General features: G+C 42.0%; 4 protein-coding genes across 9 annotated transcripts; 1 reads left to right on the top strand and 3 right to left on the bottom strand.

Moving 5' to 3' along the window:
* Nucleotides 1-56,938: 56,938 nt before the first annotated feature.
* FAS (Fas cell surface death receptor) lies at nt 56,939-71,924 on the bottom strand. Its single transcript, XM_072869591.1, has 9 exons — nt 71,769-71,924; nt 63,656-63,821; nt 62,926-63,060; nt 60,768-60,876; nt 60,202-60,266; nt 59,756-59,833; nt 59,549-59,622; nt 59,037-59,067; nt 56,939-58,219 (listed from the first exon to the last, which is right to left on the bottom strand). The coding sequence occupies exons 1-9, from the start codon at nt 71,796-71,798 to the stop codon at nt 57,804-57,806; spliced, it is 1,104 nt and encodes a 367-aa protein (XP_072725692.1). The 5' UTR covers nt 71,799-71,924; the 3' UTR covers nt 56,939-57,803.
* Nucleotides 71,925-77,037: 5,113 nt separating this feature from the next.
* Nucleotides 77,038-98,920, top strand: ACTA2 (actin alpha 2, smooth muscle). Of its 2 annotated transcripts, XM_072869590.1 has the most exons (10): nt 77,038-77,159; nt 81,900-82,052; nt 90,361-90,531; nt 92,242-92,370; nt 93,715-93,825; nt 94,312-94,396; nt 94,488-94,649; nt 94,894-95,085; nt 96,062-96,243; nt 97,065-98,920. In XM_072869590.1, exons 3-10 carry the CDS (start codon nt 90,403-90,405, stop codon nt 97,206-97,208), a joined length of 1,134 nt encoding a protein of 377 aa, XP_072725691.1. In that variant the 5' UTR covers nt 77,038-77,159; nt 81,900-82,052; nt 90,361-90,402; the 3' UTR covers nt 97,209-98,920. The 2 variants fall into 2 exon arrangements, with proteins under 2 accessions (XP_072725691.1, XP_072725689.1); XM_072869588.1 differs by lacking the exons at nt 77,038-77,159; nt 81,900-82,052 and adding an exon at nt 87,572-87,726.
* On the bottom strand, nt 98,791-122,558 carry STAMBPL1 (STAM binding protein like 1). Of its 5 annotated transcripts, none has more exons than XM_072869582.1 (11): nt 122,174-122,558; nt 110,862-111,056; nt 109,727-109,944; nt 108,224-108,299; nt 106,699-106,794; nt 105,023-105,374; nt 104,301-104,425; nt 103,301-103,438; nt 102,542-102,654; nt 100,876-100,975; nt 98,791-99,242 (listed from the first exon to the last, which is right to left on the bottom strand). In XM_072869582.1, the coding sequence occupies exons 2-11, from the start codon at nt 110,943-110,945 to the stop codon at nt 99,186-99,188; spliced, it is 1,359 nt and encodes a 452-aa protein (XP_072725683.1). In that variant the 5' UTR covers nt 110,946-111,056; nt 122,174-122,558; the 3' UTR covers nt 98,791-99,185. The 5 variants fall into 5 exon arrangements, with proteins under 5 accessions (XP_072725683.1, XP_072725687.1, XP_072725685.1 ...); XM_072869586.1 differs by lacking the exon at nt 122,174-122,558 and adding an exon at nt 121,699-122,046; XM_072869584.1 differs by lacking the exon at nt 122,174-122,558 and adding an exon at nt 121,784-122,046.
* A 3,021-nt stretch (nt 122,559-125,579) lies between these two features.
* LOC140655692 (lysosomal acid lipase/cholesteryl ester hydrolase-like) lies at nt 125,580-134,770 on the bottom strand. The gene is made up of 9 exons (XM_072870484.1): nt 134,632-134,770; nt 133,643-133,757; nt 133,489-133,531; nt 132,818-132,927; nt 131,141-131,277; nt 130,029-130,169; nt 128,980-129,051; nt 127,596-127,664; nt 125,580-126,091 (listed from the first exon to the last, which is right to left on the bottom strand). The coding sequence occupies exons 1-9, from the start codon at nt 134,761-134,763 to the stop codon at nt 125,858-125,860; spliced, it is 1,053 nt and encodes a 350-aa protein (XP_072726585.1). The 5' UTR covers nt 134,764-134,770; the 3' UTR covers nt 125,580-125,857.
* Nucleotides 134,771-143,472: the final 8,702 nt, after the last annotated feature.

Raw genomic sequence — 143,472 nt, 5'->3', positions numbered from 1 at the left:
GAGAATTGCTCTGTGTTGAACACTGATATTTTTGTACTTGTAGTTCTCATTCATCCTCTCTTTCTCTTGGCTGTTTTTTTTCCCCCCCACCTTCCTTTTTGTGATGCCATACCACTCTGCAATGCTAGTTTTGCCTCCAAAAGCTTTCTGGTTCTTGGTCAACTTTATTACTGGACCTCCTTTTAAAGGAATGAAAATTGAGAGACCATCAACAGTCAGAAGTGATGCTAGTTCACAACTCTTCTAATCGGACACTGAGGACAATATGATAGTGTGTGTCAAAGCCTTTCATCTATCAGGATTTTGGGAGTCTTATTTTTATCCACTGTCATCCTTGTTTAAAAAAAAAAGTCTCGCTCATGAATGTATACTTTTTAAATGAATGGATAGGTTATAACTTTTTGGAACATTTTTCTGGAAATTGTGATAATTGAAAGGTTTTCTTGGAGATCTGCACAACTGAAGAAAATTCTAAAATGTACTGAGGCTGTTAGGTGACTGGACTTCATTTGATTGAAAATGTTCATTCCTGATCCCTCAGGAAGTAATGAGCAACACAGATGCTAAATCTTAGTTGAGTACATTCTGCATAGATCTATGATTGGTATTGCTTACATGTATTTTACTTTACAAGATGCAGGCTGGCCACAGCTGGAATGGAAACGGCGGATTCAACTTTGAAGAGGGTTGTGCGATGCCGATGATGCGATGGTCCAGAATTGTAATGAGGACTGTGTGATTTTTCTAGGATTGTGTAGGAAAACTAACCAGTCTGGATAAAAGATTGAGAAGAAAGAAACTCACAAATCGTCAGCTTCTAGTGATGGAGCGGCTCTCTTTCTAGACTGTGAAGCTGCAGCTTGAGCACAAGATGTGCCTAGCATCCAGTTTGACCTGTTTTTCTAAGGGCTGCGGAAACAGAAAGCCTGTCTCCATGCTCCTTTCCTAGTCAGGTGAGCTGAGGACTAAGAGAATAAAGCTGGCCAATACTGGGATATATCAGCTTAATGACATGCAAATATTCTGCAAGAAATTAGAATTAGATAAATCACATGTATCTAATGTAAGAATTTAGATAAATTACATTTATGTAAAACTCATCCGGTAGTGAAAACAGAGACTTAACATTACGACCTCACTGGGATGCAAAGCTCTGGCACTTCATTTCAAAAGTGCTTGCTAAAAATGTCTTTTGGGGTTTTGTTTTTTTTTTCCCCCCTCTCTTTGTTTCATCTTATCCCATCCTGTACTCTTTTTCCGTACCATCTCCACATTGCTCCTAATGACCAGTTCCACGGACTCTTACTCCTCTGCCCTCAAACTCTTGTTCTCCTCCTTAACATCTGCTGTTTCTAATCTCGAGCTCCCGCGTCCTCCCAGAACCCCCAGCACAGTGTAGCCATAACTCATGGTGGCTCCGCAGGAGGCAGCTTGATAGCAGCAGAGGAGCTTGTAAGGGGGACAGGTTCAAGGCTGGTACAGAGCGCAGCGCTTTGGTGTCTCCACCTGCCTCTGCAGGGGCAGAACCTTGGTCTCCCTCCTCCGGGGGCCACACGGGAAGGGGTGCACAGATGTGCAGAGCTGTCTAGAAACAGCTGCACGCATCACAGAAAAATCGGAGCTTTCGGTGGCTTTAATTGCCTCACTTGGAAAAACAGTCATTTGGAATCAAACCAAGTGGGGTATTTTCTTTCCATTTTTAGAAGGAAAGTTACATTATCTATTTCTTGGTATTTGAAAGTTTTATATTAATCCAAAATTATTAGCTTAATTTGGAAACAAAACTAACAGCATTTAATTTTGAAAAATGGAAATGAATCATGTAGATGTGTTACTTTAAAAAATTGATTTTTAGCCCCAGCAAAAATAATATAGATTTCCTAGTTGTTTTTAATAGTCCAAAGATGTATCTTCTCAGCAAATAAAAGTTTAGTTTTATTCTGAAAAATATCACCTAGCTGCTATGTGAGAATTTGATGCATGACATCATCTCTGGAGGATGCGTTCTCATATTTCAACTCTGACATCAAAAGACAGTGCATTTTCCTTTCTTTCTTTACATTGCTTTATTCTGGGCTATCTTTTTGGTATTGTATAGCAACCAGGAATGCACACAAGACGTCTATTTTCTGCATATTATTATGTATATTTCATCTAATAACCTCATTAATGAAAAGCTCTTCCTAGTTGGGCTACTGACAGTGTGTATTATGGTTTATTGGATATTTTAATCCTTTCATTTATTTTGGATGGATGATTTGATGTCAGGAGGGAATGAAAAATGCAGTCTATTTTGAAGGTGCTGTGCACAGTTTGTACATTGAATTTACATAAACCAGATGCTGAAAACAATGACATTCCTACCACTGGGCTCTCGTTTTACTTGAGACTTATTTTGGGTTTGGGGATTATCTAGAAGCAAAGCCTGTAAATGTTGCTTCTGTTTTCTAATGGTGAAAGCAAAAACCTGCATCCTGCCACTCCTAAAAGCAGTTGAGCATTCTGCATTTTGCAGCTGAATCATCCCTGTGTGTTTATTTTGCATGCGCTCTGAGGGTTTTTTACCCTAATTGCTGTGGTTTTTTATACCTGAGAATTATTTTGCCACATACAAAGCAATTTCATTCCTGCTTGCTTAATCTGTTCTGATTACATGTCTTCTAACTTGACCGGATTCATAACCATAGGTGCTATATCCCATAGAAAATATCACATATAATTCAGAATTGAAACTAATCGTTAGTTCTTTACTGAAGAGGTCGCTAAAGCTTGTACGAGTTTGGTCTACAAAGCTCTTTTGTTGAACTTTGTTCTTTTCTGAAGGCCAGTGTAATCTCTAACTGTGTATCGCACGAATGAGGGTGAGACTGGGCAAAGAAAGTCCCAGTAACATGCTGGGCAGAGCTGGATTAAAGAGATGTAGAGCCTCAGCCTGTTGGAAATGGGCTGAAGGGGAGGGTGGCCTGTATTTCAAAGAACTTAAAAGTCCCATAGAGTTCAGCAGCCTGGGACATCGCTTTCTGCAAAAAGTGTGGTCAGAATCAGAGCTGAGATTCCTAACAATGCTCTGCAACTTTTAAAGATGTTTTGAATGTGAGACTGAAGAAAGACAGTGTGTCCTGGCATCATTGTCTTTTATTTTCTTTACAAACAAAACCAAAAAACGCACAAAGAAAAAAAAAAGGGGGGGGGGGGGAAGCGCAAACTTCTGTGAAGGAAGATTTAGTACCTTTAGATGCTACTGTTTTCCTTAGGGAGGAGGGAGTCAAAATCCTGATGGATTATTTTGATTGGGAAACCAGCTGAGCCATGGGGGATGTGGAGCCAAAGGAAATCACAAGCAGGGAGTGGAACTGAGCATGGTGCAGAAGGAAAGGAGATTGGAATAGCAGGGCTGTAGGATGTGATTTATAGAGGAGGAGGAGGATGGCTTAAAGTGAGCTGGTGGATCACCAATGAGGCTGGGGAGGAGGCTTGTAACAGTTGGTTACGATCGCTTACTGCTAAATTGCCTAAGGTAACTTGTCATTATGACATGGACACCCACAAGAAGGAAAATGAAAGCATACTGCAATGGTGAGTAATTTTTGTGTGCTTCTATGGAATAATTTTCTCACTTAGAGGTTAGGAATGTGTTCCCTATCAACTCAGTTTAATTAGACACATTCCTCTTACATATTAAAAACTTAAAAGGGGATACTAAAAAATTGTCAAAGAAAATAGATCAGCACCATCATCTCACTTGTCCTCTTAAAAATTGTAAGTTCCTTGCCGTCATAAAACTCTGACTTAATACTTCTTGGAGAAAACTTTTGATACTTTTCAATCTTCATGTTATGAGAAAGATGGCTTTTTATGGCTCCTCACTAATGTATTGTTACATAAATCACTGTTAAGACAACAGCAGATCTTTGATGGTACCTAGCAGGAGGCCCAGGTCTGCCAGGTGACTTCCCAAAAGAAGCAGCAGAAGATTCCCATAAGGTTCCCAGTGTACTCTGCTTTCCAGGCAAACTTAGAAATATTGGCAAGGAAAAATGACATATTACTGATAATAAGTATGAGATGACTCATTGTCCAAACATCAGTTGACACTGGCTAATAACAAACATAGCAGCAGGACCAGGAAATTAACTGACTTTGTCAGATCAATCTGCTCACAACATTCCTGCTGATACTCAAACAGCGATACAAGATATAAATGCCCAGACTTTTCTGGGGAAAAAAACCCCTACTGCTCCCACTCCCTAACCAGATCATTTGCGTCCTCACCCAAAATCCAACTGTCAACCACTGTCTGTATACACTGATTTTTTAAAATTTATTTTATTTTCTTTTTCAACAAATAGAACCGCAGATCCTAAGTCAATCAGTACATACTTGTGAAAGTGGATTGGGACAACCAGCTTCTTTATGGGCTTCTGAAAATCTAGGTCAGAGTGTATTCAAATTCTGACTGATGTAATCACTTCTGGTGGCAGAAAGTCTAATAGAGCAAAGCTGTTTGTACTTGAATGTCAACTCAAATGCTTCCCATTCCGAGGGTTTTGATGTCCTCCCCGCCCCCAGTTCCCTCACGAGCAGCGCAGAAAATGAAGAAGTCTGGGACACAACGTCTTCATTGTGCAAATGACTCTTGGCTCTTTGTCCTTTTATTCTTGCACATAGATGAAGAGGCTGCTTGGCTTTCCAGCAGATAGTGAACTGCATCTGGCCGAAGATGCAGAGAAAGCAGAAGGGCGGAGGACAAATGTGTGTATATGGTGGAGTTAGCCCCAGTCCCTGTGATTATGGCACTACGGGCATTCACATGGTGTGTTCAGCTTGGTTTAAGCCACCTTCTGTTTCTGTTTTACTACAGACATTTGACTTCAGCTCAGGCCCTGAAACCCATGAGCTGTCTGAGGTTGGCTCGGAGACAAGAACTCCCCGAGGTCTACAGTGCTGTTTGAAGCTAGCCCTGCTGCGAGCAGGAGGTTGGACTAGGTGATCTTCAGGAGTCCCTGCAGGCCTCCAGAATTACGTGGTTTCCTCTGATTCCAGATGGGCCTGAACCAGCCAGCTTAGTGCTGGTCTGTGCCAGGCACTGCCGTTCCCTTGGGGAGATGGGTGGTTTCTGAATTTTCTCCACTTCTCTGCTGCCCCCCCAGTATTTCTCACCCTGACCAGTGCTCAGCCTTCACAGTTGGAAGAGGAGCAATGAACCCTAGCAGGACCTCCTCCCAAGTGCAGAGACTTCTACATTACTTTCTAGCAGAAAGCAGGTAGGTGAACTTTTTTTTTTTAACCTTGACGATGTTGTTCACGGCGTTACAAAACTGGCTGGTGACGTTCCCCGAGAGGAGTCCTGACCCCCTTCTCCCCGCTCTCGTTGCGATGTGATGCAGTGGCACCGCTCTTCCTCCTTTTTGGTGATGTAGCTGAAGCCGGCTCTGCTGGTTGCCTTCCCGCAGCGTCTGCTGCAGGATCGCTGCCCTTTTGAACTTGTTTGCAGCCTGTCAGCTGATCATGTGTAAGGCAGGGAGCGCAGTCATCTCAATAGGAAAGCGCTTACTGGGGAGCTGTGAATCACTTTGCGGGGCTGCCGGCATGCTTTCCCTTCTTCACCGCAAGCGCTGGAGGTTCTGACACCCACGCAGCCAGGAAGGGGCCCTGCCAGCAGCTGGGGTGCGTCAGTGCACAGGTCTGCTCCAAGTCCCCAGCTGCCCGGGGAGCTTTGTCATGGCTTTGGCTGCTCCCGTGCGATGGGTGGGAGTGGGGCTGTGAGAGTGAGGTGGGGCTGAGTGCTGGAGACACTGGGAATGGCCTCTTCAGGGGAACTGGGCTGGAAGGAGAGCAGCTTGCAATTGTATGTGACATCTGCACTGTGCTGGAGAGGGATTCGGCGCTCGCAGCCTGGATTGAGAAGCCTGTCTCTGCTAGGCATGCTGTTACTGTTTGTTTGTTATCACAGTGTCTAGGAACTGCGCTTATGGATGAAGACCTCTATTGTGGCTGGAACTATATAAACATATGGTACCTACAACATCCTCCCTTCCCCTTCTCACACCCCCTCCAATACAGTATATGCACTGAGTGTAAAGCATGAGATAACAGGAAGGTCCAAGCAGTTGGAAGGAGATAGGGAGGCAATTTTGGTCACCACCCTCATCTGTGTACCATGGCGAAAGGGATTGTTTATCCTTGGAAAAGGATAGCAAAATGCTTTTGCTTTTGTTTAATGGGAGCTCCTTACAAGTGTGAGTTTTTGGAAGAGGTGCCTTCCTGACACAAACAGTGGTGATGAATAGGCTGACTGGCGGTGGGAGCTAATCTTTCTGTATAGATGGATAGATAGGCAGAAATTGGAAAGGCCTTGAAAGGGAAGATAAAGAGCTTCAATGTCATGTGGGGGCCAACAGTGGAAGGATGCAATGGAGAAAAGATGAGAGCTGATCTTTTCAGCTGCCTTGTAGGTGGATCAAAGCAGGACAAGATTGTGCTTGATAACTCCTGAGGAAAGGATGTTGCAATACTCGACATGATGAGAACATGGATAGGATTTTTGGCTGGCTGGCTGGGGTAGGAAATGTCTTAGACAGAAAGAATTGCCGAGATTTAGCTGAGGGCTCAACCTGAAGACTCAAAGAGAAGCCAGTCTCGAAGTGTCTTCCCTTGGTTTTGGGTAGACAAAAGGCATAGCTTCAAGTGAGGAGACAGGACAATGAGGAATTAAAAGCTTTATTGAGGATGCAAATATAGTAATATTCTTTTTGCTTTTTTGGGAACACTTTGCAAACAGACATCTGAACTTCATTATTCCTTTCACAATAGCCCCTTAATTATTTTTGAGCCTAAACCAGACATTTGGTGAGGGTTTCTTCTCTTTGTTGTCAAAAGCAGAAGTCTGTTAATTAATGTACTTGTTCTAGTTTGTTTTACTGAAGCTGCCAGTTTGTAGTGTGGAAGCAAATGCTTTCTGTGACATCTAATGTATGACTGATGAGCGGGAGTGTTTCCATGGGGTTAGTTGGGGAAGTGGTTGCTAGCTCTGAAAAGCACACAGGGGAGAAATATGGGATTGATTTAGATTAAAAGTTAAGCATTTCTGGATAAAAGTAAACAGTTGGATTGCAGCTCTTATTTTACAGGAGTTTTTTATAGCTCTTTATTGAATAGTCTTGCCCATCGTCTGCATTACAGTTCATTTGCACTCTAGCATGGCACAATCTTAGGGGGTTTTATTAGGAGCTTGCCTTTTAACTCATTTCCCTTTTCCATTATACATTAACTCCCTTTTCAGTTTTATGTACATTAGATGGCAGCTTGTCAATAAATTTCTGCTATCTTTCTAAGTTTTCTGGTAGAATTATGAGGCCAGATAACAATATTTGGAGGCAGAGGATAGGAACTGGCTATCAAGGTGTGCCTTGTACAAAAAGGAAAAGGAACGAGGGATGGAAGGAAGGTATACAAAAGGTCAGATCTGCTAAAAATAGAGTGTGGTTAAAATACTGACTCATAGGAATACAGAAAATGACAAGGACTTAGTATATAGGAGGATTGAGCAGGCTAATTTTGTTACAAATGTTTAAGATTTTTTCACTGAGGATAAAGTTGAAAAGCAGGGGGAAGAGATAAGCAGAGATCCTGGGGTCTGAGAGTTTAAAGAAAGCAGTGGAAGTCCTAAGACGGAGAGAGAGAGTTCTGAACGACACTGGAGCATCTGGTGCCCAGTAATGAACAAACCCAAAATTAAATGTACTTTTGCATACCCCCCAAAATTCTGAAAAAGGAGGTGTGGTGTTTGTTTGCAGCACTGAGGTACCACTTGCAAGTCTAAAGAAGGTGGTTTTTTTAAAGAATAGTTTTATCACGCTTTGTTTCCCTATGTTTGATCTGGACAAATATGACCAGAGTGAAAGTGATTAGAGCGTTAAAACGTACCTTAGGTTATTTGTAGTTTACCAGATACCAGTCAAGGCTAAGATGAACCAGTGCTGAATGATGCAATGACCCTCTCACTGTCTTCCTAGTGGGGCTCAGTTTCTCTTTAGCAAGGGTTTGTCTTCATCAGACACACTGCTGAGAAGATGATAGCTTCTCACAGATAAACATACTGTTACAGGAAACTGTGTCTCTTCTGCAGGAAACTTGGAGGGAATTCTCTTGCATTAAGCAGACTGTCTGCACCTCGTATTGGAATACCCAGCATCATCTCCACCACATACATCAGAAGGGAATACATCAATCCTTGGTCTTCATTTAGAGGCAATTACTGTGATTTTATTAAACATTTAAAAATATTTTTTCAATGTTTTAGAACCTAAGTGTTATACTTTAAGAAGGTTTGGTTTGGTGAAAGCATAGAAATAGGTCTTGCAGCCCTGGAAGGTTTTTCACTTTTATAATGGATTTGCACGTTTGTTTGTTTGCTTGTTTGCCAGATGCCTTAGAAACTTCTAGAGTTCTGACAGATGGAAATGTAACCAGAGGCCTGTACTGCTGGGATGTTTACACTGCAGTTTGCAAATTCTCCCATATGAGAAAATCCCTTCTATGCCCCATGAGAAAGTCTGGCAATTGAAGTATGTGCTGGTGTCGTAGGTTGATCAACTCATGAGCTAGCAGCACATGTGAGTTGTAGTGGGATAAAGCCAAAAACATCTACTCACTCACAGGTGAGTTGAAACTTTTTTTTTTCCCTCTCATCTGTCACGCAGATGCCAGGCAGGCAATTAATTCCTCACGACCCTGAATTCAGCAGCCACAGGAGGAGGGTCCCATCTCTGGATGACATGCGGGTTAGCCCAGACACAATACAAGGAAGGACGATGACATGAGGGAATAAAATAAGGCAGCATATTTCCTCCTTTCCTGTGCTGGAGACCAGAGCTCATCAGGGCTATGACATGAGCATGCTTTAGGCAGTCCCATGGGTGATACCCCTTGCCTGCCATTTCTGAGTGGCTGCTAAGTAGGGAGGGATGGATCCCCTCCATGCGGCTGGGAGATCCGGTTTCATTTAACCTTCCGAGTCCAAACCTGATTTCACAGTTGGAAATTTTTTACTGATCAGATTAGACCCAGAGTGTATAATTTTTGCTTAATGATGATGAAGTAGTCCCCTTAAGTGCAAAGCACATAACAAAGGTTGAATTTTGATCAGATCAGATTTTTGAGAGGGTTCAGTTCCCATGCAGAACAATGCATAGAAATACAAAGCTACAAAATTAAAACTATAAATGAGAAGCAGCTCACAATGCTAAAGGCTAACATTAAAGTATAAAAAAATCGAAGTGCATCTTTAGACTTATTTAGACAGGTTTAACACTGATACCTGAACAACTCACACAAACCAGGTTGTAGGTAAAGCCATTTGCTATAGAGATTGGCAAATTCCCAAGCAGAGACTCTAACCTTTATCAGCTCAGCAACCACAAGGAACAATCAAACTTTGCATTACCTGTTTTTATTGTAAGCTAAATGGGAGAAATCACAGAGCCAAACTATCAGTGTAATTTTTTTTTCAGTTTGACTTTAGGATGTGCTTGACTATACAGAAAGTAATCTGTCTGGTTGGTTTCCTCTGATGACAGTGTAGCTTCTTTTCAGTGAAAGGAGAAAATACCTTTTAAAGGAAAATATGAGCATAAACCCATGAAACCTGATGTGGGAACTTTGGCAGGTATAGCACATAGAACTACATCTAAGCCGTTTCTTCTCTTTTGGTTTTACCCTGACTAGAGTACTTACTGACTGTGCTGCTTTTATGTTACATTTCCTGCTACAGTTTTCAGTGCACAAACTGTAGGAGTTTTTTTTTACAAAAATTTCCCAGTAGTAGGTTTGTGTAAAAAAATTCTACTGGCCTACCCTTGCAGATAGAGTATGTGGTACAAAAGAGCGAGAAATGGCTATTTCAGGAGTGGAATTTCACAACCTGATGCCCCTCTGTGGTAAGCACAACTCTGCGTGGTTTGTGTTTGCGCTTTGGTATCAGAGCACCTTGGGAAGTATAGTGTATGAAATGAGTTGCCTTCGCAACGTAAATGTTCTCTGCTTCCTTGTCCTGCATTGTGGAAGGTATGCTTTGTAATCGAGCTTGATTATTTTCCCTTTATTTTAGTGTTATTTTTTAGTTAATAGGTTCTGGGTTTATTGTTTAAATAGGTTAGTATAGTGTTAATAGGGTCTGGGAGGGGAGGTCAGAATTGCGTTTGCTATGAGGACAGCGCTGTGGTGAGATCTGTGACCATTTTTAGTGTGTGGGAGTCAACTTTCTAATCTCAGGCAAGCAGCCAAAAAGGCCTTAGCTCCTATGTACACAGTAACGTGGACAGCTCTTGGAGAGCTCCTGGTAGCTCAGGGAACCTGAGATCTCAAGATCAGTGCAGTTCTTCGGAACCTGGGTTTGAATGAATCACCTGCGAAGAGCCTGAGCGTTAATCTTGAGTTACACATACTTTAATCCTGGCATGTATACTGCTAAGTTTCCTTTTTGCCTTGCATCGTCCAAAATTGGCACCCACTTGTCTCAAAATAAAGGCTCCACTTACAGAAGACAGGAGTATATCTCTGAGAAGTGACCAGTCCTTGGTATATCTCAATGCCTTTCTGGTCTTAGGCCACTGGCATGCAGTGGACCATTAATAAGATGAGTCAAGTAGAGCATTGCATATAGGCAGTTATCCCTAGAGATTACAAGTCAAAACTGTCCTCTGTTCCTCCCTTGTCCCACTTCACTTCAGCTCACCCTATGCCTGCTTCTTCCAGGACCTTCCTTTTGCAGCACCACTGGCTGTAGGCTATATGGGGTCTCTTGCAGGACATCTGCTTTGGTTGTGATGGGGGAGGACTCAGGACCTTCCCAGCTGTGCTTCCCCTCACTGATGGCAACAGAGGGGCGAGGGACCATGAATGGGGGGCCCTTGGCAGTCCAAAAGTTGAAAATTCGGACCCCACTTCCTGTGTCAAATGCTGCTTCTTTCAAGGGAAGGTGATTTAACATTGCAAGGGTCAGCTTTGAAGTTACCAAAGGCATTTGACTGCTGTCAGAAAGCTCAGTTTATAGTCTTTTAGCTAGATGAATATATTTTATATGCTTTTATTATATGAAAATCCCATGTCAATGAAGGAGCTAATAAAAATTGTTGGTCTGCAGTCTGTAGTTTTTAACACCATTCACAGCCAAAAAAATAGGCCAAACTGGCAGGAAACGGGAAGTATGAAGTGACTTGCAAGTGCATAGCTACAGATCTCCTTGATGGAACGAAGCATCCCATGGTAACAAGTTAATTCTAACTTTTCCCTTCATTAAGTCAAACTTCTTCCTGCTATTATTTTTACCCTCTCATGCATTAAAATAGGGATAGGTGGAGGATGCTTGTGTTTCTGTTTACGTGAAAATAAAGTGTATGCTTCAGTTACCCATTTATAGCGAGAAGCCTGGGGTGAAGTCAGACCCAAGCAGGCCAACAGAGAAAGGATGCAGGAAGTCAAGCCCTGCCAGAAGAGGGGACTGCAGGGTTTTGCATTAGTGTAGGCAATGAGCAAAGCCTGAGGTCATCTAGTCGAACGTCCCTGCAATGAGCAGGGACATCTTCAACTAGATCAGGTTGCTCAGAGCCCCGTCCAACCTGACCTTGAATGTTTCCAGGGATGGGGCATCTGCCACCCCTCTGGGCAACCTGTTCCAGTGTTTCACTGCCCTTATTGTAAAAAATTTCTGCCTTATATTTAGTCTGAATCTACCCTCTTTTAGTTTAAACCCATTACCCCTTGTCCTATCACTACAGGCCCTACTAAAAAGTTTGTCCCCATCTTTCTTATAAGCCCCCTTTAAGCACTGAAAGGCCGCAATAAGGTCTTCTCGGAGCCTTCTCTTCTCCAGGCTGAACAACCCCAACTCTCTCAGCCTTTCTTCGTAGGCGAGGTGTTCCATCCCTCTGATCATTTTTGTGGCCCTCCTCTGGACCCAATCCAACAGGTCCGTGTCTTTCCTGTGCTCAGGACTCCAGAGCTGGACGCAGTACTCCAGGGGGGTCTCTCATGAGAGCAGGGTAGAGGGACAGAATCACCTCCCTCGACCTGCTGGTCACGCTTCTTTTGATGCAGTCCAGGATATGGTTGGCTTTCCGGGCTGCAAGTGCACATTGCCAGCTCTTGCCCAGCCTTTCATCCACCAATTAATTACCACTGGGTAATTAGGTCTGAGAAGAGCAGCTTGGGAAATTGAAGTGAAGCTTGAGGGAAGGAAATGTGGAAGAATTCTTGCAGGAATCAGTGCTTATGGATCTCATGGCTGCAACCCTAATCTATCTCCTGGGGTTTAAAACCTTACATCTTGTAGGAGGACACCACAGGCAAAGTGTTGCATGCAGAAGCAAATGTGACCAGTACTGGTTCCCAGCCTCAAAGGGGTCTCACCAATTCCAGAGACTTCCCTTGTTTTTCAGTCTTTGTTACATATAGCATGTAAAAATGTAACTAAAGCTGCTTTTTCCCCTTTCCGTTCTGTTTTTCCTATTTTGACCTGGTGCATATCAGATGATTCTAGCTTTTGGAAACACATTTATTTTAAAAAAGAAATGCACATTTTTCTTTCAAGAATACAAATAGTTCTGTTTAGTAATCCTTTTTTTCCAAATTCAACATTCATTTCCAAAATCTACAGGGGGCAAAAAGCAAGCTTCATTTGCTATTTGCTGCAATATTTAGCAACTATAGAATCCTAATTCATGGTACAGTAAATAATTCTAGTTTTTTGTCAGATATGCCTTTTCTACTTTATTATGTTGTCTTCCTTCAGTATTGTGCTAGTGTTGAAGACATACCATAAAGCTTCTTAATACTAAAATTTTTACAAGTGTGTCTGTTATACACACTCATTTCCTATCTTGAAATTATTGTTTTAGAAAATTTCCCCTTAGTGTGTGAACTAAGATCTCCATTATCTCTCTTATCTTTAGGGTTTTGGAAAAAATAAAATTAATGTAGAAATAACCCTTTCAGACAAAAGATTTTAAAATTTCCAGAACAGATTAGCAATAGTGTAGTTGCTGAAACCACAACATCTCACAAGTAAGGTCACAGCTAAAAAATGCAAACCAAACAAGCCCTACTCCCCAAAGGCTGTTTTCATTTAAGAGGAAATTCTCCTCGCCCTCATATCAGATTTCAGATATGTATAAAATAAAGGATATTGCACTCTGCAACTAAAATAAAGCTCCTGAATGCCCCTTACTTTGGAGAATATCACCCATTCCAGTACCAAAATTACTTCTGTTCCATACAAATCTATTGTTCCTTCAGCCTTGTTATCAATAATTGCTTATTTGAAGAACTGTGAAACAGGTTTTACCATACTCTCACAGAATAGCTCCTAGATGAATTTACTCTTGTGGAGGAGCAACTCTCTTATCATCGCATGTGATCACATCCCGAGTCTTCCTTTTCCATCGCATCCAACTTCTTGGCCATGGAAGACTGAGAAATTTAAACTGAAAAAAACCCCAGTTTGTCTCAATGCAAAGGGATTAACTGTTCCTTAGTTCAAGCTCAATGAGTAGAACTATATCTTGTGAATGATTTATTCAGTTGATGTCATTCTTTTCCAGCTCACAAATATTCTGGTTTGCATTTTATTTGTTATTATTATTACTACCAGTATTATTGCAATGCTGGGAAATTGTAGTTACAGAGGAGGATTCTGTTTTGACCAAAGCACAGAGAAGAAGGTCCCTGCCTCACAAAGCTTGCAGTTTAAGTATAAAACAACACAAGTGTCTGGAGGACCTATGTGCATAGACAATAGGGCAGCAATGATCACCAAGAGTGACTGTGGTCATTGTACGCCAAATTGTTTTCAAGATTCTGTATCACAACAAGGGAAGGTTTTTAAGCAGATACTTGAAAGAGAATAGTAATTTTCATTTTTCAAATATTAACAGAGAGATCCTCAAAGTTTTGAGTGCAAAGCGGTTATAAACACAAAGGCAGCAGTTTAAAAATGTAAAATGTAATGCTTAAGCAACAAGCATCACTGGGGTAGTGAAAGTTGAAATCTGACCTTGATATTATATGGGAGATGGCACATACAAATGGATTATGTTATGAAAAATCTTGACGGTGAAGATCAATAGTCTCTGTTTGATGTACTACAGCAAAGGAAAGATGCAAAGAGGACTGAGAAGTTCAAACAGAGGAAAGAAATTAACTTTGAAATAGCATATAGGCTATGTATGAAAAGGTCAGGAATGTTCTTGTTAAGGAGAAAGACGTTACAGTGATGAGATGACTACCTGAAGAGCAACTCTTAGATATGTAAAAGGTTAAGGAAGGATATAGCTTGGTGGCGTTGTACGAAAAGAATTGGCAAGACTTAGGCATAGCCTCAATATGAGGTCTTAAGGACAAACCAACATCAGAAATAGTCATGAATGTTTTCGTGGTTGTCATGGTTTAGCCCCAGCTGGGAACTAAGCACCACGCAGCCGCTCGCTCACTCCCCCCTGGTGGGATGGGGGAGAGAACTGGAAGAGCAAAAGTAAGAAAACTCGAGGGTTGAGATAAAGACAGTTTAATAGGTAAAGCAAAAGCTGCGCACGCAAGCAAAGCAAAGCAAGGAATTCATTCACTACTTCCCATGGGCAGGCAAGTGTTCAGCCATCTCCAGGAAAGCAGGGCTCCATCACACGTAATGGTTACTTGGGAAGACAAACGCCATCACTCCAAACGTCTCCCCCTTCCTTCTTCTTCCCCAGCTTTATATACTGAGCATGACGTCATGTGGTATGGAATAGCCCTTTGGTCAGTTTGGATCAACTGTCCTGGCTGTGCCCCCTCCCAGCTTCTTCTGCACCTGGCAGAGCATGGGAAGCTGAAAAGTCCTTGACTAGTGCAGCAACAACTAAAACATCTCTGTATTATCAACACTGTTTTCAGCACAAATCCAAAACATAGCCCCGCACCAGCCACTATAAAGAAAATTAACTCTATCTCAGCTGAAACCAGGACAGTGGTGGCAATGCATCTTATCCATTGTGCCTGAGAAAAAGGATGACAGATATTTGGAAGGGAATTATGAGCCCTTTTTAGTTTCTGCTGGGCTTGAGACATCATCTTAACACCTATAAGAAGATGCTTGACACATGGAAGAAAGTTTTTGTTGGGACAAAAGTACCTGGTGTTCAGTAGTAGATCTGAAACCTGTCAGACTAGAGATGGGAGCTGAGTTTGTAAATCTTATGATTTACTAGAGATAAGGTATAAATGGAGAAGTGGGAAGGATTGTATATTTACGAGCTTGGAAAACAGCTGACACTCAAGAAGGGTAAGGATTAAATATTGGTTCTCAGGTTGCTTATAGCCTGGGAGGAGCTTCTTTTGAGTGCCAGGATTGGAGAATAGGTAGGATGACAAGGCAAGAAGCTGCTTCCAGGCAGGGGTTGCACAGAATCTGCTCAATGAATTTGGAGGTGAAAGGCAGAAGGAAGCCAGGGATGTGCTTGGACATTGTTGATACTGGAGAATTGAAGGCATGTTGGAGTCTTTAGAGGAAATATCCAGAAATAATTAGGAGGAAATGGAAGTGACATGACTATGCATGAAACAGATCAGGGGACATGCTCAGAAGGGAATGATGGGAGCAAGTGAAGTAAGTAGAGGAAGAGATCAAAGGAGAAACTTTGGTGGCTCTTTCTTTTGCCTGTAAATTAGAGGGCTTTATGTCCTAGGATATTAATTAAACTTTGTATTTGTGAATGTAAGTACATGTAAATAGGATTTCTGTGGGTCAATTTACCTGGGTTCAGCAGTTAAAAATTCCTGTATGCAATTGTTTTGTATGCAACATGGACATCATAAATATGCTTCTGGATCTGAAAAAAAGACTTTCTTGCTTGTTATGTTCACAGGAATCAAGCTGTAAGGGGTTAGTTGCAAAGGCTAGTTTCTACACATAGGAGTTTGATTCCCAATACTCCTGTTATAGCCAAGGGGACATGGTTCCTACAGGAGATACTTCAGATCACCTGCAAGGCTCCTGCTCTGAATGAGGAATCTGTGAAGGCAACCTTGTGAGGCTGCTCATCAAACTTCACAAATACTTTCCAAAATTCCCCCTTGTATTCTCAGGAAAGAAAATTGCACTACATGATATAAGCTGTGTCTGAATATAGAAGCACCAACACATAGTTTGCTGAGAGAGGTTCACATTATATTTGAAACTTCTTGAACAATTTAGCTTAGACTAACCCCATCCTGAATGAAACAAACAGAATGAAAAAATAGTCTTAAAACAAAAATGAAAGAGGAGAATTAAAATCCAAACTTGCTTCCACTATTGGGTTCAGGAAGGATGGAGGTGATGGATTGAGGCATGAACAACTAATTTTAACAGGAAGAAGGGAAGGAAGCCAAGCAGGCTACAAATTAATTTAACTGTTATAAAAATGGGTAACAGAGTTTGTAGGAAGTTGTATTGTCTTTTGCTAGACCAGCCAATGTTGTTGGAAAATAACACACCTACAATCTGTTTTTTTCAGCAATATTGAATTGCCTAATAAAATATAATACCTGACATAATGGCTTTTTCAATCTCATAGCATGTTCAAAACCCAAATAAATATGTAATGTGGGGTTGATACGAACGAAAGCTTTCTTCCTTCAAGCACAGAAATAAACATTGCTTCAGAGTAACAGTTAACTTCGATATCAAAATAATATGAAAACCTAGAACCCAAGCGTTTGCTTACTTTTTAATAGCTTTGGGACTTTTAACAGCTTTTTTTGACCTCCAAAAAGCATTCTTGCTGATTGTCTTCTTTGGTTGAAACTATTCATGTTTTTGGTTAAATTGGTTATTGGTTTCAGTTGTCACAAAAATGCTATTTGGACACTTTATTTTAAGGTTGGAAACTATAGATAAGTCAAAGTGTTAGTATTCCAAAATACAAGAAACAAAGGCACCTTTGCAACATTTCTAGATCAGGCATAGGATGGATTTCATAGTCAGATTTAATTGTCAAATTAAATTTATTAATAATTTTTACTGTATTATTTATAATCATATTTAACGTATCAATATAGTATATAAATTAAAAATTATTATAGTAATTATATTAATACAAACATAGTTATACTATAGTAATATTTTAGATTAATATTGTACTTTATAATATTAAAATCATATTTAAATTTATTTTAATTGTTAACATACTGAGAATTAACTTACTGGCAGCTAAACTTAGTGAGAGCAGAAAACATCAAAGGGATGTTTTACAGCTTAACTCCTGAAAAACATCAGGAGAGATTTATGAAATTGTTGTTGCTCTCCCAGCTATGACAGGTAAAGAAACAAAAAGTAGTACAAACTCCCCTAAAAAAAAGACTCTCAGAAATGACTTTTTTTTTTTCTCATTAATGACTTGGCAGGACGTTTCCTAACATGCATGTTCTTTCATTCAATCATTTTCTTTCAAGTGCAGTAAAAACGCTTGGTTCATCAAATATAATGGGAAAATGTAATCAGCAATGTGAACCTTAATGAGGAAGTGAAATTATTGTCATACAAATTCTGAATAGCATTTCTTTCTCCATCTTGCCACGAACAGAAGGTCACTGTGCTTATATTGTTCGACTAAAGTTAACATTGACATCATCATATGAGCTAGCCCTTTTCCTGTCCCATCTCTTATCTCTCGAAGTGCACTCTTGAAAGTTGGATCTTCTGCCATTATATATGTGTTCCTAGAAGACCCTGGACAATTCATACTGGTATAGCTTTCCCCCCTCAAGTCTGTCTTGCTCACATGAGGAGGAAGCCTGTACTGCCTGTAAAAATAGGCTTTGAACTTGTACCAGTGGGGAAGAATGGTTGACACTAAGTTCAATGGCCAGCTGGGATACCTATGTTGGACCTAGGGATAGTGTGAAGAAACCCAGGCCCAGAGAGGATGTTTTACTGCTGGATAGTGTCAGGTAGAGTGGGGTCCTAAGCACCTGGGAACAAACACCTTATGCTTGTTTCTTGGACACGTTGAAATATCTGCAGTGTATACATAAAGCTGAGTTCAGGGACAACATTTGAGAAAGTAGGGCTGGGAGAGCAAAGTTTGTTATTGGATCCTGTAACATCTGTGAAGATAAAAGGAAAACTGGGATCTCTGAAAGCAAATGGCTGTCACTGCTTTCTCAAACACTAATTCCAGTCCCAAAACTCAAGGTAGCTTTAGCACCATATGGTACCTCAGTCAGCTGCAGAAAACAAAGTCTAGAAATGGGGCTTGCTGTTTCATCATAAAATGTTTACGGTAATGCAGCAAGAGAGAGCTTCTATGGCCAGTAAAGATTATATTGAATTCATGGTCTGCTGAGGAACGGTTAGGGTGGGGTTTTGTCTTAGAAATAGGCTTCAAGCAAGCAGAGCCTGGAAAACGGTATTAACTGTTAGAAACCGTAGTGTCTGCAGAGATAGAAATGAGAGCCAGTGTTCTCTGCCATATTTCAGGTACTGTGGAGATAGCTGTACCAGGCATAAAGGTAGGGTTTTGGAGGATCTGTTAACCTGGTGGATTTGGTTGGGATGATAGCTGGTCATTCCTTTTTAACTGTGTGCACCTAATGTGACTCCATTTTCATTTGAGCTTTCAATGTCCTTGGATCTCCAAGAGTTTCTGGAGAGTCCAGAAAACATGTGAGAAAACTATGACTGACGTTTAAATGCCGATAAAACCAATTTACCAATCTGCTTCATACATGAAGGTCAACTGTACTGCTTTAGTTAACTCTGGAGTATTGAGTTGCCTTACCTTATACAGCTGGACTGAGTTTTCTTGATGTCCCTAACTCACTTCTCCTTCTGTGGATTTTCAAAGTGCAGGGTTTTTTTCTGAGAAGGACATTTTAAGATCTAGCTTTTTCTCACTAAGATGTTTGTTTTCTATCAGCCTTGACATTTCTTGGACTTCACAATTTCACCAACGCAAACAGCCTCCATATATTTGTGGGATATGGGTAGTAGGAATATTTTTTCAGTTGTAGAAGGAGCTATGCAGGTGGCAGACTAATCCAATGAGTATATGCCTGTGTGGGAGGGAAGAAAGAGGTTCTTATTGTATGGGAGCTGACATAATTCCTTCATCACAAGGGTAGTTTCTTAATTTGTGCAAGTCGTCAGTGGTGATAGGATTTATCATTGTAATCTCTGTAGCCAAGACTCTTGGGGGAACATCTAATAGATGCTTTTACTTCCACATTGGACAAACAGCATTTGTGACGTTGAAGTGGGGCTCCAAGGAATTTTTCAGTCATTTTGAGGATTTTCAGGAATAATTTGAAATAATTTGAATAAAGATGAGAACTAGCCTGGCTAGATATAATATGGTAGAATCTATCTTTAATTCCAAATTCATTCTCGCCATATGTAATTTGTTCCTTTGAAAAATAAAGGCACTGGTTAATTATATATGAGAGGGCATGAGTAAGGTTACAAACATATTTGCAAAATACATTTTTTCCAGTTCATACAATAAAGCACAAATTTATTTCTGCACATGCTAGAGAGGAGCCTCCCTCTATCAATGGATTTCTTTCTGTTGGAGAGTTTGTAACAGCTTTGCCTGGTCAGGTTCAGCCTTTGCTGACGTTAACAGGGAATAGGCTGAGCAGCAAAGTCTCTTCTTTCTGCATTCCAGAAAATGCTAATTTCCAATATGAAACTGACTTGATATTACTATGTAAAAATTATTTTCATGCCATATTCCTGTTAAAATAATTGATGCTTGCAATTTTCAGAAAGCACAAGCATCTTGCTTAAAACTGCAATTTCAGTCCTACCAAGTGAATGTTCCAACAAACAGTTTTATTATTCTGATTATACCCTCTCTGCATGAGGCTTAGCTATAATTATGGGAAATTAGGGAATGTTTCTGCTGTGGAAGCATAATACTAACTTCTGTTAGTATTTTTAGGTCTGTTTTGAAAATGTAGGTATGACTGATACTTGACTTTCAAATCTCACATTAATCAGGTCTTTATATGCTGGGAAACTCCTGGTTGACAGAGGCAGACAAAATCTTTTTAATGGGGTAGGCCAATTTGAATGTTCCTACACAGAGAAAGCTGGAGGCTTCCAGATTTGTTTTTTTAGCAATAGCAAAAAGAGGGTCAGCAGAAGAGGAAAAAGGGAAGGAAAGCTGGGAGCAGGGAAGTGGTGCTTGGGGTGAAATAAAAAGGAAGCTGAGAGAGGAAAAGGGCATTGCAAGTGGGCTCTGAAAATGAGATAAAGAATTAATAGTAGAGTCAATTTTTGATTAAGACAATGCTATATTTTGGTTTTTCTCTCTTACTTTTCTCTCCTTTCATGCTGTCTCCCCTGTGCCTTGAGATCCCCCTGCTGCTACCAGCACTTGCAAACCTGTCTAGCCCCTGCAGCTGCCTAGTGCCACCACCATTCCAAGTAGCAGTGACCACACTTGATTTCTCCTGTTCTCTGCACCTATTTTAAGGGTTGTCTTAGGGGACTGACATTCTTGGTCAGCACCAATCTGAGTAAAATGTATGGATTATAATATACAGGAGGTCAGATTATGTGGCCTAATGATCTCGATGGCCATAATGAGACCAAACATCTCAACTGTTCAGGGATCAAAATGACTGAATGTTGGATTCAAGTCCTGGATCTCTTCCCTTACAGAGAAGGGCATAGGATGACATGACTATGAATCATCATCTTTCTGTGAGACTCATAAGTAAAAAGTTTATGACCTTTTGTTTGCCTAGGACAAAAGAAAACGAGCAGAGGAAAGAAACGTTTTAGCTTTGGAGGAAATGGGATAGTCAGCTCCAACTTTGATTCGGGCTTCAGATCTGGGCTCCTGAAAAGTTTCTGATAAAGCTGGCCTTGCACATTGCTGGTCATATCGAAACCAACTCTACTTCAGAGAAACCCAGAATATAAATCTCTTTCTGGACAGATACTTTAAATCCCTTATTTAACATAGTGTCTGAATTACATGGACCTCTTCCCTAAGCAGAGGCAGAGTTATGACAAAAGTGTGTTCAGGAGAGTGCAGTGACAGCAGAGCTGGAAGAAACTCCACAAAAGGTGAAGAAGGTGTGTTTTGAGAATATATTGTCAGAGCTGTGTTCACCCAAACGATGAGCACACAGTTATCTGTACGTGTCAGCTGGGCTGCTTGATATGTGCTATATGTTAAGTACTTCTTTTCTCTCCTGTTAAAGATCTGAATCTCTACATCCATCAAAGTCATTCTCTGACTGTTTAGAAGGCTAGTAAGAAAATGAAGAGGAACAAGTTTCTTTCAATCTATTAGAGACTAAATATGTGCCTTTTGGAAGAAGAGAAGGATGCGAACTTTACTGTGTGCTGCCTGAAACCCGATCTGTTCATGCCTTCAGCAGAGGTCTCTACAACTTATGCCTGAGTGTGTCCTTGCTAGGAAGGTGGCCATCTAACTATGGATCCATCTGACTTGTTTTCCAGAAAGAGTTGGAAATTATTTCATTTAGTATGTCAAAACTTGTGCCACTAGCAATAGGTGAACACTTCCTTCACAGAAGACAGAGTTTCCTGGACTAAACAGATTTTTGTGGAAAGCTCTACTTCCAAGGAATCCATGAACAGTGAGTGTGTGTATCTTGGAAACGTTTCAGTTGCTTGCAAGGAGAACTCAGGGCTTTCTTCAGAAAATACACAAGCATTCCGCCTCCAAAGTCCTTCTGAGGGTGAAACAAGTGAATTAGGTTGCCTGCTCTTGTAGAAGGACCGCAGCTAGCCCAAGCAATTTCAAGCATTTCTTGAGATTTCTGAAATTTAGTTTATCATTAGATATGCCATATAGATGGCCCTTAAAATAGTGTTGAGAAGGCCCCTTCCAAAAAACTCTTTGGGCAATGCTGTGTTCCAGCTGGAGTCACGTGGTAAAATTCTCATTGACTTTAATGGGAGCTCGTTTTTCAGCTTCACCTCTCTGTAGAATACACAGCAACTATTTCACAGAAAATAATTAAGTCAAGTGTTGCGATTCTTTTTTTTTTTTTTTGGTTGGTTTTTGCAGGTTTTTTTTTAAGCATTAGGGAGACCCATCAGGCCAGAGCTTCTGAGCTGTGTTGTGGATCATTCAAGCACCTAATCTTTCTGGTCCATCTCTTGGCACCTCCTTTGGCCTCATGCTTCCATTCTGGAAGCCAACTGGGAGCAACATGTGAGAGGACAGGCACCAATTCAGGGTATTTTAAGTCCCTTCCAACATGGGCAATGGAAGCTACAGCAATTAAACATCCAGACTGTTTAAGTGCTCTTCTCTGTTCCCATGCAGGAGCAAGCGCATTAGTTCAAGCCAGGCATGGATTAAGTTTCCCAGTGTCACTTATCCCTAAGATAATGGAGAAGTACTTCTGCAGCTGAGAGCCAGTTTTACGTTGGCCTCTTGGTGGACGTAGTGTCTGTTGCCTTTCAGCTAGGACTCACAGACCAACTCTTTCCTCATTTAGACATAACAGTAATGGACCAAATGGCTTTGGGACCTCACCATGGCCTTTGGCTTGTGCCCAACGTGCAATGGAAACTGGGTGGGTTGGAATGTGAGAGTTACTTCTGCTTCTGGGGTGAAAAAGCATAAGTTCAATGACATGGTAGATCTTTCTGTTTTTCATGAACATGTTAAAGTAACCCACATGAGTTCGATTTAGAGGTATATTAGGCTGGGGATAAAAGACAGGACAATACTATTGATTTATACTGTGACTACATTTGGCACTATGTCATACAGATCAGCTCCTGCATTTTTAATGTTTTTATTCTTGGCTTTGAGAGAAGTATAGCAGATGTTCTCAACACCCTACTGCCATAAAGGTTTTCTACTTTGGGAGCTATTCAAAATGTGTGTTTTTATGAAATGAAGGGTGAACAATGTTTTGTTAATATGTTCCTTTGAAAGGAAAGGCAAGGTGTAGTGAGGGCAGCAAGCTTTTTCCCCTCTTGTTTCTGGAGTAGCAATTTACTTCAAAATAATCGTCTGTGCAGAGAACAGTTTATTAGAAAATCATCCTGGACGGTAAACTGTTCCTTAGTTTTGTGATTTCGTAGTGATGAATGTGTCGCTACTATTGCTATCACTATTTTATTAGCAATCACTTCCTGAAGACATTGTATTCATATGCTTAATCTCAGTTAAAATATTATTCATGTGTATTTGCTTCCCGTAGAATCTCCTCTACCCTTAAACAAAGTTACCCCATGGACATAAGGACTCTGCAGACTGCATCGTTGGCCATGAGAATGGGCAAGAGTAAGTCTTGAGGAAAACTGAAAGCATAAGTACTGATAGCACACATTTATTCTTAAATTTTTAGCATGTCCCATTTTGTCCTACTTAGCAACATTAAAAGCTTTTGGCAGTGATATTATTCCATTTAAGAGTCTCACAGTTGCAGATGACACAGCTGATGTCTTTATTTGACTTCCAGGTGACATTCTAGATATGATCACAAAAGCATGCTTTCTCAGAGTTCTACTTCCCTATTCTGTTTCTTAAGGAAATTCCAGGGCTGCTGACATTTAGGATATATACAAGACTTATAGTTTTGGATCCAGGCTCATGGTCTCAGGTGTGTTTTAGTGGCATCCTTTATTCTATTTGTTTTCCTCTTGACAAAATATTGATGCAGCATGCCACTTTTTCTCAGAAATGTGTAGTGACAGTCTATAATGTTGTCTGATTAACAAAGTTGCCTACAATATTACTTAATTTTATTTGATGATGCAAAATCTTGTATTCATTTTCTTGTGGTTCTTGCAGACCTGTTTTGGAAGCTCATTTTCTTTATGTTGGCTCCCTGGTGATAGTGACATTGCAAGAATGATGAGTGTATTCAAGACTAATACATGATTTTTAAGTAGGAGATTTATGCTATTAATGGTTTCAGGCAAGCCAATAACGACACTTAAGTCTCAGTGGACAGAGTGTTACGTAAATACAGGATAAGCGAAACTTTACTGCATTTTCCTATAAAGGCAATGTTTACTGACAAATTGGATGCCTTTATTTAAATTATAAAGTGTATGGATTGTAAATGAACATAATATTTTTGAGCAAGTCCTGCATGAAACAGTGACCTGTGTTGTGACTAAACATTTTAACTTATTAAATACCATGTAAGTTCCTATTTCTATGATGAAGCTTTCCCCGAAGCACAGCAAGTGCTTGGGGAAGTTGTAGCCAACTCCACATATGAACTCCAACTGTGTATTTCAAGTAGCTTTTTCAGAAATGTTGTTCTTTTATTACACAGTTCAATAAGCCATAGTTTGTAACTCATTAGAACAGTTGCTTCATTTCCAAACTTTCTCCTACTCATTTGAATGTATGCCTCTCCACTGCATACAGTAGAGATGACTGGTTTCAAGTTTGAGTGGTATTTTGAGTGGTTATGCTCCCTCTCAAAGCAAGTTACAGGGTGAAGTCAGGAGTGAAAAGGGAGAGCCAGGGAGGTATTTTAAGAGAATAATTGGTCTACATTGGTATCAGCTTGCAGGGGCGACTGAGAATTGTCAGGTGTTCATTACAGTGTGCTGAAAATCCATGGTGCCATTTATTGAGCAAGTTGAGAATAAGAATAAAGGGTTTTTTCTATAGTGATACTCATTGGTATGACCAGAAAGGTAGTGCGTGTGCTCTCCTGATGTGCCAACCAATTCCACTCTGACAGCAGTGGACATGTCCTGGTGCTCCATGTCAGCAGGGACAACCAAAATGTTAGGGTTCTTTTGTGAGAAACAGCAAAATAAGTGGGATCTAATAACAGAAAATACTTGCGTTGTGGTCAGCCTAGTATAACCAACATTTGGGGACAGCTGTAAGTCAGTGCTGAATTAAATTTCATTTGAGAAGTGAATGCTATGAAGTCAGAGAAATTTGTGTGCATTTGCTTCATTTGTAGTCTTCAAAGATTCAGCATGCTCCCAGCTGTTTCTGCTACCATTTATTAAATGTTACCAAGTCTGAGCTGAGACAGAGCAATTTGGCAAATAAGTCTTGAGATTTAGAAAATGAGATTAATTTGGTTTAAGTTTTCACTGTAGAAAACACAACACCCTTTGGTTTTAAGATTTAGTAATTCTGATAATGAAGAAAAATAAAGAAGTTTCCCTGGCATATGTTTATCTCTGATAGATTCTCCGTATCACTCACATATTGTAATCTGTATATTTATTTTCTCCACCAGATATAACTAAGCTAATATTTATTGGGAAAATTAGTCTTCCACTAAGAAGACTTTTGTCTACTTACGGGAAGAAGCTAGGCTTGAAAGACTATGTTTTCCAGAACCAAACAAGGTAAAAAGCCCTTGATCTGTCCAGATGTTTCCTCTCGGGACATGCCCTTCTCTTTCATATCGCAACATGTTTGGTGAGTCATTAACTAGTCTCTTTCAGTGGTCATGCCTTTGTTAAACTATTAAAGGTTTCCTTTTCGGTGAGAGCTGAGGGACTGAAATGTATGGAGGAGAGTTATTTTTTGTAGACAGGATAAGTGTTTATTCTTATAAGGTTATTAATGAGATGTTTCCTCATGTGAGGTATTAGCAATCTAGCATTTCCTTAGTTGGAGTTTTCACTATCTGTTCATCTGACACCTACTTTCAGGAGCTCAAACAACTTCTCAGGTGTCAGATTTTGTGTCTAGCATTAAGCCTTTAGGGTCTTTCTCTATTCCTATTCTCTCAACTTCTACAGCTAAAATGCGTATAATCCTTACAAGTTTTATCCAAGAAACTAATACTATATTGTTTTTTTTTCCCTTAATCTGCTTTAACTTGTCTTCTGCCCTTCCCTTCAGAGCAGTTTCCCAGAGAAACAGGATTTCTCCATTCCTCAGGTGGTCCCTACAGGCATCTTCCTTCAATTGGGTAGGTCCAAATGGTCAAAGTCTTTCTGCCCATGTCTGTGTTCTACGTGAGCTGGCCGGGCCCAGAGCAGCCAAAAACTTTGGGCGGTCTTGAGACTGATGCTTTATTTTCATATTGCTCCTTTTGGTAGTTTGCACTAAGTCCATTATTCATGTTGCAAAACATTTATCTGTATGGCAGGAAATGCTGGGGTATTTCTAGGAAATTTGTAGGAATGACCCTGAACTCTCTTCTTTCATGTCAGTCACATAACATCACTTTAACAGTAGATAAGATAAATGGTGGCCAAACAAGACCACCTGATGTAATTATACAAGATCTTTTTGGGAAAATTGAATTGCCCTAGAGCTAGCCTCAAGTCATATAACATGAGCATAACTGTCACCTTGAGCTAGGCTTTGGTAGTTCTTGCATCTGTGTATGACTGTCTGCAGCATTCACTGTGAACCAGTGCCTGGCAAAAAAATTGGAGTTCATTATGGGATAATTTTGGGGGTGGAGCGTCCACCTACCATCTTGAAAAAACACTTTGATATTACAGAAAATGCCGGTGTTGCTGTTTCAGGAAGGGAATCTTACTTTGGTACATGATGGCACTGAAAACATGGCACCGCGACAGTACCACTCTCCCACTGAGCTTTAATAAATGGTAATCCCTTCTAAATGGAAAGCAATCTTCCCATATTCTTCCCCGTGCTCTGTGGTATGGAGGGAGCCATAAGGCTGAAAGCCTCTGCAGAGTCTGTCTCTGCAAATATAAACTGAGAAGTAACATAATTGCAACACTGGTAAGGATTATGCTATGAATGTGGAAAGAAAGGATATTTTGTCAGCCAGTAAGCACGGGCAAAGAGGGAGAGAGCTCGGTTCAAGGGTTCCAGTGCGTATTCATCTAACTGCGCTCCTGGAACAGCGAGAGCAAAAAGCAGACATGGATGGCTGGAAGCAGGATCGGCCAGTTCGTTTTACTCTTTAGAGGAAGCTGGGCTATGGTAAGCCTAGCTGGGTGCTTCATTGCACTGCATAGATATATTTTTGGTTTCACTAATGGCAGGGATGTTCAGTGGTGAGAACATACTGATTTTTGGATATAAAAAGAAAAATTAGCATGGCTACAAGTGGGGATTGGACTAGCTGAAGCAGGCTGTAACTCTTCTTTTTCTCCAAGGAAGCACTTCCATCAGATTATCTACTTTGTGGTAGATCATGTTTTATTTTCAGGGTGTTTGTTTTTAAATATGTAAAGTGGTAACAGAATCAAACAGGGATGAAATATATTACGAATAGGATTGTTTCTCAAAGGAGTCTAAATTAAAATAATGATTTTTGAATGTTGAAATTAGTTCTGCAATTTTCTTTCTGTTTTTTTTCCTTTTAATTTTATTTTATTTGAAAGGTTTATTTTTTGCTATGAATCTGTAGTGGATAAAACAAGTTGGCTCAAAATAGTGGTAAGATTAGATGAAGTGTATTTCAACTCATAATTTTTTTTTAAGAAACATGTACAGAAAAGCTATAAGTTTTCCTCACGTGTCAGCTTCTCCCTCCTGCACAGGGATCAACAGAGAAGAGATAATTTAAATAAATTAAATCCAAGAGCTCTGAGCCTTATGCCAACCTGCATGTCCTAACACATGGGAAAGAATGTGGGAACATTCCTCTCAATTTATAAAGGATTCCCATTTCTTGAAGCTGAATAGGTGAATGGAAATTTTGCTAATGAGAGTAGTTATCTACCCACGCTTCCCTCCAGCAGTGCCATGACTGGAAGACCTGCTTGTATTAGACTTGTTTCTAATAGCTGACGTGAGGTGGTTGAAACTGAAGTAGGCCTGTGGACTTTCACTACATGAAATATAATTGCTTGCACTACTACGTGTACTTTTGTCAGCATTCGGAAGCATTCATACTTTCCATTCCACCAGTGAGGTGCTCCAGAACTTATCCATGTCCCCCAGGGGCACTTTGCGTAGCTCCGTGCAGCATGGTTTTTTGGCAGACAAACTCTCCTTTCTCATTATGAAAAATTGCAAAGCTTTTCAAATAGCTTGCTGATGCCAAATCCCACCTTCCTTGTTCTGTATTAGTCCCCAAAAGGTTTCTTTCTTTGCTAATTAGTACCATAAATATGTGTGGAAGCTGTAGTTCTAATACCTGTAGTTCTAAAGCTGTAGTTCTAATGTAGTGTGGAAGGTTTTTATAGGTGATTCTGTAAGCACGAAGATATTACAGGAGAAGAAACTCCTCAGATTAATTGGTTGCTACTTAACCATTTCAGTTCATGTCATATATGCTGGCAGCACTTCTTTTAGGAATGCCTATTTGAATAAAATAGAGAAAGTACGTGGTAAGTAGAGTGCTGATGCTGCAGTCAGAATTTGGCCACATCTAGTGTGAGAGGACCAAGGCTGTACCACATGCAGTATGAATGGTAAAGCCAACTGACATGGCAAATTGCAACAGCATTCCTCAAGAAAGGCTTTCATGGTGGATAACTACTGGAATAATAATATGAACCAGAGATTTTCAGAACTTGACTGGACAAGGCCCTGAGCAACTTGATCTGACTTCGAAGCTGGCCCTGCCCTGAGCAGGGGGTTGCAGTAGATGACCTCCAGAGATCCTCTCCAGCTTCACTGATTCTATCCATACATTAACTGATCTTTTAACTGATTAACTTCTTCAATGATTTCATGAGTTCTAATGGATGAAAAAAATTGAAATATTCCATTGTCATAATAGTGGGAAGCTACAGAGGGTTGTCTGTGTGAAAAAAAACCCCTGTCATCAGCATACTTAACTGTAATGACTGAAGCACTTCTATAGGTAGTTGAAACAGATCCTATTTAGCCCATTAAAATCACTTTTCAGAACAAGCATAATTAGCCAATAATTTTCTTATTGAAGAAAGGCACTTGCTCCTTTTTTTTTTTTTTTTTTGGAGTATCCACTCAGAATTTTCAGGCTATTTGAATTAAAAACAAGTTTGGAAATAAGATTTTATTTTTTCTTGCCAGGAATATGTAAACAAGATAAAGTAGGCTTTTCTCTTTTCCTGGAAATGACAGGATGTCCTCCAATTGTTAAACTCACTTCTAGACTACAATTTAGAAACATTTTTCACATTGTCCTAACAATTTTCATACACTTTTGATGACGCTTTCTACTATTTCCTTTTGAACACTAGCTATTTTATGCTTCCCTGTAAAGTCTCTGATCTTCCAGTAGATCCCATGTTGCTGCGGTAAACTGATCATAGCGTTACATTTAATTCTATAATAACTTTTTTTCTGGTATCTCCTTGTATACTGCTGACTTCAGTGACTTCATCTGCAAAATTCTTCTGAGCTGAGCTTGTATCCACTGCTCAGACCCTCTTTTTGTATTTTGTCCACATCAGTGAGAAGGAAAGTAGGAAAGAAGAACTGAAGACTAAGACTTATCAGATTAGTTTAAATAAAAGTCATAATAAACTATGAAACTATTTCTAAGCAGATCAGTCTTTTTCCCTTCTAACACTTCGTGTAACTGGCATTGTAAGCATGGAGGAAGGAGTAGGTTTCAGATGTTTGTGATTTTACTGAGGCTTTTGATGCTGTTCAGATAAGCAAATCAGGGAAACATGATGTAGATTAATCTAGTATAGGACGGATAAAGTGGAAGAAGCAGGTGCTTCATGAGCATGTCTTGTGGCCAATAATACTTTCAGTAAATTGAGGGACAGTAGAATTCAAAATTATCTTGACAAATTGAAGAAATGTTCAGGTAAAAATAGGATGTGCTTTTAAAACAAATTAAGTGGCCTGTCACAGGTTTTGGTGGGGAACAAGTGGTTAAGTGACAGAAAAAGGATTGAGTGGGTGAAAACATGAAAATGCATCAAGAGTGCTGCTACTCTGCAAATGACAAATCCTGGGTCATATAAACAAAGAGCTTAGCTTGCAGGGTACATCAAGGTTTTCCACTTGACATTAGCAAAACATTAGCTGCAGCACTAAGTCTAGTTGGAGCAGTATGGCTTTAGAAGGATGTGGACAGATGGGAGATAATTCAGAGAAGAGGAACAGCAATAAAGAGTCTTTTCGGATACATGATCTATGAGGAAAGATGGAAAAAACTGTCACTCTGGAATTGCTTAATAAAAAAGGAAGACTAAGGGGACACTTACTGGTCTTCAAATGCATAACGAGCTACTTCAAAGATAGAAGTAGTAGCTTTTTTTTCTATATACCTACTGTAAGTAGGTATATAGAAGTATATACAGTAGGTATATACCTACTGTAAGTAGGATAGAAATAGTGAGTTTCAACTCCAATAAAGGAAGATTTGGTTAGACATTATGGAAATGTAATGTATTAGGAAAATATAGGAGGGTAAGGATCATGAAAGGCTGGAAGATGATTCTCAGGAGGGCTTTCAGTCATCCTCATCAGAAAGAGCAGTTCAGAGACATCCATTAGGATCCATATGGATTCGTGATTCTGCCCTGAAACAGGGAGTGTTAACAGATGTATGTTAACAGGGTTCTCCTCTTGCTCAATTCTGTACAGTGCTGGGAAAAACCAGAAGCTTGTGGCTGGTTGGAGGCAGCGGCACAGATCTGTTTTATGTTGTGTGGAGCATCTTTCTGTCCTGTCAGCAGCTCACTGTTAACCTCCACCGTTCGCCTGTGCTTGAACTCCTACTCCCTACTGTGTCCACGTGTTTACCCCCCTCCTTTTATCCTCTGGGCACTTTCAGCTCAGTTCCTGGTGAACTGCTCATTCTATGCTTCTATGTAAAAGGAAAACACGTGTAAACTATAAGTAGAATTACTAGTAAACCAGGAAAGTTAGTAGTTCCATTTCAGATAAGGAAAGCCCAAGTAGTCTGGAAGACAGCCCAACTGTGTTACGCGACTGCTAATGTGATCTAAGCAAACAGATTTGATATAAAGTGAAAAGACTGAAACAATGGTCTCTTGTGAATTTAAGTTACTTTCTCTACTGGCTGGATTTTGCAGGTTTCTTGTGCTATTTCTCTGCATTTATAATCTCTTACTCAGTTGCTAGAAACGTGTTGCTGGCTAATGATATATAACTGTCTCCCTGCTGTTACATAGTGTGTATTTGCTTCTAAATATGAAGAGGGACATAGATGGATAACAAGTCCTAAAATCTTGGGAAATTCCTTGTTCTCTTTTGTGACTGTTTCTGAAACTTCATTTTATTACTAATGTAGTAAAGAAATGGGAATCTTTCAGCTTCTTTTTTTAAGTGACCTTTTTTGTTTTTTCTCAAAAACATGTCAGTTCCCAGTAGTGTCAAGTGTAGTCTGTCTGACCTTCCTCTTATTTAAATAGTGTAAGCTGTCTCTGTGCTGAAAGCTGGAAATGCCTTCAGATGTCTTTTGAGAAAATTATTAGGGGTTCTACACTTTGATGTCAAAAAGGACTGTAGTTGACCATTTACTGTCTTAGCTGCTGTGTGACATGAAGCTTTTACAGCTTGCACTGAGGCCAAACTTCAACAGTTCATCTCTGCAGACCACACACCAAGAGCAATTGTACTTCAGCAAGAATATATACATAGAATATACACATATCTGTGCAAACATGCATGACATACTATTAACTAAGGACATCAAGAGCTTGGTCAGAAACAACATCCAAAATCCTGTACAATTTGCACACAGCTTTACATGGGATACATGATCTCTTGCCAAACTCTGCAACGCTGCAAAATGGACAGCTTTGCTTTTGGTATAAACCTTAAAAAGTAAAAATCCTGAGCCAGTCCCTCATGAAAGTCATTGCACAAAATCTGTTCCAAATACTTTAATATGTCAATTGTTCCTTAAGATTAGGAGGATAAAACAGAATAGTTAAAGACAGTGGATTAAGTCCCATAATAGATAAACAAAAGGAATACGTTTACATTAGGGATTGAGAATTAGTTTGTTTGCAATGCTAAAACTATTCTGATGATACTCTCTTTCTGGTGACCCCTTGCCCTTGTGTATCAGACCAAAGCCTCAAATACCAGCAGAGGGTGACCTTTGAATCTGTAACAAGCATGTTGCTTTTCTAATGAAAAATGTCCCAGATTTGGGCCACTGACAAGTAGCTCAGCACAGGCTTCTTGAAATAGAAGATCAAAATTTTCTGAAGGTCTCTCACGGTTGAGCATGCTTGGTCCTTTCTGACTTGTAAGGGCAAGGGACTGTGAGCAGGTTGCCTATGCTTGATTTGAATGCTGAAGAGTCAAGAGCCAGATCAGATGGTGGGGAGGGAAAAGACACAGAAGTGAGATGAAGAGAGTTGAAGGCTGTGGTTGGTGGGAAGAAGAGAAAACATGCCCTACTTTTTCACTTTTTAAACTCTCTCTGCCTCTGAAACATGTCTCAGTGCGTCCTTAGAGAGCCTGGGCATTTTCCACCAGTCTGTGAAAAGTCTGGTGTGGAGCTTATGTCATGAAACACACTTAGAGTGTGGTACAGCATGTTTTAAAGATTGTGGGGAACAGTCACAAACTAATGCGACCCACCTGAACTGGTTGGTCGCATCTGGTCTCAGTCAAGGGCAATATACTTTAATCTGATTTAAAAAACAAATCATCTCAATATCAGGACAAGAATTGTCTGACTCCGTCAATAATTTCTGTAAAATCTACAGGTTTCTGTCTATCTTGGATGTGATGGACAAAATGCTCTTTTATCTGCATTTTATCTTTAGTCTGACCAGAGTTCATTGTTGGTTTAAGGTGACTTGGGGTTTAAGGTTTATGCAACAGTGAGGCTTTCCTCATCCATGTGTTTAGGGAACTGATGAGCTGGGACACGGCCTTGTCGCAACAACTACCTGCTTTCTCTAGTGCATTCTCCAGCCTGCCCAAAGGGTAAGTGGCACACCCTTGTTAGCCTTGTGGATAACTGGTGGCCTGGGATATCCTGGAAACTCCCCAGCACGCAGGTCAGTGCTGGTGTGCAGGCTTGAACAGCAAGGCTTGCAGAGCCCTTCCCACTGCCCACGTGCAGATGGGCCAGACTAACAATTCCTGAACTTTTAAGTTCTTGACTTAACAATCCCAATATTTCTTTCAGATCCATGTGTCACATTCTAAGTCATATTTCTTTGCTATGATAAGAATAGTTAGTTATAAATTTTACCCTCTTTCTGCTCTCATTGCCTTTCCTTCTTGTTCTCCCCCATCACATAATTTTGTAGCCTTATTCTTATATGTTTTGGTAAAATAATAAGTTTGGTCTGTCTCAAAAAGCTTAACTGAGACACACAGAGCAACTTAGGCACCTAGACCTTCACTGAAATGACTTAGATGTTTGGTAGCTAAATAGTAATTTGGTGTTTATTGAAATATCTCTGTGGACTTGGCACTTGAATGCCAAAATTAAGCACAATAGGTGGAATACATTTGCACTATCTCTGCTCCCTACCTAGACCCTCTCATTGCCCCAAAATGATATAAAAATATAGAAGATTAATTTCGGGGCAACTACCACAAGTCACCATTCTCTGCATTGCAAAATGGGACTATGGCAGAAGATGGGTGAAGATGCTATGGTAGTGCTCCAGTAACAACCTTAGGAGATACACTGACCAATTAAATTAATTAAATACCATGGGTTCAGTCATCCATCTACTTTGTTGTGTTGTATCAGAGAATTGAAACAATACAAATACCTTTCCAAACTGGCTGAGGTAGAAGAACAAGCCCTTCTACTTGACCGAGAGAGGACATTAACCAGGAACATCGTGTTTGTGAGGCTCCATGGCTTTAAGAGGTACATGTGAAGGGTAGAAGTGTCACAGTAGAAGGACAGTGGCTGTTCTTATGCCTGTGGCAGCATTACTGGCAAACCCAGGCATTCTCTTTTGGAATTCCTGCCTGTTAATGCAGGTTAAATCAGCATAAAATACCCCAAATCTGATCTGCAACTCAGTTCCTGGCGGGATAAACAGAACACTCACTGAATGGTTGATTGGCTTGCCAAAGCTGAGAAAGGGTAGTTGGAAGAAGATGTGGCAGGATCTGCATACCATCTGGAAGTCCAGAGATCAGTGAAGATGTGCTCTTACGAGCACTTACAACATGTGTGCATGGCAGATCTGCCCATTGAAAAGTTCTGAGACACTTTAAGGTGTGGTTGTAGTTGGATCTGACTCCCTTTGGCCCAGTAAGTAAGATCATATGACAATAATGATTTTGTGCTGGCATGAGTTAAGGATGTGTTGTATCATAGATTTCCTGGTGCATAATCTGTTTCCTTGTGGGGATTTTGGGGCAGTTTTCTTGGTGGTTCAGCCTTCTGTTTCTCAGATCAGTTACTGTCTCAGGAAGTAGCTTTTCTAAGCAATGTCAGAGCTAGTCATTATTTGCATTGTGAAAGTAGTGTTCCCCTTTAGCCTCCTACCAAGAACTACCAAGGAATGCTGCAGCAACCCTTGCAGCATGGATCTTGGCTTGGCTAAGCTTCTGCCAGCCTCTGCACAGAGCGAAATATGTTGCTGGCCATTGGCTTCCTTCACTGTTAGGCTATACGCAATATAGAGAGATTTCAGAGCTACAGTGCTGGGTTAAATCACAGATGGAGTCTTGCTGATGCTCAGACACAAGGTATGTCTTGCAGCCTTGTGTTGGTCCACCAGATCACAGATCCTGTTGTGTTAGTGTGCTGGAGGGGTTGGGCCCATGAAGCAGAGAGAAGTACAGGTCTTGGAGAGGTGGAGAGGTGAAGAGGTGACTGCTCCCGGGGTCTTATTATCGCTGCACTACATCTCACACAGCCTTCAACATTGTCTTGCCCCATGCTGCTCCCATTTGATGCTTGTGTGCAAGACCTCAGGGCACTTGTCATGTGGTTCTGATTCATGGCAGCCACAGAATGATTCAGTCCACATCATGGTCCAAGAGGGTGGCTTCCAGTCAATTCTCTGTGCCTGGGCTCTGTGGTTGTAGATTAGCCACTAGTGGTCATCCAGCTTTAGCTGAGGATGTCAGTGCTCCTGAAGTGAGAAAATAAAACCTGTCATTTTCTCCCCATCAGCTCTTCATTCTACTAATTTGCTCAAAGTGCTGCAGTTCTCTGCTTCGGCTGTCTTTTGAGGTGGTTGGCACTTACTGAACAGTCCTAAGCAGTGCTGATCCTGTGTGGAATATGTCTGGGAGAAAGTGAATGCTGCTTTTCTGGAACATGCATGGTTTCACTGTAGCTTTAGCAGTACTGTGATCCTTGGCTCGGACCTCTTGTGTGAGCAGGGTGAACTGATAAAATGGGATCCAAGGAGTAGGGGAGTCAGATGCAATGGAGAAAGAAGGTTCCATAAGTATCTTTTTGCAGGCTAGCTTAATGCAGCACCCATCCGTGTCAGGACTTGCCCAAGACAAGAGCAGATGGGTCTAGGCCACACAAACAGGGAAAAGTGTCCCCAGAGGGTTAATGAGGAAGCCTGCTGTCCTGGTATATACTACACCCTTGTCATAAACTACTGCTCAGTAAGCTATTGCTGGGGCTGTGCCCATGTTGTGTCTGCTTCTCTCCCCAGAAAAGGTAATCCAACTGGCAGTGGAAGCCAGCAGCATGCAACTGGAGGAGTATGTACAGCAGGGAGGAAGGCTGCTGGGAAGGCATGGTGAGAGGTATGGCTCTGGGACCTGCTCCAGAGGTGGGGCAGAAGTGAAATCTGGAGCTGGAGAGTGTTGCGAGGTCAGGCTGGGCGTTGCCGCGGCGGACGTGGCACTGCTCCAGAGGCTGAGCAGGCAGAGGCAAAGAGGCTCAGGCCAGAGCAGGCTAGGAGAGGGGAGCAGCAGCACTCTGCGTGAGCTGTTTCCAGCTGTAAAGCTAGAAAGTAATGAGAAACATAAATAGGTGGGAAGGACAAGCTTTTTACTAGCCAGGTTCAGCTTACACTGCCATTCAGTTATCTCCTGGAGTTACTGGGGAGCTGAGGTTATTCTGACTTCCAAAAGCCCTGTCTTTACCTGTGAGGGATTTCTCCCTCCCTCCATCCCTCCCAGTTCTCCCCCATAAATCCTTCCCCCTCCTCCTACGTAGACAAACTATCCCTGAGGGCAGGAAAGCCCTAGGATTCTCCTGTGAAGTGCTTGGGGCCTCTCCAGGACACGCAGTCCCACTCCGGATGTGGATAAGCTCCCAGGAGTATGGGCAAGACGCCTTCCCCTATGTGCAGCCGTTCCTGGCATCCCATGCTGTCCGGCACCCTGACCCCACCTTGGGCTCCGCTCCCTGCCAGCCCCCTTTGGAGCACATGCTGAGCCACCTGTGTGACACTACGTCTCACCGAGGCCCCCAGCCACCCGGGGTGTCCTGCCACAGTGCTACCACGCCCGTCAGCTCCACTGCGTTCCCGTGCGGGGCTCGTGGCGTGGGATGAGATCCAGCAGAAGGATAAGCCTCCGCAGTGCCGAGGGAGAGGCTCTGGCTTGGCACCGATATTATGCTGTCACACGGAGTGCTGGACACAAAACCAGGGGCTGGAGAGGGACTGAGGCAAGTAACTCATAAAGTCACAGCTGAAGAAGAAATCTGAGGTCAAGAGCTGGGTGTAAATGACTAGAAATTGGGTGAAAAATTGAAACAGAAAACACAGGCCATAAACCTGTGTTTAAAGAAGAGCAGAAGGCACCAGAGGGAAAGAATGGGTTGATGGAAATACATGCAGGGTAGCCCCTGGTCCCCATACCATAAATCCTGGTGGCACAGCTGCAAACCGACAAAACTTTTTGGAGATGTTGGGATGTTTCTAGAAAGGATCAACAGTTTGTTTGATTGGCCTGTGGCATGCCTGATCTGGCAATAGAAGGCTGCAGCTGGCTTTTGCATATAGTTGAGCCAGAGCCTGAGGCAGTGATTTTACAGCAGCAAGTCCTGAATGTTGTAGCAGCAAAGATGTTCTTGCTCCAGCTCCAGACCCCAGGCACCTGCGGCGTGTTGCTGCTCTTTCAGGAGCACTGGTCCACGTGTTTGCCCAGCTATCCTGCGAGCTGCCTCAGGAAGCTGATCTGTCCTGGAAAAACAACTCTGGGGGAAAAAGAAAAAGGGTCACCTTTAGTTTATTTTTTTTAAAGTCAAATCTGTTCCTTGATGTGGTCTGGCATGGTGGTGGGGGCCAGTGTGCCAGGAGTAAGTGGCTGACAGACCTGTGCAGGACTACTTTAAGGCACTATTGCTACCAAAGACTTGTGTTACAAAACCATAATATGAATTTTCCTACAGATGCTGGAATGACCATGACGTTGTGGTGGATAACCACACTGCTTCTCTGTTTTTACTAAATCATTATAAAACCTTTCTCCTTCACATAGACTTCCGTACAGGCACAAAAGAGCTGATTATATGTTTGATTAGTTACTGAATGGCAGAGCAGAAAACGTAGAGGGAGACAGGAGCCTGACAAACAGAAATAAATTTTCTAGAGTGCAATCCAAGATTTCTCATACAATGTATGACTTTTCCCTAATGCTCTCATGTTTAAAACAGAAAACTCTTGAACAATCTTCTGCTTGCGTAAGGAACTTGTACTGCCCTGAAAATGTTATGGTCTTCATTATATTCAGGTTCTGAGAAAGCTCTGTGTTTACAGAAGCTGCTTCATAAGTAAACACTTCTAGAAGTCGCTTTACTTTTTACCAGCTATTGTTGTTATATTTTGGTAACCTTTCTCTAAACAGAATTATATTAGTGACTAATACAGTTGTCTGCTATCTTTTCACTCCCTTTTCCCAACAGCTTCCTACCCAGCCTTTGGCCACTTTCACGCAAATCTGATGGTGGCATAATAGTCTTAAAGACAGGAAGTTTCTCCAGGTGTGAAAACACTGTGAAATTAATAACAGAGTTTGACTTCCTGTACTGATTATGTATCCACTTTCCCCAGATAACTAACGAAAGGACTGAATGCTCCTGCGGGCATGACTGTCAAAGTGTTGCACAACCAGCAGAATTAATGGCATGCCAGTCTTGCGGAGTCATGGCTGGTGCCTGGATTCCCCGATGTCTAATCTAAGTGGCATCCACACTGTAGCCCTTTCTTCATTATAAAATCTCCCTTCTCTTTGTCTGTTTTTCTGCAGCCTGGAGAACATATTTTCTTTGGCTGGTATCCTATCGTCAGGTTTGCTTGAAATTGGTCAGAGAGTGTAAAGCCATTGGGAAAAGGAGGCAACAACATGAAAGACAGACTGCCATACGCCAGCAGAGTGATCACATAAACCTCTGTGTTGAACGTGACAGTTTTACTGCCCTGTGATGGTACGAAAGGGAGGAACAGTGGAGAGGAGGAAGTGAGGCAGGGGAATTCCCTTGTCCGTGCAAAGCCCGCTTTGGATAGCTTTCTCCACTGAAGCAGACAGCGGCATTTGTGGGCTGCCTACCTGTGGCAATGGCTGAGTAGTCCTTGCCATAAACCTCTTGGGTGGGTCACAGCTATGGGCTGCAGGAGCAGCTGCCCCGGCTATGTGAGTGGCATAGGGTATCCTGCCTTTCTGCTGCTGGGGAGACCTCCAAGTAGTGAGGAGCTCTCGTCTGCAGGAGAGCAGGAACCCTTAAATCTTTGTTGCTATAAAGAGGGAGGAACATTGCTGTCAAAAGAGTCTGCTGACTTCTCCCTCTATCTCTTTCCAGTAATCAAGAAGCTAAACGTCACTCCACGGAACTTCTCCATCCCCAGAAGCCCTTGCCTTGGGAATGCAGCCACAGGATTGATCCCTTGGTGAGCAGTGTAAGCACAGTCTTTCTGAAGGTCTGCTCTCTCTTATGTCTTGATGTTTTCCAGGGACATTAAATAGCCTGTTGATGGTATTTGGCTGGATTTAATTTGGGTAGAGTGGAAGAAGCCAGACTTCATCCTTTTATATAACTCTAGCCTAGCCCTGGGGACAACCTGAATCCATAGGGACTCTGCTGGCTTCTCTTCATGACTGGTTCCAAACTTCTGTGTTGCTTATTGTGTGTGTGTGAGATTAGTAAAAATGAAACACTGATTAAAAGTTTCCTGATGGTGGTAACTGAAAAGGCAGTGTGATATGCAGAAATTATTTCCTATTTCACAAATTTTTTTGAGTAGTTTTTCTTAGTATCTGTTTGCTTCTCTGCCATATGATCTATAGCTCCTTGTCTTATAAATGTGCATTTATATGCACAGCAGATGCATGGAGACCTCCATTTCATCATTTGGTGTCAGAACAATAGCTAATGCCTAATGAATTTTCTGTTGGCAAACAAGCGGCTGTATCAGCTTTACATAACATTATTGATGTTCTTGCCAGTTAAGTTAGATGGCATTAAGGGCATCTTTGAATGCCTCTTTTTATAATTTGAATGGTATGTCCAGAGCGACTTGCTGAGCCAAAATTTTGAAAAGAAAAGTATGCAAGACTGAAAATTAAGGAGCCTGACAACTATGGGCACCCTGTTACCTGTGCTAGCATTTGCAGACTCTTAAATGATCCTGGCTGCACAATACCTTCAGGAAGGTCTAAAGGTAAAGTTCTGGGTTGTGCCTCTCAGGTATGCAATACAAAACTTCAGGCTAAGTGAGCTGTGGGCTGTGTAAGCCCCATTCATGTTCTTCTGGGAGCTGGAGGAGACTTGCGTGTAATTCAGTAGAACCGAGTGTTTATGTAAGTGGTGACTTATTTATGGTTCAGAGTAAAACCTGGGCATTTCATTGTGTTTTCTGCTGTGCAAATGGACTTCCCTACCCTATGGCTGTGCTCCAAGGAGCCAGCACTGAGGGAATCCTCACAGATGCAAAACTGGGATTTTTTTTTTACCTTTTGGCAAGGTCGGGGAGATGAAAATATCTCTTCCACAGGCTTTTGAATGATTTGTGAAAATTAGTGAAATATAAGGCATTCTATTAAAACAATGATTCTTCACTAAAAAGGTTTTATTTTTCCTTACAATTAGTCAGGGTAGATTAGATCTATTTTTACTTCCAGGGAACCTAATGGAATTATTCCCATTGAATTCAGCATGTACAAGATCAGACTTGCCTGGCTGTTTGTTTTAGAGTGTAGAATATTTTTGTTTCTGATGAGACTTGCTGCTCAGGTGAATTTATTTGAGATAGAAGATATATTTTCCAGTCATGTTTCCATTTGAATCTATTAATTTGCTATGGCAAAGTTCCTAAGTAGCCCCTGCTGCTTCCTGACCTTTGACCAAATGTTCTAATAGTTTCCCTATTAACAGTAAGCAGACGCAGAATTTCAGATGTTACTAACTTTGCAACAAGGATTATGTCTGGTTTTTTTGTTGTTTGGTTGATTTTTCCCCCCCTCAGGGACTGTTCTTACTCTATATGAGTTTCATATGAGAGAAAAAAATAGTACAGAAGATGAATTGCTACATTAATCAACAAAGAAAAATTGTGACATTAATGTGTTACCAAAAATTGTTCTTAAGAGTCTCTGAGATAGGAAAACATCTCTAGAACATGAAGGCCCAAGCCCCCATGACCTGCTCATTGCAGCTTCTGTAGGGATCACTGGGTTTGATCTGTTCATCATGGTGTTAAGAAATAGAATGTTCTCCACAGTGGCCGGACAGAAAATTTACATTTAGATTCTGATGATTTAGATAGGTGCCAGCCCACAGGTTTATGCAATATGGGCAGCAAGTTTTTTCATGCATCAGTGTGGATGTACTGAATTCAGAAGAGCTTCTCCCATTTAACCATCTGGGAATTTAGATTCTTCTGAATTTTGAAAACTTTGAATTGGTTTTGGGCTTACTTCTGCTCTTGATTGCTGGGAAAGTCTTAGTGATTTCACTGTGAGCTCCAACTACAAATGAGAGTAAAATTTGCATATAAGTAATTACTTTTGTAATCGCTAAGTATGATTTTTTATTTCTTTTTTTTCAGTGATGTCTACATATTATTGCTCTTCCTCATTCTGTATGTAGAGAAGTAGGTCCACTGCCCCACTGGCAGCCACAGCCCCTCTGGGTCAGCACGGGGAACAGCTGTGCTTTGAGGCACGCAGCAGCTCTCTGTGATCCCTGGGGAAGTGTTGGTACTCCAGCTCCTGGTGGGAGGACAACTCCAGCCTGAAGTGCAAGGAAAGCTAGAGGGACTAGTGGAAACGGTGTCTGTGGTGCAGGGTTTTGTCGGCAGCTCCTTGCTGAGTCACTGAACCAGAGCTGTGTGGGTGCAGTAGTGCCAAGCTGGTGCCTGGCGCCTTCACGGTGAGCAGCCTTGTGCAGGGCTTGCCATGCCAGGGGCTCCGGCAGCATCTCTGGATGCACAGCATCCAGGGGCAGGGAGCTGGTGCACTGTGCAAGATGATGAAAGAAGAAGTCTTGCTCAGCATGTGGTCGGAGGAGATAGAGCAACTGTTCCCTGGTTTTGAACGGCCTTATGCAAGGTCAGTTTAAAAAAAAACAAACCAAACCAAAAAACAACTTCCTGTAACATTGAGATGACACTCTGCTGTGGTGTGTTAATGTTCGTATTCGCACCTGGCTTTAAGAGAGCTCAGACTAGGGAGGAAAGGGATGCAGCCTGTGCATGGTTTTATAGTGGTCAGAAAAAGATGTGCACACCGCTGCAATAAAACTTTTGCTTAGGAAGAGAATTTAGAGTGGAGAAAACAGACAAACAGAGCAAGCAAATGACAAGCAAGCAGCCAGACAAAACCAAACCACTTCCATGTAAACACTCCTGGAAACTGCAGCCAGTATGTCCTGCCAAGTTCGGAGGAAGAGGCAGCACACGAGACCTTCACACGCTGATTCCATGTGCAACGTCATACTTCTCTTTCCTTTTCAACCACATCAAGTGGAATGTCTGGGGGCAGAAGAGCCTGTACCACCAGCACTGTGGAATGTGGAGACAATTACAAAACCCTGCTCTGGAGGGGAAGTGAGAAGTGGTGGAGTGGGAAGACAGAGGGACTTAGCTAGCTCTGGTTAGAGTGACCAGATGTTTGGTTTTTAAGGGGCAGAGGGGGAAGATCCTTCTTGCATCTTTTTAAGGAAGAGAAAGATGTGCTGCTGGGTCAAATGAGCAGTGAAGGAGCTTGGGCTGAGATCCATATCTTCCCCTGTCATGAAATAATGATGGAAGCAGGATAAACATGCCTGGTGCTGCTGCTTAATCGTGAACACTCTGCATCTTGTTGGCAAAATGAGAACATACAGCATCCCAGAGCTTTTTGTCAGGACAGCAGAGCAGTCTACATACTCTAGAACTGCCCCAGTCAAGGGGTATAGCTGATCCTCCTTTTTGCAGTGTCCTGTCCATTTCTACAGCATCTCTGTTAGCTACTGCCACAGAAACATGACACAATCAGTCATCTTCTTTTGCTGTTTACTCAACTCTTTTTCTCCCCATCTCTGTTTCCAGCATGCTTGCTCTGTCCCTGTTTCAGCTGATGCCATCAACTTCAGCTGCTCCACAGACGTATCCTGCCTTTTATTTAGTCTCATGGCTGTTAGCCTTGTTGTTCCCACTTAGTGCAGACCTCTTAAGACCACTTTACTGAGAAGGCAGGAAACAAGATAGTTATGACACTGTGGAAACAGACTCCCTCTGGACAACAGTGCTGGGAATAAGCTCTTTTTGTGGAGTGTTTTTTGGGACATGCATTGGTGGCATATGCCGTGGTAAATTTGCCAGGCATAGAGAGTCATTGCCTTTCCCTGGGGGGAGAGAGCAAAGAGGCACCCTAGGCTGTTACAGTGGAAAAGCAAACATCTAGAAATGCTCCACAAAGATGCTTGAAATCTGGGCTATTTCCCTTGGTAAGGGTGGATGTTATGGGAGGAACCAAGCGCTGGAAGCAACATGTCCTGAAAGGCAGGACTTCTGATCCCTTCTGCTAACTAGGACAGAAAAACTGTGGGTTTGGTAGAAGTATATTTTCTACTGTCCTAGAACATACCTGTGACAGAGGAGAGAAAGTGAAGAACCTCAAGGAAAGGCTGATAAAATTCCTCTTCTTCCAGGGGCAGTCTTGTAGGATCAGTGGAAAGTTTCTGTACAGAACAGGATCCTTGGCAAGGATCCACCACTGCCAGGTGGGAAGCAGATGCCCGCAAGGCCAGGCAAAGCATCCAACATTCTTCTTGCTGTTTGCCCCAGGCATATATTAGTAGGTTGTGGGAACAAAGTTGGGATCATCCTGAACCACACGTCTGTCATCCTGTCATCCTGAACCACACATGGTGGTTTCCAAGATAGAAAAAGATGGGCATATATTGGATAGGAGGGGCTGCAGAGCTCAAGGTGGCCAGGTTCAAGCTATTTCTGTTGCCAGAACAATTCTTTGGCTCAGCCCCTGTGTGCTCTCAGGTTACTCCTGAGGAAGAAGGTGGCTGGCAGTAGCTTGCACCAATTATTCTGGCACGCACATGCTTCACTGGGTGGCTGCACTACGCCTGAACAGTAGCTCCAGTGCTTTCAAGGAGCATCACGTTGACCATGTGTGCATTGCACAGCCAGCCTGTGTGCAACGAATCCAGTTTTCTGCAACAGCAGCAGATCTGCTGTTCTTGCAGAAATAGGCTGTGCTGTTCCAAGAGCAGCTGATGCAGTCGTGTGACAAAGGAGAGCTGCATACATGGCTTACCGGAGGGGGCCAAGGGAACCGGCTGGACACTACTGTGCTATGCAGTAACGTACAGGGCCATCGATCCCGCTCCCCCAAGAGAGGTGTGTCAAGGAAACTGAGGACTAGACAGCTGCACCTTAGGGAAAAGACACAAGGTTAGCACAGGACTTTGTGGGCTTTAAGGTACAACTGAACTCATGATCCCTAAGTAACATTGACCAAAAAAACTTAGATGTTCTGGTTTATTTCTGTCCTCAACACTCAGGATGCTGGAGGCCATGACAGAAATTTAAGTACAACCCAAGAAAAGAGATAGCCTGAGGTTTAAGAACAGGTAGGTGAAGGACAGGGAGAAAGATACGTGGCCATATATGCACTTTGGCTATTATTTTTGACACCTTCATTTAACAGTGAAGGAGGACAACCAAATTTTTGCAGCTGTAGCCTATGTGGAGCCGCTGTCACATTATTTGTAGTGCAAAAGTTTTATCTTCCACTCGAAGTGGTACAACTGCAGCTGTTTAAACAGTCTTGCTTTCTGAAAAACAGTAGAATCTTTATGCTGTTTCTTTTTTTAAAAAAACTTTTAAAAATGGGAAAACTGAATATTGACATTTATCCAATTAATAAAAACAAAACCCAAATATACCTTTCTATTTAAATTTAGGTCCTGGAATTATTTTGGGTCAACATCTCATTAAGTATGAAACTTGTATGTATTATATTTCCTTTTCCTTTCTCCTTCTATATTAGGTAATAAGTTATTTTCCTGTGATTTACCATGATGCAGCACACTGCAGCCCTTGGTTTGGGCTTTTTTCCTACACATCTCAAAACCAGAGTCTTCTTCAGTTCTCTATTTTTATTATTTCCACACACGGATGGAACTGAAAGTTTCCACAGCCATTGCATAATGTCACAGCCAGCCATTAGGTGCTACCAGCTGTCTGGAAGATCTAGTTTGGGTCCTGTGGTAAGGAGACATCATCCTATTACAATTCCACTCTAACTTACACTGGTAGAAATTAAAAGTAATTCCATTGAAATGAATGAGTTATGCCAGCCATCTAAATGTGAGGAAAATTCAATCTATTAATTTCCAAGGGACTCTTCCTTCTAATAAGCTTAGGCTTGATTTAGTGCCTATTGTAAACAAGGAAGCACTCTCTTTGACTATAGCTAGATATCCAAAATTAGCTGCGTTTAGCTGCATTACCTACAGCAATGGCATGGGAAACACCTTATACTGACATCGGTCAGGCCAAGGCAGAAAAAATGTCAAACAAACATACAGGCAGCCGTAAGATCTGTTGTTTTGTGCTTCAGTAGCATCCCTTACTTTCTTCCTTTAATTTGCAGTTACTTTTTTAAAAAAGAATAATTTACCTACTTACCTATGTTTTTCTTCTTGTACAGCCTCCATATTCCCATGGATCAGATATGAGCACATGGAGCCTCCAGCAACATCTGCAATTTTCTGCCACATTTCAAAGCTGCCAGGCTCTGGTCCCAGACCTGCTTCACTATCCAGATGACCCACTTGTCTCTATCTCCTCCTGGCAGAGTAACTACTCCTCTTCACCCTCTTGGCACTCCACGTGGAGCCTGCCTAGGACATACTAAAGTGTAATGAGGCTGGTGCACGTAGTGCTGCCATGAATAGGACGCTGAAAAGTCCACCTTACTGCAGAGTAAGCCTGATGGTATCTGCAGTTACAGCAGTGCTCTGGGTACTCGCCCAGTGCACTGACGAACAAGGCCTTGAGATCCTGAAATCTGTCGCTTAGCTGTAAGGAGCCAAGCAACATGGTGCTTAAGGCAATCCTTATACTTGCGTTGAGGAAGGTAGTAGTGTAGAAATGCAGGAGACTTTCCCAGAGGTCAAATTGCTGTTGTCTGGCTCTGATGTTATGGCAAAGTTGAGTAATGTCCATCAGTGAATTTGGGGTGCTGGACTAGGGTGGGGTTGTACTGTGGTGCCTGCACAAACTCCTGGTTCTCTTTAGTCAGCACTTTCAATCTGCAAGCGATAGCAGTTTGTGTTCCCGTTACAGGGAACACAATACAGGCCTGTTTTGGGACTCTCCTGTCCTGTATCTGTCTCCTTCTCAGCCTGCTTTCTGGCTAGGTCCTTTCCTGCTTCATCTTAGGTTCCTGCTTGCACCCTGTATGTGATCAGCTGTGATTTCTAGCTGGGTCCCTACTATGTGTTTACAGTTCTTCCTAATTATTAGGACTGTCTCCCTACAGTCTATCCTCTATCTGCTCTATGATAATGCAATCTTGAACCCCCAGAGAGAAACCTGCTGTCTGTCTGCCTGGCTGTCACCAGTGCTGCTAATCCCAGGGGGAGGCAGGAAGGCATTAGGTTGGTGTTGTGGTACCAGTGGAGGTGTTTGCATCTGTGATGCACCATCATCTTTGTTGCTTTCATTCTCAAGGTGCCCCTAGCTTTTTTGTTATCTGGCATAACTAAAAGTAACAGATGTGCAGATGGAAAAGAAAAACAGATTTCTAGAAGCAGAAAGTGAATTTTGACATGTGTTGCTTATGCTCTGGACATCTGTACCACTGTGGCCACATAAAGCAATTGCTTGTAAAGGACAAAATATGACATATCTGTATGTCTGCAGTTACAGTGCATTTACAGTAGTGCTCCGCATATTTTAACATGGATGTTTAAATACTGCTACAAATGTGGAACTTTGGCAGGTTAGTAGGTGTGCGAAGAGGCTGCTGAGACGAACTTCTGTCAAACACTACCGTATCTAAAACTGCAATGCACCTGTGAGTCCCCAGAATGACTTTTTAGATGTTGGTCATATTCAGTGCTTGACTGTTTTGCTGAATCGGGCTGTGTTTTGGCTTATGATAAACATTGTGACTGATGTGCCAGATCCTGGAAGTGTTTTAGCTATGTGACCACCGGCAGCCCTCCAGCACTGTGTTCTTCCAAACATTTTTCTGTTGCTGTCACATATGCTGTTTGCCTTATTTACATTCAAATGGGCTTTCTGTTAAACATTTTCCATATTTCTTTTTCTTTTCCTCCTCACTTAATCAGAATGCAGCAAGGCTGACTGCTGGTGTAGGGAAAGGTGCCAAAGGAGCCAGTGCCCCGCTTGGATCACAGAGCTTCCCTCCAAGCTGGTGAGTCACGTAGCATCTCTAAGGATATAGATCCAAATTAGATCCAAATTAGATCCCTGCCTAGGTTCGAGCTCCAAAAATTGTTTGGAATCCAAAGTTATACTGGGAACAAACTGGTTCACCGATGTCATCTGACAACTGGTATTCTTCAGGGCAGAGATAAACCACAAAATAATTACATCTGTAGGGTCTTAGTTGTGTGATCAATACACCAACAATGTTGACAAAGCCCTGACGTGAAAGGAATCCCACCAGTAATGGCTGGCATGCAGGACACATGGATATGGGAGATTTAGGGTACATGATGCCTATTTCCCAGTAGCTGCCTTCTTCATTTTGTTCATCTAGATTATCGCATGTGCTCTCATAACCCATTTAGAATATATTTATATACAATGTGATGCCTTTGAGTTAGGGATAGAAGTACTTATTTACCTTGCTTAGTTTAATGTGTTTAGTATTATCGATATCCAATTATCTAACTTAGATTAAGATTTTATTTTAGCTATAAGGTATTTTAAAAAGAGTGTCCTCTGGCACTGAGCAGTGTTCTCGTTGGAGTTCCTATCAACACACATCCTGAAACCTGCTTTGAACAACAGTGCCTGACTTTGTGTGTTTAGGGAAGGGGTTCTTTCCTAGGAAGTTGACGATTTGTTACTGATCTTGAAGAGAAAAATTTAATTTTGAATCTAAATATATTTCTATTTATTTCATTTGTTCTTCTGTCTCATTTATTATTATTGTCTATAACTACTGTCGCTGTGCTGTTGCCAGGAGAGTAATGATATACGGTGGAGCATGGTGTGTTGGCTACCCTGTGGGGACAGCAGCTGAGCTAGGGCACGCCAGGAGTTACGTCTTAAAAGAACGAGTCAGCACCTTTTTTGACAGCCTGCAATGTCCCACCAGCAGAGAAGGAGTTGATTAATTGTAACGATTCAGAAAGTCATTACAATGATTCAGAAAGAGCTGCAGTCACAAAGAGCATGAGTTATGTTGAAATTAAATTTTAAAGACTAATTCCAGGAAAGAACTGATTTTAGACAAGTCAGAATTATATTAATTTTTCTGGCAATGGTCTGGCTGTATCTTGTAACTAAATAGTGAGAAAATGGGTAAAGCAGCAAAGCTCTCACAGCAAGGGGCAGGGGTTAAAGGACTCTGGTTAGCACAAAATATTAATGTCTTGTTCCTGTAATTTTGAAGTCATAACTCCTAACATTTCCAGTGACTTAATGATCCCACACAAGTTAAGAAATGCATTTAGGACCTGACACAATAACAGAAAAAGGCATCCATTTAAAGAAATAAACTGCATATTTGTGGCCTTGTTACAGTAAGGATGAGGCAGGAAAGAGAGAATTCCTCAGCAGACCCTTAGCATGACAGCAGAATAAAGGAAACAGATGCACAGAGCTCTTTTAGATCATATATCTAAACTAGGTGAATACAGACTTCATCCTGATGAAAGCAACATTTCCCCTGGAAATGAAATCCAAAGCATTGTAATACCCAATGATTTTGTACAGAGCCGAACTCCATGGGGCTTCTCACAGAGCAATATTTGGAGGATATGTGAAAAAGAGCCAGAGTAGGCCAAGGTCTGGTTGTGACAGCAAACCTGATCATGTGTAAAATACCTTCACACTTGCAAAAGGTGCCTGGTTAGGGGCCAAGGAAACTCATTTCAGCCATTATATTTTTGCCAACTGTTTGTGGAACTAAAGCACTAACTGCATAAATTCTGTTTCCTTTGCTGAGGAGGTAATGAAATACAGGAGATTTAGCAGAATTAGACTGAAATTTTTGAGCATAAGATTTTCAAAAAGAATCCTGAATTAGACATTATATACCCCTAAGCATACATACTGCCACGTGAGGGAGAGTCAGAAGTCCCTACTTGTTTAATTCTGGATTGCAACGTACACAGAAATGTATGCATCTAACAATACACTCCTACTTCGGGGACTGATTAGCAAGTTTCAAAGGTAGGTAACCGAAGGGAAATTCAAGGGTAGCTGAATTAGCATGCTTAATCATGTTAATGTGATCATGCAGAAAAGCAGGAAAAAATGTTCTTTTCATTTTGTGTGCTTGTCATTGTACAGAAGATGTGCCCTTCGATGAAAGGCTGAACAAACTGGTGCTGTGTAGCCTAAAGGAGCAAAAAAGATGAGGCGGGAAGCATGATAATAATGTTCAAATATGTAAAAGGCTGTTGTAGAAAGGAAGGGAACAATCTCTTCTCCATGTCATAGTGGGTATGGCAAGATGTAGAGGACTGAAAATACACCAAGGGCTCATTTTGATATTAAGACAAACTTTTTAAGAGAAGAGATTGTGAAACATCAGTATGAATTAATAGAGAGTTTTGGAGTCTCCATCTCCGAGATAGGACAAAAACATTTTAGCTAATCCTGCCTGAGGGCAAAGGACTGGAGTAAATGACCTTTCAAAGTCCCTTCTAGTCTTATGAGTCTCAGAAAGTAACCAGTAGCTTTTAAAGCAGAAGGACTGTGTGCATCTATTTTAAGGTGTCTGGAATTTCCAGCCCTTTCTTTTTAATTAGGAACTCTCTCTCGAGTCCATTGTTCAACAGGAAAAATTCTTGGGTTTCACCTTAGCTAGAAGACTTAATTTCCTGTTTGATATAATAAACACTACTGTGTTCTCAAAGAAGAAAGTCCCAGATACCTTATTAGGAAAAAAGAACAAAACAAAACAAAACAAAAAAATCCCAAAGGACAGTGCAGTGTTACAAAGTAAAAAACTTTATAGTGTAAAACTGCCTTCAGAGCATGTTATTTGCTCTTGCTACCTCCTGCAATCTAACCCAAACTAGTCCCACAGAAGAATTTAGGTACCCAATATCTCAGTAGACGCCAGTGTCTGCAAGTGAGTTGTCAGTGCTGAGCTGCTGAGACCCTGTGCATTAGTTGGGTTCACAAACTGGACAATTCCTTGGCTGCCTTTCCTGTGGAATGCAATCCATTAGGTAACTGATATGAATAACCTAATAGTTTAGGTGTCCCCTGGAACAGAGAGAATCAATTTCAAACTTACACAGCAATGAATATTTAAGTACACATAGTGGAAGAGTTTTAACAAGAGTGATTAGGAAACAGATGTCCTCAAATAGCCCAGACTCATGCTTCTGGGAGGTGGGAGACTTGCATGCAATGTTGTGCCCCAGAGCAGAGAATGGGATTCCAGCCAGGTTCTGCCATATCTCATGTGAATGTTAACATACTGCACCAATTAGTGTGGGGTTAGAGTGGAAGAAGGAGGAAGAACATCTGACTTGCATTTCTGTGACAGTGTGGCAAGACACCAAAGAGATAGGCGTCATCCCATTTTAAGTCATGCCTTTAGCTCCAAGAAGGCTGTTCTTGTATTTTTAGATTTTAAAAGTCTGCTTTGCTTTTTGGCTCCTCCATGGACTCCCCTATAGACTTATCTATACTAAGGTTGTCTGTAAGTCTGCTCAGATTTGTTAAGTAGTGAGTGTAAGCTGATGACTGATTAGATCCTCAGGTGGAATGCTGCCTAGAAAAGAAAAATTCTTCTTGCTTTCTAGTGATAATAGTTTGCCTCTTTGATCCCAATTGCTAACTTGCATCCAAGTAGAGCAGGATTTCACTTGAAGTCCTATTTTGAACTACTTACAGCTTCTAATGCTTTCTTGTCTTTGCTGAAATTTTCTGGACCTGGTTGCTGTCCAAACATAATGTATTGATTTAATTTGACCAACAATGTTTTCAGTCACATTTGGAAGAACCATTTCCTCCATTTAAGTAAAAAATTAATACATGACTATCTTTCTTTGGATGAGGTCCACAGCTGAAAGAAGAAAGTAGGAAAACAGTATTTCTTTCTGAGAAATGCCTTTGCACATTCTGTTGGTAGTTGGTTTGGACTTGGATGAGTCAGGACTTGGATGAGTTGAAAACTGCATTTGCTGGAAGATCTGTGCGTTTTTATTGTGATGTATGTAGGAATGCCTTTGGTGGAGGCCTTTGGAAGCTGGTCTCTGAAATACTGTTTGACTCCAGCCCTTACACAGAACAAAGCTTTTATCTTGTGTCCAGCCCCCAAATTCCAGCTCATGAATTCACTCATCTGTTTTCATTTACAAACAAAAAGAGAGCCTAAAAAGTTGCACTGACAGCAGGTTAATAGAGTCTTATGGTTGTAAAGGCAAGCAACGATGAAAGGACAAATAACCCCACGAATTTTCTATGCATCTCCTTGATTCTCCCCTACAGTGTATATTCCCTGGGTCACCAAGTAAATGTAACTCTGTCGTGCAGTCCATAGGCATTGAGCCCCAAGTACCTTGCAGTGGGGCCACATCTTAGGAATCCTTGGAAGCACCTGTTAGTGTAACTGTTCAACAAACCACTTAACCTGGTCTCCCTAAAGGGTGCCTAAGAGTAGCTGCCCATGTAACCTATTATTATTTAAGTTTCACTGAGTAACATTGCTCATTACTTTCCTTATAGCATCTTTATGGGCTGCTCTTTGGAAGATCCTTACACCAGCGTGCCTGATGTCAGGGAAAGGCTTTTGAGTGCTGTAGGGAGATCTGAATAAAGCTCCTACAATAAGATGCTTTCTCAGGAAAGACATCTCAGTAAAGGAGCTGTGTACCTTGCACAGCTAGTTGCTGATTTGCTGTTTGCTAAAGATACATAAATAAAACTAACAAAAAGTATAATACACGGAGTACTTTGCAAGCTCTGATGTCTCATGGTACAGGATTATATATTTTTGAGCACTCATAGTCGTTCCAGTTTTTCTGATGGAAGCAACAGCCATAGATTTTGTAAGATTAAAAAAAATCTTGGCAGCAAGCTTCCTGAGGTGGTTATTCCCAACATTTCTATAGCTAGAACAGAAGCCAAAACTGCATTTAATGTATAGTTATTTAAAATGATAGGCTAACTTACAAGCCTGGAAGAGAAAGAAGACAAGACCATTTACAATAGCATGTTGTAGCAATTAAGGGTATTATCCATAAGCCAGTTCCTCCAGAAAGCCTCTAAGCTGTCACCACCCACCCCTTCTCCTCCCCCATCTTCACCAGTTGCTTTTTCACTTGATTATGGTGATACAAAGACTGCCCTTCAGAGGGCCAAATTTCAGGACAGCCATCCTGTCTTTCCTAGACTTTCTCAGCCATTGCTAAGGCCTACCTTTGATTGGTACCTTGGCAGTTGCATAAGTAACAATCAAGTGAATGTCTAACTCTCAACTGTTTTATTTTATATGTGAACAATTATTAAGACTTTACTGCAATGCACATTCATGTTGGCACAGGTAATGTTGCACGTACTTCAGTAACAGTGCCAATTCCAGATTTCAGAGTGTTCAGTTTGCAGCCCAAATGTTTTGTTATGACACAGTTTTTTCCGTGTGGTATTAAACTTAAAACTGGTGATGCCAAGTCATCGGCTGTGCTGCAGCAGAGTTTGGCATTGCAGCATGGGACTTTGTTGAGACACTTCATCCTAGGGCTAGCTGAAGGCAGTCAGGCTGTGCTCATCCTCGGGTATGAGGAGCGTTGCAAAAGCTGCCACACAACATTTTCTGACATTGTAGGTGTCATTTTAAGCCTTGTGGAACATGGCTTGAGGGATCGCAGGTAAAATTGGAGTTGGAACCGCCTCAGCTCTACCAGGGCAAGGCTTCGTGCCCTTGTCATAACCAGTCTGCTGAGTGCTTCGTGTGTGAGCTCGTTTACAAAATGTCCTTGCCCCGTGAGGATAACGCACGCCCCAGAGAGCGAGCCAGCCGGAGAGCCCGGGGAGGAGCAGGGGGAGGCAGCGGCGGGGAGGGAGCTCTTGCAGGCTCTCGTCCTTGCCAAGCCAAGCGCACAGGGACCGGGGCGGAGCGGACACGCGTGGGACTGCGCGGAGTCAGGCTGCCACCTGCTGAGCAGGGGCAGGGCAGGACAGGCTGCAGCGCTTCGTGCGTGCTTTCTGTGAGCAGTGAGGCAGGCTCTAGCTGTTACCTCCCTTCTCCCCCAAAACAACCACCACCACCCCCCGGGGCGGTGGTTTAAAGATTAAAGAAGTTTAAAGGGATTTCAGTCTGAAGAGATTTGATTGAGAGGTTCAAAACTACTGAATTACTTAGTGACCAATAGCCATTCTTGGATAAATGAGGGGGCACTGTCTGGTATAAACTTAGTTGCACCCTGTCCCCCACAGTACAGGAATGTGTTGTCCTCATGTCTTAGAGACGGACCTTGAACCTCAAGACCCTTTGAGATCAGGCCAGATCACGGCCGTCCTTGCCCATGAACTGCAGTGATAACCCTGGGCCCCACGGGGAAGAGCAGAGGTGCCAGGGCACAACCAGCCCCAGCAGGGACGGAGAGTGGCTTGCCAGAGGCCTGACTATGCATCAGAGCAATCTGAAGAGTGTCCTAAAACGTTCCCTGCAGCTTCAGCTATCCCAGAGGTATGTCTGGAGAGGGATCTTCGTATAGTATGAAGGAAGGACCAGGAAAAGACCAAGAAAGAGAACGTAAATCTTCAGATATTGATAATCTGGAAAATGTATCAATCCCATTAGTGACTATAGGTTAAATACGCAGGAAATGAAACTGAGTACTTCTGCCTCGTCATTTCTTGTTCATATCCCAACGACACACATAGAGGTGTATTTATCCTCTCCTGTGGACAGCCAGTTGTATGGACGCCGCTGCGGGAAGACGTATGGGAGGCAGGGTCAGGGACCTCCAAGTGCTGCGTGCCCCCGGGAAGCGGGAGGCTGAGTACTGTCCCTTAAAGGACTTCGCTCTCTCCTGCCATTGCTTGTCATCACTAACTCCTCCCCTGAGTTTGTTCAGGACCCTCTTTTCAGCATCCCTGCGATCACAGACATTTTTTGCTGATTCCCTGTTAGGTTGTCTGCTATGAAAATAGCACTTTGTCACAGTTGCTGGTTTATTGAGGGAGCGAGAGACCTCTGTGTAAAGCTATGGGAAGGGGCCCTCTAGCACTCTGTCTGCCTTAGAAGTCTTCCTTTCAGTTCGGAAAGGAACTAAAACCACTGAAAAGCTATCCAGAAAACACTGACTGTATGTAAAGTTTTGTGGTTGTTCCCACATCCCTCGTAATTCTCAACCGCAGCTCCGTACTAGAGGCTGCATACACATGGTAGGCATTTTTCCTCTTGCTAGCAGTGGGATAGCAGGAATGCAAGCTTCCCTTTCAAGTCCAAAATCAAAGTATTGACAAACAGTAAGAGAGGAAGGTGAGTTTTGAGGTTGTATCTTCCCTTAAAACAAGAAAGCTGTCTAACTCCAAGGCTTTTCCCAATACAGTTTTATTCTTCTCATGAATTTGTTTGTATTGTTTTCCTTTCCTCTCCTCCATACAGGAAATAAGCCTACGGCTCTCTCACACTTTAATATGCTTGTCATGCTATCTGTGCAGAAATATTTCAGACTCTTTGTACTCAGCACTTCATTTCTCAGCCTTGTCTTTTCAAGAACTGTCAGCCTGCAGGATAACTTTAAATTTTTTTTTTTTTCCACATTGCAGCAATCCTCTCTACTGAAGCTGTCTTGAACCTCTCCTGCTTTCTTCTGGTGCCACACTGTAATAGTGATCTTGTTTCTGTCTTCTCGCAGGTGTTTGGTTTGCTTTCAGGGCAGCAGGAACTATTCTCCAGTTTGCAGCATGGGTGAGGAGATGGGGTGGGTGTGTGCAGCACAACAGCCCGTGGAATTTCGGAACAGACCCCTCGTTCGTGTGGTCACTTTCGATTTGCAGGGGACTGAAGTAAGATCATCCTTCTGGCCTTTCATTTCTATGTTCCTGTTCTTCTATTGTCGTTATTTTTAAATAACAGTTGTTCTGATTTTACTATTTAAATAACAAATGGAAGTGTTTTGCAAAGTTTTGGCTTCCTGAAGAGGGAGCTTCCCCTTCATAATCTGCTTTTCAAAATGTGCCAAGTCATTTCCTGGGGAAGTTTCTGTTTCGGTTTCCACTTGCTTTTCTGATGCTGGGTTTCCATAAAACAGGAGAGTTTCTGTTGCTTTCATTTTTTCTTTTTTATTTTTTTCCCCTACCTAAAGCTGAGGAGAGAGTTATTTTACACTGCTCATGACACAGCCTTGTCGTTTGGGAGAAAGAGGCTGGTCATGGCAAGTATGCAAAGTGCAGAGCATAGAGTAAAGATACCAGAACTATATTCAGCGAGCAGCTAAGGCAGTGGCAGCTGTCTTGCTTATCAGCACAAGGCTCCGCATGGACTTTCCTTCTGAGAATAAAAGGTGAGAGCGAAAGGTGAAACAGTGCTAATATAACTTGCTTGGTATGATTTTCCTGTGCAGCCCTAGTTTGAAAATGAGGCCAGAAGCAGGAGGCAATGGAAAGCTGGGTGTGTTACCATGGGCTGGCAGAACTAAATCACTTTCGGTCCTGGGTCCAGGTACTTTAAGCTTGATCAGATAGCTCTGCATTCCACTGCTGACTGCAGTGTAGACACATATGCACTCCTTTGGAAAACCGAATGTACAATATAATCAATCCTCATATTTGACGCACAGTGTTCCAGTTAAGAAAAAAAAATATTATGTATGCTAACCACTAGAGTTAATGGCAGTCTGGGCTCAGCCTTGCAGATGTCTCCTAAGAAGAATATGACTCATTGCTCAGGGACTTTTTTTTTAACCATCTTCGTTATACTGAGGTTGGGGAACTCCAGTGTGATGAAAGAAAAATTTCTCATTCTATTTTCACTGCCAGAAATTTATGAGGTTTGGTGCCTCCATTTTAAGATCTGCCTAGTTCAGATCAGTTCTACTAGCTGACCCACTGAAGCCCTGAGAGGTGGACACCCTGAGTTTCTGGTGGCCAGATGCCTTACTCTGAGGGATAAAGCCAGAAGCCAAGAAAAGCCCAAGTTCAAGTCAAGCACCTGCCAACATACCTTTAAGCTACATTTATGCCTTCCTGGGTAGGACACAGTACAGGGAGCAGCCTGTCTACCAGGGCTTGTGAGAGCATGGAGCTTTCCTTCCTTCCTTCCTTCCTTTCTTGGCTGTGCTTCTACATAACTGCAACCTGGGAAAGATGGCAGAGCCTACACCACTGCTGTGCTCCCTTTCTGAAAGGCAGACATTTTATTCTCCTGTGTATGTAGAGCCTGGCCAAAACATGGCAATGTGCAACACACTGTTGCAGTATGTCAGATCTGTACACAGATAGCACAAACACAAGTCATTTATACAATGCTATGCCTTAATCAGTCCATAGGTGCACAAGTCAGGTGCATGGCTATTAAACCATCCAGCTACAGCAGCCTGAAGGTTTTCCTTTGAAAAGCAGCACAGTGTGGGGATTTTGGCAGTAGTAGTGGCAAGCTGATTGGTTAGACACTTAGAAAATGCAGACAGGTTAGAAGCAAGAAGCTCCGAACTGGGGTGGAAGGTTTTTCCGAGCGCTTAGCATCTATGTGGTTCTTGAGACGTGGGGAAAAGCTGTACAACCTAAACCGGGTCTGGGCTTGGCAACAAAACATGCCCTGTGTCCTTCAGACCTTTGATGGGTCAAGTCTGTGAAAGGCTTAAAGGTTTTGAAGCTGATCTAAGTCCTGCCTTTCCTTTCAGGCTCCTGCTTAACGCCATACACAGATTTCTAGCTGTTTTCAAGGGCCACGCACTGTCCTCCCAGGCACCTCACTTCTAGCAACGTGACATTTTGGAGCAACCCCATGCAGCTGCGGGCACACGGCATTGCCTGGGGGCTGATTGCCAGCCCCTGGCACCCTGCTGCCAGCCTGTCCTGCCCTTGCCACAACCCTGGGGCCAGGTGGCAGCAGTTGGACCCTACTCCACATACCAGCACACCCTGGCTGGCAGGTGGGAGCAAGTCCAGGCAGGTTTCCTCATGTTTTGGCTGAGTGTTGATGCTGGCTGGAGATTCTCTCGAGGGAACCGATGGCTAGAGCCAAAGAAGAAAGTCCTCCTGCTTACTGTGTGACCTGGAAAAATCAAACCTTTCCACTGAGGTCTCCTCTTCTGTTGAAAGATTTTGTGAGACTTTGCATAAATGGGTGTGTAAGCGGGAAAGGCCTCGCTGCAAAGCAGCCAGCACTACTGGTTCTTTGAATTTAGGAGCTGAGCCCTCTGCGCTCTGTGATGGAATAAAGGTAAGGTGTTTTTTTTCAGGAAAGTGATCTCCCTTTTTGTGATTTACTAACCCGAGTAAAAGAAAACCTAAAAATGGCATCTATAGGTTGCATGATAAGAAGGAAAGACAGAAGTCATGCACTATGTGGATTTTTTTTTTAATGACAATGTTTTCATTGTATCAGTTCCTGCATTAGAAAAGCTAGTGTTGCAAACTTGCTCATGAAGACTTCATAGCTTCTGCAGTTTGCCTTGCAAAAATCATGATTCTGCTGTGCTGCTTTGGCTCCTGTTTCTTTGAAGGGTTTTAACATAAGATAAGGCTTGCAATTATTGCAGAGAACAAGGGAAATAATAATTATTACTTTGCACTGGGAGCTTTTGCATAGAAAACTTGCAGGTATATACACACATATAAATACACACACACGTATACAAAACTCTGTATACACATAGAGAGGTGCTTTTATACAAGGGAGAAATCCCATTTACAACAGAGTAGAATTTAATTACACAGCAATACCTATATTCAAAATTAATCAGGCATGTATTATTTTTTGTTGTTGTTGTTCAAGTATTCTTCCTGGTACACTTCATAGACTCTTAATACCAGAGTTTTCACTTTGAAAAATGCAATGTCCCACAATTTTAATGTAAGCAAAACATTACATTGATTAAGTAATGCAGGACCATACATTTAGACTAAACCTTTTCTTCATATAATGACTACTTCTTCTTTCGTCTTGTAGTGAATCCTATAGCTGGACTCTTATATTGTACCTTTTAGTAAATAAGCCATAAAACTTCTCCTCCCAGTTCTTAACAACCAAAAAAAAACCTAAAACTTTTTTTTAAAGGAAAGATATTGCTACAAAAATCATAATTATTCCTTGTTCATATTATAACTTCCTTGAATCAATCAGAACTACCAATAAAAATGGCGTTTAAAAGCTTTATTTGTATTATTAAAAAAATACTATTTCAGTCAGAAATCATTTTCAAATGACTCTGTGCTATGCCTCTTCCAAACTACCAGAACAGGTTTTACTCAGCTCCGCACTGTCATTGTAAGAGTTTCTACCTTCCTGAGTGCAGGTTTTGCTTTGCTCGGTGTCATCATTATAAGACTGTCCCTCTTCCTGACAGCTGGAAAGAGCTGCCTTCAGTTTTTCCTCAATTTTATCAGCTGCAGTGCACATTTTAAACTCTCTTAGGCTGCTTATTAGGGTTCCATAGGCTCCTTTTATCCCATGTCTTTGATACCAGACTTGAAACAGCTTAATCTTCTGTTCAGATGTATCACTAAAATAATCCCGAACAGTTTGATCTATGACAGGTTCTGGTACTTTGTGATTACGAACAAATGTCTTGACTTCTTGGAGTGTCATCTCCTCCACGATACCAGCAACATGGCTACTCAGGTCAACATCTAAAAGCATAAAAGGAAATTAATGCTCCTGGCACTTATATCTTACTGGTTTTTATCACCTGTGCTCAGAGTTGATACTTTTCCTATCCAAAACAGATTCAGTTTCAGGTATTCATGACTCAGTGTGTTTTACATATGATTTTTTACAATATATAGCGGGTCTGCTTTTACATGTTCCTACCAAGTGCTAGGTAATTCAAATATTTAGGGTTGCATCTGTATGGCTTTCTACCACTTGAAATAGAATCTCAGTTCCCTCTGTAACCTATTCTGTCCTTCTCTATCATTAAAGTCTGGTCATCCTTCATGTACCTGTTTTGCTCAAAATAGTGTTGGGAAAGGTCCTGGAACAGAACAGGTCTTTTGTTGTGATACAGCCTTGGAGTTTATGTTCTCTTCCTATTCTGTGTTACCACTGTGGATTTGCCCTTGAACATAAGGTAGGTTTGTGTTTCTGTGATCCTGTTGCTGGGTGTGAGACTACGCCATTATCATAATTATCCACGACCTAGAAACCCAGTTTGCTGCCTCCTAGTGTCTGTACCACATGCAGAACAAATTCACCTGTTGTCAATTAGTAATTGCTTCCTATACAACAGAAATTCCTCCTGAGACAGAACTTTCATGATACCGCTGAATGCCTTAATAAGCACAATATGAACTGGCATTTCGTTCATAAGCGTTCACTGTTGTGCTAGAGTGACAGCTCTAGGCAGTGGCAAAGTCTACACAAAAATACCCTTTTTTTTAGTGTAGGATTTACATGTCTGTATTTTTTTTCCTTCTACTGAATTTTGAGAAATTACTTGTCTCTTACCTTTACCTGTGTGTATGAGAGGTACATTCTCCTGAAAAGAGAAGCAAGAGAGAAATGGGTAGAAACAAGTTTTGTAAAACACCAACCTTGTATAAGAGGATAAATGCATTTCTAACACATGACTTCTGTAATTTTCTTTTAGTGTTCTCCATGAGTCCCCTGTTTTATGAGTGAGGGAATCGGATCGGATAGACCTCTTTTGACTTGGGTAAGCTTGGGGCATGATCTCGCAATTGCTATTGCCTAAAAGTACACATAGGGACAGGTGGAGGCCTGATGATTTATGAAGTTTTGATTTTGGTCATGTAACTGAGGAAGCATGTCAACAAATCCTGAAGAAATAATACAGGGTTTCTCTTACTTCTCCCAAAAGAGTCCTCATGGTGAAATTTACTTCATTAATGTCATAGAAGAGAGGCATGCACATGCTTGGGGAATCCCAGTGTAATTTAAATGGAACAAAGTTCCTTGCATGAAGCTGAGTTTTTTGTGATCTAAGCAACAATACTTACATAAGAAGCCTCTGTTTTGGGGACTGCTTCACCTAGGTTCTCCTTGCTAGTAAGACACTTCTGTTTTCTCTTGTCTGAAACAAAAAAGCATTTTTAAAATCCAGGACAGAGTATATCTCTCCGCTGGACTCCAAGAATATAAAATTGCATCTGAGTAAGCAGCTGAATATCTTATTCAGAGTATGACAGGAATAAGGAATCACTTACACAAGAATATTGTTCCAGATGCTGCTAGTAGTGATGACACAATTAACAAAACAGTGGCCCACCATGGCAGTCCTGGTTCTGTTGGCACGTTGGAAACATTACATGAAAGTGAAGTCAAGAAATGCAATACAGCAACATTCTCTAAATTTTAAACAAGATTGTGTCAGATTATAAAAGCCTTTCTGTTGTCTCCTAATGGCAGAAGCTATCTCTTTGTTAAAGTCTTACCTATCATGAGTCGCCCCTAAAAAAGAGTAATAGCTCCTACATCTGCACAGTGATCAAGGGAAAAGAGCAATCATACTCCGTAGGTCAGTACAGGGCCCAGTAGATATGATGCCCTTAGCTGTCAGGAATCGCTATGGGCCATTGTGTAGAACCGTACAATTGCAATAGCCTCTCAAAATACAGCAGATGCTCGACCATGCTAGGTTTTAAAATGGTACCTTTCATCCTGCACACAGTGTCTGAAGTTGAAGTACATTGTTTTTCAATTAAGCCACTTTCACATCTGTAGAAAACATGAACAAAAATTGTTATGGGATTTGTTTCTGTCTTTATGAACTCTGTCAACAGAGCAAATCAAAATCTTCTAACACTTTTTATGCGCTAAATATTCATATATGAAGATGTTGCAGTTTGGAGTTTAATAGCTATGAAAATGGTATGGAAAAGTATGGGAGTGGAAAAAGGCGTGGAAATAATTTCCTAGATGTAACGGTACGTCACACAAAGACAACAGGAAAGCTCAGATATTTCATTACATTTTTTGAAAAGTATATACAGACTTGGATGTATACAAGTTTTTCTGCGTGCCTTTGGAAAGCCTGCATGGACGCAAGTTAAGTTGACTGAGCTAAGTCAGCTCAACAAGCTAAGTGCAAATGAAAACTAGTATGTTTTCCCTCAGGTTACACATTACCTTAGCCTCTGTCTTGAAACTGGCTGGAGAAAAGGGTGATAACATATGATATTAACAAGTTCATATTTAACGATGAAGGCATAAACTTACGTGGTACATTGATCACAGTGCCTACATGGTACAGAATTGCAAAAATGGTTCTTTGCACAGGTGCATTCCGTGTTGCGTACTGGGCTACAGCTCTTTGCAACCTCCAAACCTAAAATAAATTTCTTAAAGTTTGTTAGTTTGAAAAAGTAGGCCTTAAAAGCAGGCCTCTGCTCACCAGCTCTTGTCCTCAGACTTATGTGCTTTTAGCTTTACCACTGGTGAGGCTTAATTGTAAGAACAACATAGATTTTATAAGGAGCCCTGCTGCCGGAGTACTGGAAATACGGTGATGGCAAAGAGACCTCTGCTGGCCAAGAGCTCAAAAAACTGATCACAGGATAAAGTACTTGCTAGAAGAGGACTCACTTGGCACTGCCAAATGTTGTCAGCTGCTTTTTCCTATTCAGAAGTGTAAAGCCACAAGGAAACTCAGAAGATCACGTAACCCATCTCCCTGCTTGATGTCAGAGACAAGTTCTTTACTCTCCTTGACAGACAACAAGTTTGTCTCTTCTTGAGGACCTCCAATGGTAAGGAATTCCACTCTCTCTTTTAGCTAACATATTCCCTGCTTAAGTATCAAAACAAGTTAATTAATTTTCTCCTATCCTCAGTGTATATGGTGAAGCTATCTTAATCTATGAAAAAATATTTCTGCATTAAAAATTACTTTAAGTATCTACTTACTATGAAAGCTGTTTTCATAGGCATATAGAAACAGAAGCAAATTTTTAAGTCATCACATTTGGTGCCCTGCTGTAATGGGAAAACATGTTATCTTTCAAAATTTGATGAAGCTCTACTGTGAAACCAGTGCTGAAGCCATTCATGAAAATGTCAAGCATGAATGATCCTAAGAATGGTTTTCATGGAACTTCAGTTGTAATTTTCCTCCTGCCTAATGTTTTCTACTGGCTTCTCTTCAACTACATTATTTTCCATGGGATAATGTGACTAGTCATCCTATTACCCTTTCTCTCACCTTCAGTTTAACTAATTTTTAACTAATTTTAATTGTTAACGAATTGTTAATTAATTACAGTTTCCTTTGTGGCACTGTACAAAATGCTGAATTGTTTTGCTGTACTCAACTTCATTACCCATCCAAAAATGCTTATTGTAGTAGCTAATGAGAGGAAAATTTTCTATGCATACGGAGGTGTTAAAGGAAGGAGAAAGCACTAAAGATTAATATTCCAGCAGGTGATCTGAGTACAACAATATTGAAGTTAAAAGCTGTCTCCCTGCTCGCAAAACTCAGTTTTGGATATGATGAACGCAGAACTATCGTTCCCTAAATCCAGGTGTATTAGAACTACAGAACACCTGGTGGAACTGGTAGGAGAACAGTTTAATGGATTAAAAAAAAAAATATCTATGATGGGTATTTATGCAATAGGTAGGGAATTTCTGGAAGCTGGTGTTCCTCAGCAGGTTCATGCACAAAGGGCTCATAAATGGATACTAAAATGACTAGGTAGGGATAGACCTTCTAACATCCTTTCCCAAAACTGTGGATGCTGGTAGACTTTGCAGGGAACAGATCACAGAAAGTAGCAGGTTTGTTTGTGTTTTCTCTAAATAGCATCTCTTGCCTCCACTGCTGAATGCCGAATACTGGGATAGGTGGACCACCGGCCTGTCCCAGTAGGGCATGCCTCATAGTCTCATAATTTGATCCTATAACCCACACAGCATCTTGAATGTATAACAGACATCACTCTATCAGCTCCAGCAATTTTAAATAATAGTATTAATTACATGAAAGACTATGAAAGAAACCATTGGGAATTCTCCCATCCCTGCTTCTTACAACACCCCTCTTCTTTTAAGTAGAGGGTGAAGAAGACAGAGCGCTTTTCTTCCTTGATTCTAACCAGTTTGTATAGGGTCTGCTTTGCAAGGACTACTTTATCTGGGCAAAGGCAGATATAAGGAGAAATAATGGACCAACATAGCTTATTCTTCTTCCTACTTTGTGCCTGATGAAAGGGAACTGGAGAATAAATTTATGACTTTGTCATAAATTCCTTCATATACTATCACTAAAACATTTTAATCTGCATGCTACCCACTATTCAGGGATTGTGGAGACTTTTCAGTCAAATCCCGTATCAAAAAAGAGTCGTTGCTAGAGCTCCTATTTCTATAGACGTACCGAATATGCTGTCACATGAATCGCACCTCAAACACTTGTCCAAATCGTTGGCGTGATCTATGTACTCCTTTCCTTTTTCACATGGAACACAGTGTTTGGCAGTATTTGTTGGGCAGCTGGTATTTTTAACGAAACCTGTAGAGACAGAAAAAACAAGAATTAAGATTTGCAATACCTTTGGACAGAAGCCATCAGCTCTAAGACCTATGTCAGACTTTCTTTTTAATCCCTAATACTTTTTGATTTACAAATATGGACAGAATCTATATTCTTTATGCTGTTCAGGAATGTAGTACAGATAAGATCTGATTATCCCCCCTCTTCCTCCAATTTAGGACTGAAGGAGAACACACCAAACAAAACTGTACATGCAGAAGTGAATTTGCCCATATATTCATGGCAAAACCCATGAATATATGGTGTTTTGTAGGCAAAACCCTGTCCTTGCACTTTAACCTCTTTCAACGATGCGTATGTAATTCTTAGCTCTCTTGTGACAAGCATGTTATGTGAGAACTACTATCTGTAGTGAAAAGTTATTGGTGCACTGAGCTCAATAAATACTTCTCAAGTGTCTGATGTCCTGTAGTAGAGAAAGATACAGCTAGAATGAAGCATTGCATCCAGTAAACCACAGCATGCCGCTTAGCTATCCCAGCAGAAAGCAATTGTGCATGTTGTGGTTTCCACTCTTAATGACTTTTCAACACAGTCTTATAATGATACTCACCACTTTCACATTTCTTGCAACACTGAACACCTAAATTGTATTCATCCCTGTCACACTTAATTTCCCTCTTAGCAATGATCCTCCTTGTAATTAATTTATTGTATGCTCTGTGTATTACAGCTTCAGTATCATTTTTGCACTGTGTTTCAATAATTAAGACAACGACCTAGGAGAGAAGAACAGCAAGTTATACAAAAAAACTGTCAAGGACTGTAGGTGTGTGTTACTACTAGTGCAGAGTTACATCAGTACCATTACTCTATTGCTAAACATATTGATATTCACGCCTTATTAAAGTTGTTCATTACTTCAGAAGAGTTAATGGACAATGAAGACACACATTAGATTTAATGCTATCAACCCTACCACTACAAGTACTGATTGTTTGAACATTAATGCTTGAGAACAGGCCCATACATCTGAGTAGTAACAGATGATCTCATAGCCTAATTATAGTGCAAAGCAAAGGAACTCCCATTATTTTCTTGAAGAGCTTTCTCTGCCTCAGATCACTGTGCCTAAATCTGCCCTTTCTTAGCCAGTAATAATAATCTTCCACAGAGAACTTCCTTAATTCAAATGATATTTTAATTTCTTGCCACCCTACTGTTGCTTGCGAAGTGAAGTGTTAATGCATGTCTGAAGAATAAAAAAATGGAATGTTTTAATCTCAGCCCAAAATACCTGATTTCTAAAAAGATCTTGTTCTCACTTTGTTTTCTAATTATTTTTCTCCTTAGTAGATGATGCCTATATATTCCTGAAAGAAGTATCACTCTCCTTTCAAATTAATTTGCACCCTGATCCATTTCTTTGAATGCACTGTCAAGTTAAATTGCATAGTGCTTGTTTTTTTCATTTTTTTTCCTGTTACTAGTCAGTAGTGACTTTACTAGCCATCACTGTCCTGCCTCTTCTCATGATAATAAGAAAGCACTGTGGACCAGAGGACAAGCCAATCTTTTATTCTATTTTGGGAGTAAGGTGGGAAAATGAGGATAGATCTGCTATATTTTGCCTTCCTCTTGGCAATGGTATGTGTGGAATTCTGTATATAATTTGCATGCACTAAGTATGAGATGTCTATATAAAGGGGCTATGTAATGCTTGTTGGCTGGAGAACTAGATTCCCTCCTAGAAATATTATTATGCAGAACAGCCTGCCTTTACTTAACCCAGTTTCTGCTGATAGTTTGGAGTGATTTGAACATTTTCACACTTTACTTTACTTGTGTGTTACTGACTATCTGTGTGGAGCTGTAACAGAAAAAATTAAGACAGTCCTTGTCTTGAAGAGTTTGAAGTCTTAACATCTAAGCTGAGCTCTACATTCACTGTTCTTGCTCCTCTTTAACTAAAAAAATGCTGTTTAATATTTTACAAAAGACTTGGAGATATACACCGTGAGGGATACTGAGGAAGGAGGAAAAATTATGCCTGGGAAGAAATGGAGCAATGCTATTGTCCTTGGCAAAATGAAATAACAGGTGTGAAATGAAGGAACAAGTTCTGAAGAAGAGGGACAGCAGGGTACCTTTTTCGGAAAGGAGATTAGTGGGCAATGTGGTGCAATACAAAGAGGCTGCCAAATCCTCATACCAATGGCACACTGTGTGGACTACAAGTCCTGCTGATCACAGATTCACTCACATTTTAAATCAGCATGCAAAACACCTTGACTAGAATAATTTATTTTTAATTTTGTCTTGCATATTTGAAAGCGGTTAATTCTGAATGGTTGGTTATCTTTGAACACTTTTGAACTGTTAAGTTGCAGCTTAACACAAATTTGACTGTATCTGTTAATGCTAACAACAAGGGACATACATATTTAAGGACTTCTCTAATAATGTGAGGACTGGTTATTCTTATTGTTACACCTTTTTTTTTTTTCCCTGCCAGAGGGTGATATTTAATGGCTGATTCATTCAGTCTTCATGATTTTGTGTGAAACTGCTTGGATGCTGACCGTAACTTTAGTTAGATGCAGAAAACTCTTTAATTATCTTAAATATTAACTTACCAAAAAATGGGTTTGGATTTCAAACTGGGCTCTCGAGCGAAGGAAGTGTTATCTGTGGCTAATTAATTGAAGTAACCAGTATGACCACCGTCTGCTGACTTCTACAGGTAGCCCCTTCTTTTGATCCTCTAGTCTATTCAGAGATGGGAAGGTGAAAAGCATTTTGTTTCCTTAGCAGCCATCTGTCTTAAAATTTATATAATGTTAGTTACTAGACTGAAATTAAGAAGGCCTTTCTTTGCACCTGGAGGAGAAGCTTCAGCTGCTAAAAAAGCACTTTAGCAATTGAGAAACCGTGGGTACGGGTGCTCAGCCCGTCACTTCCCCCATTCAGCGCTGACTCTCTTCCTTTGCTGCCAAAGCTTTGAAGGTGCTCTTCTCCGAATCCCAGCATAACCATGTTAAAAGGGTACAGTTAAGGTAAGGCCTTAACAGAAGCTGTCAAATGGATGTGCCAAATTAGCGTGATTTGTTTTCCTTTTGCCTGGGAGAACCGTCTTACTAAAAACTGAGATAGAAAGTCTGATTAAAAAATAATTACTAAAATGTAGTCAGGTTTGGCTTTCCCTGAAGCAGGGTGAAGCCCTGCACCTCCATCACTCCTCTGTTGCTCGTCTGCCACGTGTTGGACTGGGCCGAGGGAGGGGACGGTCACAGGCCAACAGCGGGGGGACACGCGTTGCCCCGGCTCTCAGAGCTGGAGGATCGTGACACCCAGACCGGCCTGCCTGCCGTGAGGCCTCGGCCAGCACACAGGGTCCAGAAGCTGGGTGGCCCTGAGGCACCACGATGGATCTTTGGCCGCCCCAGGAAAGCCGATGGCTCCAGAAGGCTTCCAGCCCCGAAGGCAAGTGCCGTGGCTGGGGCGTGTGGTGGGCCAAGGCAAATGCCTCTCGTGGCGTGAGGAAGTCAGTGGGGAAATGACTCCGTCATCTCCCCACGCTGATGCAGGAACTGTGACTCAGCGGGGCGAGCGAGGAGCGTGGCACCGGCACTGCCGCTGCTCCCCGCTGCGCTCCAACACCGCAGCCGATGCTCTGAGGAACCTGTCCCGGCTCGGCAGCGCTCGCCCCGCTGCCAGGGCCTGGCTCCCTCCTCCTCGCCTGTCCTCACAGCCACGCCTGGCGAAGCGCTGCACCCACAGGGACACCCTGCGTCTTGCTTTCGGCACCCAATCTCCCCTTTTTAGACCGGGGAAGTCCAGCCATTTTTGGTGGGGGGAAGACCCTGGGCAACAGTAAAGAGAAGAGGGAGAGTGAAGATTCCCACAGCCCTAACGCACCCACAAACAGTACCTGGGCACAGCAGAGAAGCTGAACAGCACTGGTGAAGCACAGAGCACACACAAAGAAAGAAAATGTCCAGAGAGTTGTGCAGAAAATGGGATATAATGAAAGAAGGAAACCTCTTTCTAAATGACTAATATCAGTAAAACTTAGCTGATTTTTTTGTGTGTTTACTGAACGCCTGCAATGACAGTGTGTGCACAGACACAGCCTTCCCTCAGGCGAACAGACCTCTCTGCCTCTTGCTTATGCTTTTATACAAACGAGCTATGCTGATACAGTGAGGGGGGACAGAAATATAACACTTTTTGATGGAAGCCCTCCCCTGTCGCTCACGGAGATGAACTTCCTGGTACACTTACAAGAAGTGTGGATCACTTCTCAGAATCTGACATTTAAGCAGCACCAAACACCTACATCGGTTCTGCTCGCAGGGACATCTTACACCGCCTTCCTGTACAAGGAATAATGAGAAAACTGGGGAGATTTTTCAAAGCAACACCCTAATTTTTTCAAACTTTTTTTCTCCTCCTGGATTTGCACCCTTTTAAAAGCAATCCGTTTGCTATATAAAAAATTTGGTGTGTCTTATAGGAAAAAAAAAAAGTCAATAGTCATTTAGCTTCCTGTGCATGCCTTTATTGCTTTCCTTGTTGTCGCTGAGCAGCGAGTGCTAACAGCGGAAAGGAAGCACTTCAGGGGCTTTTACATAGGCAGGGGTGATAGGTGCTTTTTTATGATGTGTGCATTCAAACAGCGGCTGTGCGTTTTCAGCCTAAAATGACTCACAGAGGGTCTCTTCTACCTTTCTCATCTTAACCTTAAAAAATAGTTGTCAGGTGCTTTTTTATGATCTTAACAGCGGCTGTGCACTTTCAGCCTAAAATGACTCACAGAGGCTCTCTTCTAACCTTTCTCATCTTAACCTAAAAAATAGTTGTCATATCTAAACCGAAGACTTAGATTGAACTAAGCAGTCAATGGGAATAAAATAAATCGGGGATCTCTAACCTTAGCAGAAGCCATAAAAATTATCACATGGGCCCAAATTTTTTTGGTTTCTCTCCTTTTGCATTGCCCAGGCTTTTAAGAGAGCCTTCTACCTCCTTCCTCCCTTCACTCCTACAGAGCCCTCCAAAATGCTTTCACCAACAGGCATCTGCTAAGGAGACTTATAAAACCTGTTTTCACACCTGTGTTCCCAGGGCAGAGTAACAGGAACTTTAGTTTCTTTAGCATAATTTTGGGATGCTCAGGCCTCTGATTCTTCCTGTATCAGAGTGTTCTTCATAACGGGTCAACTTCCTTCAACTGAACATTTTCAGCAGACCTACCTTATGGGGATGTAATCTCAGCTTTGGAAGTGTGTGAACATGTTATTTGCATACAGGACTTTTTAAAGCTTTACAGCTTTTAACCCTGAGAAAAAAATTCTCTCTGCTTTCCCCTGTTATCTTTAGAATACATTTAAAATGTATATACATTAAATGAAATGTATATAAATGTATATACATTTAAAATGTATATACATTATAAATTTTTAGCAAACCACTTCTCCCATTTCTAATCCAGAGATGCCTATGGATGAGAAGGCTGATGCCTTCAGAGCTTGGTGGCCTTTTTTTTCCACTCCACATTTGTTACATGGGGCAATGTGCATAAGCTCATCAGGGGCTTTCAAGTGTTAAGAAAAGGGGGAGGAGGGGATTTTTCTTGCATTTTTGCCTAGCGGGAGCTGAGAAAAACTTTAACTCACTTTCTGAGTTTTGATTTGTTTCTGGTACTTTTGACAAATGGTTCCTAGAGTTAGCTCCATTTTAATACAGTTTTCTATGTAATTAATCTCCCTTGTGTTAACCCTGTCAGGATGGCTTTTTCAGAGAGTAAGTAATTTCACACTGCTTCTTAAGAAGATTCTCCACTCCAATTCTTTTACTACAGTAAGTAATTTCTGCTTCCAACATCTCCAGTATCATTTTTCCCCCGTCTCTTCTTTTTATTCCCCCACCAAGGCAGAAGGCGATAGTTGGCACCAAAAAAACCACTAAAAATAGTATTTTGTGTTCTAAAATCTTTTATGAGAAGGAGAAAAATAATCCAGTTCCATTTTCTGAAGCCCAGCAATGGGAGTTGGTATTTCCCCACAGCTAGAAACGTCCTGAGTTTCTTAAATTTCAAGAGAGATGCATGTGTTCAGTGCCTGTGAGAGTAAGAAGCCTCAGTTACTGTCCAGTGTCTTTAAATAGTCACTGTCCAAATTCAATCCATTACTATTTCACATCTCAGCTGACTCGCATGCAAATTAGGGCAATATATTGGGGGATGGTCGTATGGTTGGTAATTTGTTTTTTTTTTTTAATTTTGGTTTTTAGGATACTGTCCTAGTGAACACCTAATAACTACTGTACAATTTGGGAGAGGTGGAGCAATATTAACAGCTCCCACCTCACTTTGATGATGATGTGGCTAAGGATGAGTAGGAGCTGGACAGCGTAAAAATTTAGCAACTCTTCCCCTTTCTCCTTTTGTAACACAGTACAGTTTTCTTGTTGACACTTTCTCTTTGTTCAGTGAGTTGCCTCAAAGATAAAGGCAGTTAACTGTGGAAACATGAGCAGACAAATGTTTCCAGAATCGGGGCCCTTATACTTTTCACTTGAGTGTTGGGTCATCCATGACTTTATGGCTGTTTATACGTATACATTTAAATGCATGCATTAGTTGTCTGGGAAATGAGAAAGAAGGGTCAGTGCAGTAATGTAGGAGTCCTGTTTTCAAAGGTATGTCTTCTAAATTTCCAGAAAACTGCCTGCTCTGTAGTCATGTCAGATAATTACAAAATATTTAGATAACACTTCACTTAAGATGGCCTGTTCCTTTACAGTGTGTCGCTGAGTGGTATGTGGTTTTGTGGCTTGTTTTACAGAGTAAAGTTAGATGTTTTCTAACTATATAGGCCATTGCTATTTTGCATGACTATCCCTGCAACTACTTCTACTTTAGTGCAACATGGAGTTCCTTGTAAAATTGAGGTCTCATTCAACAAAGTACTTTTCATGTTCTGGTTTAATCAAATTAATATGTCAAACGCTGCCCAGGTTTACTGATTTATAAGTAGTGGAACAACGTGCTAATAAAAAAACCCCCATAATTTTTTAAAAATACAAAGTATGTGGGAGTGCTACAGTCTTTCTAAGGGGTACTGAAATTTGGAAACAAGTGGAAAATAAGAATAGAAATGACGTTTATTCTCTGGGAGAAGTGTGATAAGAGAAAGTATTTTTTTAGTCTTAATTTATATTCTGAATAGTTCCAAGATACCGAGCTAGACTGACATTTCTGCCAGCTGTTTGCTGCTCCTGTACAGGAATAGATAATACACACTTCAGTCAGCAGATGAAAATCCTTCTTTGTATTTAACTATGCTCTGGTGCTTTGTGCAGGGGCATGGATATAACCCTCTGAATCACTTTAAATAGTTTACTACATGTTATATAGTAAATCTGATCAGAATTTGAGTAGTTTTTACCTTAATACCTGATTTTAACCTGCCAAACCCCAAAGCAAACTGCGTTAGTTAGCAATGTAACCACACTGTGAAGAGATTTGGAATGTGAACTCCAGTGAGTTCTCTCTGAAATAGGTGAGAATTGGGGTTGGGGAAGCAATGTATACCGCGTCCGCACTTCCAGGCAGGCCAGGGCTCTGCTACGCAGCAGGGCTTGCTGCCACTTGCCTCATCCCCACCATCCTACCTCCGGGCTCTCGGAGCAGGGCTGCCTCGGGGCAGCTCTGCCAGAGCGCAGGCAGGGCCAGTGCATCTGCACCTGCACATGCCTGGGGCTCCTGCCCCGGAGCTTGCTGCCACTACAGCTCCTTGGCCCAACGCACCTGTGCCAGTGGAGATCCCTGTGCTGCAGACACTGAAACACGGCCTTACCTTCCTCGTTGACAGCAGCCCTTCAAAATGGGTGTTTGCGAAGGTGACGGTTAGACATGTGACCTAAGCTCTGAAGCTGCAGGGACTCACACTGTGCATAGGGGATGATTAAGGCAAGAAAGGAGGGCCCTGCCCCGCTGCTTCCAGTAAACGCTCCACTTCATGCCACCGGATTCGGACTATTTCTCTAGCTTTTCCTGGGTCGCTGTCGGTAGTGGTTCAAAACTCCTCCGCCACAGGTACTCGCTTTTATGTTGCTTTACCAGAACACTTTGCTACACTTTGCAGTGCAAAGTACAGTGCAGGGCAAGTCAGCTTTCACTAACATGGTTTTTGCCCGGGCAGACACCCAGCCACCGATCCAATCGTGCTGCATGTGCCTGGATGCTGAACCTGCCTCGCCAGCGCCTCCAGCCGGGCCCGGGCGGCTGCGAGCTGAGGCCAACGCCAGCTGTGCCTGGGTCCCCCACAGCGACGGCACACGACCCGGTGTCCCTGACAGCTGCCTGCATCCATCCCCCTTTTCTTTCCCTCCGCTTTTCCATAACGCCCGCTTCCCTTCGCCTGGCACCCTAAGCAGTGACTGTAAAATCACGAAGTGCCTGAACTTGAAGGCGGGTTTTTTAAAGGGGAAAAAAACCCCGCCTAAATGAATTACCTGAAATCTCGGAAAAAGTTTGCTGCGGCCGGCGGCGACCAGAAACCAGGCAGCGCTTCTGGCACGGTCTGCCGCAGCACCCCGCGGCCCGGCCCGGCTGCGGATGGCCCCGGCCGGGGCTGGCCCCGCCGCCGCCGGGGCTCCGCCGCCCGCCCCGCCCTGCTCCCGGGCGCCCGTCCCGCTCACCCGCTCGGGCAGACACTTACGAGAAGCAGAGGAAGGAGTCCCCGGGCCATGCCGCCGCTGCCCAGCGCTGTCCCGCACACTCCGGCAAAGCGAAAGCGGCACGGCCGCCGGCAGCCTGCTCCTGCCTGCGCCCTGCCCACGCGCGGCTCCTCCCATGTTGGTAAACACGGCGCTGGGGGGGCGCGGAGGGGCCGGAGGCCGGTAGCGGGCAGGGCTGCCCCTGCCCTGCCCTGCCCTGCCCCGCCCTGCCCCCAGTGCCCGCGGCGTCGGGAGCCAGCCCCGGGCAGGGGCTGCCGCCCCCGAGCGTCCCCGCGGGCATGGGGCGGGCGGCTCTGCCCGCCCGCAGCCCCTGCGCTCTGCGCTGAGCCCCGCTCTGTGAAAGGGAGGCAAGGGCACGCCGGCTCCTTTCGGGTGTCGTGGGCACCACGCTCTCCACGGGGATCACAGAATCACAGAGTCTTATAGGTTGGAAAAGACCTTTAAGATCATCGAGTCCAACCATAAACCTAACACTACCAAGACCACCTCTACACCATGTCCCTAAGCACCACATCCAAACGTCTTTTAAATACTTCCAGGGATGGTGACTCAACCACTTCCCTGGGCAGCCTGTTCCAATGCTTGATCTTAAGCGTTTGGGCTGTATGGGGTCGGGTGCACCTGCTTGGCAGCTTGTGGGTGCCAGGCATGGCCCCGAGGTCACGAAGCAAAAGGCCAACAGACTTTGGGCTGGGCATGAGGCATTTGCTTCATGTGCTTCAACTGCTGGGTAGAGCAATTGCCTCCCTACCAAGGGCAGAAACTCCAACTGTGCAATATTGGTAAGGACAAGCTTGGGGCAGGGAGTCCTGAATCCGTAGGAGTGGAGCAGTCATTCAGAATAGGCTAAATTCACTGCAGCAGAAGATACTGCCTTTTGCTGTCCTGTTGAAAGGATTGCTCAAGCCTGTGACTTCTATTTCATAGCTATTTTCAGTCACTCCTTGTGTTTTTCCTGCAAACTTTCAGTGGTTTGAAATGCTGGTAGTCTGGCCTCCTTCATAGTGTTAGAGATGGTGTCAGTTACCGATATGTGTTTTGATCTTTCAGGTTTTGACATGATGTTGTTGCCTTGGGAAGACTGTGGTTGCAATTGAGCTGGCATTTTCACTTTAAACACCACTTTTCAGTGGCTTATGACTCAGATTTTCAGAAACCCTTCAGATTTTCTGCTGGTATGGCTCTTAGCTGCCATACAGATACGCTGGGTTCATAGCATCATCAAAAAATAGCTGCTGTTTTAAATATTTCAGGCTTTTTAACGACTTCCGGATAAAATGAAATGTACTGCTGAGACATTTTTAGAGATGTTCCCTTTGGAGTATCCTTTAACAATCAACTTTTTGCCTTCCTAGTGGCAGTACAGAGTATGACAAACGAGAGGCACCTCTCTCGGGTGCAGTGCCTGTGTTACACGTCTGTAGTTCCTACTGGACAAACCCAAATCAGTGTGTGCCGAGGCTGTTAATTTTAACGGAAATTTGCCTGCAGATAGGGGTGGACTAGGGACCGTGAGCAACGTTGTCCAGATCTGGACAGCTGTTGCAGCGGAAAGCTCAGTAGAGTTGTTTCCAGATTCATCACTTGAGGGATTGTGGTTTGTCCTAAAAACAAAACCTGATGTGACTGGGCCTTCAGCAGGCATTGCTTCGCATTCGGTAACACCTCGGTGTGCTCCTTCCCCTAATTATCTCATATCTTCTGCTAATGTAGCTCACGTCTGTTAGGCGCATGTGGTTTACACTCTTCCCTGCCCCCCTGGAGGTGTGCTGACTGCCTGCATGTATCTGTTTTGCAGTGGAGTGTTTTTGTCTTGGTAGGGATCTTCGAGAGACATTTGAGAAGCCACCAGATTCTTGTCAAAACAATAGTGTCTGCATGTGACTTGGAGTCATACCTCATGTAGTTAATAACTGTAGCTCTTTGGGGGTTTTTTTATATACAATGGATACAAACCAAGAGACAGCAATGTATTTGACTGTCCTGAGGTGGTATCGGTGAGCACTGTAACGCCAGTGTTTTCATCTTTGCACGGTTCCTTGGGTTGCAGCAGCTTTTTTGGGCTGGTAAAAGTGGCAGCTGTGACTATTTTCTTTACTCACCCTTCATCTAAAGCTTCTTTCAGGTGTCAGGAGTTGAGGAGTGCTAAGCAGGAGTACAAGATGCTGCACTATTTTTCTTACCAGCAGGTGGCCTTGCACCTTTCCTAACATGCAAAGACGGATCAGGCTGTGGCGGGATCGAGCTCCAGGAACGGTTAACAGGAGGGAACAGGAGACTGACTTTTTAGTTCCTTTGCAATTCTACCTTTACAAATGTAAGGTTTTGGAATTCAAGTGAAGTTTTTGTTTTATTTACTGTGCTTTTTTTATTTTTGTGTTTTTTTGGTTTTTTTTTTTTTTTTTTTTTTTTAAGCCCTGTTATTGCCGTTCTATATCCATGTATGTGCACTGGTCATAGGAAATTCTGTTCAAGATAGCTGCAAAAACACCCACGAAATAATTTTGGACACACGACCACAGTGTTCTGGCTTTGAGAGTCGCTGAGTTGGAATCTGTATTCATGCCTTAACTGGCATCAAACCTTTTCTTCTCTCTGCAGAATACTACTTGCACCTAGAGAAATGGACTCCATCAGGGTATTATTGACCTTATGAATTACTGAGTTTTTGAGAAGGCTAACTTCATTAGTCTCTCCAGGTAAAGAAAAATTTGTCAAGGTGATGTAAAACATGATTGAGGGCCCAGAGGCCTGTGCATTATATTGGTCTCATCTCAAAATGTTGAATCCATATTTATATTCCAGGGGGGGAATAACTGGGGGGGGGGAGGAGGGAGCATAAGATCTGGCTTGCTTTCTACTACTTCTTTCTTTGTTGAATTGTTACAGATTTTTAAAATTTAAGTATACTGTTGTGTTGGGGTTTTTTTTAAATACTTGGTTTAGATTTGTTTTGACATATTGGTAATTATTTAGCAGTTCTTTTGTACTAAGATTGGGCAATTAGATTAATGTAATGTTATTTAACCAAAGTAGTTTCATCAAACTTAAATTCTCCTTTGACCTACGATACATATTAGAAGATTATTGTTGCACAGAAGACTTACACTGGGATACCTCAATACAATAAATGTAGGAGCTGTTGAATTTGCGAATAGTTATGAACTCCTCACTACAATTGTCTTCCTGTTAGCTTGCATTTTCTTGTCTTGTATATGTTGACTTATTCTCCTGTCTTTTAGTAGATAGTAAGTAAGTTTGCCTTAAAACGTGGATTAGGGGACACAACTGTTGTATTTGGACAACTTGATTTGTCTGAAAAGGGAGGAAAATACGAGAGAACACAGAATATATGTTTTGGAGGTACTTAAAATGAAACATTTTGTTATGTGATTCAGGTTTTGTAAATAACCCGAAGTTTAAAGGGAAGGGGGATAAAGCTCAAACACTTAATAATCTGGCCCAAAGTAGAGTCATTTTGTTTCACTTTCTGTCTGCATTTTGTTTTATTTTGCTTTTCTGTTTTGCCTCTCCCCTCCCTCATGTATATTCAGAACAACCTAATTTTGACTTTTGGTTCAAGTACTAGACTGAGTAATCCATTACTCACGCAGCTCTATTGCATTTCCCTCACCCTTGGTTCAAACCTCTTCCATTCTGTGACTCTCATCACAAGCATCAGGTAACCCTATTGGGAAATGATTGGAGTGGCATCAGTCCTTAAATCATCAGCTCTTTCTGAGTACAGTTTTATGGTGGAATGCTTTGCCCTTTTGTTTTCCAAATCTTCTGTGAAACATTAAAATGGTGACCTTGCTCCACCCACCAGCTGCACCCTTTGCTCTATGGTCTTGTGAACCAGAAATGATCTGTAACCGCTATTACTATTGGCTATTTTGTTGCAGTGTGATATGGCCAGATTCTAACAAATCGAGGTTACCCTTCTCCCTTTCTAAGATACTACTTATAATTACCTGGGTTAGTGGTATAGCGAAAGGCTCTTGGTCAGATGATGTGGTAGCAAAGCACTGTATTGGCCCAAACACCCCGTTCTGTGGGTGGAGAAGCTGATAAAACAGCGTGGAAGTGGGAAAGCAGTGTGTAATTGAGGAGGTTTATGAACACCCTGTGGGTTTTTTTGTAAGGGTGCTGCATGGTGTTACATCAGATCGGGGAGTTCTGGCATGCAGCGTGTTCATATTAGAAGTAAGTGATCTGATACACAGGCCTGTGGAGCCACAGATGCTAGTGTTTATCTAAAAAAACCCACACTAGCAACAAAACAGAGTGGAAATACAACAAAACAGGGTGGAACAAAACAGAGTGGAAACCGAAACTCGTAGCAAGTCACTTGTCCCCTCTAGTAGCTCTCCTCTGGAGAAGGTGATAAAGGAGAATTGGGGATACTCCCTGTCAGTCTAAAAGAAAGCTGAAACAGATGCATGTCCTTTCTCTTGTAATTCAACTTCTTGACACAACCCTGGATCCATGCTTTTGTTCAACAGACCCAGTTTGATGACGTCAATGCATTCTTCACAGCAGGAAAAAATATTTTTCAAACAAACTGAGCATTTCCTTAGACTGGAAAAGCAAATTGGCTGTATGCCTGGTGGCTCCTACAGCCAATCACTATAACCTTACCATAAATGTAGATGTGTTTCTATCTTAGGGTTGATTATTGACTTTATTTTAGCCATGGGACCATCCTGTCCCAGTCCTCTGTGTGTGCACTCTACCAGTGAGTGTTGGGATCCTGAATGCTGCATTATTTAGCAAATATTTTGCACATCACACAGCTCATTTAAAGTTTGACTTTGTGACTTGATATATTGCAAATGCATCTCTTTTAAATGTTTTGCAGAGCTCTGCCTCCATCCCGAACTTGCAGCAGGCAGCTTCGCTTCAGAGGTTGGCTGGTACTCTTTTCTCTTTTTTTCAGGCTAATTGCTCTTAGTTGTTTTTTGAGGATGGCATTACTAATACTAAGAATATGCTTTATACTTGCAAAGCTTGGTGGACAGCAAATGCCAGCTGTCAGATGTGTAACAGATGAACTGCAAAAGCTCTTGAGATAATGTGCTAGGGAGACTAGATGTTCTCCAGAGATGAGTGAGGAAGTGTTCAAACCTTTTCCTTTCAGGCACTGCCTGGACAGAGCTGGGTTGATTTAATCTGTGACTAATATCAGTTTCCTGCATTTGTGAGTTAAACCCAAGGCTGAATCCTCGTACTGAGGATGAGAGGAAAGATCTGTAGGGAAATGTCTGGAGTTAAAAGGTAAATGTGAGTAAAAGGTCTTTAGTTCTGCTTTTAACCTTTGACCTGAAGATGGCAGTAACAGGCACACCAGATGGCTTTACTTCTGATGCTGAGTAAGTGACACCCTTCAAGGAAAAAAGTTTACATAATAGTTTTAAAGTTAACTAAGACAAATTTTATTAAAGGGGGCGGTGGGGAGGAGAAGCCAAAGGAAACATTTTAAAAGATCTTAGCGTGCTGTAGGTGGTCAGAATTTCTGAAACTGTAAGAAATATTATGTCTTTTGGGATTTAGCTCCACCGGTTTGCTTTGCTTTGTCATGCTTCTCTTTCTGGGATATCATCTAACAAGTGAGACTAGCATGCTTAGATAAAGCGGTGCCTTGTGGCTGACACTCCAGACTCTGTCCGGTTTTTCTGGATATCGCTTAACCTTTGAAATTCTTTGCGGGGGGAGGGACAGTGATGTGAAAAGTTTTATCCCTCCCACTAACGTCTCAGATGCAGTTCGGCATCCTCTGCGACATCGAACGTTTTTCAGAGCGAGAACAGGATGCAGTGATCTCGCTCTGAATGTTTGTCTCCCGGGCACTGCTGTGCGCTTTCAGCCAGGGCTTGTACTTCAGCTTGTACGATCAGGAGCTAAATTCTGGTAGAGAGGGGCTGTTGTGGTAGGAGCAAGGTTTGGAGGTGGTGTGGCTGTCACTGTTCCCTGCCTTCGCCCACTCACCCGCTTCTACCACACATCTGCACAAACAGACAAGAGGCCCAGGTAGCTCATGCAGCTACAGGAGTGAGTCATATCTTCTCTGTTCAGCCGCACGGCCCACTGCGTAGTCGAGGTTTTATGAGCATGAAGCAAATGAAATGAGTATGTAGTACAGACTAGTTTATATTTCTATCAAAATGCAGTTGATTCTTTTCTGTCGATGGTTCTCATCAGCAATTAAATGATAGGCTTAGAAAGCTGTGCCTCTCCAGGGGTGGCCATAACAAGAAGGGATACACTGGTGTTTGCTCTCTGAAGCAGTCTGTTAAGTTCCCAGATAAGACGTTAGTGATATTTTTCAGCTGAATCATTTCTCAAATACTTCGTTGGGAGCCAAGTATTTTGGAAGAGGCATCCTTTCCGCACTGCACAGTAGCTCTGTCAGCCAGCACTGTCAGCCAGCTCACACGCAGGAACGGGAGATGGGATGGGGGACCACAGAGGGATGAACAGCAGAGCGTGCGTTTCTGGTTCCCTGGGATGGGCAGGAGAGTCTGGTGCCAGTGCAGGCCACAGCTTTAACAGCCACAGGTTTCCCATGTGTTTCTCCCAGCTCGGGGGTGCTCAGAAACCCCCCTGTCTAGAGGCAGCCTGCTGAGAGGAGAGCAGTTCCTCCGTTTCATGTGAGAAATGAAGAGGGGCTCGCATCCCTTTGCTGTAATAGTGTAAGGAAATTGTCTTACCTTCTTGAAGTGGAGGTTTTCAACTGGATTCTCAGCTCTCATTGAATCAGTTCAGTGAGCCATGATTTTACTTGAGATCAATGGTAATTTTGATGTTGTCTTGAGTGAAGCTAAGATTTCATTACACGTGCATAAAGCGGATGTAAAGATACGTTAGATCAGTAACTGGGGACTTCCCTCCCTCTGGGAGGCAGGGCTGGCTGCCAGCCTCTTCTCCATCAGCCCCGAAAGGGGCAGCTGGCTCTGCCCTGCCCTTGCCGCATGGCACAGCCTGGAGCATCTCGGCTTGGTGCAGTGAAGGGCTGTTGCTACGTGGAGCTTGTTCCTTGCTCTCCCAGCTACTGTTCCGCTATTCCTGAGTGACCTGGTACAAAACCCAGATGTTTTATTTTCAAGGGGCCTACCTGAAAAACAGGATCTGACAAAAACAAGTCTACAGAAGACTAACTATAAATTATTAAAATCAAGGTAATAGGGAAGGTTTAGCCCTCATGAAAACAGTAGCTTGTATTGTGTAAGCAGAAAAAAAGAAAACAGATGTTAGCCCTTTTTCCCAAGTGTGGTTGCCCCCTGTTCCCCCCAGCCCATTTTTCTGAGAAGGCCTGGCCATTTGCAGTGCAAAGTGGCACTGAGTTTTTAATGCTATAAAATACTATAGCAACTCTGTTTTATTTAAATACGATTCAGAAAGGGGGACACGTTTATGCTGAAGACCAGCTAATTGCATAATTTCCTCTTTTCATTAAACAATGTGTTCATGCAGTGTAATGCAGTCTAATCAGAGTGCAGAGGAATGATTTATATTATGTTGAAGAGGTCTGAGCATTTGACCTTGTAAATGAATTCCCAGAGACAGCTAAATACAATGCAGTAACAGGCTCTAATTAGGAAGCTGAAAGAGTTGTATGTAGTTCTGGTATCCTGATGTAGAAACTATCCAGGCACTTTCAAAACCCTTGGGCAACAGTGTTTTGCAGCAGTGAAAGGAGTTACTACGTCTATTCAAGAAGTTACTAGCAAGGAAGTGAAAGAAAGAGAAACCTGGGCAGTACTTACAGGACTGACGACATGGTAGAAACGATAATTCTGAGACAGAGATATACAAAACCTTGTCTTTTATTTAGTGCTGTTACTGACTTGGAAGAAGAACAGAACATGAATCAGCAGGCTTTAGCATTTTCTGCCTGTAGGTACTTGGGATATTCTTGAAGTCCTGAAAACTGCGGTGAAAGCAGGCAGATTTTAGCCTTCCGTCTATGGAATGAAAAGCTGTGTGCAGTGACAGCTGTATCTGTACCAGTCCCTATATGTGTGTGTGCAATACACAACAGTATCTGTGATCTTATCCTGGTTAAGGAATGGATCAAAAAGCAGTTGAGGTTGGAGAAATCTCCAGCCGGGCTATAGGCAGATTAGACCTGAGTCCTGACAGTTTTCATCCCCCACGAGGCCGGTGGTACAACAATTGGTCTTGAAATCGCCTGGAATGAGCAAAAGCTTTGCAGAATTCTGTGGTCTTCCTTATTTCTGAAGGATGGTTATGTTTGTTTCAGAAATGTGTGCCTAAGTCTCTCTTACAGTCATAAAAGGAAAAGAAGAAAACATGGTTCTTTGGTCTGATAGGGAATTTGAGCAAACAGTTAAAGGTGGGCATGTAAAACATTTAGTGGAAGAGGGAAAAAACCCTACATTTGGCTGGAAAATGCTGGCACACTTTCAGAAACCCAACCAAATTATTAAACAAAAATAGCATGTTATCTGTACTTTTCCATAGTTCTTATGGCTGTCTGTAAGAAAGAGGAAGAAGAAACTACCTTATGTAACTAAGATGCATCTGCAAAGCAAATGCGAAAAACCTGCCTACTTCAGTCCTCTCGTGAGACTTGAGCATTGTTTGGGGAGAGGTTTATAAACTGAATGTGCCAGAGCACAAGTAATAGCTGTGTGCTAAGTTCCTCCTGGCTAAGTGACCAACCGTCCTCAGCTGTCAGTCTCCTGGAGCACCAGAGTAGATAACAGGAGGGTCTTCCAGGCCCAAGCAGCAGTCAGGATGTGTGCAGGAAGGTGCGACAGAGGCAGGTTGGCACTGCACACCGGGCAGGGGAGAGCACCAGCGAAGTCCTGTCCTTCCTGCAACCTGTGGTGAGTTGGGCACCACTTTGCCAGGTGTGTTTGTCTGCACCTTATTTTCATCTACCAAAATGACATTCAGCTAAAGTGCAATGGATGGGGGTAGGGATGGATCCTTTTGCACAAGTCAGAGATGCAAAGAGTTTTTCTCAAGGCTTCTCTTATAAACAGGATTCTGCTGGGGAGGACTCTGTTTTATCCTAGATCTAGAATGTAGATTGTAGCAAGTTATAAAAACACATACACACACCCCCCTCCCCCCCCTTATCTGTGACATTCATCTGTAACTTATGTTGTTTTTCAGATCACTGATAGAGGCATTAAGGTGCATAACCAACGATGGGTAGGGAAGGTCCCACAGAATCGCACCCACTCAGCAGTGATTTCCCTGCGTGCTGTGCTGTGAGACTTCAGCTAGACAGTTCTCATGCTACTCTGCATAGCTCGATTCTGCATTCACCTTATTTTTAATTATTTCATGTTTTAGAAAGTAAAAGGCATTTACAACTCCGTTTGTAATATTTCTCAAAAAACGTTTGACAAGAAGTCATTTTTCTAAAGCCTTATTCATCAGCATTTATTATATTATCTCTTTATTTTTTATTATTTGGATTCTGTATTGGTAGCTGTGATAGTATGACTTACAGTGGTGTGTTCATCTGGCAAGTTTGTAATTAGCTACTTCTTGGCATTATGTGCTTGAAATTTTTATTAAACTACCTTTCTTCCTGTTTTGGGAAAACCCCTTAAGCATTCTTAAGGACTAATGAAAATAAGTGTTAAGTGTTCGGGAGGTGCTTTGGCTTGTTCTCTGGAACACCTGGGTGGATGCAGGCTATCCAAACCTGCTGCGCTGTGCATGCCCACCTTTACTGCTGGCTCTTTTAGCACCCTCCTGCAATGGAGTTGAAATAGAAAGCCCCAAACTGCTTTGCAATCCTTTGAATTGACGTCTGACTTTTCCCTGGTACAGAAAATGCATGTTTTAAATATGTTTGCATTTGCCACATTATTTTTGACAATTCCATATAACAGCATATATTTCCATATAATAGCATCCCAATTCCAAGAGTATGTTTCCTTTTTATCCTAAGGTATTTTTTAAAGTATGTGTTCACTTTAGTCTCATAAGTTGTAGATTTCTCATTGTATTTTTTGTACATTCTTCAGTTTATTGCCATATAATGATCATTCCTTCACTGTGCTACAGTGGTTCTCATGGAGGCTTAAAAAAAGAGTTCAGCTGTGCTCTTGAGAGTTGTTTGTTTATAGGTTGTGCTGAGTGGCTCATAAAGAAGATGAGGAAGTTGCAGCAGGGTCATGTCTCCTTGTCCTGCCTAGCAGCGACACCTAACTGCTCCGAGTGTGCTGAGCCCAGATACCAGGAGAAAGGGGCTGGAGACCAGGGCTTGGCCGTCTGGAGAGGTAGGTACCTGCTTGTTGACATTTGTGGTGAGAGGCACTCGACAGTTTGTCATCGTCCAGAGCCTACGGGCAAAGAAGCTGCGTGTCGGTCGCAAAAAGTGAAACTCTGGCACTATAGAAAATTATTAAATTTGTTAGTGAGATAAATTACCCTGTAGACGTCCTTTTCCTTGCTGTTGCTGGAGGTCCAGCCAAATTTGCTTATACAAGCACCTGAGCTTGTGAAGCTGTGTGATATAACTAGGCATGCAGAGTCCACAGGTTTAATCTGTAAGAAATAGCCTTATGAAACCTGCTTCCAGCAAATTTCTCTGATCTGATTTCTCATAATGCGCAAGCTCACCTTGAAACCTTTCTTTTGGTGAGATAATAACAGGGCAACCACTTCCAAAAATGTGGTGGGAACTTGGTCTTCTTGTTGCTGTCAGTTTGGGAATACGTTGGTTGGGGAGCTCGGAAGTTATTGCGGAGGAAGGACCCCTGTGCTCTGCCTGCCCCACGCACACGCCGTGTAGGTCTGACTTCCTCAGGAATACGGGGCTTGTTTTTCACAGCGATGTGGTGGGAAGATTTCATTTACATTTTGACAAATTTAGATAGCATGTCACTGGAGTGGTTCTCATAATCGTTGGGGGGAATCTGTTCTCTCTTAGCTCTTAGGAGATGTGCCAATGTAACATTATCATGAAGCCCTGTCTACAGTGTCATTTAGGGCAGATATGTGAGCATGAACTGTGAACCAGCTACTGAGGTGCTGCTGAGCGTTTACACACTGTGGGGCAGAGCTCAGCCTTGGCCAGTGGCCTGAGGGCTTATCCAGGATCTCTAGTGGATTTGCAGCACTTTGTATAAAGACAGTGTTCCTTTGACTATGCTTCTGATATATCTGATGTTTTCTTTCTAACATTAGGCATGTCTACACCAGCTGGAGTGTAAGCTATGGGTGCTGCCTTGCAGATAAAATGTAGAGCTTATTTCCACAAAAAATCATGGAGGGCACTCTATCTCCAAAACTATGTGCTTAAATTAGGCAGATTTATGGAGGAAAAATCTGTCCACATCTATTACACATGAAGATACAGGTACAAACTCCTGTCTCAAGAGATGCTTATGCTGCACATAAGGAAGCAGAAAGGATATAGGAAGAAAATTATCACTGTAGGTGTCCCATTTCTTTCCTGAGCATCTGCTACCAGGAAATCTCAGAGACAGAATACTGAGCTAGATGGATATCAGCCTGACCCAGCAGGGCTCATTCTTATGTTCTATTTATTTATCTAAGAAGGATGGGGAGGGAGCCATTAGCTCATTTTTACTTTGAATATGTTCCTTTGATTTTGAATGAGGAATAACTTTACCACATTATGATGGAGGAAGACACCTTGTCAAGAAGATGAAGGAAGGTCGTGAATTAACATGCTTCATCACCCTGCTCAAGAGGCCCAGGAGGCAAACATTGTATCCTCTAGCTCCTGAACAGCACTGGCAAAACTATTTTCCAAACTTTGCACGTTGAAAACTGCCATATTTGAGAATGATTAGAGCTGTTTTGTCTTAGTTGTTAGAGAGAGACCAGTGCAGGAGCCTGACAATCATAGAGAAAGCTAGTCTATGGGTCTGACAGTTTATGGTTGATCTGACACTTTACAGATGCATACTGTGTGACAGCTGCAATGAATCAGGTTATTAGAGGGACTTGCTGCTCCCTACAGCTTATTTATTCCTGCTTTTCTCAAAAGCGGGGGTGGGGAAGTGTAAAGCCTATCAATGAGATAGAGGAGAGGGCCTGAAGCCAGACAAACCAAAACATTTAAAGATTCTGCTAATGCTACGAAGATGAAAGGAATCCCCGAATAAAAAGGAGCCAGAGACATATTTAGCAGAGCCTCATTCCTAAAGAGCCAATTGGATGTAGGCAGGAAGGTCTCCACGCATGTCTCAGAAGTTGTTTTCCCTTATAAAGTAATGGCTTGTAATGTTAGGAGCAAAGGGGTTACTTTATTCCCAGTTTTCTATAGCAGCTGGGATAAGACTGCAGCTTCTGCCCTCTTTTACCAAAAAAGTATGGCATCTACAAACTGGTGCGCGGCCGCTGAGCCAGTGTTCTTCAGGCCACGGGAATCCCATTTCCTAGGCGTGGTCCCGATGCTGCGGAGTCCCAAGCACATTTCATGTCCATACGACAATCTACACAAGTTACTGAAAAACGAAGAACTTGACTTAAGGAACATGTAGCTAAGAGTTTCCACTGATATCTTGAAAGACGCTTGAAGTCAGTGGGGAAGTTCCTAATGTGCATGGGAGCTTTGCTAGTATCGCTATAAAGAGAGCAGGGAAAAGGGTATGAAAGAGGCAAAATTATTTTTTCCACTTATTTTCCTTTCTCTGATCATACTCTGGAAATGCTGCTGTGATGGAGACTGCAAAATGGTCTTAGCATGGAAAAACAGAGAAGTTCTCAGGGGAAGCCAAATAAAAACCATAGTTTTTGGCTGTGGAAGCAATGAAAGGACTAGAATCTCAGGGTATAGACACACCAGGCAAATGGGACTGTGGTGGTTTCCATACAAACGGGAGGGATAAGTACTGAAAGACAGGCAGCAGAAGGTGGTGATGGAAGTGGCTTCCAGAGGGGAAGCTAAATTACTTTCAGAAATGGTATTATATTATTTTTCTTGCAAAAAAGTATACATATGTATATATTTGGGCTAAGCTGGTAAGTCTCTGTAGCTACAGAGGAGGGTTCAGAGGTTTGATCCCCAGCATTTAGGCTTGGTTCTCAGAAGACTTGTTCTGTTCAGCTCTCTTTAGGTTCTTATTCCTATCTCATGCCAAGTACATTCTCCCCTTCCCCCGCCCCTCTGGCAATCACCTATGGTGCTGAGAAGAAATGTGCAAACGACTAATGTCATTTTTTTCCCATGTGTTTTTATCTGTAGCAATATCTGTGTGATCATAACTCAAGCATGGAATCACTAAGAAGAAAAGAAATACCTATATTCTATAATGTCCCTTGAGCCAGACTGACCTAATTTCCTTGCATAGTTCACCTGTTTGCTTGCCTTCCTTCCTGCCCCGGGACCTTCCATAACGTAACGCCCCAGAGACGAGCTGCCTGCTGAGCGCTGGCTCTCCATTGTGTGCTGGAGGCATGGCTGTGCAGCATCTCCCCGCTTTTCCTGTGCTGTTCCTGTGTATCCATCGCTGCTGCTCAGTCAGCCTCTGGGCTGACTTCTCCCTTCTAGTCTGCATAGCCCTGTCTCTAACAAAAATCCTTCGTATGGTAGGTCCCTCCAAACAACTGGTGTTTCCTCTTTATCGCTGTGTCAACAACTGCCTGCTCTGAATGAGACTCTGTGTCAGCCGTATCTTTTCCATGAGCACCCTGAAAGCTGGGATTCCCGCATCTTTGGTGCCCGTGACAGGCAAGGTGATGTGTGATCCCCACCCAAATAACCATTCCTCATAGCAGCCGAGGGGCTGCTGCTGCCGTCATTGCCACCACTGGTAACTGTGGTACATACCAGGCTAAGTTTACAGGAACTGTGAGGAAGCTTAACAGACATACTTAAGTGTCTGTGGTATCTGCATGGCCACTGCCTCCTATAATATCCACAGAGGCCTCTTGTAGAAAACTGTTGCCTGTATGTCTGGCTATGCTGAGGTGCCGTGTGAATGGTGTACCAGTTCTACTGAAGGGTTGTTTACTTGGCTCTGCAATATCATGTGCTGTATCTGCTAGAGCATCATCACCAGTAAGCTTTTTTGGGAGTGTGAACCTCTTCTCATTAAGGTGAAGAGTTTGGATTCTTTTGGATCTTTGTCCCAGTCTTGGTATTTCCAAGAAGTAGTAGATGATGCTTCTGAAAACCTGGGATTATGTTTCCTCCAATCTAGGAGGTAATTGATGTTAGTATCAAAATCAGACATGATAGAGCAGTGAAGGGCTCTGCTTGTGAAATTGTCCTTCCCCTTGACCTGAGTTCTCTGATCTAATACCATACGTTCTATGTGAGGTACGTAACTTTTCTCAGCTGTTTTTGAATGCTGTTTGAAAACAAAGAATTTGGTTTTCGCTGTCCTTTGAGTGTCACTTGGAGATATGCAAAGAAGGGTCTGTTTATATCCTCTGTTGTAGGTTGCTTACCTTGATGGGTTTTTTCCTTTTTTTTTTTTAAACATCTCTTACCTCTTGTCCTGATGCGGAAGTGAAATAATAAATAGCTTTTGCGTGGCTCATGTTCCATCATTGGTTAGCTTCTGTTTCTGACCCTCAAAGGCAGTTACATTCCTTAAAAGTTCCTTTCCTTAAAAGTTAAATTCCTTTTGGTCTTCAATCCATAATTCTGCCTATCTGCTGTCTCTATTAGTGGCCTAATCCTTATAATCTCTACATCAGAAAAACTCCCACTGCGGTTGTATGGGAGATTTTCTTGCATTAAGACTACTCAGTTAGGCCGCAAACACTCTGTAAGCAAACACATGATGCCCCTCCCCATTGTAACAAGACTCACAAAGCAAGGATCTCACTTGGATTCTCACATCTTTCTTGGCTTGTGTGCGTAGAGCAGGTTTGAATTTGTAGTGGTTTAGTATTGGAGCTTAGAGATGCTAATTTCTTGTCTTTAGTACAAACTTAATGGCAAAATATTGTTGACTATGAAAGAGCTGCTTGGCTAGAATCAGCCTGTCCAGAGAACAGCTGGCTACAGCTGTAAAAATCCAGTCCTGTGCTGAAAATAACTTCTACAGTGAGAACCCTTGCTTTATTCGCTAAAAATATGTTCAATGGAAAAGCTAGATGGGGGTTATAAAATTTAACAGCTTTATTATGAACAATTTGAGATGAGTTTACAACAGTCCAGACTTGTGGCCATCAGTGGAGTAGCGCTAGGGCGAAGTTGGCCCACAGGTCCTAGGGTTTTGAAAATAAGCTGGCAGAGAAACAGAATGGATTCTAACCCATCGCAATCCAGAGGGGATCATAACAACCTTTTAACAGAACATTTTCACAACCTTCAAAGACTTCACTGTGAACCCTGTACAACAGTAGGTACTTTTTTCACTACCCTTAAGCCTATGGGCAATATTTAGCATACAAGCAAAATGCTGAGCTTTTAAAAGAGACTTTGTGGCAAAATTCAGCAGCTGTTTAGCTTGCCAGAAATATTTTCATTGCGTTTGTCAAAATCTTTAATGACAGCAAAGTGTTTCTTTAAAAACACCTTCCCTGTTATAAATGACTGCTCTTCCAATTTATCTCTCTGCCTCTTGGATGTTACTATGGAGGCCTGGACCTCTCTTGTCTGAACACATGCTCCTCCTGCCAGGGGGTCTCTATTGCGGGCACACCCCATCTCTCTGTATTTTAGCAACTCTCCTGAAGTTTTAAAGTGTTTATCTTACACAGCTGAAAGTCTCCTCCTGTTTCATGAGCTCTACACTGGAATGCAGTGGAAGAGACCCAGGGCCTGTGGCCACCCAGATTAGAGGTTTTTGTAATAAGGTCCCTATATGGTTTTGTTAGAGACTTCAGCTCTGTCTCTGTCTGTCTCTGCTCCTTGTTTGGGAGGCTAGTGGGAGGAGAAGAGCTGAAGAGGCTATATAACCTCAGAGCTTTCAGATACACAGTGCACCATCCCAGAGCAGCTGTCCCTAGCCAAGCACTGTCAGGGTAAGTGGTACTGAACCCATAGCATGAGTTACAGATTGCTGGAGGACTTCAATTAAATAATGGCAAATGGAAGCTATGCAGGAGGATGTACTGCTGTGCTGCAGTTTGCTTAAGCAAACTTTCTAGAACTGAATTGGTAAAATGCTTGTAATATCTATACTGAGTTGTCTTTATTTTATAGCACTTCTGAAAGGGAAATAAAAGTTCTACCTGATGATTTTGCCGATTCCACCAGCACTCCAGCAATAGCATAGACACAGTCTGTGTAATGCCATGGCTGGAATTATAGCTATATTAATGTTTAAATGAACCCGTGTGACCCCGTGGTGTTAGTTTTGTCCAGAACAGAGCTCCTGAAGGGGTGAATTTGCCTACTGTGTAGCAGGGTTTCTCAGTGGGTTTGCTTCAGTGCTGTTAACTCAGTGTAAGGTGATGTGAGTGTTTTGGGGAATGTGACTGTAAGAAGAGCTGGACGTATGCAAAATAGCAGTGTCTAATAGGATACAATGAGGATGTGTGTGTATTTGTCCTTGTCTCTATGTATATGAAACTACTGTTCTGTAAAATGCCAAACATTTCATTAAGGAAGAGGCTACACACAGGATTTCTTGTGGGGCTGGAGTTCTCTTAGTAGCTTGTTGTGGAGATTGGTGAGGTGATTGGTTATCTTTAGATATAAAGCAGGTAGAAGAAAGAGGCTGAATACTGTATTAATTGCTTGGGAGAAAAATTTCCTTTCTTCCACAGTGCCAAGTGACATTTGCTGCTGTAACGTGTTACTACTGCATGCCATGGTAGTCCTGAGCTGTAATTCACTGGGCTGGCAGCAGAGCACCCTGTCTGAAATAATTCAGCTTTGATTTTTCAGCTTTTTGTGCTTTATTACTAAATATGGCTTTCATTTAGAGTCCACTAAGCTCAGAAATGTAGCCTTTCCTGCCCCCTTCTTTCCCCTCCCCCAAGTGATTTTTGGCATTGCATTAGCTGCATGGGTTTGAGCAAACCCCCTGACCTCGAACTCTGTTCCAAAAACAGACGGTTGAAAAGCCTATTTCCTAATTAGGAAATGGTTTGTCCAAACCAGTCTGTTCATTCATGTTAGATAACAATTGTACTCCATTCAGTAAATGTTTGAATATAAAGAGCCTGTTTTCCCAGGAGTTTAATAAATACAAAAATTGCAACCTACTTTCCTTTCCCAATAATAATGATAAAATATCTGGAGTACATCAAGTCAGGATTTCCCTATCCTTGTCTTCTCCTGGGAGCTGCCCAAGCAGCCTGCAGGAGTGGGGCTGCAGCCGTGTCTCACAGCTGCCTGGCTGGGGAGAGACGGAGGATCCCAAATGAAGGATTTGGGAGAACTGTCCACGCTTGTTCCATCCGAGGTAGAGGCTAAACAGATTGTAGGCTCCTTTGCTCATCAGCCATGGCTCTTGCTGACCCCATTGCCACTTTGTCCTGCGCTTCCAGTATTCCTGTGGCAGGTTTTGGAGACTGCGTGCGAAGCCAGCTGGTCTGCGGATGACAGCTGTCTCCTTTAGCTGTTAACACACTGCAATTTGTTGAACTTTGCATGGAAGCCCAGGCTCAGAGCTAGCTAAGTGATTCCCTACCACACTATAAATTGCGAGCAAATAGTTCTTCTTGAGTCCTGGTATTCAGTGCTTGTTTCTGTAATTGACTTTAATACAAAGCTTTCAAAGCATTTTTATTACCCATATTATCTTCCTGTTGCCAGAGGAGGAAAACAGTTTCTTTTTACTGACACGGGGAGCCAACATAAATTACTCTGCCACTCTACAAATGCAATTTATTAGCTCCTTTGAAATGATGATAGACCATATGCTATGGCCTGTTTTTAAAACACATACTGTCCCTGGCTTCATTTTAAAGGTGGGTTATTTTTTCTGAGTCACTAAGGAAGGGCTGGAAAAGGCGCTTTTTTTTCCCTTTTTAATTGGGAACATTTCTTCTCTTTTAAAAGGTTAAATGTAAACTTAATTGGCCATCTTGACCCAGTGGGTTAATATCTGCATCAGGAAAACACCACTGGTACATGCATTTAATGTAGTTTTTGGGAAGTCCAAGACTGGATGGGGAAGACTGATGTGCTCTTACCTTTGACAGCTTTCCACATGTGTCAGGATTTCGTCAGGGTGATAGAAAAGCGGGGGAAGTTGTGCTGAATCCGATGCAAAGGGATCTTTGTTTTTGCAGCTGTCAGTCCAGCGTTCTCTTTTATCTCCCACCCGCCCCCAGCCGTGGATTTCTCTGAACAAATTTAGATAAACATTTGCTGCTCCCTGATCTGTCTGCCCATGCTGCAAGACTAGAAATCTCCTCTGGAATCCCCTGGATAATCTCTAGTGCATACAGCCCTCTGGCAGACATGGCTGAAACCTCTTGCGCTTTCAAAAGGAAGCCCGTTCCCTCGTATGGCCCCGCAGGCCTTGTGATTGCCAAACCGGTGCCATACCTCTCTTTGCTGGTGCTGGCTGCTTTCACACAGCTGTCTCTGTCTTCAGGGGGGGTGTCTGCTACCTGAGTATGTTGGTTTGCTGTGGTGTTTTGTTTTTTGGGTTTTTTTTTGTTGTTGTTTTTTTTTTTAATTCTTTCCTGCTGTTTTCGTAGGGCTGTTTTCTGTCTGGAGGGCCTGAGGCATTGCCGTAGAAGATGTGCGAGGAAGAGGACAGCACTGCCCTTGTTTGTGACAATGGGTCAGGGCTCTGCAAAGCCGGCTTCGCTGGGGACGATGCCCCAAGAGCAGTTTTCCCTTCCATTGTGGGTCGTCCCAGGCACCAGGTGATGAACTGCTTTGGTTATTCCACACTGGGCTTGTAGAAGGCTTTGCTGCCCTCTCGCCAGCCCTCCACCCCAGAGCCAGCTTTTCCTGTGTTTGGGACTAGCCCAGCCCTGGGTGATCTGTGTAACACAGCATTTCCAGGCAAAATGAGTCCAGCAGTGCACTCACCTGAGTCAAAGCAGGTTTCTTGCCTTGTGAGAAGAGTCCTTCTAAAATTTGTCACTCCCTTATATGCCCTCTTCTCCCTGTCCCTTAAGTTTGGATTACCCAGAGAACTTGGTGAGTAAAGCTAGTTTAAAAAAAAACACAAAAGCCCAACAACAAGTATCTGGAAATTTTGACTGCCCTAAAAGCTCGTGATAGGTGATGTGTGGAAAACTAAAGGAGGAAGGAGAAGTTTTCAGTCAGCTTCCTATTAACCTTCCTGACTTTATTCATTTAGCTGTATCACAAATGGGCACTTGTATAGGGTTGAGTTTCTTTACCTTCAAGGTTTATATTTGAGTATATGATGCATTCCAGTCGATTTTAATAGTTTGCAAAATACATGTATTATCCAAGCTGTTAAATATAGAGAGTTTCTGAGCCAGATCATCATTAGCATGAACTAGAGTAGCTTGGCTAGGCCATGACAAACTAATCCTCCTAATTAGTAGATCCACCTAATTGCTTCTATGCTGTCTAAGGACATGGTGAAATGGGAAGAGGTATACTGGTTGTAAGATGCAGCACTTTATATACCCAGCAAATACATTTTAAGCTCTTCAGGGCAGAAGAAATGTGTCCCTAATGGAGGCCTCTGGGCATTAACATAATTGAAAAAAAATATTCAAATGCTAGCTTCTGTAGATAGTGTGAACAGTATTAATTGCTCAAAAGCAAGCCATACAGTCACAGTGGAAACAAATACAGCAGATTTCTAGAACCTTTCTTTCCTGATCACGTATCATGGATAGCATTAGTGCCCTGAAGGAAGGATCATCCCATCATAAATTGCAAATCCAGCTTGCTTGTTTCTAAGACAGGGCAGTTAGAGATGCCAAGGTTTGGAGTGTGTAATGACTAAATTCTGATGAGAGTATTGTGCACTCAAAGTATCCTACTATATAGTACTTTTTTTCCAGTATTTCTAACTTTAACATAGAGATTACTGTATATCGAGAGTAGTTTCCAGCTTCTGGTCTGTGGACGATTTCTACAGGATCCATGAAAACACCGAAAAAGAAGCCTGTACCAGTAGATTTAAATTGTCTGTCTCTAATGGCAATATTATAGTGTTCAAGAGGAAGATTAAATAATGTTGAAATTTAAGCTTTGGGAAATGAAAAATGTGTATTGCTCCGTCTTGACCCTTAGATAGCACAACATCACTTTCTGTTTTTACTCCACTATATTATAGTTTAGCAGACAGTTCATCCCTAAATAATAATGAACATTAAAACAACCCTATTTTTCCGCTTTATCTTGATGAATTTAACATTGTACTTGTGCTGTTTACTTAAACGGTAGTGGAAACATGAACTCCAGAGGCTTAAGTGAACTAAACATTTAATTTTGGAAATTAAAAAGCAATGAGTAATTCCCCATTCATTAGTATTCGTATTTTGTAACTAGTATCACTGACAACTGGATTTATTTCACAGCTTATGTTCTGTCTACTTTGTGACATCTCTCCTTGAGAGACTAACTCCATTTGTGTTATTTTATAGGGTGTGATGGTTGGTATGGGTCAAAAAGACAGCTACGTAGGTGACGAGGCTCAAAGCAAGAGAGGAATCCTGACCTTGAAATATCCCATAGAACATGGCATCATTACAAACTGGGATGACATGGAGAAGGTATTTCAGCTTTGAAAAGTTGATGTGTGTCACTGGTAAACAGAAATACTTGAAACAAATGTTTACAGAATACCCACTAAATTTTAGATGAAAGCATCATGCTGTCAAGTATGGTTTGATGAGAAGGTTGTTAACAAAAAAGGTTAACTTGCATCTAAAGCTGAAGTATCACCAGGAGTGCATCAAAATAGTTATTGGGAGTTCTTTTACTCCAGTATGCTCTATACATCTTTGCATTACCAAAGGAGGGGGGAGGGGGAAGGGAAGGAAAGAAAAGGAATATCCTCAATTTGCTAGTAAAGAAATGGAATTTAAGAAGGTATCTGTTTCTGCAAAAATGCAAAGCATATATGTAATTTTGATGTGAAGGGCACTGTTTACACACATACTTAATGCTTGAAAGATTAGCAATGCTGCAGTGCAATGCATCCATTTCAGAGCCAGTACTTGGATGAAAGGCTTCCAGAACCATGTTTACAATCGTAGTCTGTACGGTTGATATAATTTCTAAGATGGTATTTCTATTTAATATTGTGCTGTGGAAATAAAGCTATTTGAAACAGTTGGGACATCACAACACACTGGAAGTGTGTGGAGCCATGAAGGACTTACTAACTCTCATAGCATTGTACGTTTTACTTGGAAAGACAGCAAAACCTTTCAGATGCCTAACCTATCAACCAGTCTCTAACCACCACCAGCCTGAAAACAAGCTTAGAAAAAACTTTTTGGCCTTTCAAAAGTCTCTGGTAGTTTTACTTCTTATGGTGTATTAACCTCCTCATTGTGGTTCACTTGGCCTTAGATTTTTATAGCTGGTAGGAATGAGCCATGGGGAGGCAATAAACACAAGTTAACTTTCAGCTTCACAAGCCATTTGCCTTCATTTCTTTTTATGAATTCTTGGGCTGGCCTCTACAAACCAAAAGATGAAAGTGTTTTCAAGAGACCCATTATCTATTGAGCTCTACTGCATAGGTCTGCATACGTTCTAGAGTTGTTCTAGAACTCTTTAACTTTCAATCATTATTGAAATAGCGTTGCTGGAACCAAGTCTGTCCTGCTCTGTCTCTTCTACTGTAAGAATAATGTATTTATTCTCATTAACTTATGTGTCATTACAAGAAGTCATATTAGTAGCAGTAAAACCTGAGGATAGTGGTTTTCTTTCTCTAGTTACTTTGGTCATCTCTATGAAGGCAATAAGAACAACCGCGTGAGAAACATTACTAGCCTATCTCTAGGGCTGTAAGCAGAGTGCTGGAGCACAATACCTGTCTGGAAGTGATTCTGAGCTGCTGGTTGATAGTGTTTCTTTCCTTTGGCTTCTCCCGTTGTTCTCAGATCTGGCATCACTCTTTCTATAATGAGCTCCGTGTTGCGCCTGAAGAACACCCGACTCTACTGACTGAAGCACCACTGAATCCCAAAGCCAATCGAGAGAAAATGACCCAGGTAAGCTCACACTGAAGCTATGGGATAATTCCAACTTTGTGAATTCAACAGGGTGTGAACTTCATCATTTCAGTTAGTCATGCTGTCCAGTAGTCTATCTGTCTTAGTTATGGAAGATGGAAAGTGCATAGTGACCACCTGTCATATTTGCATATTATTACAGTTACTTTAGAAAGTCAGTGTATCTGCTTTGAATGTGAGTACTTCAGTCTGTCCAAGCTTTGTCATCTTAATCTGTTTTTATGCCTATTACAAAATTATCTTTGATATGTGCATGTGTCTATATTCATGTTAAAGATACAGGCCAGATACAGGGAGATGTCTTATAGGACAAATATTTTTGGATTTAGATTTTGTATTTTCTTTCCTTGTTATTACCAACCATCAAGAAATACGAAAATCTTGTCTTCTCCCTCTCTTTCAGTATATTGCTTCAACTAAGCTAAAAACCCTAGTGTTAAGGCAATTATTTTAATTGCATTTCAGATTATGTTTGAGACTTTCAATGTGCCAGCCATGTATGTAGCTATTCAAGCCGTCCTGTCCCTCTATGCTTCTGGACGTACCACAGGTAGGCCTGCGGGGAACATGGCATAGACATTTGAAACACTTAAGTGGGTTGATGTGCACCTGGGAATTAATCGTGTATTATCTTCTCAAAGGGATTGTGCTTGACTCTGGGGATGGTGTCACCCACAATGTGCCAATTTATGAAGGTTACGCCTTGCCACACGCCATCATGCGTCTGGACCTGGCTGGCCGCGACCTGACAGACTACCTCATGAAAATCCTGACAGAACGTGGCTACTCGTTTGTGACCACTGGTAAGGACAGGCTGCTGACTGAGGAGGAGAGTTCTTTAATGCGCAATGTTTCTAGCAGCCTTAGAAAGACTAGCAGTGGTTCTGCAGTTGATTAGACATAAGAAGGAATCCAACAGGAAAGTCCCCTGCAAGACTAGCAGAGGATTTGTTTAAAAAAATGGGGGGGGGCTGTTGGAGAATGAAATCTGTCAACGTGTGTGGGTCCTTCCTGAATGCCATTCTAAACATTGAATCCTCTTGACAGCGGAGCGTGAAATTGTCCGTGACATCAAGGAGAAGCTGTGTTACGTGGCCCTGGACTTTGAAAATGAGATGGCCACTGCTGCCTCTTCCTCCTCTCTGGAAAAAAGCTATGAGCTTCCTGATGGTCAGGTGATCACTATTGGAAACGAACGCTTCCGCTGCCCAGAGACCCTCTTCCAGCCATCTTTCATTGGTAGGTCGGATGATTCTTCTGCCTTGGTAAACTGCACATAAATATCAAGTCCCTGTTTTCTTTTGATTGCATCCCATTGCTAACTCACTTAGACCTAGACACAGGTGTGTCCTAGCACCCATTATATAATAATCTTTTAGAACAGCACTATTAATATGGTGGGAGGAACTTCATGTCAAAAAATAAGGCAAAATGCTTTCCCAAAACAAACCCTGAATGTTTATTCCTGGCTTCTGACATTGGGCCTATGCTATTTTGTATGTTGTGCAGTTGGCTACTACAAGAAGTCTGGCTGCAAAGCCACTTTTCTAAGTAGTGTGAGGATTGTAATTTGAATGTGCTTGCAGGGAGGTGGTGTGGGAGGGAAGCACCACTTTTATTTTTCAAAAAGTCTGCTCCAAATCCTGAATCCATGGGTCATCACATTTGCAGAGCAAAGCCAACACAATACACGCTAATCAACAGCCACGAAGGCAGACTTGCAACAAGGTCACACAGAAATCCAATGTTGGTTCTGCCAATCGGCAGAATTTCAGCTCAGAAATAGATGAAGTAGTTGCATACTTAGAGGTATTAGGACATATTTTGACTGTTCTGTCTCTGAGCTGGCTCAACTAAAAAAAAAAAAAAAGAAAAAAAAAAAAAGAAAAAAGCAAACAAATCATTCCAAGACCATATAAGGAATTCTTAGGGCATTTGAGATTGCCTGCAAAAGCCTAATGGAAACTACTACTCCACAACCCCAGCTTTCTTTTTAAGGAGGAGTTGTGTGTATAAGTGGGAAAGGAGGACTGTACACCAAGGAACTCCTAAGCAAATAATTTAGGCAGCTGCAGAATGACTTTCCAGATTTCCACAGCTCTGAAGACTGATGTCTTCCAAAAAGACACTAAAGTTCATGTTGTCAGTTCTGTGTTAACAATTTTAAGTCTCTGTACGGAGTTGCTTCCTCAGTGTTCTTCTGTAACTTTCCCAGGCATGGAGTCTGCTGGCATTCATGAAACCACTTACAACAGCATCATGAAGTGCGATATAGACATCAGAAAGGATCTTTATGCCAACAATGTGCTGTCTGGAGGCACTACAATGTACCCGGGTATTGCAGACAGGATGCAGAAGGAAATAACTGCTCTGGCTCCCAGCACTATGAAGATCAAGGTATGGTGCAATTATTTGTAGACTATTTGATTTGGCATGTACAAAGTCCTCAAAAATCTAATGAAACATAGCAACACTTCACAAACTAAGTGCTTTGTACATATTTTGAATCATGCCTGTACCTACTAGCAAACAATCACCACCTGGTAACTTTGCTGCTGGAAGAAGAGAGCCTTCTCTCCTCTCATTTCCTTGTTCATGGTGAATTCTGCAAACTGCCCCAACATGGCCAAAGAAGAATAGCATGGACCCAGCAGCACAAATTTTCCTCTGGGGCTACAAGTGAGCTTCTTCAGCCTTTTTTGGCTGATGGGAGATGGGAGAGAGGGAATGCTGGTTTTGTCGTTGGCCTACAAGTTCAGAAAAGAAAGGCTCTCTGACAAGCCAATGTTCCTTCTGCTCCTTCAAATCTTCTGTTCCTTGCTTTTCAAACATTTTATCAGCTATACCAATAAGAGTGCTCCATGGGTCACTCATTTTTCCAAGCCCTACTGGGCTATCATTATATGTTTCCAGAGTAATTATCTCTCCTTTTCCCATATGCAGTCATGAATACACAAATACCCTACTCTTACTGGGCAGACTGACTCACGCAGAGAAATTGAGGATATAGACTCAGACTTAAATAACAACTTTTTAACTTTACTTCTTGCATCAATGGCTAACTGTAATGCCAGGGATCACACTAGCACATAGATACAGTGTTTTTGTTAATATCAAAGATCACTGCTTTAATATCTGCTTTTATCACTGCTTTTGTATAAAAAATGTATTTTATTCACAGTGGACAGTTGTACTTAATGCTTTTATTTCTTAAACAGATCATTGCTCCTCCTGAACGTAAGTACTCTGTCTGGATTGGAGGCTCTATTCTTGCCTCCCTCTCTACTTTCCAGCAGATGTGGATCAGCAAACAAGAATATGATGAAGCTGGCCCATCCATTGTTCACCGCAAATGCTTTTAAATTGCTTTATCTTTATATGTCTCCTTAGTGTGTTACTGTGAATGTATTCAGGAAAATACATTCTTATAATTTCATTCCATAAATCCTTCATCATAATGACTCTAATTAATTGGATACTATGTATTTTTTTTGGAATAAATTTTAAATATGCTATGAAATTGCTGCTCCTATCTAAAAAAAAACCAACCAAACATGCATTTGTGGAGGTACCATTACAGCTGGTTTGAAGCTCCATCTTGTGACACGAATTTGTTACTACACTATACTGGGCTTAATAGAAAAAGTGGTACCTTTTGCTCAATGATACCAGTGCTAGAAAATGCTCAGCTCTCAGGCTGCACGTTGTCAAAGTTTAGCCTCAGTAAACATTTTAGTCTGCAAACAGAACCAGTCTTGATTTTTCCAAAGTTCTGGGCAGTACCAAAGGAGCATAGCATCTGTTCGATATCAGGATGAGCATGGGCACACTGCTTTGTATCTGCTCCATCCAGGAATATTATCTATCCACATCACTTCTTAATTCACAGCTGTCATGCTGGAAAAGCTAATTTTCTACAGTGTGTGGTCCAGAGATCTACAATGCGTACTACAACAATTCTGTGTGTTTTATTTAAAGAAATGAAACCTGTTCCTTTGGGAGCATATCTAAACACTAATATTAGGTTGAACACATGACTTTCCTATCATATGCCCTCAGGATGAGTGCAGCCTATTATTTTTATGTTGTGATTTCTGGCAAGGTCTAAAGGGTAATTAAGCTGGCTTAATACACTTTCTCTTCAGAACTGTTTTTTTGGGGGTGGTAATGTAATCAAAGTAGATAAAATAATTCAGATAACTGACATTCAACTAGAAGTATATGCATAGAAGCTGAAGCCAGTAATACTGTCTTAAAAGTATATATATGAATAAAGAATTCACTGAGACAGACCTGGAAAAGATCAGTTCTAAGGAACTTACTGCAATTTGTGTTCAGTAGAGTTCAAGATAAAGGATACTATTTATTTTTGTTACCTAGTTTCCTGTCTAAACTCAATAGTTTACCTCACATGCCTCTTACTCATTATCTTTCAAACTGTAAGGTCTTTGCAACAGCACCTGTTATTTACCATGTCTGCATAACCCCTGGGTTCCAGATCTTGTCCAGCTTCTGACTGTTAGCACATGTTCCAAACTTTATTGTACTAACCTTATTATTTAAAGTATAGGTCATCTAGGTTGTTGGAACAGATACTAAATAAACTTTTGTTAGAGCAAATAACTTTGTATGGTTCTTCCTTCTAACTCTATCTAGATCTTTTTATCTAACTCTAGATAGATCCAGGGAATCCCTTTCAGGATAAGAACTTGATTTCAAATAAAAATTTTTACTAGAGGGTTCCTGGAGAAGACACATTTTTCCAAGGGACTCTGATGCATCTCTGCAATGCCAAGATGTGATGAGGGTCAGCTCTCAGGTAAAGGACTTGTGTTTTCTGCTTAATAACTTAGCTGAAACTTGAGCTATACAAGGATGGAGTGGGGAAAAAAAGATGAAAAAAAAAAAATCACCCAAGCTGAGGTATTTGACTCTACTACATATAATGTAAATTCACTGAAGCAGTAAAGAGATGTACATAGCTGGAAGTCACAAAAAGCCAACCACTGTTAAAAATCTCTGATTCTCAGAAAGCAATTGATGCCAACAAGTGACAAAAGAAACATTACTTGTTTCAATGCAGTTACTGTTGTTTGATGTTCATTTTATTAGGTTGTGTTTTATAGGTGGGACTTGGTTACAGATTCAGGGGTAATGCCACTGAACTCCATCTTGACAGAGCAACAAAATAACTCCAAAACAGGCTAGAGCAATAAATATCAAACCATTCAATCTAAAATGTATAAATATAAAAGTAATTTCTGAAAATGTAGGAAAAACAGGAATCCATTTTTCTGTTTTGGCCATTTGTGTAGTAACATCGCTATCATCCATCTGTATCACCTCAGATCCAGCACAATTATCTTTATGTCTTTCCCGACCACATGGGTACACGGCTGCAGAAGAAGTCAACCCATTACTCACAGAAATCAGTTTCAGTAAAATAGCATATGAGGGCTATTGTTTCCTTTTAATTTTCTGAGCCTGCCTAATACTGTGCCTATCTATCCAACTTTGATTTTACCTATCACTGTGCCTGTTCACAGGCAAACCTGACCATCACAGGTATAGGCTGCTGAATAAAGCAAGGACTACAACATGCAATCAGAAAAAAATTTCTAAAGAGAATATTGCTTAGTGCTTGGACTGTGAAACAGATTATAGTTCTCTGCTATCCTTTATGTATCACAGCATGGGATATCTGAAATGGAGGGGCAAGGTGTGTGCTGCATTAGAACAGGTGCATGGGCGACAGCAGCAAGGAAAGCGTGAACTCTGTTCTCTTCCTGCAGTAGCTTCAGATCCATCTGCCCACATGATGGAATTTAGGACGACACTGTGTCTTTAGGCACAGTCATGACTAAGTAACAGCTTGTTTTGGTTCTGTGGAGAAGAGTTTTACCAGAAGCCAGACAGATGCAGATTAGGATTGTTCTAGTCAGGTTTCATGAAGCTTCCTGTATTCTCACCCCCAATATTTTTCCTCCAGGAAATGAGGCTGTGATCTTACTGTTTTTGTTGGAAGATCAATGTGTTTTGGGGATTGTACTGAAAGGATATTTGTGTTTGATATGTGCTACCAGCAGTGTGTCTAATGAATGTAACTGAGCTCATGTGGCCAGTAACAACATCATTCATGAACTAAGTCTGTAAAGGACCATTGAAAAGAACCTATCTATCTGGAACAAAAGTCTTAAAATTCTTCAGAGTTGGACTACCGTCTCATTATCCCTAGAGTCAATGATAAAAGAACAAAACAAAGAAACCCAACCTCTCCTTTTTTTGAGGAATAATACTGACATTGAGTCTCCTACAACAAAGAAGTAAATTCCAATGTCTTTCAGTATTACTTCTCTGCATTCGATCATTTTATTTTGAGCTATATGAGATGCTCTGTATTTGACATGAGCCCCATTTAAAAAAAAATCTTAATTATTCAAAGGTAAAGATTGTTGTCTTCCAGACAACAGTGACATTTCTGATAATTCTGACTGATTATAGTGTTAGGCCATACATATAGCATACTATGCTATTAAAACATCAAAAGATATGGTAGTTACTGAGAAAGTCTTGTGAGAAGCTGGGAAAAAATTATGGGCAATGAAGGAAATGGGGCTTAATCTACTCATAGCTGCACTTTTTAGCAGCTGGGATGTTCTGTTGGGACACCACAGCTGGGGAGGTGAACTGAATGCTTTGTTTAAAAACTGAAGAGCTCAGGACCAACTTCAACTTGAAACTGTGGCTTTTGCGTCTGAAAGCAGGTAAAAGTGGTGACTGGCGGTAACTGCCTCTAGTTAGCCACCATTTGAATGGCAGTGTGTAACACTCATCTCATGGCTGCTATCAACTGCTTAAGTAGACTTCAGATGTCTACCTTAGTCAGTGAAGTAAGGGTAATGAGTTATTAAAGGGGGTGAGGGGGGGAAGTATAAAGAAACCTAATCTGAAACACATATAATTTCTGCTTGCAGCAGAACCATGGTCAAGAATTTGAATAGTCAAAAACGTGTTGCATTATATACTTACATTAAATAACCTAGGCTCCTTTGTATGTGGATGGAATCCCTTCTTCTTACAAGCAGAAACTTCTAGCATGCCAGTGTTAGTAAGTCTGAAGATGCCAGTGCTGGAATGCAAAAGATGAAACTACTGTTACGTACTGTCCCCATAATACAAGTCCAAGGTTTCACATACAAATTGCTTAGCTTAACAGAAGGACAACAGCATGGTACTCAGTAACCTTTGACACACAGGAGCTAAGGCTGGGTTGGATTCTTAAAGAAATTTGAAATCAAGGGGAGCTGTATTCCTGTAAAGAAAGAGATGATGAGCGGGAGAAAAACCACAGTACTGTTGCTATTCCCATTAGGCAGGTTAGCCCACTACGGGCCAAGGCTGGTTCATACAGGATCAGGTACAAAACAGAAACGTAGGTGTTCTGGATGGCATTTCACTCACTGAACTCCAGAGGAGCAACTTGAAAGAGAACAGCCATTAAGCTAGCTGTGTAAATGACTAGTGACACTACACATCCTCCCCACTCTTTTAGGTAATCAAGTAATACAAAGCACAAGAAAATGCACTGCTGCATATGTATGACCTAACACTTTGTGTATTGAATAAAAAGTTAGAAAACTCACCCTTCTGTAAAGAACATTAATACCTAATAACTTCAGGACAGCACCTGATTAATAAATGTTACAGATAGGAGTAACAGGTTAGAGAGATAGGAGTAACAGGTTACAGTTGGTTATAGGGTATTAGCATAAACTATGAAAGTTTGCAGACCAGAGATTTGAAAAGGTATGCAGACATTGTGCTCTGGTGCTTGTGCATTTGCCACTCAATCTGTATTTACAGCTCTGCCAGCTGAATGCCCATGTAGGAAGCTAGGCAACCAGAATGGGATTCATAGAAGTCATCTACAAGGGGCAGAAGGCCAGAAAGAAAGGCTGAAGAAATGCACAGTCTAAACAATGGAGTTAGCCCTGGGGCCTTGAAACTCCAAGCACACCAAGGCAGAGTCACAAAACTGAGGTTGGAAGGAACCTCTGAAGACTGTCTTGTCCAACCCCCCTGCTCCAGCAGAATCACGTCGAGCAGGCTGCCCAGGACCTTGTCCAGTCAGGTTTTGAATATCTCCCAGTCAGGACGCAGACTTCACACCCTCTCTGGGCAACTTGTTCCATTATAAACCTTCACATTAATACTTACACAGTTCCAGGTTTTTCTAGATACTTACTGTTTGTATTTTATGAAATACAAAAATAGGACCTTATTATCAAAAAAGTGATCTTTATCCCTCTACCTCCCAAACTGCAATTTTCATATCATCCTAGAGAAATAGGTCTAACCCCTCCACCTTCTTCATCAGGCAGAATGAAGATAGGTCTGTGGTAGGGCACTGGCAACGAGATCTCCAGAACAGCTCCTGTCATTACTACTTGGTTGACCAGAGTATAAAAACAAATAGAATTTAAAACCTGGGGCTGGGAAGGAGGAGGAGAGGGAAGCCAGAAACAACACTGTGCATATAGACTGACTGGAATGTAAGTCTAAACAACTTAAAAGAAAACAAACTCACAATACAATATTCCTGCCCCTCATCCCAGCTGACATGTGCTGTTTGTATTTGATCAAATCTTAAGATAAGGAGCAGGGGAAAATATTACTTAGAAAAATCAGAACTCACTCATTATGCTTTGGTGAACAAACAATTGCAATGGCCTCTGGCAACATTAGCTGATAAGAACAATGAGTATGAAGATCAACACTGGATAAGAATGCAGTTTGTGTTGGATGTGTCTACAAAAAGAAAGGGAAAGCTCAACATCATGAAATATTTCTTACAAATCAAGGTCGACATACATTCAAGAAGGAACAATAATTTATAACAAGTGAAAGCATCAGTACTTCCCCAGGTTGGTTTCTTAAGTTCCTATTAACCCAGATTCTACATTGTTCAGGCGGCTTTTCAGTATGAGGTTTATGGAGGCACATTCACAACCAGATGTACAAGCAATTTTCTGATCATGGGGGGAAAAAGGTGGAATGAAGAAGCACAAGACAAAGGGAAATGGCTTGATTGTCCAAAATCCCTAAAAGTGAAATTAATATAAAGTTTAAACAACACAATACCCTCCCCCCCAAATTTTGAATATAGTAGAAAAATAAATGGCATTAGAAAGTAATAAAATCCCCCTAAATCAATATAAACAAAAGTTGCACTGGCAAAAGCAGGCCCATTGTGTCAACAGGATGCCTCAACTTCATTAACAAATACTCATCTGTGGAGAACATCAGTGCTCATGTACATCACTACAATTAGAATTAAGTGAGCAGATTCATTTGGATTATTCCAGTTAATTCTTTAGTTTGTTATTTCCAGGGTTTCTTTCACATAGTATGCAGAGCTGATATAGGAAAGCCAGAATCTATGAGTCATACGTACATGAATCCAACCCAAAGTGAGGAGATCATACTGATCCTGAATACCAAATAATTCTTCCACATTCTCCATGTCGCAGTAGTCTGGTCCTGCAGACTGCTTTGGCACTATTACATGGGTAATAGTAAATTCATTATGTGTCTGTAAAACAAACATTGACTTAGAGTGGAACAAATGAATTAATGAATAAATGCTAAATCAGAATCTGAAAGATGTCAGCCTATCAGCTGAAACAAAGCAGTATAGCTCCACTGATTCCAGTGCAGCTCTACTGACCTACTGCACCTGAAAATACGACTTAGCTTTTTAGCATGAAAACATATAGGGAAGTATTAGTTACAGCACGAGATTGTTGGATTGAAATGTTCGCAGAGATCAGTGTGAAAAGGATGCCCTTTAGAAAATTAAAAACATGAAAAAAGAGGTTTGAGAATACTATAGGTATTTTCTGTGAAACTTGGAACATCACTACTCTTGCTATTCTTTCTCTTTATGCAATTCAAATACACTTTGCCAGCATCAGCCATGACATCTTTCCCCGCTCTGAAAGGACATTAAGTATTATCTAGGTCAAAGAAAAAAAACAGCCTGAAAAATCAGATGTTCTACAGCTTGATGGGGGAATTTTCTTCTTTTTTTGTTGTGCCATTATGGATTTGATGACTCCAGTAGATTCTAACAGTCTTTATACTTCATTGTCCTGTAACTAAACCTCACTTACCTTAGATGAATGCCAGAGAAAGTACTCGAAAAAGCCCATATTGTACAGCGTGCTGAAAAACTTGCTACATTTTATAAAGACAGCAGTGTAACTTTGATCAAATGTTTCCCCAATAAGGCAAGCCCACACTGCTGAAGTGACCACTCGGGTTATAATATGAAGTTAATTACATTAAAGACTAATCGTTTAGATCTGCTTTTGCTCTGAAATGGATACGTTACAGGAAAATACAGCACTACCAAATATGCCTTTCCCCATACAAATGTGAGGGTTAAACTGTACCAGTTTTCCACAGAGAATTCCACATGTCTCTATTCCTCTTATTGTATTTGCCTCTGCCAGCAGCAGAAATTTGTGACAGAGATCCCTGGGCAAAATGACGCCTCTGAGTGCTTCGGCCAATTGAGCTAACAAAAAAAAAAAAAACCAAACAAAAAAAAGGAGAGATAAAAAGGCATTTGCAGCTTACACAGTGAAGTTCCCTAAAATAAGGAAATATACACAGTTACAGGAAATTATTAAAAGTGAAAGAATTATACTTACCACATCACAGATTTCTAATGAGAATAAATCTACAGCACAAGCACCTCACCCTAAATTGAGGTCACCAGTCCATGAGATATGCTCACTAGCCTGCCTCTGAGGTGACAGTGAGCTGATACCATTTCCCAGGCCAGGGCTTTCCAGGGTGAACCACTGCAGGTTCTGCTTCTGTTCCCTTGAAGTCCATGGCAAGATTCAGACTTCATTCCACAGGAAAACTAAGGCTCAATCTCTAGATCCATCTATTGGTACTCAACTGGAAAATGTGAAACCGTGCAACTAATCTCCTCTTTTAAATTGAAGAAACTATATGGAACTGTTGCGTGTACATTAACGTGTTCACTATGGACATCCTCACAGTGAATAAATACATATGCATATGCAATATGTGGACTGCTATAACCAGAAAAGAAGCAGATAAAATAAAAAAGTAAAAAAAAAAATAAAATCTCTGCACTTACTCTGAACAGCACTTAAAGTAGCCGCCGGCTTTAAGACCCGGTTTACTGGAGGTGAATGTCCAGCACAGCCAGATGTGCCACTCCTTTCTTTCTCAAGCAGTGCAGTAGACAAGGAACTGTTCTTTGGTACAGAAATACAAGATAGCATACTTCCATCTATCTGTTCAGACATAACCATGCTCTCTTTGGTTTTCTGATCTCGAGCTAGCTCTTGCTTCTTAAGCTGGTCCTCAAAGAATTGAAACTGTTCGGATTCAAGCTGCTGTTGCCGCATATGTGCGATTCGTTTCTTCTCTGCCTCTATTAGCTTTTGATGCTCTAGTTTCTTCAGAAATTCAGTTTTACATTTGTTCTGAAACATATGCAAAATAGTAACACTCTCAGGACACTAAAAGAAGCTACAAAAAATGAAGGCAAAGCAGCAAACTAATTGTTTAATAAAACCATCAAATCCTGCCATTAAAAATTAAGTCTTTTGGAACCTGTTTGCTGAACTGGCAAATACAACTATATCCACAAAAGTAGTATGATATGGAAGGATATACAGTAAGTAACGAATTCCTAGCACAAAGCTTCCAATCTGCATACCTGTGGTGCTTTGTGTTCTTACTTCAGTAGCGATACCACTTGCCTCATTTACCCATTATAATAAAGTCATTAAAAAAAGACTTTTCAGAATAGAGACTAGAGACAAGCATAAGCCCTTACAATTTTCAATGCAACAAGAGATCCATGAGCACATGGGTTTTCTGGGTAGATTTCATAATCCATCTTGTTATCTGGTTTTGTTGCTTGTTGCTGCTGTCTGGATAGGGTTTGTCAACTTTCTCCTGCTACTTTCCTTCCTCAACTTTCCCTGGATTGCTTAGCCTGGCTTTGGTGCATAGCCTCCCCAGCCTCAGACACATTAGGTGCCTTCTCCACTCTGGGCTATGTCTATGCCCCCTCGCCCCCAAGCCACCTGCTGTTCCACGAACTGCAAGGGAAGCTTCAGGTTTCAACAGCCCTTTCTGTTCCCTGGTAAAGGAGAGCATCAAGCATCTCCAGAAGCAAATGAAAAAAACAGAGCAAAGTCATTTCTTAAATGTCATGAACAAAATAGAGCAGGAAAGAAAGCCTCAAGCCAATCAGTGACAGGAATATGGGGTGTGGGGGATGGTTTGGTTTTTTTAATTCTCTAGATCCAATTCAAGGGAAGGAAAGAAAAGGTGTTTTTTCTCAGATGCTCTTTCCAAGCCAAGTTTTTAAAACTACAAGTCCTGTTTTCAGTGACTTCAATACACAAGATGCAAGTATTTACGGTTATTTAAAGACTCCAAGAGGATCAATTCAAACTTGAGCACATTCAGAGCCAAGGGGCCTTTTCTACATACTCATGTAAGTGTATCAACAGTATCCTCTTTATAAAAGAACATCAGAGTGTACCCAAGACCTATTCAGATATTCGTAGACTTATTGCGTAAATATCATAGCATATTTATTTCCAAGCATACACTTGCATTATTTATTTTCAAATGACCAACCGATTAGATTCTGAGAAGTGAAAAGTCATTCTAAGCAGCCCGTGAAATGAATACGTTCTTGTAGAACTGGCATTTTACTGCTTAATTTTTAAGAAGATTTATATGACAGAAAAAATATTCATACCAAAGATTTAAAAACCATACAAAACTTACTTCATTTTGCATGTATTCTTGATATTCTAAGTTATATTTTTTTAAAAGATCTCTCTTCAATTCATCTGTCCGTGGAAATGCAACCTCCTTCAATTTCTTTGGGATGGGGGAGAAAGATAGATACGTTTAAAAAATGAAAAATAAAAGAACCACCTGGAAAACAAACTCAGCTATAATACAGATTTCAAAAAATACAAAACAAAAAAACCTACTCCTCTTCTCCCAGGAAAGAAAGGAAGAAATACACACTAAATCATCAGCTTGTGAAACTTCTATAGTACACCGCTTTCAATAAAACTATATTAATTTATATCAGCGAAAGTTGTGACATGACTACCTCTTATCTCAAGGAAAGATTAGTCCTTTTTCTAGCAATCTCTTATCTCTGTTCTGTTTAATAGGTGTGTGATGACTAACATCGTTGATGTAGGTGTAATTTATAAAAAAGCTAAGTCGAACTTTCAATGTTTCAGGTAGGATCATCACATTTTTCTCTGGGACTCCCTAGACAGAAATATGACTGCATATGCCCATTTCTAGGTGGGGAAAAAAAACCAGTTTATTTGCAGGGATAGCTACACTTGTAGCTTCCTGTAACAGCCCTGGCAGACAAAACAATTTTGCTTTGTAAAACAAAAGCAATGCCCAACATTTTCTACTGACGCAGAGGCTACTACAAAATAATTTAGAAAGGGTAGGCAAGGGAGAGAAAGCGACCATGTGCTTAATCCTACTGAGTGCCATAGGAGGGAGCGTGTTAGATGCCCTTTCTCAGCAGGCATGTTTTCCTAGACTGTGGGCCATGGTCAAAATTTGGCATGAGGCATTTTGGCCTTGAATATGACATTATTCAGCTTTAACAGTAAAGAAAGCAAGCAAATATGACAGCACAAAGCAAGACAGACACTTATGCTACTCATTGGGCAATTCCAGATGTTTTAAGCTCAGTATAAGCCTGTATTTGAAATTTCTCGGGGGGGGGGAGGGGAGGGAGAAAAAGCGAAACTTTTTAATACAAGTGGGGGAAAAAATTTTGGTAAAACACCAAGTAAATACATATTTGGTAATAAAGAAAGCAAAAATATACTTTGATTATTTAGCAGGGTAAGCAAATACTGCACAGACACCAGTAATGCCACACATCTCTTTCCCTCTGTTTGCAGTAGTCAGTTTGGACCATTAGCCACTCAGATAATCGGGACCAGAATCAAACTCTAAGTCCTGTTAAATTAGCATATTTTAAATATGTAAACTTTCAGAAATAGATGTACCTGAGTTTCCAGCAATCTACCAACTTATTGAGGGACTGTTCTTGTTTACCTTTTAGAATGATAATTTCATTTCCTGTAATGATCAAGTGATTAAACCAAACTAAATATGAATAACTAGTGTAGAAAGATATCAGAAATTCAAGCTGTGGTGGCTGCTGTGGGCCATGTGTGCACTGGGGGAAAAGGAGTGCTGGGAAAGAATGGACAGATTCTGGCGGAAACATTTCTTAAAGGCCAGGAAACCATAACCCTACCTTAATAATATCTTGTTTTTCTGGTACTGCACATTGGTGATAGTCTCGGTGACTGGGCAGCTTTTCTACAAACAACCTAGGAAATTAAACATGCATGTGTTCGCCTCAGTAGCCAGAGGAATATCCACAATAGCTTTTACGTTGGCAGAAAAAGCAGTTTCACATAACTCTTAAGCACTGAATTCCAGATGACTTGGAGCAGGTTCCTACACATTCATTTGTTTAAAATAACACTTAAATTCTTGTATAGACTTGTATGGGACACATAGGGTAATGACAGGAGATTATTTTCTACATCTGAATATATTTTTATTTTCATTAGTAGTTGGGTTGGTTTAAAAAAAGGACTAACTAGCAGCCAGCACCTAAAAATAGCCCTCAAAAGCACCCTCCACCCTAGCCAGTGTTAATAAATCCTATTTCTACTGTCTTTATCTGTCCTTAGCTGAAATGCTGAATCTTAAACGGGAAGTCCAGAATGCAGCACTGACTACCATTAAAACAGTTATATTTACCAGACCATGCTGCACAGCTAACTGCAGTGTTATTAACCTACCCAGACATCTAAATTATGGCAACACTCAGCTGCAAGGAGTTTGGAATACACAGCTGCTATCATTCTTTCAGCAATTTGTGCAATGTTCTCCTCCAGACCCTCTTTTTATAGAGATACATACATTTAAAATTAAATGGAATAAGAAAGATTTGATCTAGTTTTCAGAGTATGAGGAAAATAAGGGGGGGAAGGAAATCTCCTATTATAAAAATTTTAAAATATGAATATTAAAAAAAGCCTTTCATAAGTAAGAAAAGAAACCAATCAATTCTATAGCAAAACTAGGTAGTTAAAAAGTTTAAATCTGTTTAAATATAAATATATTTTTCAGCTGGCTATTTTGAGAGTTGTAATGAAAGCTGTCTGGATTTGGTTTTTTTTGGGTGGGGAGAATAATCATACAATGAACATATATTGTGGATTTTGCATTTACTCCTGTAAGAAACAATAAATTAGACTTAATCCTTTTGGGGAAAAAAAGTAAAAAGAGGCAAAAAGCCATTTTTTCATGTTTTTTTAAGTGCTGTGCAATACTATCATCTTTAAGATCGGCAGAAGCTCATAGGGCATAACTATTAAAGGCTTAGAAATCTTATCTAAACATTGCTTTTTAAGCCATGCGCTGTATTTAACCAACATGTTGATAGATACAGAAGAATCTGTGGGAAACAGTGCTCATAGCATAACCTGGTACAGTAAACTTAAACCTCTGTACATTAGGTTAGTTCAAGCCTGGCAGTTAATAGATGGATAGGACTACTATACTAACAGCTGAGATGAAATTATAACAAAGCCTGTGGTTAAAGATCTCCAAAGAACAAATCTATTCTGCAAAAACACACTAAACATTTTTCTCCTAATCTAAAGGGGTGCCCCGTTTTCACTGCAACTCTTAATTTCAGTTTACTCAGAATTATAAGCTCTAATGACTACAAATGGTTTCTTACGTTATGAACTTATTATAAAAAACAAAAGCATTCTCCAGGTTTCCCTCCTCCATATATACTGATGCCATTCGCTCCATCTCTACTCCAGATCTAAAGTAACGACGCGGAGTGATATCTTCATTGATTGTGATATTGCTGCCAAGTTTGCTTAAGGCACGTACTCTCTCTTCTGGGGTCACAGAGATGTCTGTATGGTCAGGAATAGCTACTAGCTTTTTCTGAAAAAGAACAGAGAGGTTAGCAAAGAGAACCAGATATTACATTTCACTTTCAGTAAGTGATCTCATTCAAGAAACTCAAGGGAAATCTTCAGCTTTTTTCTCAAAATAGGCATTGGTTTCCCCACCGGCTAGCCACAGCTGAAATGTTCCAACGTGTTTCTCAATTGCAAATAAATTGTGATTTCAATTACAAATAAGAGTGATCTTACCCCCCTCCCCAAATCTTCAAACTACGAAAAAATCCCAGAAAAAAAAAGTTAAGATAAAATTAAGTAAACCCCAGTAGAAATTATCAAAGGCAACACAAAGTGTGTCCTCTTTAGAATCCCCCACACATGAAAGTCTATAAGGTTCTGCCTTAAGTTACTGAAATAATTTGGTGGAGGGCCTGAATACTCAGACTCCTATTGCATGATGTATAGGGTATGACTGCTGGGTATAGTTCAGCTAACAAAGAGCAGTAAGCTTCCCTGGTCAGTCAACAGTTCAGTTCAAATGTTCATTTCCAGTTTCAAATGAGGCAGTTAAAGCCTAAGAAGTTAGAACTAACTCCACTGAAGAAGACGCATAGCTGCTTATAATAATCATTACCTTCCTGTTAAGTGGCTAAATAAGTGGCTACTGCAAGTTGTTTCCTCTTACTTTGACTAAAATTTTTACTCTTTCTGTTCAAAATGTTCACTTCAACTTCTCAAAAACCTGATCACTGAAATAAGCTAAAACCCCATAAACCACATATACAGAAATAAAACAAATTCCAACAAAACCATCAGGCAGAACATGCAAGTAACTGGCAACACGCAGGAAGAGACCCTTGTAGCTGACAGCTAACACTGCTAAACAGCTCTCTCCAATTGTTTCCTATTTGAAAAAGAGGGTGGTAAGCCATTAAAGAATTTATTTGTAATACATACCAAAGAGCTAACAGTGAATGGTTGTTCCATGTTGTTCTCTGTCTGCAGACCAAGGAGATTGCTCTTTTCCTCCAAAGTCTCCATCTGACTGCAAAGGGCAGTATCAATCCAGCACTCAATAATTGCAGTCAGCTGTCTCAGGGTTTATTAGCCCAAGGGAAACTTGAACATAGATACGTTGATTGTGGTCATGTGCTGGAAAAAATATGACAAGTCATTCAGATTAGAAATACATTCAAATGTCACGTAAGTTTGCATGCCTGCACCCACTCATTACTTCAGCACCACAGTACTTACATATTTAATAATAATCTAAAATTTACCAGGCATCTAGAATTTGAAGTGGGAATGCATGGGGGCTTACAGGACAGTTGTGGGCTAGCTGACCTGTTCTAATGTTATTACAGTGGATTAGAACACAATGTAACAAATTATTTTTATAATTTTTACAGCAATTTCAAAAACCCACAACTTTCAAGCATGAAGTGAAACACTCAAAGGTCAAAGACTAATCACAGAATCTGTGTTTCCTTGAGCATATGTTTTGACAAACTTATTTATAAGCAGTGTGAATCTGTCATCTTTTTTCCTGCTAAGTCTATAACTAAAAATAAAACTTAGCACACAAACTCATATCAGTAATATAAAGCAGAGAAAATATTTCAAGTACCACTTGTTCTACCTGCACAGCTTGCTGATTTCAACAACACTCAAAATACAATGAACTCTGATGAATCAACTAATAGTAATTGCTTCTTGCACAGCTCTGAACAAGTAAAGACAAATATTTAGACAAGCTGTGGTCATCAGCAAGAAAAAACAAAACCCAACAAACCCCTGAAAGGGAAATGAATTATTTAAATTACACTAGAAATATGAAAATGAAGCTACTAATGTCGTCTTTCACTTCTGTGCACTCAATCTAAACAGATTTGATCCTGAATGTTGAAGGTACTTTATATATTGCAATAAATATGCTTTATGCTTTCGTAAAAGCATAAAGAGTGGGTTCAGCAAAGATATTTTCTCAGCACACCTCTCTCTAGAGGCCAGAGAACTCTGGGTTAGAGAAAAACAACCCTAATGTGTTTTTAGCTGGCTGCATTTCTCAAGTATTGATTTCTGTATTTGGGCCTTCCTCATTTTTTTCCAAAAACTAACAGTATCTATTAGATCAGTCTTTAATCTTAACAATTAGTGCAAGTATTACAGGAGATATTAAATTCTTTTAAGTAATACACTTTCTTTAAAATAATCAGAAATACCCTGTTTTACTTGTAAAAGCCCTTACTGGTATACTCATTCTACCTTATTAATTCAATCTTACTCTGCTTTGACGTATGACCTCCCAATCTCAATGAATGTGTTCTTGCTTGGCTTTATACCCATGTTCTCCATTTTCAAGATTTTCATTCTCATCATCAGGTATGTCACAGGTCTGTTAATTCAATTTCAAGACCTGCTTTTTTCAAATTAAGGTATTCAAAATGCTTGCACAATTTGTGACAAAAAAAAAAAAAAAAAGGAGCATGGCTTATACACCCAAGACATCAACATTAGTTGTGGCTGCAGCGCTAATGGAAACAGTTCTCCAAACAATTTAATTTTACACACATGGAGCTCTGGTGTAAATGATCATCTTGGCAGGAGAGCCTATTCATTGCCTACTCACAGGCTGCAGAAAAGCTCCATGGGACCACGATAATTAAATATTTTTGCTTTAGCCTACACCAAGAAACACACTGCCTTATGGCTAGTTCCACCTGAAACCCTTATTCAGCTGGACCACTGTAGATGTGGTAGACTGTGAAAAGAGAGGGCTAAAAGCTTGGCCAGCACAGAGCTCATGTTAGTCTTCTGCTCCTGCAGCTCAGATTCTAAGCAGAAATAAAATCCTCAGTAAGAGACTCTGCATTCATATGCTCTGTGTGACTCAGAAATAATAACAATTTAAAAAATAACAATTAAAAACAACAATTAAAAAATATCTGAGAGCTAAAAAGCATATATTTTAAAACCATTTATTCACTCACTTATCCATCTCCTGTGGATTTTTTTTTTTTTAAATTTCCCCTAGAAACAACTGGGAGATCCACGATAGCTGAATGGAAGGCTGGTTTTGGTCTAAAGTATGCAACCAAGTATGACCAACTGCAAAATATTCTACTCATTTAATTTATACATTTTTAAAAAATGTTCAAAAGTAAAGGATGCAGAAATGTATTTCTATTCGATTCCCCATTTCAATTAGCAGCTTTTGAGCCAGAAATCTGCTTTTCAAGCACTGTCTCCCTTACAGACTTTCTCCAAAATCTAGTGAGGAAATGGACACTCAAAAGAACGCTCTTGAGATGCTTCCCTATGGAGGACATGGGATATGGATCATACGCTTCTTTCAACTATTACCACACCTTGAAGACCTTTCAGCCTAAGTGGTAGGCAAGTGGAAAATGTTAGCGCAGCAAGTGGGAAACACAAAAGCCACTAATCGGTGTTTTGTTTTTTTGGGGGGGCCAGTATTCCCAAAGAGGTCTTTAACAAAGAAGCCTATGGTATCCCCCAGCCAAAATCTCTTTGGAACTGGCACAGGCAGACATTATGGAACCATTGACTTGCAAACATTTCTCACGTTGGTCGCCTCTAAGAATATTAAAGTTATAAATATAAGTTATTTCAGTTATTTTTTTTTAACCTAAAGAAGCATTAAAAATAAGAAAAAAATGTGTAATACTAGATATTTTGAAGAGGAGACATCTGGTAACAGCAGAAACTCACACTTCCTCACAATTGTGTCAGAGCTTTGAAAGGATGAAGAAGCTCTGCAGAGAGCACAAGTCAAGCCACAGTGCAAGAGCTTAGCAGAAGAATCGCTGCAAATAAAAGAGGAAACTGACTTTCTAAATTTTGCTTCAGGAGCACATTAAAAACCAGACACTGTAAATAAAGAAGAACTACTAGGATGAATTTGTATCACTTCTGCAAGAATGTCAAATAAGACTTAAATATATTAGCTATTACAGGTGGCAGTGTAATTAAAAAAAAAACCCTAAAAAGAACTTGGTCTGTCTTATGACTGCACTCCAATATATTACCCTTAACACATGGACACACTGGCCAGAATTATAAACGATTAAAATGCAGAAAGTTAAGCTTTACTAAAAACACCACCCCAGGCACGTCTGCCAGTTCCCTGGAATGCCTCTGTGCATAATGTTGCTCATGGCGCAGCTTCACAGCCACCTTCAGCTGGTCGAAGGCCACGATACTGCCAAAGGGCTCTCCTCACACCCACCATATTTCTTTGTATTTCCACTTTGTTGACACCAGTGACTTCAAGGCAAGTTGTAGCTGATCCAAATTAAAATCGAATGGACTTTTAAAATTAATTACTTCCTTCTCAAACTCAGAATGCAAGGGAGGAGGCAGAAACATGAAGCCAGCAAAACAGACAGACTTGCCCCTTTCCGAGGCAGTGCTGCCCTAGATTCATATGAGCTGGCTTTGAAAATGCACCCTAAGAGCTTGTACAGTGCCTACAAGAATTGCCCAGTCCAGATGAGTGACTTTTTGTCTTCTGGAAATACACTTATATTTCACTCTACAAGAGCAAAGAGAAATTCAAATATCAAACCTCTCTGTGGAACTGAAACTAGTTATATCCAAAGATACAAAATAGTTATGCTAATACAGTGAACTGCACTCCAACTGCAACCACAGGGGACAAGTAGCAATGCTAGCTTGGAGCTGTCTTAGTTTATTAGAATGTAAAGTGCTCTAAATTCTAAGAGTAAAGACGCTTTACAATTTCAGGCACTCCAACTAACTTAGATGGACTTCGGTAAAGTTTGATTAAGAAAAAATGTCTGGACATTTAGCATGCAAATCAAGCTTTTCCAGTAATGAATTTTCTGACAGTCATTATCAGAATATAAGAATTTAACATCCCTTCAACAGTTAAGAAACTTTTCTGGATTTCATTGGTAATGGCACTCCTCACCAAATCCCATTTCCTCCTCAAAAAACACTTGTTTTCCTATATGATCCAGCTTATTATACTATGCATTAATCCTTTGTAAAATCCAGCTTTATTAAATCAAAGGCCTTGAGCCACAGGAGATAGAGCAAAGTTGAGAAAATCAGCATTTTAAATGGCATTGAAAGTCATTCTTTTTGTTCAGGCTAACAAGCATGGTACCAAGTACCAGGGAAGTGAAAAGCAGAGAGAGCAATTTTAACTTAAAAATATATGCAAATAGTACTACATGAAGATAGAATAAGTATATCAAGACATATCAAGAACCTCAAGCATAGGGTAATGAGACAGAGGTGGTATGAGAAGATCTGGAGAACGCATACACAAACTCTCATGGTTTTCTGAAAGGTATAATATCATAATTCATCACAAATTCTCCAATGCCCTCACAGTTTGCTGCATGCTGGCACATTTCAAACAATTGCCAGGATGGACGGATGTGGACAAACAAAAGCCCCTCTGCCTGTGCTTAAAGCCCGAGAGGCATGACCCAGCTAAGTTTGCAAGCTACGTACCTGTGCTCTGTGATAGCGAAAGGTGATACACATGGCTGCACAGCAAGGCTTATTAGCTCAAGTGCAGTACAAACTATTTAAGTTACACAGTTTCTGTTTGCAATGCCTCTTTCTGCCCAGTCTGGGCAGAAAGAGCTTATATCAGTCTTCATGCATTCCTATGATGGGCTCCGAAATGTCTATTTAGCATGGTATGTCCTTCACCGATATAACCTGACTATGTGATTTGACTGTACCAGCAAAGACAACGAAGCCAAGCAGGACCATGGTCTGCCAAAGGATGCACGCAGTGACTGGCGGTACCCCAGAGGGAGTTGCGCTGCCCAAACTTTCTGGAGAAGACAGAGTCACAAAAAGGAGCTCAGAGTACCAGTACCTCCCAGAAACTAGCTGACTGCAGAGCATGAGGACTGAATTTCAGCTCCTTATCATCATCTTGAGGCTGCTTTTCCTTCTTCAGAAGAGGTTTTTAAATGTTGAATGAGCTTTTTAGATTTATAAACAAGTAACTGCCTAACTTCAGAAAATATTAGTTTAATCATTAGTTTCCCCTTTGTAAAATATTTTTAAATTCCACGGAAATTAGTCACAACACACTGACTTCACTGCTGTCAGCAACATTTGTCAATATTTTGACTATTGGTCTTACTAAAAAGCTGCATTAAAGAGATCACTGGTAAAATTTTCCAAAGCACTTTTTTCATTCAAAGCTTAGGTTCTGTTAAGAATAACAGGGACTTGGGGCATTAGCAATGATTTATTCTTTGCATATTTTTTAATAGTGGATTATTTCAGAAATACTCATCCTTTTGTTTGATATTTTGGTGGAATGTAAAGCCCAGATGTGGTTCCCATCAAAATAATTCACTTCAGTTCACTGGGATCAGGATCCTTACAGTATATCTAGAAATATTTGCTAATATAAAAGCTAAAATGTGACATAGTTCTGCTTTTTACAAACTACTCTTGAGAGCACAGTCCTGCATTCATCCCATGGTAAGAAAAACCTTACTTTAATATTGTCCTAAGAAGTTAAAACAGTAATACTGTTTCACTATACTAGGACGTGTCATGATTATAGAATCTTAGAATAAAGATGTGTCTCAAAATAAAGGGGTCAGTTCTCACTAAAATAGCATTAAAGTGCAAAAACCACCATTTAACTACCCATAATGGAACTAAATTGTCTCAGCAAACTTGAAATAGGGCACATCCAGTGATTGCCAGATGAAGATAAAGAACTGTTTCAAGCCAATAAGTCACCCATGATGCAGATACTTGTAATTCTGTACTTTGAAGTGGATGTTCAAGTGAATTTCATGAAAAATAGGTTAGAAATACAGGTACCTAACTCAATGCCAGGCCATGTATTGACACAGCACATAATCATTTATACACACACTTGGGTTTGATATAAAATATGCTAAAAAACAGCCTAAATAGCAAACTGCCTTCTGTTGGTTCTCTCCAAAAAGAAACAGCATGTTCATCTGTCAACATGTTTTTTGAAACAACCGTTCACCATTACAGCAAGTGATTCAGCTATTATAGCAAGTAGTCTCTTCTGGAAAAAAACAACAAAGCACTGAATGTCATGGCAAGATCATTCTCTTGTGCAGAGAAAAAACCCAATCAACCAAAACCAACAGAATGGCCTTTCAATGAAAAGAAGCACCACAAGGAGCCACTTGCTGAGAACCCCATGCCTTTCAGTGGAGAAGTTGCTCTTCATAGTAGGAGCTACTAAGCTTGGCTCTAGAAGAGCCTGTCTTGGTAACAGTTCATAATTTTAACACTGCTCCTTAGCTCCTTGGCTCCATTTAAACAGCATCGCCAAGACCTCCTCCCAGGCTCCACTAGCTCCCAGAGGCAGCTGCTGAGCTATACAATCATCTCTTCTAGAAGTAGGTCAAGGTTATATCCTCTTTTTCACCTACTGTGAAGGACCAGTCCCACCCACCTCCCAGCACACTGCCTAGAGGTCTCTCTGCAGACTGTCAGTGGTGTACAGACAGTAGCATCTTCACCTGCTTGGGTACTGAGAGGGAGAAATCATGTGCAGGGGAGATCCTCCATGCACAGATCTGCTACCCAAGCCTTGCCTGTATGGTTATGCCACTCAGTGCTGTATCTTACACCACAAAACTGAGCTTTATTTTCATCTAAAGAAAACGTGAGTGACACAAGGGCCTGTTTTCCCACAGTTAAAAAAAGTTAGAACAATTATTTGAAGACTTTTAAAGTTGTTCTGCAAATATTTGGATGACTGCAGTCGGTTAATGTACCTACTTGAATATCGTTGGCTGGCTGTTTTCTAGGGACAGTTTTCCTTTTGGCACAGTTACAGACATTACTGCGTTAAGAAGCTACTTCGATAAAATTAGATTGCTACTGGGTCTGCTAAGGCTCTAATAAACTGCTACAACATGCAGATAACGTCCAACATGACACATGCAAAAACCTGACTCTTTCTCCCTACAGAGAATATGAATGTAGAACCTACAGGCTTTTCCCATTGCTTCAGAGCACAGAGAAGAACTCTGACCTTCACCCATTTTCTCATTCATTTTTATGCAGACTATTTTGAAGTCAAGATTTAGTATGTCCATGCTACTACAACATAACCCTATGCATTTGAGCTGTATACATAGGTGATGGCTCACTACCAGATTTATTAATATTCTCTGTCTACAAAGATATTAGTCACTTTTAAGAGAATGTGCTGAAAAACAGATGGGAAATATTGAACATTGAAACATGCATCTGTGAACTGCTGACAGTTCTTTCTCTTGTGGTTTCTTGTATCAAAACAAAACACAATCCCTGCCCTCCCTCCCTTTTTTGGTAACACCATTCAGTTTCAGCAGAAAAGTATTTTTAACATAATGGATAAAGTATCACCAATGTTAGAATGTCTTGGATTACAAGCAATAGCCTTCTTAGGCAGTCACTGAATATATATACTTATGCAACACAGGACAGCATCTTTCCAGTGACCCACTAAAAGGATGTTCTAGATGTGGTGTAGAAAAACAGTGCCATGTGTAGAAAAACAGTGCCATTTCTTTCCTTTAGGAAATCCACAACAAACCCCCATCAAAATTAGTGTACCAGAAGAGGGCAGAAATAAAAGAAATAGCTGTTGTTATATAATTTGTTCTTCGATGATTCAGCTGAAATACTGGAAAAGAGAGATACCTGCAATACATAACATCACTGATAAAACTAACTCCCACCATGAAGACAAGAAGCTGTGTTGCTAAGGGAAACAAATGAGAGGCTAAAATCAGCACAGAGGTCTGCAACACTTCATAGACTTCCAAGAAACAAAGAAAGCAAATCCTCAGGTTTCACAGATTTTTCTGCCTGTAGCCCTGTTTCTCTCAGAGGCAAAGTCCCACTAGGATAGAAGGTTTAAGAACCATCCTGTTCCTCCTATAAGAGGTAATGATTTTTCTGGCAATATTTCCTACTTAATTTTATAACACTTTCAGACTGCATAACCTCTAATACGGACATTTGTTAATTGGGTGAGTAACTGGTTGCAACAATCAATTTCTGTTTCTATCTGATGACAAATTCCTATTCTGTCTTACTTCTTATGGTTTATAATGTAGGCGACAAAAAAAGGAGAATTAAATTTAATTGACATTTCTGACATACAAATTCACAGTTCATCTGAAGTCTATTAAATTGCCTATAAAGAATGAAGCTTGTCTTGTGGCCTCAAATCTAGAAAAAATAACTTGGGGCATTAGTTCAATGGATTCTGACTATTTTGTACACTAGTGGTTAAGTCAGCAAAATGCAGGTAAAAAACTGATATTACCTACAGGATGGAGTGTGGTCAACCAGTACAAATAACTACCAGTTAATCTAGCATGTTTCTGCAGCACGATGCTTATATTAAGATAATACAGTTAGTTGATTTCATAATGAAGTCTTTGACCTCCTGCCCTATCCTAGATGATTCAGGATGTCTCATTCTATGAGTAGATGGGAAAAAAAAACAGGAATGTCTGGCTCTGCAAGAAGAATTCAGTGTGCTTTAGACCATTTTTTCTACTTGAATAGTTAGCAAATTTACAAAAGAAAAATTAAATATTGTAAGATTGACAACGGCAAGCACATGTTTTATAACAGCACTGCCTGTAACTCACAGGGCTCAGCTCACAGGGCTGCTTGAAAGTCAGCTGAATTATCCAGAATATCAAAGCTGAGCACAATGATTTGTGGCTAACATTTTATACACTTGCAGGCCAACAGACTATCCATCCCAGTGAAACCATGCACAGACTACCTTTGAGCCTATTTCCAAATTATTTGCTGTTCCCTTCAGGATGAGTCCAATGATCTTTGCAGCATATCCAAGCTCCTTTCCATATCAGTGGAGAGAGCTAGACATCTCTGAAGGCCTTTTGACAGTGGTTCAGAGATGCTAAAAGAGGAAGATACTTTGTACATTGATTATGTAGTGAGCCCACAGCTTCCCCAATGCAATTCTGTATGTTGTGTGCTGAACTGTGACTCATCTAGAGGAAGGCTGCCAGTAGGAAGTGGTAGGCAAAGGGTTGTGTCTGAGCAGGTGCCTGACTCACAGCATTACCATGAGGTATCATCATCCGTGTAAGATTGAAAATGCTGGATTTTTATGAAAGGGATGCCTATGCAACAACAGTAGCAAGCCACTACATACGGATCATTCAGGAACTGTACAAGCAAGAACATTTGCTTTCATGCACTGATACTTCTATTTATAATGGAAACTATGACCAGAAAATATGTATTCTGGCATGGCAATCTAAATGTTAAATATTTATTAAAATTATATAGACAAAGGCTTTCATTACACAGCAGCAAACTAAGTCGCAGAGCACAATCTGGAAATGTAACCTTTGATACAGAAATAAAATCTCAGGAGTCAGATAAGAACAGAAAAAAAACACTATGCATACAAGTCCAGCAAACAGAGAGCAAATAATTATTTTTGTACAGCATTTGCTCAGTGTCTTCATGCATAAGTCACCTTGCCACTCCCTCAGCAGTTGAAGATTTTGTGACACCCCTCACCTTGAGCTACACTCTTCCTCAGCTTGGTGATTAACTTCCAGGAAATATCTTAAGGCCTGACCTTGAGCGTGCTTCATGCACATAAAGAAAACCACATGAGAAATGCCTTCACAGTATCCCCATAGCAATATCAGTAATACACATGATTGCAGGATTGATCAAGACACTGAACCCTCTTTTTAAACATAATACTACAAAATAACCCCCCTGCACTTCCAGCCATTTAAAATACTATTGAAAAAACATAACTATGAAATTTGCACCTACAGAATTATACAGGATTTGGGAGGAATGCTTCCTACACTATCCTGAGATCTATGAAATGCTGGACTTGGCAACACTGGCCTTTGGTTTAGTTACTCATACCTTTAGCACCTAGACATGCAATATACCAGGCAGAAATGTATTGAGCACATCAGAAAATCCAGCTGTTACAGAGTAACACAACATATTGCCTCAGCAACACCCACAACAACAAACCTGGACTCCATTCTCCTAGCAATATTCCATGAAGTTCTGAGTCTGTATCCTATTTTCTAAGACCTGATGGTCCAAGGCAATTTATCAAATATATGCTAACTACAGCTTTGGACAGTCAACCACTTTAGCCTGCAATGAGGAGAAAACTCACTTCTGTGACGACAGAACTTTCTCAAAGCCAGTCTTTGCCTGAGGAATGAACTCCCTAGGAACTACTGTCCATCCAAGACCTCATAATCTCACCACTTTCCATTCTCAATAAAAGGTGGGTCTTTTCTTACCCATGACTTCTCAGACAAGCAGTCAGAACCATGTGCATATTAAATAAAAATAATTCCAAACCAAGAGGAATTTCCCCAGAAGAGACTTTTTGCCACGCTTCTGAAACAAGATAGTGCATCCATGTGTGAGAGGAGTGAGTTACGTTCCTTGGTGCACGTTGGAGGGACAGCTTCGATCCTACAAAGGTCAGAACGAGGTAGGTACAAAATGAGGTACGTGAGCAGAAACAGCTTATGAGAGAGTTACAGATGCCCAGCGAACACAATTTCTTCTTTTTTTTACATTCTTTCACTTTCTGTTCCGATGATAATCTTTCACGTGTACATGGAAATTATTTAAAAATAGAGTACTGTTATAAGTTTGATTTCTCTCTGAAAGACGGTAACGTTCTGAACTCCGCTCCCCACCATCCTATAATCACCTATTTTTGTGGACGCAGTGAAATCAGCAGCTTTACCCGGCACAGGCTGGCTGCTCCCCCGCCTCCCCGCACACCCAGAAGTTGCCGGTGACACCGTGATGCCCACGCTGCGCCCACGCACCAAGAGCCGCTCCCGCTCTCCTCCGTGCCCCGGCGCGCACCCCGCCTGAGGCTGCTCGTACATAAAGTTCCGCCCTGCCTGGAGGAGGGCGGTTTCCGACGGGCCTCCTGGGATCGCGGCACCTGACACCCGGGGCGGGGACGGGCCGGACCGGTCGCGCACCGGGGACGTTCCCTAGGGTAGCGGAGCTGATGGAGCTCGTACCGGCCACGGCTCCCACTGCGCCCCAGCCCCGGAAGGGGCAGCGCGCAGCACGGCGCGGCGCCACCTCTTTCTCCCTCTGCGCGCAGGGACCACTGGCGCAAAGCAGCGGGATGGAGGCGGGGAGGCAGCGCCCCGCCGGCTCCCTACCCCGCGCTCCCCACACCGGGGAAGGCGACGACTGCTTACCGGGTCTCGCGTCCGTGTGAGCGGCCCCGGCGGCCGGTGCTGGAGACAAAGCGAGGGGCGCTCGCCACGCCGCGGGGGGGGGGGGAGGGAAGGAAGGCAGGAGCGGCGAGGCGGCCTGGGCCTCCGCCGCCCGGGCTCGCCCCGCCGGGACTCCGGTGTCCTGGGCGCCCTGCGCAGGAGCGGCGGGCGGGGCGGGGCGGCAGGTGCCGGCGGCGCCGCGGAGAGGAGCCGATCCGAGGGCCTTGCGCCGCCGCAGCCGGCCCAGGTTACGGTGCGGGGCGAAGGGAGGAGCCTGCGCGGCGCCGGGGCGAGCGGCGTGGCCGCGTCCCGCTCTGCGCCGCGGTGGCCGCCGCTACAGCCCAACGGCCGCGGGCGCCGCCGCGCGCACGGGGCCGCCGTTGCAGCCCAACGGCTGCCAGGGGGCGAGGGGGAGCGGCGGCGAGCGCGGGAGGTGCCTTGCGTGAGTGGAGGCGGGCGAGGGCAGAGCGGCCCCCAGCGGGGTTTCCGCAGCGTGGCCCGTGCTCACCTGGCGTGTGTCCCCTTCACGCCTCCCACGTTCCTGGTGTCAGTCCAGCCATTGCTTAAGTAAGTCTGTACCTGCTTGGGTACTGGTGGGCACGCACGCCTCGCCTGGGCTAATCTACACCTGGGGTGCGGCTGACTGAGGGGAAACACAGCGCTGTTGCTGAGGCAGGTGTCTGTGGGCGAGGAGGAAGGTTTATATGAAGGTACAGTGGTCAGTATGGGACTGTGGTACCTGGGAAGAGGGATGGCTGGAGAGGAGGGGACTTTCTCCCCTAAGGCAGAGGAGGTAGGGGGTTGCAGCAGGAAGAGAGGCTGTCAGCCTGCGTTTCTGAGGAGGCCGTGCAGTGCAGTGCTGTGGGCTGGCCCAGATCTCTGCTAGGAATGTCTAACCAACACAGCAGTTGCTCCATGATAAGTTTGGATGACCTTCTTGGTGGCCTTCTGCTGAACTTGCTCAGCAGATATTGGTGTATATTGATGTCTTTCCTGGGGCCCAAACCTGGACACGGAAGTCTAGATATGTTCTAAGATACTTGTGTTTAGCTCATCTTGCCCTTCCCCAGGCACGGTAAAGGCATTTCCTTTCCTTCCTTTTGTTGTGTGCATGGCTGTTCTGCCTGCTTGGCATCCCAGCCTTGAAGTACCACTCTTCGTGCTGATGGCTGGGGTATGGGGCAACAAGTCTCAGTCCTGGCTTTAAGAACACACAAGAGGGGCTGATTTGGGCAAGCAATGAAAATCCTGTTTGTATGAGCACTCCCCTTGTTCCCTTGCATTCTTCATGTGACACTGGTGGTTCACTGAGTTTGGCTGAAAGCGTTCTAAAAGACAGGCTCTGGTCTGTGCCGTGGAGGGGTGTCTTTGTGCTGGGTGGGGCTATTGAGTTAATCCCGTCCTGAAGCAGAGGTGCCAGGGGACCCTTGCAGTGCTACAAGGATGTTGTCCAGGTAGCTGACAGTCTTCTGGAAGTGTAAGGGGTGGGTGTTCCTCTTGTCCAGACACTGGCCATTCCAGGACTGCATTCCTGATGGATGGCATTAAGAAGATAACGTTTGGTTGCAGGAATCTCTGGCAAGTGGAGAGCCTATCTGATGAGCATTTGGAAATTGTTGTCTTCCATTAGAGAATTTGGTAATCCTTTGTAAAACTCAGTTAGGTCAGAGGTGATGTTAGGCTGAACATGAGGCTGATTTAGGTGTTCACTACGGAAGGCACTGAACATTGCACTCTTTCCCAAGCAGTGTTTGTCACTGACCTGAATGCTTTCCTGTAACCTCTTGCTGGGAGTGTCTGTGGCTGGTTCTTCTTGTACAGCACAGGAAGGCCCTCTAGAGAAGTTTGAACTTGATGTCCTGGAGTGCCCCTTGGTGGCTGCTTCCAAGCTGAGTGAGCTTACTCGCAGACCTGTGTCCACACACCAGGTTTTGAGGAACTGCTAGATCCCCCTTCATTCGTCTCCCAGAAGGGGCAGTCCCCAGTGTCTGCTGTTTGCTTTCTTCAGTTGGGCAGAGCCATGTGCTCAGGTTCATGGAGAATCTGAGTTAGTTCATGGTTAGCCCTGATGCTGCGGCCTGGAAAAGGCACCACTGGTGAGGGTAGGAGGAGTTTGGTGTTGCGATTCTTTGTTTTCCCTCCCTTCCATCGTATGTTTTGTGCAGTGTCATGCTGTCAGGTTCATCATGTGCATCTTGTCTGAATGTTAGGTGGTGCTGCAGAAATGTGAATGAGAGCAGAGGTGAAGGGCTTTGCTGCCAGATGGTTCAATGAGGTGCTCGCTTCCTCTTTAACTAAGCTGGAATCCTTCGTCCTGCTCCCCCTCCCTTCAGACATAGAGCTTGTGTTTGTATTGGGTGTAATGTTTGATGTGCCTGTGCCAGGTCTGCCCTACTACATTGTGGAGGTGGGCTAGGTCTGAGTTCTCTGGGGTGGTCAGGACACTAGGGTTTATAGATAATGTGGTGTAAGTGAGAGTAGCCACTTCACAATCTCTGTGTCTTGGACTGCGAACCTCTCCAAAAGTTGTGACCTCAGTTCCCAGTGGTACCACAGGCTGCTAGAGGTGTGTCATCATCTTAGTATGTGTTTTCTATATTGCATGAGACAAACATGTTTTGCTTATATATTGTCTATCTCCCAGATTATCATCAAATGGGTTTCATTTGCCACAAGTCTTGATTGAGGAATCTGGGCTTAAGCCCCCACGCAGAAACACCCACACTGCCTGCGCTACCCTGTCTTGGCCTGTAATGATAAACCCTTTGATGTGAGCTTTCACCTCCTGGAATAATCTTGTAGGTGAGCAAGTGGGACACACTAACACGGTGAACTGAGAAGCTAGAAGAACTTAAAACAACTTCATTACTGACAGTGCCAGGAATATTTCTCGAGATGGATGCTGTTGTCCTTTGTGTGCAGGCTGCTGCTGTGTCTGCATCTCCTCAGTCCTCAGTTGACAGGTTATGAGCATGAAGACAGTTGTGCTCTTTGTAGTAAACCATTAGTTAGTGTGAGGGTAAGTGAGTATCTGCATCTGTCCAACAATCAAGTGATTTCTCTCTGACATAGGTTTTCTGATATTGGATTCCTTGGCATCTGGGCCATTAAAGCCAACTACTGTCTGCTTAGATGCCAGGGTAGTCTTACAGCTGAAGGTCTTTTGGCTCTGGCTTGCTGCTGTTGGTAATGTGAGGAGAGGAAAACAGGTGAAACACTCTATCAAGAGGATAGATGATTTAATTTAAACAAAGATCAGTAATACTTCAACAAATAAATTAGTATCTCCAATTTTGGGGGTTTTCATGGGATAACACCTCTGTCTCAGGTGGAATATGTGGTATTGATCTACAAGGGAAGAGAAAATGAAATCTTAGTTGTAGCAAAATCAGTCCTATAAAAGCTAAAATCTTCCAAAATAAGTGATCCCTGAAGTGTTCCTTCTAATATGTTTGTATTTGCAGCGGTCATCCCCATGTACCTCATCTTCCTCAGAGAGACTGCAGTCACCAAAATAATGTAACACCATGGAAAACAAAATAAAAAATATTGCAAACCAATTGACAGTGGTTTGTAAACCCCTATGCCAATCCCTATACCCAATTTTACTGCTAAATAGAAATCTTTGGGGTTTTTACTGGATGAATGAATTCCCTGTGTGAAGCTTTAAGGGTGTTTTGTTATTATTTCAATGATTTTCCAATGCATTTTCTCAGTTGCATCAAGACCCCAGATGAAATCAAGATGTCCCCAAGCAGGAAAATGCTCATGGTAAATGAGATTAGTAATCCGAGGAAGTAGCTTTGCCACGTCTTTTGGATCTGCAAATTTGTCATGTCCAGCGCTCCAAACAGCAATTGGTGTGCTTATCTTCTCTATCTTGTACGCAGGAGGAGCAGACTAAGAAAGAGAGGAGACCTGAGTGAATGCTGCTTCATCAGAAGTTGTGTTTAGAGAAAGGATTCTGTGCAAGCATCTCTCTCTCCCTTCTGCACTCACTACAGTAAAACAGTAAGGATGAAGGCCACCCTCTTAGTGTCTAGTTCCCTAACTCCATTCCCTGTTGACCGTGAAAGGGAACTATCCATCCTGTTCCTGTGTCTTTCCTTAACACATGGCTAGGAGTTGTCCTGCAGTTTGACACCTACTCATGCCCTTTGGAGGTGGGGCTATGGAAGGAGCAGTGTCTGCGTTCATCAGGCAAGGACTGCAGAGTAGTTGTTCATGTGTCCCCTGTTTTTGGCTTATGTAGGGTCCTCTTCATGCTTTTGTGGGGCAAGGAGTGAAAGACTTTTAGTTGTATTGTTCCAGACTTCACTTGACACTATCTCTAGGTCACAGTGTTGCTACTGATGGAGTAATAGCCTGTGAGCATACTTGCCTTGCCTATCATCACAGAGGAAGTCAAAGAAACACAGAAGAGTAGATCTTCTGAGACGTGAGCCAAATGACTTAATGCAGGATGGTTATTTGTCTACAGGGTGGTAAGGGATCACGCACAAGATGCTTTTAAATGGACCTTATTATCTAAGGGTGGTTCTGTTATTTTTCTCATTGACTGCTTTTTTGGGCAGTTTCCTAACTAGCTAAAGTATTGGGAATAGAACATTGCCCATTCCAAAATTTAAACTTCACTATTTAAAGAGCATATGTGTGGATGGAAGGTGTCTTGAGAAATCTTTGGAGTCTTTCTCTACCTGTAAAATAATGTGCCACCCATAAAATAACCTGTCCTGACTCAGAAAAGCTCACTACAAGTCAACTGATCTGATCAAATTTCAGAAAATTATCAGGCAAGTTATCAGTGTTGCAGGAGGAGCGCAGCATTTCTGAGTGTTGACTAGGCAGAAACCAAAGCTCCTAGTGACAAAGTTTTGTCTGTTTCCCTTTTTCCATACAGGCTATATTAGTACACCACAGTAGTAGTCTCCACTGTGCTGTACTGAATCATCCCTTCTGTTTTATTTTTCTGCTAAGCAGCTTCCCAAAACCAAGGTATGCATTTCCACTTCCCCGCCCCCCCCCCCCCCCAGTGTAGTGTTTAACTGAAATGCAGACCTCGAGGATTTTTGGGGAAATGAAGAGCTCCGTACTCATCCAGTCCTAGGACTTGGGTGTGGCTCTTAGCCTTCTGGGAATGGCAGGTAAACTGGCATGTCGTTGGGCACATCCCTGCATCTGTAGGGGAGGCAAAACGAACTTCTGTTAGCTGTCTGCAAGGAACTGTCTATGCCTTCTCTGTGAACAGACTTTTACATGTATGAGTATTACATTCAGGTGAAACATTTTCTCAGACCACTCTCTCCCTCTTTCTGTAGCACTCAAGGTGCTAAAATCTGAATTTTTCTGTTCTTAGTTTTGCCAGGACCCAAGGATGAGTTCTCAGAGAAACATATTGCCTTACCTGGTTGTATTTCTTCATGTTTTCCTTAGAGCCATAGTCATAAGCTTGAAATTGGTCTGCATGTGTTATCTATTAATTTTGTAACAAAGATAAAATGAAAGTGTTAAGAGACAGGGCAGAGTGCAGGAGGTGTTTTCCTGCCTGTGATTGAAGCCAAGGCTCAGGCAGTGGACAGGCTTCCAGGGATACTGAGGATGGATCGTAGGGTGAGTGGCCTATTGCCTTTCCTCTTGCTAACTTTCTCTCCTGATCCTCAGCCACCACCCTTGGTATGTTTTGTTATTAACATTTTGCTTGACTATCTTAGTTAGCTAAAATTGGGGTCCCTGTTTGTGACGCGGAGCTGTGTCAAGGCTATTACTAGTCTAGTGCAATATAAGATCTCTCCTTACACATCTTGTCTTTTGTGTGTCAGTTTTGCCTGGTCTGCTCACAGTAGTGGTGACATTTCCAGAGGCTCTGTACTTCTTACAAGAGTTTGGCTATTGGGAGCAGGGTGTGATTAGCGTAACAGTAAACTGTGGTCTTCTTCAATGTGCTTTGTCTAAAAGGAAAAAAAACCAATGAAAGGTGAATCTTTCTCACTGAAAACTCATGTGCATTTTTTCTATCCAAACCTTTAAGAAACTGAGGATATGCTAGAAATCTGCTAGCTTGTCTCTGTTTTCTGGCTCTGGGTGCTGGTGGTCTGGATCCTAGGAATCTTAGGGCTGTGTGCAGGAGCATGCATATATTTAAGTTCTGGCAGAAATGGCCACAATTTTGTGCCCATACAGTGATGTGTTTCTGAGCTGACACTCTCTTGCCCTGGTCTGATTTGGAGCATAGGCAGAACAAGCTTAGGTCTGAGAGTGGCATAAGATGCCAGCAGAAGAGGCAGTTCCCCACTTGCTGCTTGTGCCAGCACAAGTGTTTGTGTGGTTAACGGGTTTTGGGAGGTGATCCAGGCTGCAATTAACCCTCTGGGACAAAAGCTTTAAGCTGCATTACTTGTCTGGCTCATCCCCTGGCCGCTCAGGTTTCCACTATCCTCCTACTGCCTGCCAAGTGCCCAGACCGTGCTTGCATTCACTTCTGCAGCTCTCAAGGCAAATGTCTTCATAAGTAAAGATGAAGACTGGAAGCCATTAGAGCCCAACATGCAGAGAGGCCTGATGTGCCCTGGGGGAATCTCAGTGCCTGATACCAAAGGAGCAATTCAGGTAATGGTCTGGTGAGCCATGGGAAACAGTGCTTCCTCTGTGGCAGGTACTCACGGCAGCAAGATGTGAGAAGATGGGATGGGCAGTTTCCCAGATCCACTGCCTCTGGACTTCCCTGGAGGCCATTGGTTCCATAAAAAGCAGTAGTAAGAGTCTGTTTATACGTCAGTACGCGGTTATACCTGATGCCAATGAATAATGTTCTGTACTGATGTTCCAGCAGGGGAATGTCCTACGTATGTATCTATTCGACTCTGGAGAGAAAGCAGAAGTGTTATAAAGGCAGTGATGCAGTGTTGTGACAGGATGAAGCTGTGAAGGGCCTGAGCAACATACTGCTGCTGTGTTAAAACCCCATTTTAACAGGATATTCTTCAAATATCAGAAATAATGTTGAGGAGAGACTCAGAAATATGTGAATTTGCAGTAGGAATGAGTATGTAGAATTTGATCCCTTTGGGAGAGTCTTTCCCACATTAGTGCTTAGTCATATGGAAAACATCGTTTGGGGAGTGTGTATGGGCTTTGATTTTCCCAGTTTTGACAGTTTGTATGATGCTTTTAAATAGTGCTGTGCTTAATTGGTAGAGGAGGATTGTTAATAGACTGCTCGAGCATAATGAGGCTACACGTGTGGGAGCTTTTTATGGGAACACTTGTTAAATAGTCTGAATATGAGAGATCAAAGGTCACTGGAGAACAGACATATGGAAGGTCTGCAAGGCAAAAAGGTAGCAGCCAGAGTAAAGGAATGAGATCTTGCCATTGAGAGAAGTGTGAAGAAACAGCTTTGAGTTTTGGCTGGAAATGTTTTGATGTGTAGCGACCAAAAAGAAACAGTCTCTTATGTTCAGATGATCTGGATGCCTTCCTGTTTAGGAAGGAAAACATGAATTGTGCAAAAGAAAAAAGATCTTTCTCCATCCATTTGTCCATTTTAAAAAGCTTTGGTGTCTGTCCAACTTTTCTTTGGCTTAGGCCCAGAAGAGGGGACACTGAGGGACATCATTGCAAGATGGGACCATTCTGAATTCAGCCTTTCTTCCTTGTGTGATTTGAATGTGTCAAGTGGCACATCTCATCATTAGCTGAGGTCCTAGTTGGCATTACTTGAAAACTCCAACACATTTCTCTGTCCCTGGAACTGTATGTAGACATAAGGCAGAAAAATTGTTTTCCTTCAAAATTACTTTAGCTTTACTTGTATTAAGGTGTTCTTGTACATGCTTACCGTGTTCAGATTTTGTATCTTGCTCCCAGCCACATAGCAGAAGATACTGCAACAAACTTTTCCCAGAGATCCACAGGTCTGTATTAGAGGCCCTTTCAGCAGTTCATTCTGGTGAAGAACTCCTTTGCAGCCAAGTAGTAACTGAGGGGAGGGAAAGTGCAAAACATTTTTTTTTTTTTTTCCCTTGTTGCAGGATTATTTCATGCAGAAAACTGTCGCTCCCTCTTCTCTAATAGCCTTGCCTGTTAACTAAGATTGCTGAAATTGCTTGCCATCCCAGTATCCTTTAAATTGTGCTCTTCGCAAGGGCATATCACATGTTCTTCTTGCTTCTTATTATTAGGCATGGGTCCTGGAGGTCACTATCCATCCGGTTTTAGGGCACTGACCTCAGTGAGAAAGGGCAGTTGGCTGCACTCATGACTGCAGAGTATAGGAAGTCCCTTTTTGCCCTAATATTTCTTCCAGGCAGGTGCACAAACTGTACTGCGAGTATTGCTACTAAGTAAAGAGGGAGCAGACAAATGAGAAGGGTGTAGAGCTGGATGCTCTATAGTCACATAATGGGTACAGCTTGGACAGAAAGAGCATGTGCCCCTGCAGTTTGACATAAAGTATAGCATGCAGGATTTCCACCATTCCCAGCAAATTCTATTAAATTGGCAAATTCTGGTGTGAAATAGGTATTTCCCTTTAAGTTTCCTTTATCATTTTGCAAGTAAATATTTCACAAGCATAAATGAACTGCATGTCTAATAAAATTAAGATGTGAAATGTCTTATTTGTGGTTTTCTACTAGTGTTTAAGGCTAGATTTAGTAGACTATGTTAGACTCCTTTTATTCTGGTATTTGTGAGCTTCCTTCAAAAATATTTGATTTAAACAAATAGTGGTGAAAGTATACCTGTTATGTTAAAGAAGTTCCAAAAGAGATACTGTGTCAAGCCTTGCAGCTTAGCTTTCTGGAAAGTCTGAAGTCTACCAGCACTGTCAGCAGTCTCATACACTGAATTCATTCTTAACTCATCACCCCCTTAAAATCAGTTCAGGTTGAGAGAATCCAGTAGAGACGAAGCAGACAATGATGTCTTTTAGAAAGAGGAATGACATACCCTGATCAGTGATTGGGGCAGACATGTAAATGTTACCAGAGGACTGGTAGCATGTGTGATTGTGGCTACTGGTCCCAAAGCAAAGAACACTTTAACCCTTTGAGCCAACTCAGGATAAGTAGAAAATGCTACGAAGCCTGCAAACACAGAAGACACAAGTCCAGTTAGCGAAGAGATCTCTACAGACCAAATAAATAAAAAAGCAGTAGGCAGCAAAGAAGAAGTGAGACTAGATTAGCAGCCCATTGTTGGTTGTCCATTTCTGTGCTGCAGACCTAAGGAAAATGTTTTTTTTTTTCTTGAAACTTTTGTTTGAGAGAGAGTTCATTCTAAAGATACAGGTTCATTACAGCATGTCCAGATACTGATTTTCTAAGAACTGATAATTTCGTATTAAGGCCATTTTTATGGGAGAAGATGCATTAATCAGATTTTCTTAATACAGATTCCCTCTAAAGTTCCCCAAACTGTAATAAAATAATGAGTTTTTCAGCTTGCAGTCTCTAAAAGACTGTATACATTTATGCTGGCATACAGTAATACTATAATTATCTGAAGGTTAGTAGGTTAAGAGCAGAATTTTTTACTTATAACTAAGCGCAAACTCAGGTAAAAGTGAATACACACATAAAGGAAGCATACGGGGAAGAAAGGAAAGAAGGAAAACCAAAAAGGGTGCATCCCATCCTGTTTTCTGAACATGTCCACATTTCTCTACTGATGGATTTGGTGAAAACTTTAACTGGTTGCCTAAAACATAGGTATCTAAAGACAAATGAGGTGATGCCTTGGCCTGGATGACTTGTTCTGCCAAAAGACCCTTAGGATGCACTTATGAGAAGAAAGGAAAATAACTGTCTAAGAATGTGACCACATGCTACTTCCCCCCATTTTCTTCTCTGTTTCCAAGTTTATTTTTGTAAAAGGGCAATGGCACACAATGACATAAAACCCAGTATCTACTCATGGATCTTCTATGTAAATCATACATACTAACAACATTCAAAGACCGTAAGTGAGTTGATGTTGACATGCAGGTGCTAATAACAAAGAAGTTTTTAGCATTGATCTTTCTTTTCTAATTTCCAGTGTCTGGTAATTTGTTTTTAAATAGTAATGTGGTGAGTTATAGTCATACATGAACTATGCTTTAAATAGTAAGTCTGGCATTGTTACGAGACTTAGTAATTTTATTTTTTTTATCTTCTGTTGTTTGAACTGTTTTATGGACTGTTGCGTTAGTATTTACATCTAATCCATGAGGATTTGACATATACATCTTAAAAACTGAGATTAATAAAAGCTCATTGTTACTGAAACTTTAAGAAAAACATCGAATTGCTGGAAGACTATGAAAAAACAACAATAAATGCTTAGAGTGTAATAAGAAAGGATACTTAGCAAACTATAGTACAAGGTACCTGGTAAATAATAGCTTTTATATATCCATAATCCTTACTTACAGAAGTTAAAAGTGGTTCTGGATCATCTATTATTTGCTTGTTTCAGATAGAACAGTTCTTAGAAAAGTTTCCCATACTTTGCAAGTGTCAGTTTAGAAAGTATTTCATCCTTTAATAACTTTTTTATGAGAATTGAAGATAGTTAACAGAGAGAGACATATTCCAATCAGGTACTGACGTTAAGTGCTTTGTACCCAGGCAGTCCTAACATTACCTGCAGTTGAAGCCTCTGAGTGACCAACACAGTATACATACTTCTGTCCAGTTTTATTCATGATGAAGTACAGCTCTGCTGGAATATCATATTTACCTATCTCATCAAAGCTGAAGGGGAGAAGCACAAAAAGCCAGCAGACAATTCAGCTATCACAGTGTGAGTTACTGAATGTCAGTTTTGTTCGTTGCACCAAGCAGGACCCATTGAAAGACAAGGTTGCATGCTTTGTCTGCATTCTTGCTTGAGCTGGGGAAGGGGCTAGAGGGACACAGCTGTCCTGCCAGGCTGCCTGATGCCTTGGGCTCTCTGTGGAGGAGGTTCCAGTTTAGCCTGTCAGCTGCAGCCCTTGGGGAACTGAATTTCATCAGAGCTCTCGCCAGCATGGGTTACAAAACACATTTCTCTCTCAGTTAACATCAGTTGTGATAGATCAGATTTCTAGACTGAGTTGAGCAGTCTCTTCTCCTGTCTGCACATGGGACGTGGTATCTGGTGGGAGACTTCAGGGTTACAGATGCCTCCCAGTTTTGGAAATCTTTTCCCCAAAGAAACCAGCAAGACTGCAGGCTTTTTCCCTGTAAAAGGAGAGGGTTTTCTTATGCTGTAGTAGTAAGTAATGCGTAGTTAAAACTGGGGTGCAGAGTCTGTTTTTGCAGGAGTTTTTTAACCTATATACAGAATTCAGGCCATATTCCTGACTAGGTGGTCTGGCTGAGAGGGAAAGGTGTGGAACATGCCATTGCATGTGCAAAGGGGAAAGATGGGGGACCCCTGTAAGAGTTGGCTCCCAGACCTTCCTTATGTCCTATAGCTCTGTCACACCTGTATTTTGGCTGTTCCTCCCAGCGGGAATTCTGAAAACACCAAGAATGTATCCATCCTCCGTGGTAACTTGATATTCCTCGCTGGGGTATCCATGATATCTGATAATTTCACTCTGTGGGAAGCCAAAGGAGAGCTTGTTAACATGCAAGTTGTCCTGCTTTGGAGGGTAACCAAGCTGAGCAGTGTGGATGTGGGCTGTTCTGAGATGGTGGTGCAAGGCCTCTGGCCACAGGGACCATGGCCGAGAATAAATATTACAGGTCTTGTAAAAAGGTGCATCAAAGTCTTCTTCAGACCAGCTTAGGTGGTAGTTATCTGGTATTTGACCCCATGTTATGGGACAAAGCAGAACTGTACTGAGTGACTAACCTGTTGGGAGATAGTTTGTCATGCTGTGCAAGGCTGATGCAGATCATACCTTTCTAGAGAGTAAACATCCATCAGTATCTGTATAAGACAGTGCCAAAAGATGTGGGTTTTGGTCCATAATGAATCCTTTCTTGCCAGAGTGTGATTAGGCAAGCCAGGTAGGGTGGATCTCCTATTACAGACTCACTCACAGCACCACCTATTACACTCTTGCCACTATTGTGAGGAAAACTTTGGTGATTCAGAGCAAGGGGTCTTGGACTACTTTGTGTTGTGAGAATCTGCAGTTTGAAGAAGGGGTTCAACCTCCCTTGCCACTGTACTGAGCAAACAGGTTGTTACAGAAAGGGAGGACTTTGCTTCCCTTGAGACTAGAAACCAGCCTTTGCCTCCACTGCAAAGGAATTCTTCTCTCTGGCAGCTCGGACCGTTTGGATAGGAGCATTGAGTTTTCTTCTAGGGGGCTGCTCCCTATCACATTGCTGGAGGCATCCCTTTGAAGGGGTGAAGGGGTCCTACTTTTAGCCTCCTGACAGGGACTGTTAGCAATGGGGCAGTGGTAGCGGTACTTGGAGAGACGCTTTGGAAAGAAAGGGAGAGAAGGTGACCCAACTTACAACGTTCATAAAGCATTCGGGGTTGCGAGTCTTCCTGTACTGGCTTTTGTCTGAATTCAGAGTGGAAGGTGTTGTGACTCCTGCTGAAAAGGCAATTCCTTGGGAGCAGAGCAGCACGAGGAGGCACCACATCTTGGGGCTGTGTGAAAGAGCACATGCAGGGGTGTTTGCGTTAGGAAGAGAGAGCTGTGGAATTCCACATGAAGACGCAAGTGGGGAGTCTCCTGGAGGTTGCCCAAGGTCTGTTCCCAGGGTGCTGCCAGAATAAGTACCTGTGTGAGGAGGGACTGTCCACAGCTCATGGTACTGTGGTACTGTGTAAGTTGGCAGAGGAAGGAAGTGGGTTGCAACACTGCTCGAAAAATATAACAACTATGGCTTTCGCAGACAATTTGGTACTGTTGAGTGGATCATGGGAAGGAATGCAGAAAAACATCGAAATTTTGGAGGCCTTTTGTGAACTAACTAGCCTCAAGACACAAGGGGAGAAGTGCCATGGCTTTTACATCCAGCTGACAAAAGATTCATATAGGTCAATGGCTGTCCTCCATGGACAATTAACAGTACCCCCCTCAATATGATTGAATCCGGTAGCTCCGAGAAGTACCTGGGCTTATGTATTGACCTGTGGACTGGAATATCAAAACCGGAACTACTGGAGAAAGTGAATGGATGGTTACAACAAATTGGGAAGGCTGCATTAAAACCATTTCAGAAAATTGACATCTTTAAAGGATACACTATTCTGCAATTGATCTACTTGGCAGACCAGGCCAATGTGAAAGCAACGTACCTAGAAACCCTTGACTTAGCAATTCGAGCGACTGTCAAGGAATGATTACATCTTCCAGCAAGTACTTGTGATGCCATCCTGTATACCACCACTCGGGATGGAGGTCTAGGTATTACCAGGCTCTCGGGTTTGATTCCCCGTGTACAAGCTGGAAGACTACACAGAATTGCACAGTCTTCAGATGAGACAATAGGAGCAGTGGTTTAGCAGGAAGGTATTGAGAAAGAATTTGAAAGACTGTGGATTGCAGCAGGAGGTCATAAGGATAAAATTCCATCCATTTGGGACCCGAAAGCAGTTATGGTGATATCAGAGGGACTAAGCGGTGAGGAACCAGTCTCGGAATGGGAGATGCCCACTTCAAAAGTCATCTTTCTGATACCCTGTAACTGACTAAGATAGGAATTTGTGAACTGGACCAAACTGGTTTCCCAGGGCCATGGAATTTCCAACTTTGAGAAGGATAAAATCAGTAACAACTGGCTGGAATTTTATAGAGGCATTCCCCACAGAAAGCTCATCATGGCATTAAAGCTGAGAGCTAACATCTACCCCACAAGAGAATTTTTAGCAAGGGGAAGACAAGAGACTCAAAATTAAATTATGCCGACATTGTCAGGTGGAGAATGAGACCTGTTCACACGTTATTGGATATTGTCCGGCAGTGCAAGACGCTAGGATCAAAAGACATAATCAATTATAGCAGATTAGGCCAAAAAGAAGTAATGGATTGTATTCCAGGAACCGCTGTTGAAAGATGAACAAAATGAACTATATAAGCTGGACTTAGGTCAGGCCTGAGGAGCTGACATCACAGTAGGGTATGAGAGTGAACTAACATCGTTGGCTGATATAGTGGCAGAGAAAATTAAGAAATATCAACACCTAGAAGATCAAATTCAAGAATTGACGAATACCAATACTATCAAATTTATAGGATTTCCATTAGGGGCACATGGAAAATGGTATCAAGGCAATTACAAGCTGATAACAGAATTGGGACTCTAGTTCCCGACAGGAAAAGGTCGCTCGTCATTTATTGAATTGGGCGCTATTTTCTTCAGTGGATATTGTACATATATTTGTTAGTCAAGCATGAACTATTGTAAGATCTTAATGAATTATTGAATTGTAATTGTATCATTTAATGAATTGTTAATAAACTGATTCCTTCTATCTATCTATCTAAGGAAGGAGCCAGACCCCCCCAGGAGTGCCAACGGTGACAGAAATGGCGACAAAAGCTGCCGAGGGTGACAAAAGCTTGTGTTAGGGTATTGATAGTATGTAGGGATGTTATGGGCTCGGAATCATGACGCATCATCTAGCCTGCCAAAAGACATTAATTACTGGTTTTTACCTAGGTGGATGGGCCACCTTTACTTAACCCAGAAAAGGAACATGTATAATTTTATGTATGTTCAATAAATAGCAGAGGCAGGAGTGAGCCAAGGGCTCCAGGAAGATGTGGAACAGACCTGGGGGAATGTGCTTTTATGATATCGGTGCTAGTTTGTGCTATGAGTTCGTTCCTTTCTCTCTCCTTTATGGTCCTCCCTATTGTAAATCTGTGTCTTGGCCACCTGGAAGAAAGACTGCATTTTCATGGGGTTTTGGGATTGACTGATGGTCCCAGGGAAGGTTTTCTGAATAGAAATTGTAGAGTGCATTCTATGTAGTTAGTGCCCTGCTTTTTGGCTATAGCCACCTTTGTAATCAGCATAGAGGAAACAGGTCGTAAAAACAGAGTGTATTTTCTGATGTATCATAGGGAAGATTTTTAAGATTTGGAGAGCTTGGAAAGGATGGCCAAGAGATTTGTTCTCTCTGAAGTTCTTAATGAAGTAGGGAGTTCTCAATTCTTTTCATTTTTGATTAAATCTATCATACTCCTTGAGTCACTAGAACATTTGGATTAAACCAAAACTGGGATATACCCTTGATTTTAATATTGGCATCCAAACTCACTCTAGTCCATCCACGTTGTAGGAGAACACTTCCATTCTTCTGTCATGTTGTGGTTTAACCCCAGCAGCAACTAAGCACCACACAGCTGCTTGCTCACTCCTTCCCCCCCCTCCCCCCCCCCGAGTAGGATGGGGGAGAGAATTGGAAGAGTAAAAGTGAGAAAACTCGTGGGTTGAGATAAAGACAGTTTAATAGGTTAAGCAAAAGCAGTGCACACAAGCAAAGCAAAACAAGGAATTAATTCACTGCTTCCCATCGGCAGGCAGGTGTTCAGCCATCTCCAGGAAAGCAGGGCTCCATCATGCGTAATGATTACTTGGGAAGACAAACACCATCGCTCCGAATGTCCCCCCCCTTCCTTCTTCTTCCCCAGCTTTATATGCTGAGCATGACATCATATGGTATAGAATATCCCTTTGGTCAGTTGGGGTCAGCTGTCCCCGCTGTGTCCCCTCCCAGCTTCTTGTGCACCCCCAGCCTCCTCGCTGGTGGGGTGGGGTGAGAAGCAGAAAAGGCCTTGACTCTGTGTAAACACTGCTCAGCAGTAACGAAAACATCCCTGTGTTATCAACGCTGTTTCCAGCACAAATCCAAACCACAGCCCCATGCTAGCTACTATGAAGAAAATGAACTATCCCAGCCAAAACCCGCACATGTCAATAGAGCAGAAATCCTCCCACCTGTGTGCTCTGGAAGCACAGTTTTATAGTAGATACTCCGCTGCTTTATGCTGTTTTATTCAGTTCAAACAGAAGTAAAACATGTTCCTCTATTTCTGCATGTGGAACATCGTTTGGGAACGAAACTGAAAAGTTCAGCTTAAGTCTAGTTTGTTTTTGTACTAATAGGTGAGGCAATGGGGTAGCTAAATTGTTGCCCTTTTAAGGGTATACTTTTTTCTATGTACTATATTGTCACCTGGCTTAGCTGGCATGTTTTAAGGCACTTGCAGATGAATACTTTGTAAATCAGAGAGTGAGCCAATTAACTCCAAGGCTTGGCACGCACTGTCTCATTAATTTCAGTGGCAAAGTCTGGACTGTAGGAGCTGTGAACAGCCATCTACTATTTTTATCTAATGAAACAACAGCAAAGAGCAGCATTTACCATGGCAAACTGGAATTAATGCAAATATTTAATTTAAAAAAAAAAAGTAGAGGAAGAGACCACTTGAAAGATACAATCAAAGGCCATTTCTGGAGACTTCTGATATTCAATGAAATTAAACTTTAAACCTTATAGAAATTAATCAATGTACTCTTGAGAGAGTCATAATATACATAATATATTTCATATACACTGTAAATCACAGAATCACAGCATCGTATAGGTTGGAAAAGACCTTTAAGATCATCGAGTCCAACCATAAACCAAACACTACCAAGACCACCACTATACCACGTCCCTAAGCACCTCATCCAAACGTTTCTTAAATACTTCCAGGGATGGCAACTCAACCACTTCCCTGGGCAGCCTGTTCCAATGCTTGATAACCCTTTCAGTGAAGTAAAATTTCCTAATATCCAGTCTAAACCTCTCCTGGTGCAACTTGAGGCCATTTCCTCTTGTCCTATCACTTGTTACCTGGGAGAAGAGACTGACCCCCACCTCTCTACACCCTCCTTTCAGGTAGTTGTAGAGAGCGTTAAGGTCTCCCCTCAGCCTCCTTTTCTCCAGGCTAAACAACCCCAGTTCCCTCAGCCGCTCCTCATAAGACTTATGCTCTAGATCCTTCACCAGCTTTGTTGCCCTTCTCTGGACATGCTCCAGCACCTCAATGTCTCTTTTGTAGTGAGGGGCCCAAAACTGAACACAGTATCCAAGGTGCGGCCTCACCAGTGCTGAGTACAAGGGGACAATCACATCCCTAGTCCTGCTGGCCACACTATTTCTGATACAAGCCAGGATGCCATTGACTTTCTTGGCCACCTGGGCACACTGCTGGCTCATATTCAGGTGGCTGTCAACCAACACCCCCAGGTCCTTTTCTGCTGGGCAGCTTTCCAGCCACTCTTCCCCAAGCCTGTAGCATTGCATGGGGTTGCTGTGACCCAAGTGCAGGTCCTTGCACTTAGCCTTGTTGAACCTCATAGAATTGGCCCCAGCCCATTGATCCAGCCTGTCCAGGTCCCTCTGTAGAGCCTGCCTACCCTTAAGCAGATCAACACTCCCGCCCAACTTGATGTTGTCTGCAAACTTACTGTCGTGGTTTAACCCCAGCCAGCAACTGAGCACCACACAGCTGCTCACTCACTCCCCCCACAATAGGATGGGGGAGGGAATCAGAAGAGTAAAAGTGAGAAAACTCGTGGGTTAAGATAAAGACAGTTTAATAGGGAAAGCAAAAGCTGCGCACGCAAGCAAAGCAAAACAAGGAATTCAATCACTGCTTCCCATCGGCAGGCAGGTGTTCAGCCATCTCCAGGAAAGCAGGGCTCCATCATGTGTAATGGTTACTTGGGAAGACAAACACCGTAACTCTGAACGTCCCCCCCTTCTCTCTTCTTCCCCAGCTTTACATACTGAGCATGACGTCATGTGGTATGGAATAGCCCTTTGGTCAGTTTGGATTAACTGTCCTGGCTGTGTCCCCTCCCAGCTTCTTCTGCACCTGGCAGAGCATGGGAAGCTGAAAAGTCCTTGACTAGTGCAGCAACAACTAAAACATCTCTGTATTATCAACACTGTTTTCAGCACAAATCCAAAACATAGCCCCGCACCAGCCACTATAAAGAAAATTAACTCTATCTCAGCTGAAACCAGGACACTTACTGAGGGTGCACTCAATCCCTTCGTCCAGAACATTGATAAAGATATTAAACAGAACTGGGGACACAGAGCCCTGGGGGACACAACTTGTGACTGGCCACCAACTGGAGTAAACTCCGTTCACCACCACTCTTTGGGCCCGGCCATCCAGCCAGTTCTTTACCCAGTGAAGAGTACACCCGTCCAAGCCATGAGCAGCCACTTTCTCGAGGAGAATGCTGTGGGAAACTGTGTCAAAGGCTTTACTGAAGTCTAGATAGACAACATCCACAGCCTTTCTCTCATCCACTAGGTGGGTCACCTTGTCATAGAAGGAGATCAGGTTGGCCAAGCAGGACCTGCCTTTCCTAAACCCATGCTGGCTGGGCTTGATCCCTTGGTTATCCACTACGTGTCGTGTGATGGCACTCAGGATGATCTGCTCCATCAGCTTCCCCAGTACCGAGCTCAGGCTGACGGGCCTGTAGTTCCCCAGATCCTCCTTCCGGCCCTTCTTGAAGATGGGTGTCACATTTGCTAATCTCCAGTCAACTGCGACCTCCCCAGTTAGCCAGGACTGCTGGTAAACGATGGAAAGGGGCTTGGTGAGCACTTCTGCCAGTTCCTTCAGTACTCTCGGGTGGATCTCATCAGGCCCCATAGACGTGTGAGTGTCTAAGTGGTGTAGCAGGTCACTAACCATTTCCCCCTGGATTATGGGGGCTCCATTCTTGTCCCCGTCCCTATCTTCCGACTCGAGGGGCTGGGTACCCAGAGAACAATTGGCCCTACTATTAAAGACTAAGGCAAAGAATGCATTAAGTACCTCAGCCTTTTCACTGTGTTCCCTCCCCCGTCTACTAGAGGCTGGAGATTCTCCTTAGCTCTCCTTTTGCTGCTAATGTATTTGAAGAAGTATTTTTTGTTGTCTTTTACGGCAGTAGCCAGATTGAGCTCTAGCTCAGCTTTGGCCCTCCTAATTTTCTCCCTGCACAGCCTCACTACACCTTTGTAGTCCTCCTGAGTTGCCTGCCCCTTCTTCCAGAGGTCATAGACTCTCCTCTTTTTCCTGAGTTCTGGCCAAAGCTCTCTATTCAGCCAGGCCGGTCTTCTTCCCCGCCGGCTCATCTTTCGACACCTGGGGACAGCCTGCTCTTGTGCCTTGAGGACTTCCTCCTTAAAGAATGTCCAGCCTTCCTGGACTCCTTTGCCCTTTAGGGCTGCCTTCCAGGTGACTGTCAACCAGTCTCCTAAACAGGCCAAAGTCTGCCCTCTGGAAGTCCAAGGTGGCAGTTTTGCTGACCCCTCTCACTGCTTCTCCAAGTATCAAAACCTCTATCATTTCATGATCACTCTGCCCAAGATGGCCTCCAGCCATCACATTGCTCACAAGTCCTTCTCTGTTCGTGAACAAGAAGTCCAGCGGGGCATCTTCCCTAGTTGGCTCACTCACCAGCTGTGTCAGGAAGTTATCTGCCACGCACTCCAGGAACCTCCTAGACTGTTTCCTCTCTGCTGCATTGTATTTCCAGCAGACATCCAGTAGGTTGAAGTCCCCCACAAGAACAAGGGCTAGTGATCGTGAGGCTTCTCCCAGCTGCTTATAGACTAGTTTGTCTGCCTCATCATCCTGGTTGGGTGGTCTGTAACAGACTCCCACCACAATATCTGCCTTGTTGGCCTTCTCCCTGATTCTTACCCATAGACACTCCACCCTATCGTCACCATCATTAAGCTCTAAACTATCCAGACACTCCCTAACATACAGGACTACCGCACCGCCTCTCCTGCCTGTCCCTCCTGAAGAGTTTATAGCCATCCATTGCCGCACTCCAGTTGTGCGAGTCACCCACCATGTTTCTGTGATGGCAACCATATCATAGTTTTCCCGATGTATAATGAAATGGGACAGAAAGGCACCAGGGCAGTTAATGTGGCTAGCAGATACCAAAAGCTCCTGGTTAACTTACAAGGAAAGCTTAAATGCATTTGAAACTGTGGAAGCAAAATGTCCAATTTATGCACATTCTTTCAATACCGAGATTTTCATGCATCCACAGTGACATCCTTAGAAAAAAAACCAACACGAGTAGAACAAAATGAAACCGTCAGTTACTCCTTTTTCTCATTTGCGCAGGTCAAAGACTTCTTCCTCTCCTCAACTTTAGCAAACATGCACTTTGATGCATAACAACAGCCTTGCAGATCAGAAAGGATACAGGCTGTCCAGTCTGACAAGCAACTGCACAAAAGCAAGACTGCACATCTTTATGGAGACAGGCAACAGAGAAAAAGACCATGAACATGTATGTACAAGTCACTTACCTCTGCTTTGACTGGCGTGCTTGTGCCTTCTGCCACAGTCCCTAGTCTGTCTCCACTAACAGACTGATTCACTGGCAGAAACCTTTGCCAATAAAAGGAAATAAAAATTCACTTAGGAGCAGCAGTAGAGTGCTGTGTGATGTCTGCATGTATAGGAGAGCATGTTTAAGTGCTGCTTTGGCAGTTTTTAAGGAGTGGAGTTATTTTATGATAAACAGCACCATTGGATGACATTCTGAAAGATCAAATTATACCATGGAGCAGGAGAGGTGAAGGGGCATCTAACCTGTGGTTGCTTGTTGTTAAGCAGGCATGTATGGGAATGGAGCTAACTGTTTATCAAATGTGTCAGTGTGCTGAGTCATCACCCAGTCACTATGCTATGTGGCCAATTTTAAATTGTTACCGTACAGGATAACAGATTGTGAAAATGCATACACGTGTCAGCAGGTTTGTGCAGATGCACAGCCCCACTCACTTTTACAGGACTGTTGTGTTCCACATTGTGCTGTATTGCCCATGAACTCTTTATGGGGAACGGGATCTTGGGCAGGCCAGGATCAGCCTGTATGAATGATGAATCCTAAGACTGATGCAAAAGGGAGAGAGAGAAGTTCAGCAGCCCTGCCTCCTACATTGTGAAGTGGGAACATGTCTGTGTCCTATTTTCTAGTACTTACTGGTGTTGGAAGGATTATCAAATGCACTGTACCCTGCAGGTATAGTCAACCAACAGCTTCAGCCCAGGGACGGAACTTTCTCAAAACTAGCCCGAGCCTGAAGAAATGGATTTCCTGGAACCAGCCTCCCAGTCCTCATATCAGTTTCACAACTTTTAGTTCTCGGGACAAAGTGTATTTTTCTGTCCTTGATGTCTCCAGCACGTGATTAGAACCAAGGGTGTAGTAAATAAATTCCAAACCAAAACTCATCCTTTTCTTTCAAGAAAGATAGTGTCCGAGCATGTGAGAGATGTTAGCCATGTTGCTCAATGCACCTGAAGGACA

The sequence above is a fragment of the Ciconia boyciana genome, chromosome 8 (genome assembly GCF_034638445.1).
Source record: "Ciconia boyciana chromosome 8, ASM3463844v1, whole genome shotgun sequence".
Classification (NCBI taxonomy): Eukaryota; Metazoa; Chordata; class Aves; order Ciconiiformes; family Ciconiidae; genus Ciconia; species Ciconia boyciana.
Note: the sequence above shows the minus strand (reverse complement) of the source record. Positions and strands in the feature narration are given on the sequence as shown.

Bases quoted from the DNA above. Each gene is read 5' to 3' on its own strand.
- FAS (XM_072869591.1), bottom strand. From the start codon at position 71,798: ATGGCCCGGGGACTCCTTCCTCTGCTTCTC. The intron at 60,267-60,767 runs GTAAGTTTATGC...TGTTTTCTACAG, and splicing joins CACTGTGATCAATGTACCAC to ATGTGAAAGTGGCTTAATTG. The intron at 59,623-59,755 runs GTAAGTGATTCC...TTTTTGTTTCAG, and splicing joins ATCTGGAACAATATTCTTGT to ACAAGAGAAAACAGAAGTGT.
- ACTA2 (XM_072869590.1), top strand. From the start codon at position 90,403: ATGTGCGAGGAAGAGGACAGCACTGCCCTTGTTTGTGACAATGGGTCA. The intron at 94,397-94,487 runs GTAGGCCTGCGG...ATCTTCTCAAAG, and splicing joins TGCTTCTGGACGTACCACAG to GGATTGTGCTTGACTCTGGG. The intron at 96,244-97,064 runs GTATGGTGCAAT...TTTCTTAAACAG, and splicing joins CCAGCACTATGAAGATCAAG to ATCATTGCTCCTCCTGAACG.
- STAMBPL1 (XM_072869582.1), bottom strand. From the start codon at position 110,945: ATGGAGACTTTGGAGGAAAAGAGCAATCTCCTTGGTCTGCAGACAGAG. The intron at 109,945-110,861 runs GTATGTATTACA...GTTCTTTTTCAG, and splicing joins CATTCACTGTTAGCTCTTTG to AAAAAGCTAGTAGCTATTCC. The intron at 104,426-105,022 runs GTAAGTGCAGAG...TTTTTTTGTTAG, and splicing joins TACTTTAAGTGCTGTTCAGA to CTCAATTGGCCGAAGCACTC.
- LOC140655692 (XM_072870484.1), bottom strand. From the start codon at position 134,763: ATGTGGTGCCTCCTCGTGCTGCTCTGCTCCCAAGGAATTGCCTTTTCA. The intron at 127,665-128,979 runs GTATAACCGCGT...CAAAATTAATAG, and splicing joins ACATTATTCATTGGCATCAG to ATAACACATGCAGACCAATT. The intron at 126,092-127,595 runs GTAAGGCAATAT...TCTCTTTCTTAG, and splicing joins ACATGAAGAAATACAACCAG to TCTGCTCCTCCTGCGTACAA.